The sequence below is a fragment of the Scyliorhinus torazame genome, chromosome 15, assembly GCF_047496885.1.
Source record: "Scyliorhinus torazame isolate Kashiwa2021f chromosome 15, sScyTor2.1, whole genome shotgun sequence".
Classification (NCBI taxonomy): Eukaryota; Metazoa; Chordata; class Chondrichthyes; order Carcharhiniformes; family Scyliorhinidae; genus Scyliorhinus; species Scyliorhinus torazame.
This window is the reverse complement of record NC_092721.1, coordinates 148455204-148599382: the sequence shown is the minus strand read 5'-3', so window position 1 is coordinate 148599382 and position 144179 is coordinate 148455204. Positions and strand designations below refer to the sequence as shown.

General features: G+C 45.5%; 1 protein-coding gene across 9 annotated transcripts; it reads left to right on the top strand.

The window, feature by feature from the left end:
- The first annotated feature begins 44965 nt into the window (after nt 1-44965).
- On the top strand, nt 44966-142603 carry rnf6 (ring finger protein (C3H2C3 type) 6). Of its 9 annotated transcripts, none has more exons than XM_072476901.1 (5): nt 44982-45058; nt 74009-74092; nt 108880-109093; nt 119950-120057; nt 138234-142603. In XM_072476901.1, the coding sequence occupies exons 2-5, from the start codon at nt 74051-74053 to the stop codon at nt 140066-140068; spliced, it is 2199 nt and encodes a 732-aa protein (XP_072333002.1). In that variant the 5' UTR covers nt 44982-45058; nt 74009-74050; the 3' UTR covers nt 140069-142603. The 9 variants fall into 9 exon arrangements, with proteins under 9 accessions (XP_072332999.1, XP_072333002.1, XP_072332996.1 ...); XM_072476895.1 differs by having other exon boundaries at nt 44988-45058; nt 74009-74141; XM_072476894.1 differs by having other exon boundaries at nt 45004-45128.
- The last annotated feature ends 1576 nt before the right edge of the window (nt 142604-144179 follow it).

The window sequence follows — 144179 nt, the reverse complement described above, 5'->3', positions numbered from 1 at the left end:
AGACAGGGAACAGTGGATCTCTGTTTGCTGACAATACAAAGTTAGGTAGAAATGTAAGCTGTGAGGATACAAGAGATATTGCAAAGAGATATAGACAGAGTGAGTGAGTGCGCAACAAGATGGCAGATGAAGTATAATGTGGGGAAGTGTGAAGTTATTCAAAAATAAATACAGAAAATACTGGAAAGCTTGACCTGAATCATTAGCTGGAATTCTCTGGCCGTTGGGATTCTCTTTTCTCACCGGCCATGCACCCCCCCACCTGTGGGTTTCCCGGTGGCGGGGGTAGCTTCAATGGGAAATCCCATTGACAAATGGTGGGAGTAGAATCCTGCACCAACGAATGCTGCACTACCGCAGCTGTGGGACCAGAGAATCCCACCCATCAACTTTGTTTCTCTCCACGAATGCTGCAAGATCTGTTGCGAATTGCCACTCTTTTCTGTTTTTATTTCAGATTTTCTGCATCCGCAGTATTTGGGGTTTTGTGTTGTGTGACGTTACTCATTTTGGTCGTAAGAATATAAAAACAGAATATTTTTTTAAAAGGCATTAAACTTGTACATGTTGGTGTTCAGACAGACTTGAGCATACTCATACAAGGAACACCAAATTAGCAAACAGGTACAACAAAGAATTAGGAAGGCAAATGGCATTTGAGCTTTTATTACAAGGGATCGGAGTACAGGAATATCAAAGTCTTCCTACAATTGTACAATTATACAGGACTTTGGGGATACGGTACAGTGCTGTGTGCAATTTTTGTTTCCATATTTGAGAAAGGATATGGTTGCATTGGAGGCAGTACAGCAAAGGTTCACTTGATTGGTCTCCAGGATGAGAGGTTTGTCCCATTATGAGAGGCTGAGTAATTAGGCCTATGTTCTCTGGGGCTTAGAAGAATGAGAGATGATCTTTTTTGAAACATGCAAGATTCTGAAGGGGCTTGACAGGATAGGCACCAAAATATTGTTTCCGCTAACTGGGGAATCCAAAATACAGGGCACAGTCTCAGGATAAGGGGATGATTATTTGGATTGATAAGTGAAATTTCTTCATACAATGGATTGTGAATCTTTGGAATTCTCTATCCTAGAGGCTTGTGGATGCTCCATATTTGGATATATTTAAGGCCGAGATAAATAAATGTTTGATCTTTCAGAGCATCAAAGGATATAATAATAATAATAATCTAATTAATAATAATCTTTATTGTCACAAGTAGGCTTACATTAACACTGTAATGAAGAAGAGGCTGGCATTCTGGCCTTTGCGTCCCTAGTAACCCGGCGAAGGATCTTGCTAATGTGGAAGGAGGCGAAGCCCCCCAGCCTGGAGGCCTGGATAAATGATATGGCTGGGTTCATAAAGTTGGAGAGGATTAAGTTCGCCTTGAGAGGGTCTGCGCAGGGGTTCTACAGGCGGTGGCAACCGTTCCCAGACTATCTCGCGGAGCGTTAGAGGAAGGTCGGTCAGCAGCAGCAGCAACCTTGGGGGGGGGGGGGGGGGGGGACGACTGCCTGGGAGGGTGGATGAGCAAGAGATAACGTGAAGGGTTGGGGAAACTGGCACGTACGGGTGAGGGCCAGTGTACAAAGCTGTGTAAATATATCATTTTGCCATGTATATATCTTGCTCTGCGCGATTTCTCGTTTTGTTTTTGTTACGAGGGGGGGGGGGGGTTATTGTTTGTAAGGGAGAAAAATTGTGTTAAAAAACTTTAATAAATATATATATTTTTTAAAACACTGTAATGAAGTTACTGTGAAAAGCCCCTAGTCGTCACATTCCGGCGCCTGTTTGGGCACACAGAGGGAGAATTCAGAATGCCCAATTCACCTAACATGCACATCTTTCAGGACTTGTGGGAGGAAGCCGGAGCACCCGGAGGAAACCCACAGACACAGGGAGAACATTCAGACTCCGCACAGACAGTGACCCAATCCGGGAATCGAACCTGGGATCCTGGCGCTGTGAAGCCATGGTGCTAACCACTGTGCTAGCGTGCCACCCCATATATGGGGAGTGGGCACAAAATTGGAGTTGAAGTCCAAGATCAACCACGATCACACCATCTTATCAAGGACAATGAGGGATTGGCAACAAATGCTGCACTTACCAGTAATGTCCACATTCCATGAACTATTAAAAAAAAGTAAATATTGGCCAGAACACTGGCGCAAATCTTCCTGCTCTTCTTCCGATAGTGTCATGAGATCCTTTACAGAGCTTGGGTTTAACAGCACATTCAAAAGACAATTATGACAGTGCTACACTCCGAGTATTGCATCAAAACTACTTATTATTCGAAAGATATATTTCATGGAGTTACTGTATAGTTATCACACAGGACTTACAGATAGGATCGTCAATATGTTGCACGCAAATTGGGAACCACACTATGATCTTTGGGGATCTTGGGATGATTCATCAACAACCTGTGGGGTTTGGCTATGAAAGGAGCATCTAACAGCTTACAGTTATGTTAGTAGGACTTACTCTCTGTGGAGCATGGGAGAATGGAAGCATGTCTGTAGTCACACTTCGACTATCTTGACAGGAGATCGTATTCTATTTGAAAATGTCTTGGGTTCGGTGAGTTTCTGAGAATTGGGCCCCAAATTGTCTAGTGTTCCTGAGTACCAAGCAGAGCGCATTCATACCCTTTCTGATTGGGCTTTGTCCCCTTGTTATGAGGAAGCTAGCACTCTACCAAACTGAAGTGAAGCATCAACCTGCAAATTCCAGTGACAGATTTGTTGGGATCGTAAGGTCATTCATACTCTTTGAAACTTGCTGTTTGTAAGAAAATCCATCACAAGGATAATAACTTGAATTGACATGAAAGTATTAAGCCTTTGAACAGTGAAGGAAAACAAGGTTTTTATTGTTCTACTGAAGAACATTTACAAGATTAAGCTATTATAATGCAATTACTGATCAGGTTGTGTACACCAAACGCATGAAATCTGAGGAAGTTGATTAATGCAGACTGAAGTTTCAGAAGACTGGATGGGATTGCATGATAAGTAATTGAGATCACAGGACAAGAGGTTGAAAAAAAGTGTCGCCCTTGTGAAATTCTAGTTAATGGAAAAAAATATCAAAAGATGAGATGCCACCTATAAGACAGATAGCCTCTTGAAAGGAAACTAGATATACCAAACAAAGCTTTGGTGAGAATATATATTAGTAGCCAGTTTCAAAGTGGATATTGTCTGACAAATAATTCACCAGTATCTTCCAGAGCAGTTTCATATGATAATAATATCGGTTACAAGATCATCAATGAAACAGTCACATATCTATTTCATGTTTGAATTAAATCAGGTTTTACTTTAAAGCTTGGTAAAAGATTTCATTGGAAAATTGTGTTTGCAAAGTGGTTGATAAAATTATAAAAGTATCAAAGCTCAGGAGGCCCGAGAAGGCAAATCCAAAAGAAGTTTAATTAGACAACAAAAGTAAAGGCCGCAACGTGGCTTACAGTTCCAATTAGAACTACTGTTCTCACCGGTCCTAGTCCAGGCCGGCTCTTATGAGACAAGCCCAGCTGATGGGCCTCTGCCCACTAGTGGGGAGCTCGTATTCCACGAGTTCCGCGGGGAGCTCAGTTGGGGTGTCCCCATGGGTTTCGAGAGGATTATTATAATGAGCTTTGTGTTATAGCCTTGAAGATCAAGGAATAAAAGGGACAGTAGCAAAAGGATACAAAGTTGGTTGAGTGACAGAAAACTGAGTATTAGTGAAGTCATTTTTCAGACTGGAGGCAGGCTCAGGTAGCTTAAATGTTGAATTTGTGTTGAAATTAAATGCATGCTTTAAAATGATAATGAAATATAACTGTCCCCAAACGGAGGCAGATTAGGGAATCATTGTTCGAGTATATCGACTATTTAGTTCACTCGAGTGTCTGTGACGAACTGGGAGAGTCAATGACTTTGATGCTTTAAGACATAGATTAGCTTGACTCATTCTTCCTCAACCTACAATTATCGGAATTAACAGACAGTAGTTCTCCAGAGGTTAGTACGAGGACCACTGTTTTTAATGATATATTAATTATCTTGATTTAGCACCAAGGACCTGGGTTCGATCCCGGCCCCGGGTCACTGTCCGTGTGGAGTTTGCACATTCTCCCCGTGCCTGAGTGGGTCTCACACCCCCACAACCCAAAGATGTACAGGATAGGTGGATTGACCACTCTAAATTGCCCCTTAATTGGAAAAAAAAGAATTGGGTACTCTTAAAATAAATTTTTAAAATTACCTTCAATTGGGTTTACAATGACAAAATTTGCAGATGGCACAAAACCTCAAAAGTATTTTGAACTGTGTGGATGACAATGATAGACTTCAAGAGGGTATAAGACAGGCTGATGGAATTGGTGAACCACGTAGATGATTAAATTTAATGCAAAGAAGTATGAAGTGATACCTTCTGGTCGGAAAAATGAGGAAAGCAATATAAAAGAAAGGGTACAATTCTAAAAGGGATTCAGGAATAGAGACATCTGTGGAAATATGCGGACAAATTGTTGAAGGTGACAGGGCAGGTTGAAAAAGTGGTTGGAAAGACAGATGGAATCCTGGAGTTTATAAATAGAGCCATGGAATACAAAAACAACAATGTTCTGATGAACCTGTATAAAACACTAGTTTGGCCTCAACTGGAACACTGTGCCACGACACTTTAGAAAGAATGTAAAAGATTCGGAGAGAGTTCAGAAAAGATTTACAAGGATGGTTCCAGGTCTGGTGGACTTGAGTTGCATAGATAGATTGGCAAAGCTGGGCAGGTTCTCCTTGAAGAGAATGCAGAGAGGAAATTTAATGGAGATTTTCAAAATCATAATATCTAGTCAAAGTAGATGGAGAGAAACTGTTCTTTCCCATTGGTGGAAAGGTCAAGAATCAAAGACTTCTGGTGTTTCAAAGACTTGTGGTGGTATACCTTGTCCAGAGAAACAGTAGCCTGATTCGGGTAGTTTTTTTAAAACTGGTATATTTACGCTATGTACAAGATTCATATACAAGGTGGGCTGCTGAATAGGTGCATCTCTGCTGAGTGTTGCCGGCTTGGTCTGTACAGCCAGAAATGATATGATGTAAGTTGTTATCAGCCTCGATGCCTGTTCAAGGGACATTTGCCAAAAACCACCATTAGCATTGAGTTTGGTGAAGAGGACATTGTTGGCAAGCTTTGCCAGGCTGTCATCCACAGATGTCAGTTCCCTCTAGACTATTTTGTTTAATTGAGTGAGGTCCACGCACAGTTCAAGTTGACTAAGTGGTTTGGGAACTGGTACTAGCCCCGCACAACCAGGTTGGTTGTGTGAAAAGACACTTCTGTGTAGCATGCAGTCAAGTTCCTCTTTGACTTTTGACACAAGAGGATGCAGTATCCTCTTGGAGGTGAGTAGGCACCACAACAGTATGGCATCTGGGAGCAGTGAAATATGGTATTCTGTCCTGTTGTCTGATTGAAGGATCGAATATACTTTTTTGTAGGAGGCCCAGTCGTATGCACACATTCCTGCTGAGTAAAGAGATGCTTTGATTATGAGGTTCTTCGTGATCTGTCCCTTCTTATGGTATAAAGTGGCTGTGATCTGACCTTCACCCTGCAGATTAGTTCCTCTTGGACCTTGAAGTTTAATGTTTGATGGCTGGACAGGAACTAAGTTGAGCCATGGTGTGATCAATCGAAATGGAAACTCCAGTGTCAGTATCAAACTTAAAAGCAGCTTTTAACCCTTTGACTTCTAAAGTAATTGACGAGAGGTCCTGGTGATGGTCTGTACTTCTCCCAGGACATCTGAAATGACATTTGTTTGTTTGTGGTCCATATTCTGGGTGAGTTGAAGGTTGCATTTGTTGTTGTTTTCTCTGCTTACTGGAGGCTTTGAAGGAACAGAACTGTTGTGTTATGCTTCTTCATGTAGCATAAGCTGCTTCCTTGATGTATGCTCTAACAAAGGAAGGTTCAGACTTGGAGATAGGTTTAACACATTTATTGAACAGTTAACAATTCTCCTACTTGAGTTTGACTCTCCTGCTAATCTTGCTATAGTAACTCAATCTAACTAACCAGTCTGCTCTAATCCATGCAGTGGGTGTGATGCTTCCGATCTGCCCCTGTCCTTCTCTCTAGGTTTCACCTGTGGAAAGAGAAAGAGCATGTGTGCCCTGTCCTTTTATATGGGTTGCCCCCTTGTGGTAGTGTCACCTCTGGGTGTCTTGACTGCCCTTTGGTCATGTCCGATTCTATGTATTCATTAGCTGTATGTCTGCATGTCATGATGTCTCTGGTGCTCCCTCTAGTGTTTACTTAGTCTTAGTGTATTTACATTGTACGAAGTCTTACAACACCAGGTTAAAGTCCAACAGGTTTGTTTCGATGTCACTAGCTTTCGGAGCGCTGCTCCTTCCTCAGGTGAATGAAGAGGTCTGTTCCAGAAACATCTGTCTGTGTGGAGTTTGCATGTTCTCCCCGTGTCTGTTCTGGGTTTCCTCCCATAGTCCAAAGATGTGAAGGTTAGATGGATTGGCCATGCTAAATTACCCCTTAGTGTCCATAGACGCGCAGGTTAGGTGAGGTTAGGGGATTAGGGCAGGGGAATGGGCCTAGGTAGGATGCTCTTTTGGAAGGTCGGTGCAGGGTCAATGGACTGAATGGCCTTCTTCTGCACTCTGGGGATTCTATGGAACAGGCACCTATATATATATATGTGAATAGCAAATAAACTAATATTGAGAGAACAAAAATCTTTTTTATACAACTAGTGGGATGCACTGCCTGACTGTGTGATGAAGGCAGGTTCAATTCTGATGTTCAAAAGAGAACTGGATAAATTCCTAACTTGAAGACATTTGCAAGGCTACAGGGAAAGGGCTGGGGAGTGAAATTAGCAGAGTTGCTTTTGCAATGAGCGAACCAACACGGACACAATGAGCCAAATAACCCTCTTCTGTGCTGCATTCATTTTCTCTAAAGATGCCAACAAAAAAAATGTTAAGACTCTAAATGGAGTGCACCTCCAGCTGCTTCCAGCAGTTTCCATGGTGACCTATGCTCGAAAGGGTTTTCGTGCACAGGAAGCTTCTGAACTGCTGCTGTCATAAGGTCACTCAGGTCTTCCAGCTCATTTGACACTCTATTTACAAGCTTGGACTACAAAGGACCAATTAATGTATTTGCTTGCCACTCACCAAAAAGATGCACTCAATTACAGGAGGGGGTCCAGCACCAGCACTATTTAAGGGGCCAGGTACCCAATTTGCAGATGAGGTCATTTAGAATAACATCTGCTATTGTAAAGTCTCTGGAGGTACTGTGGAGTGTTTTTGAAGATGTTGTCACAAGTTCATGGATATGTCAGGAAGTCCTTACAAGGAGGTCAGAAGATTTGGTGACCTGTCAACACAAAGGTTGCAAGAGGTATGGGAGGTAGCAGGTGCAGTGTCTCATGGTCAGCAGGCAACAGACTGATGCATGAGACGTTACACAAAGGGCAAGCTGTGCGCTATGCCCTTAACCAAGTTGGATCCGGATTACTCCAGCTTCTTGACAGAGACGGGGAGCAGTAGGCTAACTAATGCTGTCCGTACCTTGTTGTGCACCCTCATCAATACTCTTCTGTACGTTGCCCCATTGAGTTTCTCATCTGGGTGCCCTGCAACAGAACTTGTCTGCGACCTTGCCTTCCAGTAAGCTGGCCCACAAGTTATCCTTTCCCCTTGGCCTGACTGCAGCCCACTCATGCCTGGTGACTTACCATGTGCATGCCAATTCTCTAAGGCTATGCAGTGCTATTACCCGAGTTGGTGGATGCGAGAGTCAGAGCATGTTATGGTTCAACTTCCTAACTATTATGCTGTTGCTCTCTTTCCTCCTCCTGGTTGTGAAGTGCCCCAGCAGGCAGCGATTCTTGTGTGCCTGAGAACAGGATATCAGAAAAGGGAAGAAGGGATGGGGAGGAAAGCAGAAGGTTCACGACCACATCATCAGCAACTTGCTCATCATGACAGATAATCGGACAAAGGTCTGTTGGGAGTTGGGAAGGGCATAAAGCATCAATGTATTATCATCCTCAATAGTTTCAATGACACTGGATGCCATGGCCTCTGTTGCATTTGGCCCCGTATTCTCCATGTCCTCTTCCCCTGCCTCTCCTCTATCTGCCTGTTGTGGCACGGCAGCTGCAACCTCCAGAACTGTTGCAACATTTGTGTGAACAGGTCAGCAAATCATCTGTACTCCCTCTGAGGATGCAGCAACGTTTCCTGCCACATCCCAGGAACTCACCACAATGCATTCTCCATCACTGGACCCGAAGAACTGCAGCCATCTGGGATGGCCACCTACAACCAGGAACAGAGAAACTCGCAAAGCATAGCGGATAAAATGGACAAAGCAAGATTCAGGCAGGCTCAGAGCCTGAAATGTATATTTGCAAGTGTGGAGTCCAGACGGTATTGAAACTCCGACTAATTAGCATTTTGATGGACCGATTAGCATTTGATGGCCCATCTCCACCAAGACAAAGGACTGGTACTTGAGCGACCGGTACAGTCCCAGACATTTTGGTGCCACTCCCTGTTCTAGGGAAGCGTAAACAACGGGGTCAGAGACCTCTTGCGACACAACCAGCCATCCAGGCACCCGCCCATTTATTGGTTCGAAATTGAACATAGTGATCAGGGATCACCCAATTAGTGGGGTCCAAACTGAAGGACCGCCCAAAAGAGCGCAAAAACCCCCAAGCATAAGAAGAGAATCCACCATGTGTTTGTCCTCTTTTGGACCTGGCGCACCGGCAACGACCATCTCCAATCGCAGCACCACCAGAAGCAAGTCCAAGTTCAACGCCCATTACCAGACGGCGCCCATTACCAGACGGATGAGCCTAGCTGAGCAGCAGTTACTTCTCCAGACTCGATAGATTCAGAATCGAACAACGGCCACTGTTCCTCTGACCTAAGCCAGGTGCCTGATGTTAAGTACAGGTTGTCTTAGTCGACAGGCGTAGTTAACTAGTAGTGTTTATGTTGCATGATCAATTGTGTGTGCAAATAAAATACCCTTGACCTTGAACTAACTAACTGGTGTTTGGCTCTTTGATCGATAGCCAGTTGAACCTTGTGGTGGTATCATTTGATACCTGGCGACTCTGAGCATTAGAATATAGATATCAAAAGGAGGGCAAACCCACTGATTGCCATAGTTACAGCAGAGCCACAGAAAAGGCAACAGTTATTGGTGACATCTGGTGGGATTCGACCCAGAAGTGACTGTGTCACTCCAAGAGAACCCACGAGATAGTAAATGGGTGACCAAAAGACAGAGCAAGAGTAGGAAGGCAGTGCAGGTGTCCTCTGCGGTCATCTCCCTGCAAAACAGATATACCGCTTTGGATATTGTTGAGGGAGATGGCTCACCAGGGGAAGGCAGCAGCAGCCAGGTTCATGGCACCGTGGCTGGCTCTGCTGCGCAGCTGGGCAGGAAGAAGAATGGCAGGGCTATAGTGATAGGGGACTCAATTGTAAGGGGAATAGACAGGCGGTTCTGCGGATGCAATCGAGACTCCAGGATGGTATGTTGCCTCCCTGGTGCAAGGGTCAAGGATGTCTCGGAGCAGCTGCAGGACATTCTGGGGGGGGGGGGGGGGGGAGGGTGAACAGCCAGCTGTCGTGGTGCACATAGGCACCAACGATATAGGTAAAAAACGGGACAAGGTCCTACAAGCTGAATTTAGGGAGCTAGGAGTTAAACTAAAAAGTAGGACCTCAAAGGTAGTAATCTCAGGATTGCTACCAGTGCCACGAGCTAGTCAGAGTAGGAATGTCAGGATAGAAAGGATGAATACGTGGCTCGAGAGATGGTGCAAGAGGGAGGGATTCAAATTCCTGGGACATTGGAACCGGTTCTGGGGAGGTGGGACCAGTACAAACCGGACGGTCTGCACCTGGGCAGGACTGGAACCGATGTCCTAGGGGGGGGGGGGGTGTTTGCTAGAGCTGTTGGGGAGAGTTTAAACTAATGTGGCAGGGGGATGGGAACCGATGCAGGAAGTTGGAAGGTAGTAAAACAGGGACAGAAATAAAAGGCAGTAAGGGGGAAAGTGTAAGGCAGAGAAGCCATAGTCAAAAATCAAAAAGGGCGACAGTACAAGGTACAGTGACTGAGGGGAGCTCAGTAAATAGGACCAGGAATACTAAAAGAAATAAAACGGGAAGTGAAAACATTAATGGTAAGCGACGCGGCAGGTTGTTACAGGAAGATATGGGTTCGACGACAAGGAAAGTTAGGAGAAAGGTTAAGAGGAAATATAACTTAGGAGAGGTTACTGATCGAGGTGTTAAGATTCAGAACAGAGGTAAAAAAATCCAACATAAGTGTACTTTACCTGAATGCTCGTAGTATTCGGAATAAGGGAAATGAGATGATGGCGCAAATCATCGTGAATGACTATGATTTAGTGGCCATTACTGAAACATGGTTAAAGGATGGTCACGACTGGGAGTTAAATATCCAAGGGTATCAAACCTTTCGGAAGGACAGAGTGGATGGTAAGGGAGGTGGTGTAGCTCTGTTATTTAAGGATGACATCCGGGCAACAGTAAGGGATGACATCGGTGCTATGGAGGATAAGGTTGAATCCATTTGGGTGGAAATCAGGAATAGTAAGGCGAAAATAATAAGGGAGAGTATCAAATTGAAGGAAAAAACATACAAAGTAGCAAAGATCAGTGGGAGACTAGAGGACTGGGAAATCTTTAGGGGGCAACAGAAAGCTACTAAAAAAGCTATAAAGAAGAGCAAGATAGATTATGAGAGTAAACTTGCTCAGAATATAAAAACAGATAGTAAAAGTTTCTACAAATACATAAAACAAAAAAGAGTGGCTAAGGTAAATATTGGTCCTTTAGAGGATGAGAAGGGAGATTTAGTAATGGGAGATGAGGAAATGGCTGAGGAACTGAACAGGTTTTTTGGGTCGGTCTTCACAGTGGAAGACACAAATAACATGCCAGTGACTGATGGAAATGAGGCTATGACAGGTGAGGACCTTGAGAGGATTGTTATCACCAAGGAGGTAGTGATGGGCAAGCTAATGGGGCTAAAGGTAGACAAGTCTCCTAGACCTGATGGAATGCATCCCAGAGTGCTAAAAGAGATGGCTAGGGAAATTGCAAATGCACTAGTGATAATTTACCAAAATTCACTAGACTCTGGGGTGGTCCCGGCGGATTGGAAATTAGCAAACGTGACACCACTGTTTAAAAAAGGAGGTAGGCAGAAAGCGGGTAATTATAGGCCAGTGAGCTTAACTTCGGTAGTAGGGAAGATGCTGGAATCTATCATCAAGGAAGAAATAGCGAGGCACCTGGATGGAAATTGTCCCATTGGACATACGCAGCATGGGTTCATAAAGGGCAGGTCGTGCCTAACTAATTTAGTGGAATTTTTTGGAGGACATTAACAGTGCGGTAGATAACGGGGAGCCAATGGATGTGGTATATCTGGATTTCCAGAAAGCCTTTGACAAGGTGCCACACAAAAGATTGTTGCATAAGATGAAGATGCATGGCATTAAGGGGAAAGTAGTAGCATGGATAGAGGATTGGCTAATTAATAGAAAGCAAAGAGTGGGGATTAATGGGTGTTTCTCTGGTTGGCAATCAGTAGCTCGTGGTGTCCCTCAGGGATCAGTATTGGGCCCACAACTGTTCACAATTTACATAGATGATTTGGAGTTGGGGACCAAGGGCAATGTGTCCACGTTTGCAGACGACACTAAGATAAGTGGTAAAGCAAAAAGTGCAGAGGATACTGAAAGTCTGCAGAGGGATTTGGATAGGCTAAGTGAATGGGCTAGGGTCTGGCAGATGGAATACAATGTTGACAAATGTGAGGTTATCCATTTTGGTAGGAATAACAGCAAAAGGGATTATTATTTAAATGATAAAATATTAAAACATGCTGCTGTGCAGAGAGACCTGGGTGTGCTAGTGCATGAGTCGCAAAAAGTTGGTTTTCAGGTGCAACCGGTGATTAAGAAGGCAAATGGAATTTTGTCCTTCATTGCTAGAGGGATGGAGTTTAAGACTAGGGAGGTTCTGCTGCAATTGTATAAGGTGTTAGTGAGGCCACACCTGGAGTATTGTGCTCAGTTTTGGTCTCCTTACTTGAGAAAGGACGTACTGGTACTGGAGGGTGTGCAGAGGAGATTCACTAGGTTAATCCCAGAGCTGAAGGGGTTGGATTACGAGGAGAGGTTGAGTAGACTGGGACTGTACTCGTTGGAATTTAGAAGGATGAGGGGGGATCTTATAGAAACATATAAGATTATGAAGGGAATCGATAGGATAGATGCGGGCAGGTTGTTTCCACTGGCGGGTGAAAGCAGAACTAGGGGGCATAGCCTCAAAATAAGGGGAAGTAGATTTAGGACTGAGTTTAGGAGGAACTTCTTCACCCAAAGGGTTGTGAATCTATGGAATTCCTTGCCCAGTGAAGCAGTAGAGGCTCATTCATTAAATGTTTTTAAGATAAAGATAGATAGTTTTTTGAAGAATAAAGGGATTAAGGGTTATGGTGCTCAGGCCGGAAAGTGGAGCTGAGTCCACAAAAGATCAGCCATGATCTCATTGAATGGTGGAGCAGGCTCGAGGGGCCAGATGGCCTACTCCTGCTCCTAGTTCTTATGTTCTAAAAGCGTTTTGAATTAGAAATCCAAATTGGCAAAGTAAAAGAAACCACAAGCGAGACCAGTATCGATCAAACCTCCAAAATTCGGAAGTGCGTAATTTGCATGCATACTAACAAAGGGATATAAGATAACCTCGATAGTAAATCTTTCGGGAGTTGCATAAACTGGAAAATAGCTTGAGCCGTACCCGTATTTGCACCACCGCTTTATTCCCCCTTGTTCAAAATTTCTTGCAGAGACATAAATAATTGTAGGGATGGTCATGAAGGCAATGGAACGCCTTATGCATCCACAAGAGTCCAAGGTCGCAGTGACCAACAGATCAGAACAGTGTCCCGTATGGGAAGAAGAGATTAGGAGATATCTAAAGGGGAAAGGATGGCCCCTATGGTCGGAATATTGCGCAAATGAGGAAACAGGTCCTGGCAGCATAGGACAGACTTGGTGGGACAGCCTGACCGAGATCCACAAGAAAAGTTTGAGTAAGGTTCGTAAGCCAATGGCAATTGTGTCCTTCTTGGCACAATTGCGATGCACAGAGGAGGTCATGAGGACGCTCCGTAGACAGCTTGAGGAGAAGGAGAGAAGTAGAGAAGGAAACATTAGTGAAAGTGAGAGATTAAATGTGCAGCTCCGGGAGCAGCTAGCGGCGAAGGATAAGGAGATGGATGATGTCAAGAAGGCACATCAATCTTGTCTCGCCCACCTCAGCAGCTTCCAGATTCAATATGATAAGGCCTACCAGGACACGCAATGTGCGGTGCTGGTAAGAGAAGAAACAGAGAACCAGGTAGAACAATTGAGGAAACAATGCGAGGATTTGAAGGCAGCCCTCCGAGCACTCCACAGTCCCACCACAGAACAGAGGCAGAGTTTGGTGGATCATGCCAAGTGTAGACAGCATATTGCAAGATTGCAATCACTGCTATCTGTCCAGAATGGGTTCAGAGATACCTTTGGCCCACCGTTACATCAGGAAGACGGCCCCGAATGGCAGGAACTCAGTGAAACGGCCCAACGGTACGTGAATGGGACAGAGAATCAGAATAGAGCCCCCCAGGCCCCGAAAAGGAAAGCACCCGCACCACCAACTGCACAGGCAGCACCCAACCCAATGAACCCCATCACTACGCAGCGCAGGGTCACCACGGAAGACCAACCCGATTTTGTGTATACAACCCCATTAACCATCACCCAGTTAAGAGGTGCCCGTGATAAGATTGAGACTTTCCACCCCACATCAGACCCACACCACCTTTTTGAACTAGTTAAACAACAGACCCTCATGTACTGTTTAGATGAGCAGGAAGAGGTAAAGCTCATAGTGATGTGCCTTGACCCATCAGTTAGTTCAGCCCTTCCCGACCCACAAAATGTAGGAGGAGGTAGCCTCCAAGAGATGAAAACAGCCATTTTAGACGCCATTGGCTAAAATAGAGGAGATCCTGTAAAAGGACTCAACTGGTGCCGACAGGAAAAGGGAGAACATCCAACAACGTTTGCTGGACGCCTCTGGATCCACTTTACTGCTATATTTGGTGAGTTAGCCCGCGCCCGTTTATCAGCAGACGATACGGCCAAATGGACCCGTACTCTAGTATTCCATGCCACAGAGGCAGGACAGAAGGCATGTGCCAGTTACAACGCCTCAGACCCGGCACACAATGAAGTGTGGGTACTGAAACGCTTATCCAGAGCTTGGGAACAGTCCCTGCACAGAAAGACAGAGCAGGAGAGAGTAGATGCAACAATGAATCCAGTAAGGGCACACCCATACCCCGCATGGGTAAATGAAGGCCGAAGTAACGCGCAGCACCCTAAAACACAGCAATGTTATAATTGCGGACATGAGGGACATTACGCACAAGAATGTAATGCCCCCCCGAAACAGCAACGGAATCAGCACACAAACGCCCCCACTAGAAACAATGCCAGACCCATCCACAGTGTTAGCGCCCGAGCAGATAATTTGGCCACAAACGGCACCAATTGACGGTGTTCGGGCTCCCCAACTTGGGTCTGCGATACCCTTTGGGATAAGTCCGGAAGACCAGTAGTTTCAGGCACAGTCCGGGGACACCCAGTCGAGTTCCTTTGGGACACAGGAGGGTCCCGAACCACGTTAAACTCCTCCGCGATGCAGCAGAGAGATATATGGCCCACTACGGAGACCATTAATTACCCTTCGTGGCTTTACAGGCCACCTCCGGCAGGGACACATCACAGCCCCTGTGGATGTACAGATTGGCAATATTAAACCGAAACACTCGGTCGTTTTAGTAGATTTACCCCAGGCAGCAGAACACATCCTGGGCATAGATTTCATGAGTGCACACAACCTTTCGTTCGACCCGGTTATAGATGTGTATGGAAAATGGCTAGAGCAGTGCATGCCCCCGCCACGCTCACAGTAGGAGACTACGCACGCAGGATTAGCTCAATAGGAGAGTACTGGTTCGATCCACAAACCATTACCAGAGACAAAGCAGTTAGAGAAGTCTTGAAAAGACATAAAGCATCGTTTGCCCAGCACAAGCACGACTGCGGCAAAATCCCAGGAGTGGTTAACATTACAGGTCCCGATCCTAAGTCCCAGAAACAATACAGCTTTCCCCAGCAAGCCATGGGAGAGATAGCTAAAGTAATCCAAAGTTTATTGAACCAAGGAGTGATTCGACCCGTAGCATCGACGAACAATGCCCCGATTTGGCCAGCAAGGAAACCAGATGGTTCATGGCGACTGACCATCGATTATAGGGAATTTAACAAAGTGACTCCACTAGCAGCACCCACCATTGCCACGAGTCCCGAGACCATGTTAAAACAGGGACTCCAGTCAAAAGTTTTCACGGCATTGGATATTAGCAATGGCTTTTGGTCCATACCACTGGACAAAGCATGTCAGTACAAATTTGCGTTCACTTTCCAGGGACTGCAGTACACGTGGACATGCCTTCCACAACTCCCCCTCCATTTTTCACAGACAATTGGCAAACGGCTTATCTAAATTTTCCCGCCCTGAATGCCTTGTTCAGTATATGACGACTTGCTCCTACAGACTGACACAGAGGAAGAGCACATTTCGCTTCTTTTGGAATTATTAGGACTACTCACAAAGATTGGATGCAAAATCAACCCCAAGAAAGCCCAAATCCTCCAGGAAGAAGTCACATATGTAGGTACGGTCATCACGCATGGTAAGCGTGAAATTGAACATAAATGCATAGACTCGATTGTAAAATTGCCCTTGTCCCAAAACGTTACAGCACTCCGGTCATTTTTAGGACTAGTTGGTTATTGTAGAAACCACAGACTGTTTCGCCACAAAAGCAGCCCCACTTTCCTTAAGAAACAGGCCCCATGGAAATGGCTTCCACAGCACACGGATGCCATGGATGCATTGAAACACGCCCTAATCACAGCCCCTGCTTTGCAAGCCCCAGATCCACACTCCCCATACGCGATAGAGGTAGCGACCACCGACCGAACCCTTTCGGCCGTACTCCTGCAGGAAAGGCACGATCACTTAGGACCCGTAGCCTATGCCTCATGAGTTTTAGATCCAGTAGAGCAGGGATTTTCAGCCTGCGAAAGGCACCTGCTAGCAGTTTTCTGGGCGGTACAGTACTTCTCATACATTACCAGACTCAACCCCGTAACCATTCTGACCGAGCACACCCCGACACAGCTTTTATTAGATGATAGACTAAAAGACAGCACAGTAAGCCAAATTCGAGCAGCGTGATGGACCCAACTCCTCCGAGGACGTGACATTACCATAAAACAGACAGAAAAACATACGTTTCTGGCCGACAATTTACACTATGCAGGAACCCGACGAGTGCTAGATTATAGCCCCCAAGCACAGCACAGGCCCCTTTGTTCCCAAGTCGGTACCGAAAAAGACAGGCATCCAACCACAGACGACCCAGCCCAGACAAAGCTTTGAGAATTTATGTAGATGGCTCCTCCACAGTCCTTGATGGGAAAAGAATCACAGGATGTGGGATTTATGTAGAGGACGCGCAAATGTTGCCTGGACATTTAGGTTTGCAGGCAGCCGAGTTTACAGCCATCGCTGACATTGTCCAGCATCCCGATTCGTTCCTGACCCCAGCAGACATGTATTCAGACAGTTTGTACGTCTGCAACAGCCTGACTATATTCCTACCCCTGTTGCAATCTAGAGGATTTATTTCCGCCGACAGAAAACCTCTACCTCTACTCAAACACATCCTCCAGACAGCGAAAGGTCTAAAATATGGGATAGTAAAAGTTAGAAGTCACCATCATTCCTCCCCACCCGGTAACGTGAAAGCTGATGCCCTAGCGAAGGCAGGCTCACGACATAGCCAGTTTTAACAACCCCCTCCCCCCCGCCCCGAGAGTGCCCCAGTACACGCAGTTCAGGTCTCACAGACCAACATTCAAGACTTAGCCCAAGCACAGAAGGAAGACGAGACGTTAAAGGAAATTTTAAAAGGAAACTTCCCAGCTCCCTACGAAAAGTTTAAAAATTCTTTATCTATCCATGAGGGCATAGTTTTAAAACATGGCATTTATGAAGTCCCCACCCAGGACAGGAACGAGATCATTTGTAAATTCCATGACGGACATGGACACCAAGGGATAGAGTCCACCCTTGGCCACCTCAGACCAAGGGTGGATAGGGTGTTCTTTCCAAGAGCCGGTGCAGACTCGATGGGCTGAATGGCCTCCTTCAGCACTGTAAATTCTATGAAATATTCTATGAAATGAGCAGCCAAACATTTCTTAAAGTGACATTCTCCAAAAAAAAAAATCATCAACTTCAAGATGGTTTCATTTTTCACCTTTTCACCATTCTTTAAGAAATGTACACAGTAAATATACTTTTTAGTTTAAAAAAAAAAACACACTCAAACAGGTATAATAATATAGTCCATTTCTTGTTTGTTTTCTTCTTCCTCCAACTGGAACTCCTTCTCGATTAACGGTCTCTTTGAACAAGAAGGTCTCTGACCAATCCGTCCATTGCTCTATGCCTCAGCATTTCTCTTTAAAGTCAGATACTTTAGTTCAATCTGATCACAGAGTCCCTTGCAATTCTCCAACAAAGAGCATTGGTTATCACAGCTTTCAGGCACTCAAATGCCTGTCGAAAGTCTGCTGTCCATTGAAATTTTCAACGTTTCTTAATCAAGTCTATCAGTGGCGCAATCACGCAACAAAACGTTTGCACAAATGTTCGATCAAATCCACTCGTGCCAAGAAATCACATTATTTCCCTTTGTCTTGAGGGTATCGAAATCTCCTCAAGGAAAGTGACTTGGGCTTTTCCAAATTCACTTTTGGCTAGGTTTATCACCAAACCCGCCTCCTGAAGTCGATCGAATAACTCCATCAGAGGTTTCAAATGTTCTGTCCATGCCTGGCTGAAAATTACCAGATCGTCGATGTATACCTCACAATTGGGTAATCCTGAAACAACTTTGTTAGTTGAAATGTGGCTGGGGCGTTTTTCATGCCAAATGGCTTAACTTTGAATTGGTGTATACCATCTGGAGTCACAAAAGCTGAAATCTCCTTTGCCCTTTCGGACAAAGGTACCTGCCAGTAACCTTTAAGTAAATCCAGTTTGGAAATAAAAGCTGATTGTCCCACTTTCTCAATGCAATCCTCCAAACGTGGGATAGGATAAGAGTCCGTTCTTGTAACTGCATTAACCTTTCTATAGTCCACACAACCGTTGGGTACCGTCTGGTTTAGGTACCATCACTATGGGTCAGCTCCATTGGCTGCAACCCACTTCAATTATGCCATTTTTAAGCATACTCACAATCTCTTTGTTAACCTGCGCCAATTTTAAAGGGTTAAGTCTGTATGGATGTTGTTTGATTGGAACAGCATTTCCCACATCTACATCATGTATAGTCATTTTAGTACTTCCCAATTTATCTCCAGAAACTTGCCCATGTGATATCAATAACTCTTTCAGGTCAATTTGTTTTCCTCTAGAAGGTAACTCAATACTTTATCCCAATTTTTAAGAACATCCTCATTTTCCAATTTAATTTGAGGTATGTCAAATTCACAGTCATCTGGATTTGGTTCGTCACTTTGAGTTAGAATCATTAAAACCGCCTCCTTTTTCTCTCCTTCCCTTTCAAAGTACCTTTCAAGCATATTCACATGACACACTCGGTGATTCTTCCTTCTATTTGGTGTTTTTACCACATAATTCACCTCAGTTAATTTCCTTTCAATTTGATAAGGTCCACAAAATCTTGCTTTTAAAGGTTCACCTACCACTGGTAACAACACTAAAACTTAATCCCCACTGGCAAAATTACGAACTTTGGATTTCTTGTCTGCTACCCGTTTCATCACATTTTGTGCAACTTTTAAATGTCGTCTAGCCAATTCACCTGCTCTATTTAATCGTTCCCTAAAATTTGACACGTAATCGAATAATGTAATTTCCGATTTCTCACTCACCAATTTTCCCTTAATCAATTTGAGTGATCCTCTTACCTCATGACCAAAAATTAGTTCAAAAGGACTAAATTTGGTTGACTCATTAGGTGCATCCCTAATTGCAAACAGTACGAATGGAATTGCTTTATCCTAATCCTCTGGATAATCATGACAATAAGCCCTCAACATTGTCTTTAATGTCTGATGCAACCTTTCTAACGCTCCCTGCGATTCTGGATGGTACGCAGTTGATTTAAATTGCTTTATTCCTAAGCTATCCATAACTTCTTTGAATAACTTGGAGGTAAAATTTGATCCTTGATCTGATTGTATTTCTGTGTGTAGTCCATATCTAGTAAAGAATTTAAGTAACTCCTCCACAATCATTTTAGCTGTAATATTACGTACTGGAATGGCCTCTGGAAACCTAGTAGACACATCCATTATAGTCAAAAGATATTGATTCCCACTTTTTGTTTTAAGGAAGTGGTCCTACACAATCAATTAGGACCCTTGTAAAAGGTTCCTCAAATGCTGGAATGGGTAGTAAGGGTGCTGGTTTTATCACTGCTTGAGGTTTCCCTATCACTTGACTTGTGTGACACGATTGACAAAATTTAACTACATCTTTATGTCGTCCAGGCCAATAAAAATGTTTCTGGGTTTTAGTTTGAGTTTTCCTTATCCCGAAATGACCTCTCACTGGTACCTCATGTGCAACGTGCAACACCTCCTTTCTATATCCTACCGGCAATACTACTTGATGAACTTCTGCCCACTTTTCATCCGCCTGCATATGTAAAGGTCTCCATTTTCTCATCAAGACATTGCTTTTACGGTAATAACACTCTGGTATACACCGATTCCTCTTCCGTGTATGCTTCCTGATACATCCGTTTTATTTCTATATCTTTCTGTTGTAACTCCGCCAATTTTCCTGAACTAAAAATATCTGCCTCATCCTCCACCTGTTCTTGTTCTTTTTCAACCATCTGATCACAAATCATTTCTGATAATTGCACTTCAACTTCATCTTCACTCTTTGATTTCTCCTCTTGTCTTAACCTGTGACTTTGCGACCTTGTTACTACACAATCCGGAAAAATCCCAGGATATTCGTCCTTCAACACTTCAGTTGTCTGATTTTCCACTGGCTTATCAACTACAGTAGGCATCACTCCCACCCGCGATCCAGCTATATCATTACCCAAGATAAACTGTATTCCTGGACAAGATAGTTTACCTATTACTCCTACTACCACAGCACCACTCTTCACTGGACTTTCCAACCTTACCTTATTTAATGAAATACTACTCCTCTCACCCTGAATTCCACATATTACCACTTTTTCTGGCAACATTCTTCCCAAACTACATAACTCCTCATCTCTTACCATTAAAGATTGACTAGCTCCCGTATCTCTTAAAATTGTGACTTCTTTACCTGCTCCTCCTGATACACATGAGTAAACTTTACCCACACAAGTAAATTCTTTAAAGACATCTGGCACCTTCTTATCAATCACCTCTTGATCAGGCTGTACAATCTGTTGCACCTCCTTCGCTTCACTTGGGCTTTCCTATACCACTTTAACAAATCCCACTGTCCTATCCTGTTTTACCACATCAGCCTTCCCAGTGCTTTTCTTCAACCACCAACACTGTAACTTTACATGGCCTAGTTTATTACAGTGAAAACATTTTAAACTTTTCATGTCTCCTCCACCCTCCTGGATTTCTTTTTTAACCTGAGGTACACTCTCCTTATTATCTCCCATCAGATCACCTTTACCTTTACCACTTGAGTATTTCTCATGTCCCCAGTTTCTATCCCTCACAGGCTGAAACTGATGTCGGAAACCAAGCTTTGATTTATGAACTAATTCATAATCATCTGCTATTTCTGCTGCTAATCTCGCAGTTTTAACCCTCTGCTCTTCCACATAAGTTCTCACTACATCAGGAATTGAATTTTTAAACTCCTCCAAAAGTATAATTTCTCGGAGAGCTTCATACGTTTGGTCTATTTTCAAAGCCCTTATCCACCTATCAAAATTACTCTGTTTGAGCCTTTCAAACTCCATGTATGTTTGACCAAATTCTTTCCTTAAATTTCTAAACCTTTGTCTGTCGGCTTCAGGCACTAGTTCATATGCACCGAAGATGGATTTTTTCACCTCCTCATATGTCCCAGATACCTCCTCCGGTAGTGATGCAAACACTTCACTAGCCCTACCTACCAGCTTTGTTTGAATCAGTAATACCCACATGTCCTGTGGCCATTTCATTTGTTTAGCTACCTTCTCAAATGAAATGAAAAAGGCTTCTACCTCCTTCTCATCAAACCTTGGCAATGCTTGGACATATTTAAATAGATTCCCACCAAGCCTTAGACTTTGACGCTCTCTCTCACTGTCCTCATCACTATCATCCAACTGTAATTTTCCCTTTACGTCTGCCAATTTTAACTGACTATCGTGTTTCATGGCCATTTTCTGAAGTTCAAACGCTCTCTGTCGTTTTCCCTGATCTGTATCTCCCTTTCTCTTTCTTTTTGTTCTGCTAGGGCTATTCTTTCTTTTCTCCTTTCTTCTCTCTCCTTCTCTTTTTCCTCTCTCTCTTTTTCCGCTCTCTCTCTTTCATATTCAAGCTGCTTTAATTCTCTCTCAAGTTCCATTTGTTTAATTTGCAACTGAATTTTTGCCATTTCCAATGAGTCAAACTCTATCTGAGGCAACTTTAAATGCTTAACCACCGCCATAATTACCTCATCTTTTCGCATTTTGTCAGGTAGTGTTAACTGCAATGTTTTGCCAAATCTAACAGTCTGCTTTTAGTCTCTGTCCGTAAGATACTGCGTGTGACAGTCTCCACCCCTAAAAACTTCTGAGCCTCTGAAAGAGCCATTGTCCGCAACACACTCCCCACTTAAACTAAAATACCACACCTGAAAAGCAACCACAATATGCTCACCCCTCACGGTCTTTAAGTTCACTAAGCCAATCCAATAGATAGACTGTTATCCCCCTCGAGCCCCCAATTGTTATGGGTCAGGGTTTAGAGAATCCCAAAGTGTATCATGGAGTTCACCTGACCCACAACTTTTAATAGATTGTGGTATGGGGAGCACACGGCCCACTCTACAGGTGTGGTACAGCAGAAATGGAAAAGTATTTTTTTAAACCAAAACAATGTTTATTCTATGAACTCAAGTTAACCTTTTTAAAACGAACAGTGAATATCTTAGCAACCATTAATTCAAAGATAACCCCCAAAGAATACAACACTAAGTAACCTGTATGCTGTCCTTTTAACACCCAGAAGACTTAACAAACCTCTGAACAGAAGCACATCAGAGTTTACATTCAATACTGAAAACATTTATAATTCTGAATTCACCAAATGATTAAGGGATAGTCCTTCATGGCAGAGAGCTCAGCAGTACAGCTGCTTTTTCTGACTTCAGCTGCAACACACTGAAAACGAAACAAAAAAGACAGACACACCCAAGCTTTTCTCAAAGTGAAACTAAAAAGCAGAACCAAAGCTCAGCTCCACCCACTCTCTGACATCACTGCAGTAACATGAGCAGCAAAACATTTCTGAATGCGACATTCTCATGACACCGAAAACATTTTTTGTTCTGGGTGACGGGGACGGAATACTCGGTGATTACAGTCTCGGACCATGCCCCGCACTGGGTAGATTTGCGGTTTGGGGAGGAGAGAGGGCAGCGTCCGCTGTGGTGACTGGACGTGGGGTTGTTAGCAGACGAGGTGGTTTGCAGGTGGGTAAATAAGAGTATCCAGAACTATTTGGAAACAAACGACACAGGAGACGTATCGGCAGCAGCGGTCTGGGAAGCCCTGAAGGCAGTTATTAGAGGGGAACTTATATCGATCCGGTCCCATAGAGAAAAGAGGGAAAAGGCGGAGAGGGAGTGATTGGTGGAGGAGTTACTCCGGGCGGATAGGAAGTATGCGGAGGCCCCGGACGCAGGACTCCTGAGGGAGTCTTGCTCTATGCGGATGATCTCCTCCTGTATATGGAGGGGAAGGGGAGGTCATGCGGATCTTAAGGAAATTTGGCAGTTTCTCGGGGTATAAATTGAACGTGGGGAAGAGCGAGTTGTTTGTGATCCAGGCTAAAGGACAGGAGAAGAGACTGAGGGTGCTGCCGCTGAGGAGGGTAGAGAAGAGCTTTTGTTGCCTAGGTATACAGGTGGCCCGGAAATGGGATTTGTTGCATAAGCTTAATCTGACCCGGCTGGTGGAACAAATGGAAGGGGACTTTAAAAGATGGGACATGCTCCCGCTGTCTCTGGCGGGGAGGGTACAGACTGTGAAAATGACGGTCCTCCCCAGGTTTCTATTTGTATTCAAGTATCTTCCCATCTTCATCCCTCAGGCCTTTTTCAAGCGGGGTAATAAGATCATCTCGGGATTGGTGTGGGCGAACAAGGCCCCACGAGTAAAGAGAGTGCTGTTGGAACGCAGTCGGGGTGGGGGGGGGGGCTGGCGCTGCCGAACCTTTGTAACGACTACTGGGCGGCCAACATTGCCATGAACAGGAAGTGGGTATTGGGGGAGGAGTTGGCATGGGAGTGGTTGGAGGCGGCGTCATGCAAAGGCACCAGTTTGGGAGCGCTGGTAACGGCATTTCTGCCGTTCTCGCCGGCCCGCTACTCCACAAGTCCGGTGGTGGTGGTGGTACTGAAAATCTGTGGGCAGTAGAGGAGACACGAGGGTGGAGGGAGCATCGGTCTGGACCCCGGTATGTAATAACCACAGATTCCTGCCGGGTAGGATGGACTGCGGGTTCCAGAGCTGGCAGAGGGCGGGTATTAGAAGGATGGGGGATCTGTTTCTAGATGGGAGCTTTCCCAGCCTGCAGGCGCTGGAGGACAAATTTAAACTGCCGCCAGGGAACGGCTTTAGGTATCTACAAGTGCGGATCTTCCTGAGGAAACAGGTGGTGGCCTTCCCGCTGCTGCCGCCATGGGGGATACAGAATAGAGTAGTGTCTGGTACCTGGGTGGGGGAGGGAAAGTGTGGGATATCTACCAGGAGCTAAAGGAGGTGGTGGAAACCCCGGTGGAGGAGCTTAAAGGCAAGTGGGAGGAGGAGTTAGGAGGGGAGTTGGAGCCGGGTCTATGGGTGGAATTCCCAAGTAGGGTCAATTCCTCCTCATGTGCCAGGCTCAGTCTAATACAGTTTAAAGTGGTACACCGGCCACACATGACGGCGGCGAGGATGAGCAAGTTTTTCGGGGTAGAAGACAGATGTGCGAGGTGTGCGGGGAGCCCAGCAAACCATGTCCATATGTTTTGGGCATGCCCAAAGCTTGAAGGGATCTGGCAGGGGTCTGCCAGGACAATGTCCAAGGTGCTAGGTACACGGGTGGTGCCGAGTCCAGAGGTGGCGATCCTTGGGGTGTCAGAAAACCCGGGAGTTCAGGGAGTGAAAGAGGCCAACATTCTGGCCTTTGCCTCCCTGGTAGCCCAGAGACGGATTCGGTTAACGTGGAGGGACTCGAAGCCCCCGAGTGTAGAGAACTGGGTTAGTGACATAGCTGGGTTTCTCAGCCTCGAGAAAATAAAGTTTGCCTTAAGAGGATCAATGTTAGGGTTCTCCCGGAGGTGGCAGTCGTTCGTCGACTTTCTTGGAATGTGTGTGTGTGTGTGTGGCGGGGGGGGGGGGGGCGGTAAGTGTTGTGTTTGTTTGTTTTTTGTTATTTTAGGTGGTCTATGAAGGCAGAGCCGTTCGGGGAAATATTTATTTTTGCACTATGTTAATGTTTGACGTTTATTGTTCTTTTTCTGTTTTTGTTATAAAATTTTACAAATACTTCAATAAAAATATTTTTTTTAAAAATAAAATGGAAAGTCAGGATGGTTCCATGTAAACACAGCTTAAGGTTTATGGAACGCAGGGCAGCCACTCGCATCACCTCTCATTGGCAATGGCAGACAACGAAGAGAACTACTGAAAAATATAAGTACACAAATGATTATTGAAAATCTTTTGCATCAACAGAGCACCAACGGTGATTAAACTATAAAAACAACCCAATCCCACCCTCCCCCAGCAGCAACAGCACGTCCACAGATACGACCTTGACCCCGCTCCCAGGATCAAATTTCACCCGAACGCTTGATTCGGCTGCTAGCGACAGTGACACCGACAGCGACAGCACAACTGACGCCCCCGAGAGACCCGAACACTGGACACACAGACCAGGCCCCAGTCACTACAGCCCCAGAGACACCGACCATGATATGTTCAGCCCCTTCGAGACGATTTATTTACCCTCACCGGAACCTGACCCACCACCCGATGATAGTGACACCCCCCTTGTCCCGACCGACCTACGGAACATGAAACACTGGCACTGCGACAATTCCTGTCGTCTGACACGGAATGACGAAATGGACCCCACATCGGCACACGCTGCATTGGCACTAAAACTCCAGGCACGAGTTTGGCACCCGGGAGATGGTGATGACTCCGAGTCTGACTCCCATCATGGTAACCCCTTTGAGACCCTGTTTGGAATGGAACCTTGAGGTGTCCAGATGATGAGAGACAGGAATCGATTGAGATTTACAGTGTCCTATACTCTGATGGAACCTGCCCGCTTTTCTTCATTAGTTTGTTTTAAATGTTGTATGTTCTCTCTTGTATGATTTTTTGTGTCGGCCTCACGAGTAATTTCTTGATACAGTAATGACTACTCTTCTGATGCCACATGGCAGTTAAAGAAACATGTTTGTTGGAGCCCATATATTCCCAAATGCTTACCGCTCTTGGAAGGTCACTCAGGCAGTGGAGTAACGGCACTGATCCCCACCCTGCCTGAAGACCCCTATACATTTGGTCAGCCAAGCTCGGGTTCTGGAGCAACGGCACAGGTCACCGCCCTACCCGGGAATTCCACTCATTCTTGCCCTGCCGCGGATCATACGCATCCCATTCGGAGAATTGTTTTTGAAACGTTTTTGCTGTTCTTTTTCACATCTGTGGTGTAAAGAATGCACTTTGCCACAACATTTGCCCCTTTCCGGCGACCCTTCGGTTGCTATCCCCACACCTGCTATTTACATGTCAGAATCACTTGGTTGAAAAACCAGTTTGTAGAGGACGGAGAAATTGTCTGCCCACTCAGCCCATCAAACACAGGCTGCGAGAGTGCTCGCACTATGACAGAATTTTTCCCCCGGATGTCTTGTCTCCTGATGCGCAATCAATTACACTCAAGACGAAGTGATTCATAACTGAAGGCTTTAATCTGCTAGAACTCTTTCCCCAGCAGCTTCGATACAGAAAGTGAAGGCTGCTGGGACGGCACTGTTTCTTATACCCCGCCTGTCAGGGCAGAGCTACGTACAACAGCCAATGGTAGAATTCTGGATCTGACCAATGGTCATCAGCCTCTTGGGTGCCGCAATACCTGGTACCACCACATTCACCCCCTGTTAAAAAAAAAAAGAGTCCGGCGGGGTTGGTGGCCAGTGGTAACAGTCGCCTTTATTATGGTATGACCAGGTATGGAGGCACCGTGGTGTCGAGGATATTTACAAAGTGTTCACAGTGAAGCAATCAGTCGATCGGGTGGCCTGGTCGTCCTCCTGGAGCGTCTGGGCTTTGGTGGTGATTCTGGTGTGGGTCCTGGTGGTTGCGACTCCGGGAGCGTGGTTTCGTCCTCCCTGGCAGCTTCGTCACCCTTAGGCGGCGCTGTTGGGGCAAAAGGTTGACAGGGGGGGTGGCGCCTGTAGGGGGCGTCGGTGGGTGGTCGGGCCTAGGCAGGAGCGGCGGGAGCACTGACCCTCCAGTGAGGTGCTGTGGGGGAGTGGGGGCAATGGTTGGGGTGCGCCTGGGGTTCCGGCGGGCGCCAGGTCCCATGGATCGCCACCTCTGGACTCGGCACCACCTGTGTATCTTGCCGGCCGTCAGGGAACACCACGTAGGTGTACTGGGGGTTAGCGTGCAGCAGGTGGACCCTCTCGACCAACGGGTCCGACTTGTGCGCCCGCACGTGCTTCTGAAGCAGGATGGGTCCGGGAGTCGCTACCCAGGTTGGGAGCGAGGTCCCGGAGGAGGACTTCCTGGGGAAGACATGGAGACGTTCATGAGGTGTCTGATTTGTGGTAGTACAGAGCAGCGACCTGATGGCGTGGAGGGCCATCGGGAGGGCTTCCTGCCAGCGGGAGACTGGGAGGTTCCTGGACCATAGGACCAGTAGAACGGTCTTCCAGACCGTTCCGTTCTCCCTCTCTACCTGCCCGTTTCCCCGGGGTTGTAACTGGTCGTCCTGCTCGAGGCGATGCCCTTGCTGAGCAGGAATTGAGGCAGTTTGTCGCTCATAAAGGAGGACCCCCTATCACTGTGTATATACGCGGGGAAACCGAACAGTGTAAAGATACCCTGGAGGGCCTTGATGACGGTGGTTGTGGTCATATCTGGGCAGGGGATGGTGAAGGGGAACCGGGAGTATTCGTCAATCACGTTCAGGAAATACGTGTTGCGGTCGTTGGAGGGGAGGGGGCCTTTGAAATCCATGCTGAGGCGTTCAAAGGGCCGGGAAGCCTTTATCAGGTGTGCCCTCCCTGGCCGGTAGAAGTGCGGTTTGCACTCCGTGCAGATTTGGCAGTCCCTGGTGACTGACCTGACCTCCTCGATGGAGTAGGGCAGGTTGCAGGTCTGGACAAAATGGAAAAAGCGAGTGACCCCCGGGTGGCAGAGGTCCTCGTGGAGGGATCGGAGGCGGTCCACTTGTGCAGTGGCACAAGTGCCGCGGGACAGGGCATCAGGAGGCTCATTTAGCTTCCCGGGACGGTCCGTAGTTGAAGGTGGAGAGTTCTATCCTCCACCGCAAGATCTTGTCGTTTTTAATCTTGCCTCGCTGTGCATTGTCGAACATGAAGGCACCGACCTTTGGTCAGTGAGGAGAGTGAATCTCCTGCCGGCCAGGTAATGCCTCCAATGTCTCACAGTTTCTATTATGGCTTGTGCCTCTTTTTCGACCGAGGAATGGCGAATTTCGGAAGCGCGGAGGGTACGGGACAAGAAAGCCACGGGTCTGCCCGCTTGATTGAGGGTGGCCACCAGAGCTACGTCGGATGCATCGTTCTCGACCTGGAAGGGGAGGGACTCGTCGATGGCGCGCATCGTGGGCTTTGCAATGTCTGCTTTGATGCGGCTGAAGGCCTGACAGGCCTCCGTCGACAGGGGGAAGGTTGTGGACTGGATTAGGGGCCAGGCTTTGTCTGCATAGTTGGGGACCCACTGTGCGTAATAGCTGAAAAACCCGAGGCAGCGCTTCAGGGCCTTGGGGGAGTGAGGGAGGGGGAACTCCATAAGGGGACGCATGCGTTCAGGGTCGGGGCCTATAACTCCATTACGCACTACATAGCCTAGAATGGCTAGACAGTCGGTGCTAAACACGCATTTATCCTTATTGTATGACAGGTTAAGGATTTTCGCGATCTGGAGAAATTTGCGGAGGTTGGTGTGGTCTTGCTGGTCATGGCCGCAGATGGTGACGTTATCCAGATACGGGAACGTTGCGCGCAAGCCGTACCGGTCAACCATTCGGTCCATCTCTCGCTGGAAGACCAAGACCCCATTAGTGACACCAAAGGGGACTCTTAAAAATTGATCGAGCCGCCCATCTGCTTCGAAGGCAGTGTATTTGCGGTCACTATTACGGAGGGGTAGCTGGTGGTAGGCGGACTGGAGATCCACCGTGGAGAAAACCTTGTACTGTGCAATCCTGTTTACCAGGTCAGCTATACGGGGGGAGAGGGTACGCGTCCAGCTGCGTAAACCTGTTGATGGTCTGGCTGTAGTCAATGACCATCCTATGCTTCTCCCTGGTTTTTACCACCACTACTTGCGCTCTCCAGGGACTGTTGCTCGCTTTGATGACCTTCCCCCAGCAGCCTTTGGACCTCTGACCTGATGAAGGTCCGGTCCTGGGCACTGTACCGTCTGCTCCTGGTGGCGACGGGTTTGCAATCCGGGGTGAGGTTCGCAAACAGGGAAGGCGGGTCGACCTTAAGGGTCGCGAGGCCGCAGACAGTAAGGGGAGGTATAGGGCCGCCAAATTAAAAAGTCAGAATTTGCAAATGGCACTGGAAGTCCAGCCCCAGGAGGGTAGGCGCGCAGAGGTGCGGCAGGACATACAGCCGGTAATTGTCGAATTTCCTGCCTTGGACAGTGAGGTTCGCTAGGCAGAACCACTTTATCTCCACCGAGTGTGACCCGGAGGCCAGGGAGATCCTTTGGTTTACAGGGTGGGTTACAAGTGAACAGCGCCTTACCGTGTCGGGGTGAACAAAGCTTTCCGTGCTCCCAGAGTCAATGAGGCAAGACGTCTCGTGGCCCTTGATAAAGACCGTCGTTGTAGCTGTTGCGAGTGTCCGGGGTCGACTTTGGTCCAGTGTCACCGAGGCCAGATGAAGCAGTTGCGACTTCTGATCGGGCAGCGTGTAGTCAGCCGTGTTGGGGGCCTGGGGCCCCATCCAAGATGCCGTCACCCATGGTGTCCGGGGATGAACAAGATGGCAGCGGCGATGGACAAAATGGCGGCGCCCACCCGTCCAGTGTGGTGTCCGGGGGGCAAGATGGCCACGCCCGTGGGTCTAGGATAGGGGGGTGGCGGTGAGCGCTGGCCGGCCAGGGCCTGAAGGGGGGGCTGCCGCGGCGGTCCACAGTCTCTGGAGACCGCGACCATGGCGCGGGATAGGGGGGGTGACGGTGAGCGTTGGCCGGTCGGGGCCTGAAGGGGGGGGGGGGGTTGCCGCGGCGGTCCGTAGTCGCTGGAGACCGCGGGGTGGCGGTGAGCGCTGGCCGGCCGGGGCCTGAAGGGGGGTTTGCCGCGGCACTCTGGAGTCGCTGGAGACAGCGGCCACGGCGCGGGCCAGGCAGACCCCCACAAAGTGGCCCTTCGTGCCGCACCCTTTGCAGGTGGCGGTGCGGGCTGGGCAGCACGGGCGGGGATGATTCGCCTGCCCGCAGAAGAAACAGCGGGGCCCGGCGGCGTTAGCGGACCGTCTCACAGCGCAGGCCTGCGGGGTCAGCGGGGAGGTCTGTGGGGCTGCCGCTGCGGGGTGCCACGCAGCCCAGGGGGCCGCCGCGCGGTCGGGCGCATAGGACTGCGCGTTTTTGTAGGCAACGTCCATGGACCCTGCCAAGGCCCGTGCCTCTCTGAGTCCCAGAGTGTCCGTTTTTAGGAGACTTCGACGGATATCTGAGGAGGTCATACCTGCTACAAAAGCACCCCTGATTAAAAGTTGTGTGTGCTCGTTCCCCGAAACTTGCGGGCAGCCACAGTTTCGGCCCAGCACCAGTAGCGCCCGGTAGAAATCTTCCAACGATTCCGCGGGGCTTTGCCGTCTAGTCGCAAGCAGGTGACGAGCGTAGACCTGATTGACATGGCGTATATAATGTCCTTCGAGCAGTAGAATCGCGGCATCATAATTCTCCGCCTCCTCGATAAGGGGGTAGATCCCAGGGCTGACCCTTGAGCGCAGGAGATGCATTTTCTGTCCTTCAGTGGGGGTGCCTCTGGCCGTCTCGAGGTAGCCTTTAAAGCACGCCAGCCAGTGTTTAAAAATTGCAGCTGAGTTCTCCGTGTGGGGGCGGAGTTGAAGGCACTCCGGTTTGATTCGGAGGTCCATCCTTCCAGCTTAAGTCTAGCAGATTAAATTGATGCGCAATCAATTACACTCAAGACGAAGTGATTCATAACTGAAGGCTTTAATCTGCTAGAACTCTTTCCCCAGCAGCTTCGATACAGATCGTGAAGGCTGCTGGGATGGCACCGTTTCTTATACCCTGCCTGTCAGGGCGGAGCTACGTACAACAGCCAATGGTAGACTCCTGGGTCTGACCAATGGTCATCAGCCTCTTGGGTGCCGCAATACCTGGTACTACCACATCTCCCAAATGGTTGGTTTAAGAAAAAAAAGAGGGAGTCACATATGGTGACGATTCCAAATGGGAAATTGACGACAAGGAGAAACAAACAGACAGACGAGATATTAAGCAACAAGATAATAACAGATATTATGCTTGTACCCCCAGGAAGATACCTAACAACTGAGAAAAGCACGAACAAGATGAAGACGAACCTGATGATCTGCATCATGATTGTCGCTGGAACAATACAATTGCGTGCGTTACCCACCTCTACCTCCCTCACCACACAGGCCCTGAACACAACTACCCAATGCAACACCCCCAGCCCGGACACTACACCACACATAGACACAGTCACTGATACCCCCACATGGTGTGATAATCTCATTAAATGGTACTCCCTGTCATACATGGTAGAAGCCCTACTGGTCATAACTGGATTGTGCCGTGTCATCAAGACAATCAGACTTCGGAAACAGAGAAGGAGAGCCTCCCGCCCTCCAGTATACACACTTAGAGCCCCTTTCTTCGGACTCCAGCAAACCCCACACTCTTTCTGAACCCATCCCCCTTAACAAATTCCGCGGTTGTTGTTTCTTTAATAAAGTTATTTCTTTGTACATAGACATTTGATAAGTAGGAATGTGAGGCTGCTATTGGTTATATTTTCTGTATTGTAAGATAAGTTTTTTGATTGTTAAATAGCAGCATGTGTAGTCTAGTTAGAGACAGTTAAAGGTCCCCCTTTTTGTATAAGGGGACTGAAATGTAGGTTTGAATGTTAAATGCCCCTTAGGAATTTTTAGAATACGTGAGGTGTTCGGGAAATTTAGGCAAATATTTTGACCCATAGGACAGAGTAGGATAGAACCTTCCTTGATCCAGGGTACCCGGCATGTCAGAGAACAGGAGAAGATCCAGTAGTGTGATCCTTCAAGCTTCGTGTTGAGGATCAAGAGGACTGAGTGTAGCCATTTTGGATGGCCACTTACAACCAGGAACAGATAAACTCGCAAAGCACAGCGGGTAAAATGGACAAAGCAAGATTCAGGCAGGCTCAGAGCCTGAAATGTATATTTGCAAGTGAGGAGTCCAGACGGTATCGAAACTCCGACCAATTAGCATTTTGATGGACCGATTAGCATTTGATGGCTCATCTCCACCAAGACAAAGGACTGGTACTTGAGCGAGCGGTACAGTCCCAGACATTTTGGCGCCACTCCCTGTACCACAGAAGCGCAAACAACAGGGTCAGTGACCGCTTGGGACACATCCAGCCATCAAGGCACCCGCCCATTTATTGGTTTGAATCGACCATAGTGATCAAGGATCATCCAATTAGTGGGGTCCAAACTGAAGGACCGCCCAAAAGAGCGCGAAAACCCCCAAGCATAAGAAGAGGTTAGCACAATTGCTTCACAGATCCAGGGTCCCAGGTTCGAATCCGGCTTGGGTCACTGTCTGTGCGGAGTCTGCACATCCTCCCAGTGTGTGCGTGGGTTTCCTCCGGGTGCTCCGGTTTCCTCCCACAGTCCAAAGATGTGCAGGTTAGGTGGAAAGGCCATGATAAATTGCCCTTAGTGTCCAAAATTGCCCTTAGTGTTGGGTAGGGTTACTGGGTTATGGGGATAGGGTGGAGGTGTGGACCTTGGGTAGGTTGCTCTTTCCAAGAGCAGGTGCAGACTCGATGGGCCGAATGGCTTCCTTCTGCACTGTAAATTCTATGAAAAGAGAGTCCTCTTGTTTGTCCTCTTTTGGACCTGGCACCCCGGCAACGTCCATCTCCAATCGCAGCACCACCAGAAGCAAGTCCAAGTTCAACACCCACTACCAGACGCCCACTACCAGACGGATGAGCCCAGCTGAGCAGCAGTTACATCTACAGACCCGATAGATCCGGAATCAAACAACGGCCACTGTTCCTCTGACCTAAGCCAGGTGCCTGAAGTTAAGTACAGGTTGTCTTAGTCGATAGGTGTAGTTTAACGAGTAGTGTTTATGTTGCATGATTAATTGTGTGTGTAAATAAAGTACCCTTGACCTTGAACTAACTAACTGGTGTTTGGCTCTTTGATGGATAGCTGGTTGAACTTTGTGGTGGTATCATTTGATACCTGGCGACGCTGAGCATTAGAATATAGATATCAAAAGAAAGGAGGGCAAACCCACTGACTGCCATCGTTACAGCAGAGCCACAGAAAAGGCAACAGAACCATGTCCTCTGTAGACCTAAGATGCAGAAGCCTTGCTCTTACTAGTTCTGCTCTGCTTCCTTTGTGTTCCACCTTGCCCTGCAGGAGGGCAGAAGTTCAGTGGTTGTGTTGCACTGTGTTTGATTGATATGCCTGCCATAGTTGAGTTGGAGGTATGTGGAGGAAGGAGGAGGTGGTGTGTGTTATTGGAATGTATGAGAGAGGTGTGGTATTTGCATGTTACACATGAGTCCTGAATATCAGGGTGTGCTGCTGGGTAGCTGAAGGGGTTGTGGCATACTGACATTGGTGATGGGGGTAAGAGATGACATGTGAATATGTATTCACTGACCTTGACCATTTGCCTGAAATCATTTGTTTTCTTATGATACAGCTGTCAGATCTTGAGGACCATACTCTGGGATTTAACTTCCTTGGTCACTTGCTCCCAAACCGTTTTGAGGGTGGTACTTGATGACCTCCTAGCACCCCCATAGAACCATAGCATCTCTCTTTCTGTACATCTCCAAGCCCACGGCCTGCAGTGCCTCATCGGTGTACCTGGCAGACCTCGGTGCCTTGCTGTTCCATTTTCCATCTTTGGAATTGCAACAGTAGTATTCAACAGCAGTCTCCTGCGATTCAGTGCAACATTTTCTTGAGAGGTGCAAGCCAATCAGAGAAGCAAGTTGTCAGTTCCTGTGAACACTGCTCAGCACCTAGCTAAGCACTCAGTCGGCTGCAGTGCATGCCCTGCTTGCACAAATGCTACAATCAGATAAAAGAGGTAGCACCGAATTTGCATGCTGTCGCCCTCCAAAGCAATGGCGTGACCAGGTCGCAACTCACAATCCCCACGCTCAAGAAACAGCGGGCCCAATTTCTGGCTTTAAACTAATCTTGAAACTAGTTAGCATATCTGTCCACACAGATATTACTTTAAAGGTGTTTTTGTAGACTTTGGGGTCGCATCACAACTTGACTCGAGGAAGTATTGAGGTACTTTAAAGGTGCAGGTCTTATACTGCTTAGTTAGGTGTGGAGTATAACTACAATTAAGTTGCAAATCTGACTTAGAAGCGCTCTGATTCCTTGGACCTTTTGAGCATTCACAGTGTCATTATGATGCAGGAGGCCATTTAGCCCATTAGTCTGCAGCAAATGAGCATTATGATCTAGTGCCATTCTCTTGTTTCCACCCTCCCCCCGCCTTTCCCCCATATTCCTGCACATTGTGTTTCCATTCAAATAATCTAATGATTCTAATGCCCTCTTGAATGCCTCGATTGAACCTGCTTCCACCACACTTCCGCAGTGCATTCCAGACCCAAATCACTCACCATGTGAAAACAATTTTTCTCACATCGCATTTGCTTCTTTCGCAAACCACTTTAAATCCATGCCCCGTCGTTCTTGATGCTTGTACAAGCACAAATAGTTTATTCCCTCACTACTCTTGTGTTCTTATAAGTAATTTGGAGTTGATTTCCACTACTCTTAAAATAATAGCTGTGAGGGACGTTTACACAACATACAAGTACATAACTCACTCATGAGCAGAATTCTAGATATAGCCAGCAACATAATTGGGATATTGCCTGATTGGAACTGGCAACTGCTGCTATTAGCTGGGAGCTGCAGTATAAATGTGTGAGCTTTCTATTTTCTTAATAAACTAATGCAGACAATGATAGTTGGGTCTGTAAGAATCTGTGGGATAGGTAGGGAATACAGCTGTGGTGGTGGGGGGAGTTGTGGATATCTTCACCCAGGATGCTGGTCTGTCTTTTTTCTGGTAGTTGGCAGCCTATGACTCCAAATGTTTATAGCTATATTCTCCTGTTACTTAATTCATGATCTTTTGTTCTCATCATGTATTTTCTTATCCTTACACAACCTTCTCCATGTCTCATTTTGTTCTAAGTTTTGAGTAAAACCTGTCTGCTTCACAAATTATCTCACTTGCTCCCAATGTGTGTTCAAGTCCATTAAACATGTCATTTCATTTCATTTCCAACAGCTTACTTTACCTTCCATTTCCAGTTGGCAAAGGGCCCATAACATAACCATTACCAGGCATTCTCTTTGACAAATAGAAGACTTGTGTATTTCTAGAATAATCTGTTTTAATTGCAGATTTCTAACAAGTTGCCTTTTTCCTATTTAGATTCTCCAATCCTGGGCAAATTTAAACTTTGTTGATGTTTAATGCACCTTTGCTGCCATCCACTGGTAAAAACAGAAATCCCAGAGACAAATGGGAGAAATGTGTTTGTGTTGGTGCCACTTCCACAGGCTATGCCAATTCCACAGGGGCAGGTAGCAATGATCAAACATGGATGTAGCGTGGGTCACACAGATAGTGATCTCTGGTTCTGCCTTCCTGGGGAAATCAACATCAGTCTGCAAGAATGAATTTCTTCCCCAAATGATGCAAAAGCATATGCTTGGCATACAAAAGCCTTTCTCCAGGGACAGAGACTGGATGTTACCTCCGAGGCCTGTGTAGTTTTCTCCAAGGATATGCACACATGCAGGTACATCCCCCTCTATGTCGCCCAAACCCACTGCTCTTTTATTTATTGGAGACCTGACGTGCGCCAAGTGTGCGTCAGGACTCCGCGAAGGTTTTGGCACATGGACTGAAGTGGGAATTTCCCGAGGAGTTTCAAAGTCTGACACAATCCCCTGAAGCAGGGACCCTGAGCTAGAGACAGAGGGGCAGATCTGGAGGACTACAAAATCTTCAGGAGACCCGAGAATGTGATATAAACATAGGTTTATTTGTAAAGCAAAAGTAAAGGCTGCAAATCCCAGCCGGGACAACGGATCATGCCGGTCCCAATCCGGGCCAACTCTTCAGCATTAGTTTAATGAGCCCCAGCTACTGGGCTTCTGCCCCTCAGTGGGGGATTTGTATGCCACGGGCTCCACAGAAAGATCAATAGGGTCATCCCCGTTCTAACACTGCGGGCCCTCATGGTTCCTGCACCGTTGCAAATCTTCTTCTTGGACCTCAGGAGAGATGTCTCATCGGGCTGCAGTGGCTCTTGGCCAATGGGTCTGACCATGACGTTGCTCAGGTGGTGACTGGGTCCCATAGGCCCTGCTCCTGGGGTCGTCACTCGCCGGACTGGGGCAATGCTATGTATATCCATGGAGCCCTGGACTCCCTTTTCCGCATTTTCACGTGAGGGGATAATTCGATGGCCCTTTTTAAGTCCAAAAGGTTCTGCCAACTACTTATGTTGGGTCTCATATTGTTAATGCCACACACTAGGGAGTCTCGCAACATCTCTGGGAGGGTGGCCAGCAGTCGCAATGCTCAACCAGCTTGAGCAGGGGTGTCAGGATTGTCATGATTGACTCCCGGGTTCGCCCGGCCATATTCAATTGGCACCTCTGCACGATCCCCGACGGTTTGGGATCATAATAGTCTGCAACAAGTGCTACTGATGTATCAAAAGTCTTTGAATGTGGGGCCGCTGGGTAGGTAAGGCTTTTGATAACACTGAAAGTTGGGGCTTCCACGGGCGCTCAGGAGTAGTGTCTTCTATCGGTCGACTCCTAGAAGAAATATGCCCGAACCTGGTCAGACTACTAGGCGCAATCTTTCACGCCTACGTCGAAAGCCTCGGGTCTCCTAAAAAGCAGCATTTTAAAATTTGCTCTGACCTTGCTCTCATGCTGAGGAATTCATGTGCAATCCGGCATCTAGAATCGCAGCTGTAGTTTTTGCTTGTCACCGTATAATATCTTCAGGAGTCCTAAGAATGTGATTATAAACATAGGTTTATTTGTAAAGACCGCAATACGGCATACAGGACCCAGCCAGGACTACCAATCATCCCAATCCAGGCCAGTTTTTAAGCATTATTTTCACGAGCCTCAGCTGCTAGGCATCTGCCCCTCAGCAGGGGAGCTCGTATTCCAATCAACTGGGTCATCCCCGTGGTTCTCGTGGGGTTATTACAAGGACTTAGCTTGACAGTAACCCAGGAAATCTAAGACAGTTTAAAATCTGGTTTGATTCCTGAGTAACTCCACAACCGACCACCCCCTGACCTGACTACCCACCTAACCCACGAACCCATCCAACCACTTACCCATTCACTAACCACATTCAAATACTGGACCTTTAAACTTACTTAGGTACAGCAGCTAATGTCGTAAAAAGTTGTCTCCTCACTTTTCCCAACTGTACTGGAGTTCCACAGGAGATGGTGCGCTGCGCAAAGATCCTGGAATACATTTGCAGTGGCAAATCCTTCACAGGCAATGGCAATGAGTGGAGCATTGCAGCTGACCAGAAGATTCAGGCCACTGATTTGGTGCTATCTTGATGTCTTACTTCATATCAGCATTTCATCCATGACTTGAATATTAACAATTTCTCTGACTAGTGCCACAGTATACATTATCCTTGACCAGGCATGCACAAAACTTTGCTTCATTCATTCACGCTGCACAGAACTTGTCATTGTAGGGCTTTATGGGACATTTGTGTCTTCGACAGCCCATACACGAGTAGAAATAGTGAGCTATGAGGACGAATCCTATCATATAACGTGGCAAGTGGGCTGAATTGGCCAAAGAGTTGACTGAATTACTACAGCCAGTTCTTAGTGAATTTTACACATACAAAAAAGGATTCCTTCACCTATGTGAAGATTATACTGTTAATAAGCTTGGAAAATAATAAAGATTGAAGAATTGGATAAAAGGGAATTGATAAGGGTTCAGCTGCTCAGAGATTGTTGATATGCAAATTAGCTTAGCAGCAAGGTAAACTGCTATTTATTTGCATAAAGTGGAAAACTACAAAGCATAGAATTGTAGGTGCTAAAACTGCAGAAGGTAAGAGTTCAAAGTGGAGACATAAGAACGCATGTGACACTAATGTGCTAAAAACATGACTTCTAAAACGAGATGCCTAGATGGGATAAGATCAAAAGGGATAAACGATATATCAGTGGCAAAGTTAATTCTGTAGTGGAGAGAATCACAGCTGGTGAACAACTATGACCAGAACCGCGCCCAGCTGGAAAAGAAGCTCTCCTGAAAGCAGTTAATTGGGTTTTGTATTGTGGCCTTTCTTGTGTTTTATAGTTTAATAAACATTCTTTTCTGTGAATGATTACAAGACTGGACCTTTCCTCACTGGTTTCCATATTAGATCATTCGCCATCACGCAATCTCGCAAATGGACCAAAGAACAGAACATGTGTGTGTGATTGGCCGGCCCACTGTAACACCTGTCACAATAAACACTCAACCTAGTTTTGGTCAGGTGCACCACCTTAAGTTGGATTTGACCAAACTGTGCACAAGAAGATGTGGAGATCACCATGCGCAGGACCTCACTCCACACCTCATCATCCACTATAGGCCCCAGCTCCGTCTGGGGTAGACACGACCACCGGGATCGAGGAGTACCTAGCCGGAGAAAACGGAAGCGAAGCCATCACTAACGCCCACAGACGAGGTCCCCTACACAACCTCACCAGTGAAGAACTACCCTACGGATCCTCGGAAATCAATCTATTAACTATCCAAAAGAAAGATTTAGGGAGGACGATAGGGAGACATTGATACAAAAGCCTTGGAAGAATATTCATTTTATAGACTGGACTCTGCCGCCATGGACAGAGGAAGGTTGTCCCACTTTTGCAGATCGGACTTAATCTTGTCCACCAAACTACTCAATACAGTAAATACTACGCCCTTAATTACTATCTCTGTTCCCAATTCAACAAGGAAAAACATACAGCTCTCAATCCACCTAACATTCAAAATGCACAGATTAATACTTGCTTTCCAGAACAGATTTGGCTCCTGTTAAAAATCCTGCAGACTCTGGCTGGATGTCTTCAGAAAGCTGTTTGAAGTGATTTGTTTCAGATTTCTTCTATTCCTCAGACAAGCCTGCTCTGCTTGAAATACTATTACTTTTTAAAAACTACACTACTGCTGAGAGCAAAAGGCTTTACTTGCGGTCTAAAAGGGTAGCTAGATTAGTACTCTACTCAAAATGCTTTCTCAAAATGTCTGAATACCTGAGTTCCACCCCAGCAATTACAACATTTCCCCAAGCTGAAAACAAATTAACTGCCCAGGCTGAAACACATTACTCTGGTCAATTTCATCTCTGGCTCCTAAAAGCTTTCCGGTCCTAAATGCTGCTGTCAACACTCTAGCCCCAGGCTTTTAACGCTTAAATTGCCAAATGTTTATCATCGAACAATCGTCACAGATTGGACATGTCTACTTTGTACATTTAGGATCGCCCCTTTCAGTGCTTCACACTGGTTTTCCATTGATTTATCCTCTAACAGTGCTGTCCAGTCCATCTCAGCCAAGTCCCTTCTCATTCCTGCAGTGGGACACCCACTGTGCTGTTAGGGAGGGAGTTCCAGGATGACGTCCCAGCGACCGTGAAGGAACGGCGATATATTTCCAAGTCTGGATGGTGAGTGACTTGGAGGGGAACCTAAAAGTGGCGGGATTTCCAGGTATCTGCTGCTCTTGTTCTTCTAGGTGATAGTGGTCATGGGTTTGTAAGATGGTGTCTTAGGAACCTTGGTGAGTTGTTGCAGTGCATCTTGTAGATGATACACATGGTTGCCAGTTTTAATGTGGCTAGTCCAGTTCAGTTTCTGATCAATGCTAACCCCCCGGATGTTTATAGTGGGGGATTCAGCAATGGTAATGTCATTGAATGTCAAGGGCCGGTGGTTAGATCCTCTCTTGTAGGAGATGGTCATTGCCTGGCACTTGTGTGGCACGAATTGTAGCCATCTGGGATGGCCACTTACAACCAGGAACAGAGAAGGTCGCAAAGCATAGCGGGAAAAATGGACAATGCGAGATTCAGGCAGGCTCAGAGCCTGAAATGTATATTTGCAAGTGAGGAATCCAGATGGTATCGAAACCCCGACCGATTAGCATTTGATGGACCGATTAGCATTTGATGGCCCATCTCCGCCAGACAAAGGACTGGTACTTGAGCGACCGGTACAGTCCCAGACATTTCGGCACCACTCCCTGTACTAGGGAAGCGTAAACAACAGGGCCAGTGACCGCTTGGGACACGTCCAGCCATCAAGGCACCCGCCCATTTATTGGTTTGAATTGACCATAGTGACCAGGGATCACCCGATTAGTGGGGTCCAAACTGAAGGACCGCCCAAAAGAGCGCAAAACCCCCCAAGCATAAGAAGAGAGTCCACCATGTGTTTGTCCTCTTTTGGACCTGGCGCCCCGGCAACGTCCACCTCCAATTGCAGCACCACCAGAAGCAAGTCCAAGTTCAACGCCCACTACCAGATAGATGAGCCTAGCTGAGCAGCAGTTACTTCTACAGACCCAATAGATCCGGAATCGAACAACGGCCACCTTTCCTCTGACCTAAGCCGGGTGCCTGAAGTAAAGTACAGGTTTCTTAGTCGATAGGTGTAGTTTAATGAGTAGTGTTTATGTTGCATGATTAATTGTGTGTGTAAATAAAGTACCCGTGACCTTGAACTAACTAACTGGTGTTTGGCTCTTTGATCGATAGCCGGTTGAACTTTGTGGTGGTATCATTTGATACCTGGCGACTCTGAGCATTAGAATATTGATATCCAAAGGAAGGAGGGCAACCTCACTGACTGCCATATTTACAGTAGGTAAAGAAAGGCAACAGAATGTAACTTGCCACTTGTCAGCCCAAGCCTGGATATTGTCCAGGTCTTGCTGCATTTGGACATGGACTGCTTCAATATTTGAGGAGTCATGAATGGTGCTGAACATTGTGCAGTCATCTGCAAACATCCCCACTTCTGACCTTATGATGGAAGGGAGGTCATTGATGAAGCAGCTAAAGATGGTTTGGCCTAGGACACTACCCTGAGGAACTCCTGCAGTGATGTCCTAGAGTTGAGACGATTGACCTCCAACCACCACAACCATCTTCCTATGTGCCAGGTATGACTCCAACCAGCAGAGAGTTTTCCCTTTGATTCCCATTGACTCCAGTTTAGTTGGGGCTCCTTGATGCCATGCTCGGTCAAATACTGCCTTAATGTCAAGGGCAGTCACTCTCACCTCACCTCTGACATTCAGCTGTCTTGTCCATGTTTGAACCAAGGCTGTAACGATTAGAAAAAGGTAAAAGGTATGGTCTTTTGGGCCACGATTCCATTCGGAGCCCTTTCCATTCAGTTATAACTTTGGGCAGCAGTGTAGCACAGTTGCTTCACAGCTTCAGGATCCCAGGTTCTCGGCTTGAGTCACTGTCTGTGCGGAGTCTGCACGTTCTCCCCGTGTCTGCGTGGGTTTCCTCCGGGTGCTCCGTTTTCCTCCCACAGTCCAAAGATGTCCAGGTTAGGTGGATTGGCCATGATAAATTACCCTTAGTGATCCAAAAAGGTCAGTTGGGGTAACTGGGTTATGGGGATAGGGTGGAGATGTGGTTTACGTAGGGTGCACTTTCCAAGAGCAGTTGCAGATTCGGTGGGCTGAATGTCCTCCTTCTGCACTGTAAAAGCTCTGAAATTCTACGATAACTTCAACTGGGATTGTAACAGGAAATTAAGGGAAATAGTTTAGATAGAGAGGAGCTTTTTTTCCACTGGTTGGTGAGTCTGGTACTCTGAACATGGTTAATATAGAGCCAGACCTTTCAGGCGTGAAATTGGAACTTCTGCAATTGATGCTAGATCAATTGTTAAATTTAAAGCTGAATCATAGTACCTTTGGTTAACAAGAATCTAAGAGAGAAGGGAGCAAAAGCAAGGAGTTGGGTTGCAGATCAGCTATGATCTTATTGGATGGCTCGAGGGTTCAAATGGCCACGCCTTGTTTCTATGGATCAGCTATCGCCTCTGATCTTTATCTCCCTCCAGAATATCTGTTCACTTGTGAAGAAAGACTTTGACATCCAAAGAAATTAGGTCTTTCCCCTTCATGAAACCTCCCCAACTAGTTATACCTTCGAGCAACTTGCCTCACCCAGACCAGAATGCCATGGTGTAGCCCTTAACATCAAATAAGACCATGGTCTGTCCCACCACTCTTCTCGCATTTTTTACTTATTTTGAGAATCACACGTTATTCAATCGCTCTTGCCTCCACTTTGAAACCCTCAGTCTCTGCTACTCACCCAAAGACTACACCAAATCTCTCACAGACATGTCTTCCCAGCTTCTTTGGCCGATGTAGAGAGACTTCTCTTTGTTGTGATTTTCTTATTATTTCAACCTCCATCTCAACTCATCATCCATCACTGGAGTTCATTTTTCTTCTCTCCTCTGATTTCACAAAGTAAATGTAAAATTTTCATTGTCTGTGTGGGTTTCCACTTGGTGCTCCGGGTTCCTCCCTCAGACCAAAGATGCGCAGGTTAGGTACATTGGCCATGCTAAATTTCCTCTTAACGTCCAAAGGTTAGATGGAGTTACAGGGGACTGGGTCTAGATAGGGTGCTCTTTCAGAGGATCAGCGCAGACTTGATGCACCAAATGGCCTTCTTCTGCATTCTATGAAAGCAAACTTTAAATTTTTTTTTATAAAAGTTATTAAAAAGTGTCAAGCAGGGAAGTTAATGAATAAAAGGGGGCAGCACAGTAGCCTTGTGGATAGCACAATTGCTTCACAGCTCCAGGGTCCCAGGTTCGATTCTGGCTTGGGTCACTGTCTGTGCGGAGTCTGCGCATCCTCCCCGTGTGTGCGTGGGTTTCCTCCGGGTGCTCCGGTTTCCTCCCACAGTCCAAAGATGTGCGGGTTAGGTGGATTGGCCATGATAAATTGCCCTTAGTGTCCAAAATTGCCCTTAGTGTTGGGTGGGGTTACTGGGTTATGGGGATAGGGTGGCGGTGTTGACCTTGGGTAGGGTGCTGTTTCCAAGAGCCGGTGCAGACTCGATGGGCCGAATGGCCTCCTTCTGCTCTGTAAATTCTATGATAATCTATGAAAACCTCTTTGGCTTTTCAGTTAAGCAGAGCTAGACACAGATCAAGCCCCAAGTTATGGTCAACCGGGAAGGGTTGAGCCAAGATGTTGAATTAACTAACACTGACTTTACATTTGCCCCTGGCACATACTCCAAGGTGGCCTCGGCAGAACTCATGGGAAAGTGGGGGTCGGAAAGGGGTTGCCTTTCAGTCTGGCTTTTCCTCCAATCCCAGTCTGCTGTGTTGATAAGTTTTTGGAGCAGGACGAGAGGGTGTATGTATGTCCAGCTCACTCCTAGTCTCTGCGTTCTCGCTCTGATGCACGCTCAAAAGGACTTGCTCACACACACAGGCTCATTCACTCCCCACCAGGGCCCGTGAAGTTTGGACACTTTGCACCCTTGCATTCAGGCCTTCCTGACCTCCACCTGCTCCATGGGCCATGTCACTTCTCCTACTGTGCAGGATTTCCCAACTTTCTCTCGATTGTCGAACACGTTGCTCCCAGCTTGCCACCCATTTCACCGCTCATCTTCCCTTGTTTGGGAAGGCTCACAGCCCATCAGTGCTATAAGGAAGCGGCTTGATTTCATGTTCTCAGCCAATTATGCTTGTATGCAGATGTTGTTTATGTTGTTTTTTTAAAAAAAATATTCTGTGATCAATCAAATGAGCCAACAACAAAGAGAGACACCACCAAAGGGGTAATATTCAGGTGAGGCTAGGAGCTGTTCAGTGATAAGATTGTCTAAAATAAACTGGAATTTAAAAAACATTTGAAAGAGAGCAATCACTGTAGTGGTGTCAAATTGTGCTTCCTCATTTCACTCCGTCTGGGCCTCCAGCTGCCACCTGGTCAGCAGGTGGCTGGACAGGTGCTGTTGCTGCAATGACTCTGCTGAAACTTGGGGTCTCCCCAACCCATTGTGCCAACTTGACGCCTGTACTTCTATCGGGGCTGGTGCTGTGTGGGAGGGTAAGAGAGAATGTGTGCCGTAAAAAGGAAGGAAAAACCACTCACCTTTGCACTGCTTCTCCAATCAAAGACTGCATATCTCCTGAATTTGCTGTGATGGAGCAGCTCCTTAAAAGATTTTGACTTTCATTCAACTTACCTGCAGTTTCAATAAGTTGCAGAAAAAGGCTTCGGGGGCTAAGTTCGGGCTCACGGGCTGCCCAAGTCTGGGGGAGAAGTTGAGAATTTTTTTTTTTGGGGAGGGGGGGCAGTGTCAGGATAAGGGACCAATACTCAGGACTGAGGAGGGAAATTACTTCACTCAAAGGGTTGTAAATTTTTGACATTCTCTATCCCAGGTTATGGATGTGCCATGTTAAATACACTTAAACTGGGATGGACAGATTTTTAATATCCTAGGGAATCAAATGATATGGGGAGCAGGTGATAAAGTGGAGCTAAAAGTCTCAAGTCCGCCATGATGGTAAGAACAGGCTCCACCGACCATATGATCCTCTCTTGCTCCTATTTCCAGTGTTCTTGTACCTACTTTTAAAGTCGGGATGTGCACTCTTTTCTTGAAATTTATCGGAGGGGTGTGAGGGCCCCAAGGCCTGGCACCATCACGCGCGCACACGAGACGGGACACGGTTCGAGACGAGCGCGCACACGAGATGGGACACGGTTCGAGACGAGCGCGCACACGAGACGGGACACGGTTCGAGACGAGCGCGCACGGGGCACAATACCCGGCCGGCTCGCGCCCGAGCCAGGGTCACGTGCTGCTGGGGCGCCGTTCTCCGTGCGCATGCGCTATTTCCCAGTTTACGACCGAAGCAGCAGCTGTGAAGCTAAATCTGTGTCAGCGGCGAAGAGTCGACTGTGAGGTATCGCCTTTCTCTAACACATTCGGTGCTGTGTGACTGCCTGGGCGTTTTATTAACGTGAAGTACAAAGGTCGAGATTTATTCCAAAAAAATCGACGGTTCATTTATTCAATCTTCCATTTAGCCGTCCTATTTCAGCGTTTTTTTTTTGCCGTGGTCCGTTACGGATCAGTCTAACGTGATGGCCTCGTCCCGCCCCTGGTTAAACGATGGTTGGTTGGGTTGTGTCGCAGAAAATGGCGTCAGAGATTATTTGAATTCCGTATGGTCCGTTCGGATGTCAATCGTTTTCTTGGTCGCTTGCGATCACGTTAGGTTGCATTTTGGCTTGTAACAGGGGGTCCAAAACTGCGTTTAAAAACCTTTTCTTTACCATTTTAATATTTTTTTGTTGTGGTTTTGTTTTTGTTTTATCTTAAATTCTGCTCCATTTAGTTGCCCGGAGGACCAAGATTTCCTTTAGTCCTAATGTCAGTGAACTCTGCAAACATCAGTTGTGCTACTGGTTTAAGTGTCAATGCATGAGGAGTGAAAAAATAAAACTATCTCTTCAATTTTTTGGTCATCTGATCTTTGTTAGTGTATTTGTGTCTGGGCTAACCAGGTTCATTATCCTGATGCAGAACTATCTGGGATAACCCAACACTGGCTGCATGAAGATTTTTACCCCAACACCTAGTGATTATATATTCCAAATAATCTTTTGGAATCCATCACCCAGTGATTATATATTCTAGATCATTTCCTGCAATGTTATGACATTTTATGTGAAGAACGTTCAGTAACTTGGCATCCTAGTCAACATAAAAAATGATCAAACTGAAATGAATGAAATGTAAAAGTTATAGTTGGTGAGCAATTAATATTAGTAATTAGGTGAATTATTTCAAGGCTACAAGCTAATTTTTGGCTGATATTACTGCTTTAAGATCTTCTAATTTATTTATAATGGATTAGTAATGTCCAATCTCAATTTGAATGTTACCAAATTAATCCCTAATATTTTCTTATGCATCATTTGAGACAGTGCAGTACAATTTGCTGTGCAATTTAAAGGATAGTAGTTGAATTTGCTGTAAGTTAGAAATCCATGTTCATCTGACTATAAAATCCAGTATATAAATTGTACCTTAATGGTTACTTTTCAGATAAATTCTTTCTTCATTTAGTGTACTATTTTTAAGAAGCATTTACTGTATCTTGTGACCCAGCAGCCATGACCCAGCAGCCATTTTGTTGGAAGACAATGCACAGGTCTTGCAAATCTTTCTTGTTTGACTAGTCTCTGAATTTATTAGCATACTTGATGTTCGTATCAAAGGAATGCTCTGCGGAGCACTCCTAAAGAGATATACGTGATTTCCTTTACACAATTTTTATGACATTCCCAGATTAAGATGTTCAAATTTTGAAGTGACTTTGCAAATTACAGTGCTCTCTGTATCCTGAACTGCCATTTTTCTTTTGCTGCTCTGAATCCTGATATCCTCTGGCATTGAGTACGATCAAGTTGGTGTGTCAGTGCTTATGCATTGTGGTCCAACTCCTTAATTTGGTTGAGTTTTTTCATAGTGTTTGTTGATGTTTTATATAGTGCAAGGTTTTTAAATCTTCTGAAGAACGATTGTATCCAAAATAATTGAATTAAAACTTCATATACCCATGCCGATGCTTTCATTAAACATAAGTATAGCTGCATTATTTGATTATATATCCTTTTGTTTGTCATTTTCACCCCTAGTAAACATGGGTCATTTGGAGATGTTGCTTTCTCATGTCTACCATCCATTAAAGAATACCCTAATCTGTCATGTTATGATAATGCACCTTAGGCACAGCATAGGGAAAATCAGGGAGACCATGATGACTTGGACACCTTTGCTGTTCTTGATAACGAGAAGAAAACAGCAGCACATTCTATATTTATGAATAGCTGCTGAGAAATGAAAAATCTTAATCTGCATCACAAGAGATTATTAGGATGATGATTGATCTGTGGAATAAAAGGGCAATACTGCAGATGCTGCAAGTATTTAAGCAGTTCTGGCAAAACCTGTGGAGTTCAGCGTACTGAGTGAAGACTAAACGTAATATTTAAATGAATTATGGTCAGTGGTTGGGAGATAATTGGGCGATGGAAAGCTCACATTTGGTTTCCGTGCTTTCTGACTATTTTCTATTCCATAAGTTCTTATATGCGCATTTCTAATGTAGATTCATGTAACTTGGGTAAGCTGTAATTGCATCCTCCTACCATGGTTGTGTAGTCCCACATTTGTGGAGAGGGGATGAGAGTGTAATTACAGCGTGGCAAATTTATATGATAGTTTCCATCATAAATGTAGAATTAAGAATTTATGATGGGAAATATTGACAAGTGTGTAGATATAAGGTTCTAATGCAGATGTGGTAATCTACTAATGTTCCTGGATGTAATCCTTTCATGCATAATGTCATAATTTATTTAATTACAAAAATAAATTCTGGAGGGGAAGATTGGTTTAATTTTGCATAATATTTCAAGTGAACAATTTATCAGGGTGGCAGTCTTATGGAAACTCGGGTCTTTAAAATGCTTCAGGCCATTGACCATGAGCGTAAATGTTAATGACCAATTCAACATATATATTGGCTAATGTTGATGAGCTACCTAAACTCCATCATGAAATGTAAAGATTCTCTCGAAGAATCGCCTTTCATTTTTCCTAGGTGGAATATCACTTCCTTGAATGGTAAGTGCTTTTCAGGATCAGAATTTTTACCATTAACCTATGGACAATTCAGGACCATTACATAAGATTTCATGATAACTATATAGTTGAAGCACTTCTGGATCTAGACAATAAATTATGTTGTTTACTAGCAGTGGAATTTGGGATGTATTTTATTAATCGTATCAGGGAACACGTGGTATTCATGGGGTTGAGGCCTTGCATTTGGCGATCATTGTACATTTCTTAGAAGTTGCATAATGCTGATCATTAGAGGATCTTCATGACTAGGTGCATGTTTCTGAATGGCATCACAAAATACTTCCTGACCACTTTTTATGATTCATGATATCAATATGTCAGTCCTGCAGCTTCAAAGATGATGCACTACTCTCTTGATTACTTTCCAGCAGCTTTTTGATGTTAGCATGGAGTTCAGAGTGACGCAGTGATTATCGTGTAATTGTGAATGAGCATGTCTTTTGCTTGTACTGGCCAATTACATCCATCATCAGAAGGACAAATCCTGGTCTCAACAGTGGATAATTTCCAGGTGGGAATGACTGATAAGACTTATTCTAAGGATATTTCAGACCAAGAAACCAGGCAACAGGTCTATGCAACTGCCAATGGGACATTCATGACAGCAAATAATGTGGTCAGTTCTTTCTTTCCTTTGTATCTGTAGTCATCAACAAACAGCCTGGAGCCTGGTATCTCTTTATCCTACTCTAACTAAAATTAAAGGCAAGCCCATTGAAAGAGTATGCTGACCAGTGAATTGTGTACATCTGCAAGGGCACAACAATTACATAATGAACCTAAATCAATTTTTTGTTGTTACAATCTCTTTTTAAAAAAAAAAAAAAAAGATTTTAATTTCCAGTGACAAACTCGGAACGATCACACAAGATTCCAAGTTTTAAGACTTTTACTGTAACAAACAAATTACAATCAACAGCGACCAAACATTACAATATACTAAACTACAGAAAAGATATCGGGCGGGATTCTCCGATCGTTGACTCCAAAATCGTGTTTGGTGATAGGTCATAGAATCCACGTTTATGCTAGAATCGGGGGCGGTGCCATGTTTGCGATGCCCCGCCCCCTCAAAAACAGCGTACTCACATGGCCCCGATGGGCCGAGTCCCCAGCGGCATGGGACATCGGCATGGGCAGCACGGTAGCATTGTGGATAGCACAATTGCTTCACAGCTCCAGGGTCCCAGGTTCGATTCCGGCTTGGGTCACTGTCTGTGCGGAGTCTGCACATCCTCCCCGTGTGTGCGTGGGTTTCCTCCGGGTGCTCCGGTTTCCTCCCACAGTCCAAAGATGTGCAGGTTAGGTGGATTGGCCATGATAAATTGCCCTTCGTGTCCAAAATTGCCCTTAGTGTTGGGTGGGGTTACTGGGTTACGGGGATAGGGTTGAGGTGTTGACCTTGGGTAGGGTGCTCTTTCCAAGAGCCGGTGCAGACTCGATGGGCCGAATGGCCTCCTTCTGCACTGTAAGTTCTATGAAATCGCGTGGCGACTGCGGACTGTCGAGCACCACCACTGTTGTTCCGCTGGCAGGCAATTTTTGGTAGGTCGGGTCCACACGTGGCCAGCGCCATATTGCACAGGCTGCTGCCGTGCGCATCTGCGGCCATGGGCCCGACTGTATCCGCAGGTAAAGCCTGGGCTTTACGCTACGCAGCTACTAGCCCCCCCATCAGACGGAAGATCGGTGCGGGTGCGGCGCCGACGTTCTGGTCATAAGACCAGAAAGATCGTGCGGATATAGCCGCAGAATTGGAGAATCCAGCCCATCTTTTTTTTTAACCCCACCACCCCTTAATATCCCTATGCACCCAAATGGTCTTATTTACAGGAACAGATCCAATGTTACTTCCAGCTTCCAACAGGCTTGCTTCACCCCATTTCACCATGTTGTAATTTCTAATGTCTGTTGAAAGTCATTTTCCTTTTCCTGAATCTTCTGAGAATCCGCAACAGACGTCCAGCAGAAAGGCCACACTAGGGCAAATCTTTCAGTGTCCAGATATTTCCACAGATATTGTCTTTTCAACTGGAGAACATGTTCCCACTCCCATCCTGCCTGTTGATTAATGGAGAACAACCTTTTTCCTGCTGTTCGCATCATCTGTTTCACACTCTCGCTGCAGAACCTGCTGCCTCTATGTTTTAGGTCTCTGAATCTGACAACCTGGGAGTCTGTAAGTTTGCCCAAAGCCCAGGCCAGGTACTTTTGTTTTATTCAGGTGTGAAACCTGAAAGTTGGACTTGAATAGGACTTGTCCTGCCCACCATTTCCCATGAGAACCATGTAATAGAGGTTTATCGTCAGGCAGAATTAGTAGAAGATCACATGTCCCTCTCTATTACTTGAATTAAAATAGACCATTTAAAACATAACCATCTTTTGCAACGAGTGTGAGGTTTCAGTTAATTGTGATCAAAAATAAATTTCTGGGTTAGTGCACGTGACTGGATTGTTAAATCTATTACTCCCAACAAACTATCCCCTGGGTTTGGGGTGCACATTTTGTGGTGCTAGCATCTGAATGCAACAAACCTCCTCTGCACCAAGATATATAAAATTATGAAGGGAATAGATAGGATAGATGCGGGCAGGTTGTTTCCACTGGTCGGGGAAAAGCAGAACTAGGGGGCATAGCCTCAAAATAAGGGGAGGTAGATTTAGGACGGAGTGTAGGAGGAACTTTTTCACCCAAAGGGTTGTGAATCTCTGGAATTCCTTGCCCAGTGAAGCAGTTGAGGCACCTTCTTTAAACGTTTTTAAGAAAAAGATCTAAAGAATAAAGGGATTCGGGGATATGGTGTACGGGCCGGAGAGTGGAGCTGAGTCCACAAAGATCAGCCATGATCTCATTAAATGGCGGAGCAGGCTCGAGGGGCCAGATGGCCTACTCCTGTTCCTAATTCTTATGTTCTTTTAAAAATTGAGTAAGTTATGCAGATGGAAAAGGTTACTGAATTTGTTTGATGGAAAAGAATGGGCTTCACACAATTGTCTAGTTCCCTCGGTATTCATGAGTAGTTTCTGCTAACTGTTTTTAGGCAAGTGGGAAAGAATCATAGAATCCCTATAGTGCAGAAGGAGGCCATTCGGCCCATCAAGTCTGCACCGACTACCCGAAAGAGCACCCTACCCCAATCCACTTCCCTCCACCCCGCCCTATCCCCATAAACTAACTTCTAATGGGCTAAATCGCTGGCTTTTAAAGCAGACCCAGGTGGGCCAGCAGCACGGTTCAATTCCCGTACCAGCCTCCCCGAACAGGCGCCGGAATGTGGCGACTAGGGGCTTTTCACAGTAACTTCATTTGAAGCCTACTTGTGACAATAAGCGATTTTCATTTTTTTTTCAATGTCACGGAAGGCTGGAATCGAGCTCCGGTGCCTGCCGCTGTGAGGCAGCAGTGCTAGACACCGTGCTGCTCATCGACAAGTGACAATGATACTTGCACATCGAGATTTCATCTCTAGCAGCGAGCCGGATGCAGAGAGAGAAAGAACCATGAATAAACCGTGTCGGGTATCACCTCTCGCCTTGTAACTGCCGTTCTAAAGTTGCTGCATAGCATCATGTTGAGGCATGCATGACCTGCCTGATCCATACTGATGATTTCTGTTCACAACTGAAATCCTTGCAAGGATTTGGTTGATTTTGAAATTATTAAGAAATCTTGTATCATTTACCGTTCAAGGTAATTCTTCAAGTTCTCATGGCATGTCGATTGGATGGTTAGAAGGCTTCTGGCTTTGTCCAAAAGGCAAAGACGTGATTTTGATCTCATAATTAACGTTTAGAACAAGGAACAATACAGCACAGGAACAGGCCCTTCGGCCCTCTAAGCCTGTACCGGTCATGATACCAACCTTGCCAAAACCCTCAACACGTACTTGTGCTATATCTCTATACCCATCCTGTCCATGTATTTGCCAATATGCCTTTTGAATGCTGTTGATGTATCTGCTTCCACAACCTCCCCTGGAAACGTGTTCCAGGCACTCGCCACCCTCTGTGTAAAAAACCTGTCTTGCACATCTCCTCTAAACTTTGCCCCACGGACCTTAAACCTATGCCATCTGGTGACTGACCCCTCCACCCTAGGAAAGAGTGCCTGCCCATCTACTCTATGCCTCTCATAATCTTGTTGACCTCTATCAGGTCACCCCTCAAACTCCGTCATTCTAATTAAAACAGTCCATGTCTATTCAGCCTCCCGCACATAGCTAACACCCTCCAGACCAGGCAACATCCTGGGAAACCTCCTCTGCACCCTCTCCAAACCCTCCACATCCTTCTGTTTAGGACAGGTTATGACTTGATATGAGATGATCTTAAGGTTCAGGGAAAACTCACTCTTGTTGCCCATGTTTTTGAAAGATTTCAGCCAAGTGCCTTATGTGATTTAAGATTCTGCTTTGAACCATACAAAGCCATAATGTTGCACTTAGGAGCACGTGCCACCGTATCTACCAGTTAGCCCTGGGTCACAGTCCATGTGGATTTTGCACATTCTCCCCATGTCTGTGTGGGTCACCACCACCCTAAAGATGTGCAGGGTAGGTGAATTGGCCGCACTTAATTGTCTCTCAATTGAGAGAGAAAAGAATTGGGTACTCTAAATTTAAATTTAAAAAAAAAAAAAGATGGTAAGTGGAGTACACCAATTTCCATAAAAATCTTTTAACCCATTAGCTGCTGTGAAAAGAAAAAGCATGTAAACACAGTCAAAACCCAATCACCGAACTAAAAAGCTTGAAATGCATAGTGCACGAGGATCTTCTGAAGGTCAGCGAAAAACCCAGAAGTGTGTATGTTCTTTCCCATTCACTTGGCATATTCATTCACTTAGGATTCCTTGACTACCTGCTGGGAATGTCACCCAGTGACCTTTTCATTCCAGAGAAGAAATTTGTGAGGAACTGAAAGCACAAACAAATCTACATGATAAATTTATGCACTGGGGCAGATGATGCTCAGCATCACTCAACAAAGTGATGCTTCAGGCAAGAAAAGGGCGAAGACCAAGGTTCTGCAGAACGGGATTACATGCCTGATCTAATCATGGTGAGAGTTGATACTAGTTGTTGCCAGAACTATGAGCCTGGGGGAGACGATTTGCTGTTGCCTAACACAAGCTCTATCTTGTACAAACTGACAATGTGATAACCCAATTTTAGAAGCCCAAATCAATGTGGTTAAGATCGATTGAATCATTGCGCCTGGATGACATGAAGTTGACCATTCTGATTCCGCAGCAGCTACTACTGCTAGCATTGAAATGCTACCTGTCAGGACAGCAATCCAGCACTGCCCATTTCATAACCCTAGACAAAAGCTTACTGAACAGAGGCGTAGGCATTCCAAGTTTGTCACTTTACTTTTTTGGACAGATTCTCTCATCAGCTTCAAGCTATTGCTGTGTTTGAAATTGTTTTGTTGCTGTGTCAGTCATGGCTGAGTGGTAGCACTCCTACTCCTGAGTCAGATGGTTGTGGACTCGAGTCCCATTCCAGACACTTGAGTAGAAAATCTAAGTTGACAGGAATATGAATGTAGGGTTGAGATGGATGACCCCATTGAATTGTGGAATAGGCTTAAGGTACAGTGTGTCATACTCCTCCTATTTCTCATATTTTTATGACAATCCAGTCACACTGCCTTTGGATGAGAAATTAAACTGAGGCTCTGTCTGCCCCTTCAGGTGGATGTTAAAGATTCCCCTGCATTATTTCATAGGAGAATTGCTCACCCCATCACCCCATGGCAATATCCTGGCCATTATTTAACCTTTAACCAGAGAATCTATTTAATGACTTTAGTTATGATTGCATTGCTCTTTGCTGGACTTGCTTTATTGAAATTCCTTCATGGGATGTGGGTGTCATTGGTTCAGTGAGCATTTATTTCCCATCCCTGCTTGCACTTGAGAAGGTGGTAGTCAGCTGGCGCCTTGAAGCACTGCAGCCCATGTGGTGTAGGTATGACCACAGTGCTGTTAGGAAGGGAGTTACAGAATTTTGACCCAGTGACAGTGAAGGAATGGCAATATATTTCCAAGTCTGAATGGTGAGTGGCTTAGAGCGGAGCTTGCATTTGGTAGCATTCTCGCGCATCTGCTGCCCTTGTCCATCTAGATGGTAACGGTCGTGGATTTTGAAGGTGCTGCCTGGGGAGTTTTGGAGAATTGCTGTAGTATAGATGGGGAAAAACTACTGGGACTGTTGGTTGAGAGAGTGAAGATTTGTGGATGGGTTCCCATTCAAGTGGGCTGCTTTGTCATGAGTGATATCAAGCCTCTTGTGTTGTTCGAGCTGAGTGGAGAGTTGTTAAGAAATAGTGATGAACTGAAAACCAAGGAAATTGGGAATGTGTTCTGGTGTTGATATGTTTTAAGAAAATAACTATTTAAAAATGAAACTAGTAGAGGCAGGTCGGCTGAGTTGATGGAACTAGTGTTTTCATGTATTATAAGCCTAGCAACGCTAAACAGATTTTTTTACCGAGGGCAAGTTGGTAACATTGGAGGATCGAATGTCAAAGGTATAAGTAAAGATGTTAGAAGTTCAAAGGAAGTGATGCGATGTGAACTTCACAATTGCATTCTAAAAATGAAGGCAATTAGAATTACTTCTGAGAAGGTTAGTTCAGATAAGGGAAAATCAAAAGGGAAACCATTATTTTGGGCTAATTCACCCGATGCAAGCCAGCTGTTTGGCAAATTCACCCGATGCAAGCCAGCTGTTTTTGAAAATTCAACCCATAGTTTGAAGCTGTGTCAACTCAGAAAAAGCTATGCTTGGAGAAAACGCTGTTTGAGAAACCAGTTCTATCCTAAGTCGGAAGCAACCCCGAAAGGTGTAAGTGTCGGTATGATACCATTGCTTATTTTTGCCTCGTTTTAAAACCTATGGGGTGTTATCTGGGGTGGTTCAGCTCTAAAGTTAGAAAAGAATAGAGGCATTTGGAATTGGATAAAGATGCAGTGTATAGCCATAAGGTATTAAAGTATATTTCTAGTTGATGATCTTTTGCGTTTTATTGTTTATAAACATTTATTTTATTTAAAATCGTAACAAAAACTTCCTTCACTGGTCTTCACATCTTTCCTCGCGTTACACCATGGTGGCACAGTGGTTGGCACTGATGCTTCACCTTGCCTGGGTTCAGTTCCAGCCTTGGATGACTGCGGAGTTTGCACGTTCTCCCTGTGGCTGCATGGGTTTCCTCCAGATGCTCCGGTTTCCTCTCCAGACCAAACATGTGCGGGTTGGATGGATTGACCATGCTTAAATTGCCCTTTGGTGTCCAGGGATGTGTACGTTAGATTAAGGGGTTATTGAGATGGGATGGAGAATTGGGCTTGGAGGGGGTGCTCTTTCTGAGGATCGGTGCAGACGTAATGGGCCGAATGGCCTCCTGCATTGTAGGGATTCTTATGATTATACCAAATTGCGCAAATGTTATTTGCCACCTGTCAGCTCAAGCCTGGCTATTTTCGCGGTCTTGCTGCATTTGTACATGGACTTGTTCAGTATCTGAGGAGTCGCGAATGGTGCTGAACATTGTGCAATCATCAGCAAGCAACCTTATTTCTGATCTTCAGATCGAAGGAAGATCTTAAAAAAAAATAACTTTAGGGTATCCAATTCATTTTTTCCAATTAAGGGGCAATTTAGCTTGGCCAATCCACCTGGTCTGCACATCTTTGGGTTGTGGGGATGAAACCCACGCAAACATGGGGAGAATGTGCAAACCACACGGACAGTGACCCAGAGCCGGGCTCGAACCTGGGACCTCGGAGCCGTGAGGCTGCAGTGTTAGCCCACTGTGCCACCGTGCTGCCTTTGGAAGGAAGATCTTTGATGAAGCAGTGACAACAGAAGGAACGGTGAGATAGTTCCAAGTCTGAATGGTATGGGTTTTTAATCTTTATCTCTATAATCTTTATTGTCACAAGTAGGCTGACATTAACACTGCAATGAAGTTACTGTGAAAATCCCCGCGTTGCCACATTCCGCCGCCTGTTCGGGTGCACAACAGCACGTCTTTTGGGGCTTGTGTGAGGAAACCGGAGCACCCGTAGGAAACCCACGCAGACACAGGGCGAACGTGCAGGCTCCGCACAGACAGTGACCCAAGCCGAGAATCGAACCTGGGACCCTGGCACTGTGAAGCAACAGTGCTACTGTGCTACCATGCCGCCCTAGAGGGGAACTTGCAGTTGATGGTGCTCTCATGCATCTGCTGCCCTCTTCAAACTTCTTGCGGTAGACATTGGTGGATTTAGAAGGTGTTGTCCAATGAGCTTTGGGGAGTTTCTGCAATGCATCTTGCAGATGATGTACACTGATGCCACTGTTAGTGAGTGGAGGGAAGGAATGTTGAAGGTGGTGGACAGGGTGCTACTCGTGGGCTGCTTTATCCTGGATGGTGTCAAGTTTCTCCAGTGTTGGACCTGCACTCATCCAAACAAGTAGGGAGTATTCCATCACTCTCCTGACTTGTGCCTTGTAGATGTTGGACAGGTTTTATGTAGTCAGGTGGTCTGAATCCCTTGCCTCAGACCTGCTCTTTAACAACAATATATGGCTAGTCCAAATCAGTTTCTGGTCAGTGGTAACCCCAGTATGCAGGTGCTGATAATTCCATTGAATGTCATGGAAAGATGGTTGGATTCACTCTTGAAGGTGCTCATTGCCTCACACTTGTGTGGCACATGTTATTTGCCACTTGTCAGCCCAACACTGAATATGGTCCATGCCTTTCCTTACGTGAGCACGGACTGCTTCAGTATCCGAGGAACCACAAATTATGCTGAATTTTGTGTAACTATCAGCAAACACACCCACTTCTGACTTTATGATTGAGGGAAGGTCATTGATGAAGCCGCTTAACATGGTTGGGCCTATGCCACTACCCTGAGAACTCTCTGCAGCTATGTCCTGGAACTGAGATGATCGGCTTCCAACAACCAGAACCATTTCCTTTGTCCTAGGTATGACTCCTATCAGCAGAGGATTCCCCCCCCCCCCCCCCCCCCCCGATTTCCATTGACTCAAGTTTTGCTCGGGATCCTTGATGCCACACCTGGTCAAATGTGACCATGATATCAAGGACAGTCACTCTCGCCTCACCTCTGGTATTCAGTTTTTTAAATCCATGTTTGAACCAAGGCTGTAATGAGGTTGGGAGCTGATTGACCCTGACAGAACCCGAACTGAGCATCAGTGAGCAGGTTATAGCTAAACAAGTGTGCCTTCTGTGAAAACTGACTGCCATATACTTCCTACATTACAACAGTACTTCATTGGCTTTAAAGGTTTTGAAATGTGTAAAGGCTGTGAAAGGTGCTATGTTAATGCAAGTTTTGTTTTCTGTTCCATAGGCCACTTGCTTTGATGAATGAGGAATAGCCAATGGGGTTGCTCATCACAAGTTGGGAACTCGGTCTGATTTAGTGTAGGTTGATGTACTTTTAGCCTGTGCAGTCTTGAATTTCTGTTATGGAAGGCTGCACTTTTGGGAGCTCTGTTATTGATTTATATAATTTGAGAGATTGGCACTGGTTATTATCAGTCACATTTTAATTTGGATCCTATCAAACCTGTAGGACCTTCCACGGTTTCCTGCCAAAGAATTTCTTCCACTTCCATTTTGAGTAGGAAATTGTGACCTTTTCATTGGTCTACCTCCTCTTCAATTCAAAACTGAAATAGTGTTCTTACTGATGTTTGTAGACCACTCGCTTTTATATTGGCCATATCAGCTCACTTAGCATCATAGAATACCTACAGTGCAGAAGGACACCAATCGGCCCATTGAGTCTGCTCGACCCTCTGAAAGAGCACCCTACCCAGGCCCACTCCTCTGCCCCATCTCTGTAACCCCACCTAACCTTTGGACACTAAGGGGCAATTCAACATGGCCACTCGACCTAACCTGCACATTTTTGGACTATGGAGCACCAGTAAGAAACCCAGGCAGACACGGGGAAAATATTCAGACTCCACACACAGTCTCACAAGGTCAGAATTGAACCCGGGTCCCTGGCGCTGTGAGGCAGCAGTGCAAACCAATTTGCTACTGTGCCGCCCAAACTTGTCAAACAGCTATTTTGATTAATGTGGTTTTAAAGTCCAAGGATGACCAAACACCAGAAATGGTTGTAGTTGTTGGAAGCCAATCATTTCAGTTCCAGGACATAGCTGCAGGGAGTTCTCAGGGTAGTGTCATGGGCCCAACCATGTTAAGCGGCTTCATCCATGACCTTCGCTCAATCATAAAGTCAGAAGTGGGTGTGTTTGCTGATAGTTACACAAAATTCAGCAGCATTCGTGGAAAGAGTTGGAATATTAATAATTGAATGTGTTCTCTATTTTTTTGCACCTCCCAGATAGAGGCTTGGTAAAATATATTAAACTGTGTGGTCTCACAGCCCTGCGCCAAGACTTGAACACAACTTCGAGTAATGCTTCAGTGCAATGCTGAGGAGTACTGCCAACTGTAGACCCTACCTATTTGTCCAGGTATACTTAAAAGATCCTGATAGCACTATTCAAAGAAGAACAGTGGCGTTTTCCCAATGGTTTTCCTGCAGCTGACAAAAATGAATACCTGTTATCTAATTGGAACTTTGTTATGGACACATTGGCTGATCCTTTGCTTTTGTGGCAGTGACTGGAGAAGTTATTCATTGAACGTTCTATGACATATTCCTGAAATACTATATAAATGCAAATGCAAGTCTTTTCCTGATTAGATTTAAAATTGCAAATGCCTCTGATCCAATTATAACTAGCGTTATGTGTAATGTGTCGATATGTGGGTGGCAACAGGAATTACTGCAACTGCTGGCATAATACATTTTAGATACTGTCACTTGCATTTAGTTCACACCATGTTTCATTCCAAGAATAAGATGACATTTAATCCAATCAAATAGCTGACAGATGCATTTTTGTGCATACCTACATAATAGCTTTACTGCAAGTGACAAAACTGGCTCTAATGGCAATCGTATAAAAAGTGGAAGATCCAGGAAACTACATTTAAGCAAAATTGGCATTCATACTGTCAGGATGGAATTTAATAATTAATTATTCATTAAAACACAAGGAATTTATGTATTAGAAAAATATCACCATGGTCTGCAGCACTGGTTAGTTGTTTTTTCATGTGTTCTTGGGATGTGGCATCGACTGCATGACTATCATTTGTTATACATTTTAGTTGCTGTGAAATGAAGAGTCTAAAGTTCTTGTTCGTTTTCACCAAACACCATTTATTTAACTTCCACAGCCTCTGACAAAACACACCACCTGACAGAGGCCACCTGAAGCCCCTTTCCATATCCGTGTCAATTAATGGATATTTAACATAAATGAGACAACTAATTGCAATGTCTCTTAACCCATTACTTAACAATCTCCCCTGGAGAAAAAAAATAATTAGGTGAAAACAAAATTTCAAGAAACTCAAACACACACATGATGCCGCCCCCCCCCCCTTTCTTTCTCTTTTTTTGTTTGGAGAAAGAAAAGAAAAAACAGTCACAGAAACAAGCGCCCTTCATTAACAATATCCAAAAGTTTCTGTGAACTCGCCCCTCTTTTCGTAAAACAGTCTGACAGTTGATAGCTCCTGTAGACCCATTTAATTTTTGTTATTTCCCCTCTGTCCAACATCTGCTTCAAACTTGTGATGTCTATCCGTAACCTCTTTTCATTGACACTTTTTGTAGAGTGCGCATTTTCCCACCGGGATTTATTGTCAATGTGACAGTCAATAGGTATATTACCCAAACTTCTTGTCAATATCATACTAATATAAAAGGCCATATCCACTGCCTCTACAAGGCTTAACGTCTCAGCAGCCAAAGTGCTTTTTACCACTCTCCTTATTTTCTTTGTTTCCCACACAAGTGGGCAACATTTACCATTGTTCCCCAAAAGGAAAATTATAAAACCTCCTGCGCTTGAAACCCCATCACATAAATTTGCGTAGGACGCATCAAGTGCTTAAGGTCACCTAAAACCGGGAACTTCAAAACACACTCCTGCGTTTTAGTTTGGCCAATGCTTTATTTGCTCTTACTATGTCTTCCACTTTGGGATCATTAATTTATGTACTCAACTCTAAGACATCAAAACTCACGTCTGGTCTAGTCTGTCTACCTAACCAGTTCAGTTGCCCAATTAAACTTCGTAGTTGCTCTTTTTCTATCTTTGAAACCATTGCGTCTTTTTGTGAAACTCAGCCACGACTAATTGCTATTGGGGTGATGCTTTCCAAATAAGATTGCTGACGTAAAGTTGCCCCTAATTTAGTCTGTCCAATTTCCAGTCCAATATATTTACATGCACCGGAAGCCTGACTTCCAACCCTGAATTCTTTCTTCAAACCAGAGATTACAATAGCTTCAAAATCACTAGTCCCACCCCACAAAAAATCATCGACATGCATCATAAAAATGCCAGGAAGATTTCCTTTATCGTGCCAGTAAAATATTGCAGGAATTGCTTTCAACTGGCAACAGCCTAACTTTAACAAAACTGGCAGCAGGTTACGTGACAGGTTATTATGTAGAGATATGGGTTCAAAGACAAGGAAAATTAGGAGAAAGGGTAAGAGGAAAAATAAATTTTGAAAAGTTACTGATCAAGGTGTTAGGATTCATAACAAAGACATAAAAAAATACCTGAATGCTCGTAGTATACAAAATAAGGTAAATGAGTTGATGGCGCAAATCATCGTGAATGACTGATTTAGTGGCCATTACTGAAACATGGTTAAAAGATGGTCACGACTGGGAGTTAAATATCCAAGGGTATCAGACTATACGAAAGGATAGAATGGACGGTAAGGGCGGTGGTGTAGCTTTGTTGTTTAAGGATGGCATCCGGGCAATAGTAAGGGATAATATTGGTGCTATGGAGGACAAGGTTGAATCAATTTGGGTGGAAATCAGGAATAGTAAGGCAAAAAGGTCACTAATAGGAGTAGTTTATAGGCCACCAAATAGTAACAGAATGGTAGGGCAGGAAATAAGCAAAAAAATAACGGATGCATGTAGAAATGGTACAGCGGTTATCATGGGAGATTTTAATCTGCATATCGATTGGTTTAACCAGGTTGGTAAAGGCAGCCTTGAGGAGTTTATAGAATGTGCCAAGGATAATTTCCTGGAACAGTATGTAATGGAACCTACAAGGGAACAAGCGGTCCTAGATCTGGTCCTGTGTAATGAGGCAGGATTGATTAATGATCTCATAGTTCGGGATCCTCTTGGAAGGAGTGACCACAATACGGTGGAATTTAAAATACAGTTGGAGGATGACAAGGTAAAATCAAACACTAGTGTTTTGTGCTTAAACAAAGGCGATTACAATGGGATGAGAGAAGAACTAGCTAAGGTAGACTGGGAGCAAAGACTTCATGGTGAAGCAGTTGAGGAACAGTGGAGAACCTTCCGAGCGATCTTTCACAGTGTTCAGAAAAGGTTCATACCGACAAAAAAGAAAGACGGTAGAAAGGGGAAAAATCGACCGTGGATATCTAAGGAGGTGAGGGAGAGTATCAAATTGAAGGAAAAAACATACAAAGTGGCAAAAATTAGTGGGAGACTAGAGGACTGGGAAGTCTTTAGGGGATAACAGAAAGCTACTAAAAAAGCCATAAAGAAGAGTAAGGTAGACTATGAAAGTAAACTGGCTCAGAACATAAAAGCAGATCGTAAAAGCTTCTACAAATATATAAGACAAAAAAGAGTGGCTAAGGTAAACATTGGTCCTTTGGAAGATGAGAAGGGAGATTTAATAATAGGAGACGGGGAAATGGCTGAGGAGCTGAACAGGTTTTTTGGGTCAGTCTTCACAGTGGAGGACACAAATAACATGCCAGTGACTGATGGAAATAAGGATATGATAGGTGAGGACCTTGAGATGATTGTAATCACTAAGGAGGCAGTATTGGGCAAGCTAATGGGGCTAAAGGTAGACCAGTCTCCTGGCCCTGATGATGCATCCCAGAGTGTTAAAAGAGATGGCTAGGGAAATTGTAAACGCACTAGTGATAATTTATCAAAATTCACTAGACTCTGGGGTGGTCCCAGAGGATTGGAAAGTAGCAAACGTGACACCACTGCTTAAAAAAGGAGGTCGGCAGAAAGCAGGTAATTATAGGCCGGTAAGCTTAACTTCGGTTGTAGGGAAAATGCTGGAATCTATCATTAAGGAGGAAATAGCGGGGCACCTGGAGGGAAATTGTCCCATTGGGCAGACGCAGCATGGATTCACAAAGGGTGGGTCGTGCCTGACTAATTTGGTAGAATTTTTTGAGGACGTTACCAGTGCAGTAGATAACGGGGAGCCAATGGATGTGGTATATCTGGATTTCCAGAAAGCTTTTGACAAGGTGCCACACAAAAGGTTACTGCATAAACTAAAGATGCATGGCATTGAGGGTAAAGTGGTAGCATGGGTAGAGGATCGGTTAACTAACAAAGCAGAGAGTGGGGATAAATGGGTGTTTCTCTGGTTGGCAACCTGGAACGAGTGGGGTCCCTCAAGGACCAGTGTTGGGCCCGCAGTTGTTCACAATTTACATAGATGATTTGGAGTTGGGGACCAAGTGCAATGTGTCAAAGTTTGCAGACGACACTAAGATGAGTGGTAAAGCAAAAAGTGCAGAGGATACCGGAAGTCTGCAGAAGGATTTGGATAGGTTAGGTGAATGGGCTAGGGTCTGGCAGATGGAATTCAATGTTGCCAAGTGTGAGGCTATCCATTTTGGGAGGAATAACAGCAGAATGGATTATTATTTAAATGGTAAGGTGTTAAAACATGCTGCTGTGCAGAGGGACCTGGGTGTCCTGGTGCACGAGTCGCAAAAAGTTGGTGTGCAGGTGCAACAGGTGATTGAGAAGGCTAATCGAGTTTTGTCTTTCATTGCTAGAGGGATGGAGTTCAAGACTAGGGAGGTTATGCTGCAATTGTATAGGGTGTTGGTGAGGCCGCATCTGGAGTATTGTGTTCAGTTTTGGTCTCCTTACCTGAGAAAGGACATATTGGCACTGGAGGGAGTGCAGAGGAGATTCACTCGGTTGATCCCAGAGTTGAGAAGATTAGATTATGACGAGAGGTTGAGTAGACTGGGACTGTACTCATTGGAGTTTAGAAGGATGCGGGGGGATCTTATTGAAACATATAAAATTATGAAGGGAATAGATAGGATAGATGCGGGCAGGTTGTTTCCACTGGTCGGGGAAAGCAGAACTAGGGGGCATAGCCTCAAAATAAGGGGAGGTAGATTTAGGACCGAGTGTAGGAGGAACCTCTTCACCCAAAGGGTTGTGAATCTCTGGAATTCCTTGCCCAGTGAAGCAGTTGAGGCTCCTTTAAACGTTTTTAAGAAAAAGATCTAAAGAATAAAGGGATTCGGGGATATGGTGTACGGGCCGGAGAGTGGAGCTGAGTCTACAAAGATCAGCCATGGTCTCATTAAATGGCGGAGCAGGTTCGAGGGGCCAGATGGCCTACTCCTGTTCCTAGTTCTCATGTTCTTATGTTCTTATGACCTGACCGAAAAATACCAGACTCTAGATGCATCATTTAATCCATATACACATTTGTTCAACTTTCCAGAGTACCCCTTCTGTGTTAGCTGCTTCTTTAGGAGTACGGAGAAAAATGTCTCTCTGGAGCTGATGCCCCTGCAAAAAGGCAGCTTTTATAGGTATAGATTTGCATTCCCATGCCTTTGTGGCTAATAGAGCCAAGAAAATCTTTAAAATAACCTTTCCTGCTGGAGGTGAATCTACCCTTAAATCCTGATCTAAGTTTTCTTCAAATCCCCTTGCCACGAGCCTGGCCTTTGCCTTATAAGTTCCACCCGGAAGAACCTTTTCCGTGCAAATCCATCTGTCGGATAGAGCTCTTTGTCCCCTATCCGGTACTCCCGTGTATACCCCAAATTCACTCCAACTATGCAATCTTGCTGTTTAGCTTCTTTAATAACTTTTTCATCTAATTTATTTGAAGCCACCAAAATCTCACGTGCATGTGCGCTTCTACTCCTATTAGTATTCGTAGTCTTACTCATGTTCCGAGATCTTGACAAACTACGTCCCCTTTCCCGCCTGGTATCTCATTCTGTACTGCTACTGCTTGATCTTTCCCTTCTGCTGTGGGATGTCCTTTAAATAGTTATCGACCTATTCCTGCGGACCTGTTCACTATCCGATGTACTATCTCAACTGGCACTGCGTTTCTGTGTCCTCCATTTTTGAACTTCGTTTTCCCAATCCATTGTCTTGACTCCTTCCCCTGAATGCTGTACATTCAACCAATGTTTATACTTTCCAGTGACCTTCCCTGCTCTACTAATAACAGTTGCACCCTTCCATTGACTAGACCCTTCAGGCAAGTATGTCACTTTTGTACCAACTTTTGGCAGTTGCCCTTTCGGAAAAATGGCCTGTTTTAATTCACCAGAAGTGTTGTGTTCCTCCACAGAAACCCTGTCTATGTCAGTTAATTGGTCCTCATAGTTCTGTAACACATGCGTACCAGATGACTCTGGTTCCTTGTCATGTCTGTCTGCTCTGTCTAAATTTGAAAATTTGTAATCTGTACTCATTATCCTTGATGAATGTACCCTAACAGTTTGATTACCATGTTGCAAAATAATTGTTTTGCCATCTATGCCTATGATCTTCCCTGGGTTTTTCCATTCATTAGAATTGTCTCTCTTATAGTATACCATGCCTCCTTGCTGAAAAACGGCATCTGATGGCCGTACGTTATGTCTTAAATCTCTGCGAAGACTCCTGCTTCCAAAAAAGCTTTTCTACTGCTATGTAATGCATTTAAATGTTCAGCAAAACCAGAGCTAATTGTAGTCCCCTCCCAAGCTGGAGGCTGGTCATCCAAAATGGATGGAATTTTAGGATTTCTGCCAAACACTAATTGATAAAGACTATAGCCCCCAACCATCTGCAATGAATTCTTTACATGTACTGCCTATGCTAAAGCTGAATTTAGCCTGCAATTTGGTCGATCTGCCATAATTTTCCGAAGCATGTCATCGATGACAGCATGATTTCTTTCACAGACACCATTACTAAATGGGCTTTCTGCAGTCGTATTCATGACTCTGATATTCATGTTTTCACACAGATCCCTAAACTCATCATGAACAAATTCTCCCCCATTGTCCATAAGGAATTTTGCCGGTGGACCCATTCCTGTCCCTATCCATTTACCATGATTTGATCCAGAATTACTCTCTTTTCTTTACTTCGTACAATCGTTGATTGACTAAATCTGGTTGCTAAATCTGCAAAATAAATATATTATTTACTTTATCCCAGATCTTAAGGTCCATGGCCACAATGTTGTTAAAAGTCCTGGCCAAAGGTAGGGTTACTATCGGTCGTGCTGGTGTCCTTCTGTACTTCCTACAAACTTCACAGCGGTCACTAACCTGTTCTATCAGTTTAGTATAGTCGTCATCCCTTACCCCTGCATCCTTTAATCCATTTTTCAGCCTCCGAGGAGACGGATGTGCAAATTGCATATGCAGTATTAATACCACAAGATTTTTATCAGCTAAAGTCCCATTTTCAACTGCCATTAACACATCCTTAACCACTCTACTTGAAAAATTATTTTTTAGTAATGGAATGCAATAGTGTCCCGACTGTGTAAATTGTAAGTCCACCGTCTTTCCAAAAACTGTTGCCTTATCCTGTTCCACATCCAGTTTCATGTGGGCTTTCTTCATCGATGGTCTGCTCCGAAGCAAAGGTATCTCACTTGATACAACATCCGTGCTAATGAAATGATTCACTCCGGCAATATTGCAAGGGATCACCACCCTTTTCAGCGACTTCAGAGTATTATCATCCCCAAACCTGAAACTTGTGCAACTTTCAAATTCCTTAACCTTGTTACGATTTTCAGCATTCAAAGAGTCCAAGTAACATTTTAACCAGTCAATCCACACACAGTAGATGTGCGGCCACTGTCCAATACAGCACAGTTGAAGGATTCTGCAACCAACACCCTCATTACCGGCGTAAAACTGCTTGTCAATAGGACAATGCCTTCTTTCTGGTCACTATCTTTTTCCTCTTCTGACTCTTCCGTGTCATGTGTCGCTTCAAACACTCCATCATAACGGGTTGGACAGTTGAAAGCATAATGGTATTGAGAGTCACATCGAAAACATCAATTTATCATGCCCCGTGCATTTCTGGGGTTCATCTTCCTATTGTAGGTTCTAACTGGGTTTCTGTCTTCATAATTTCCTTGTCTCGGTCTCCTTCTATAGTCTTGAGCCCTGTTCGTAGCCATACGATTTCGCCATCCTGTTGGTAGTGTATCTTCCATATTCTGCCTTATTGCAGGCTGACCTATTTGGGTCATCAGAGCCATCGGAATCGAATGTTTCTCCAGAAACTTTTGTAAAGCTTTTGTCATCTGTTCGAATAAGGTATCCTTATCAGTAAACTGAACTCCTGTCAAAACCAGGAGCTTATCCATGTTGCTCACTCTAGCACAGTCAAGTAATTTAAAGGCCAACACCGACTGTGGAAATTCCAGGTTGTGTTTCTGCAGCCTTTTATATCGTCTGCTAAATTCCATTATGTAGTCTTCCATGGAGATATCCTCCATTTTCTGAACTTATCAAAATCCAACCAGGCTTCATACGCACTTAACAAGTAATCTTTCTTATAAATCTTATCCATATGATGTAATAAAGTCTCCAGACCTTCTTCTGAGTCTAACTCTTCCAATTCCAGCTCAGAAAGCACTTTGTTTCGGATTTTACTACCATTTGGTAGAGAAAGAGCCAATGCCACACCTTGTTTTCTCTTTCCCAAAGCAGTGACTTTAGTCCACATAACTACTGCACTTCTCCATTGGCCGTACGATTCCCTTTCAGAAAATAAGGGAGGAAAGTCATATCCAGCCATCTTTATCCTGGGTTCAGCTATGTATCTTTTTTTTTTCCTTCTCTCTCACTCCTTGGTTTGATCAGGAAAAGTTGTATCTTTCAAACCTTCACATTTGCACAGCAACCGTCCTCTGCTACCATTGTTATACGTTTTAGTTGCTGTGAAATGAAGAGTCTAAAGTTCTTGTTCCTTTTCACCAAACACCATTTATTTCACTTCCACAGCCTCTGACAAAACTCTTAACAACACACCATCTGACAGAGGCCACCGGAGTACCTTTACATATCAATTAATGGATACTTAACATAAATGAGATAACTAATTGCAATGTCTCTTAACCCATTACTTAACATTATTTATTGCTCATCACAAATTGTCTTTGAGATGGACATAAACCGCTGCCTTGAATCACTGCAGTTTGTGTGGTGCAAGTACACCCACGATTAGGTAGGCCATTGGAGCCACACTCGTCCATGCAAGTGGTGCGTATTCCATCACATTCCTGACTTTGCCTTGTGGATGGTGGAAAGGTTTTGGGGAGTCAGCAGGTGTGTCACTCAGTGCAGAATACCCAGTCTTTGACCTTCCAGCTACAGTATTTATATGGTCCAGTTAATTAACTGGTTAGTCATGACCTGCAGAATGTTGATTGTAAGTTTGGCGATGGTAATGTGGTTCAATTTCAAGTTTAGAGTCTCCTTGTTGACGATAGTCATCGCCTTGCACCTGTGTGGCATATATGTTCCTTACCATTTATCACCCCAAGCTTGATATGACCCCTCACTGTGTGTGGGCACAGACTTCTTCATTATCAGAGTTGTGAATGGAACTGAACACTGATCATCAGCAAACAACTCCACTCCTGAGCTCATGATGGGGTGAAGGCAATTGAACCAACTGAAAATGCTTGGCCCTGGGTTACTGCTCTGACGAACGCCTGCAGCTTTGACCAGGGGTAAAGATGATTGGATTCTAGCAACCATAACCATTTTCCTTAATGCTAGGTATGAGTCCAGCCACTGGAGAGGTTTTCCATTACCTTCAATTTCACTTGGGCTTCTTGATGTCATGTTAAGTAAAATGCTGCCTTGATGACAAGGGCACTCTTAGCGTAAATTAAGGGGTTTTGTTTTCCACACTTGGACTGCAATCAATCCTAGTGTTTCGGATCATCAATCAGATTTTTATAAAGAATAATTGCCTCAATAATTCAGCAAACAGTGCCATCACAAAATGCCACCTATTAAAAACTCTTGAGAGACTTCCGGGTGCGGCGATGACCAGCTGAGTCGCACGTTTCGGCAGCTCCCGGTGAAACGGACTTTTGGGCTCTTGATAGGAGCCCCAACGGCAATTTTGACGGCTAAAAACACTGTGCGGTAAACCAGAAAGGAATCCTCCCTGGATACAGATGAAAAAAGGAGGAGAAAGTGGCCGGATTGCAGTGGATCCTTTAGAACAGCGGCAAGGAAGGCAAGCAAAAACCAAGATGGCGTCGGAAGGTGGCAGTTTAACATGGGGCCCTGAACAACAAGAGTTCTTGAAATGCTGTGTGGAAGAGCTCAAAAAGGAAATGAAGAAAGAGCTGTTGGCCCCGATACTACAGGCGATCGAAGGGCTAAAGGAGGAACAAAAGACCCAGGAGCGGGAGCTTCGGGTCGTGAAGGCAAAGGCAGCCGAGAATGAGGACGACATACAGGGCCTGGTGGTGAAGACGGAGACGCATGAGGCACATCAGAAACGATGTGTGGAAAGGTTGGAGGCACTGGAGAACAACGCAAGGAGGAACAACCTGAGGATTCTTGGTCTTCCTGAAGGTGTGGAGGGAGCGGACGTCGGGGCATATGTGAGCACGATGCTGCACTCATTAATGGGAGCGGAGGCCCCGGCGGGTCCGTTGGAGGTGGAGGGAGCATACCGAGTGATGGCGCGAGGACCGAGAGCAGGAGAAATTCCCAGAGCCATAGTGGTGAGATTCCTCCGTTTTAAGGAGAGAGAAATGGTCCTTAGATGGGCAAAGAAAACTCGGAGCAGTAAATGGGAGAACGCGGTGATCCGCGTTTATCAAGACTGGAGTGCAGAGGTGGCGAGAAGGAGGGCGAGCTTTAATCGGGCCAAGGCGGTGCTTCATAAAAAGAAGATAAAATTTGGAATGCTGCAACCGGCAAGACTGTGGGTCACATATCGAGGGAGGCACCACTACTTTGAGACGGCGGATGAAGCGTGGACTTTTATTGTGGAAGAAAAACTGGAATGAGCGGGTTATTAAAAAGAACGTTTGAACAAAGTGGTGGGGCGAATGTGGGGGGCAAAGAGGGGGGTTAAAAAGGGGAGAAAGAGGAGTTTTATGTACTAATCCTGCGATGTGGTAACTTTTCTCTCTCCCACAGGTGGTGATGGGGGGAGGAGGGGAGGTGGAGGAGATGGGGCGTTGGCCATTGGGGGCGGGGCCAAGGGAGAAGCGCGGGCTTGGTTCCCGCGCTATGATAATCATGGCGGGAATAGAGAAGCAGGAAGGAGGGGGCGTCGCACGGTGCGAGCCGAGGTCACGGGGGGAAGCCGAGGTCGGCCAGAGTTTGCTGACTTCTGGGAGCAACATGGGGGGAGTAATTACGCTAGCGGGGGATCTAGCGGGGGAGGTGGGAGGGGGGTATTACTGGGTTGCTGCTGCTGGGGAGAGGGGGGAGCTGGTATGGGAGAGGATGGGCGGGGGGGGCACCGCCTGGGGGAGATACAGCTGCGTGGGAACCGGGTGAGGAGCTGGAAAAAGGTGATGGCTAATCGACAAGGGGGGGGTAGGAAGCCCCCTAACCCGGCTGATCACGTGGAACGTGAGAGGGCTGAACGGGCCGATAAAGAGGGCACGGGTACTCGCACACCTTAAGAAACTTAAGGCAGATGTGGTTATGTTACAGGAAACGCACCTGAAACTGATAGACCAGGTTAGGCTACGCAAAGGATGGGTGGGGCAGGTGTTCCATTCGGGGCTAGATGCGAAAAACAGGGGGGTGGCTATATTAGTGGGGAAGCGGGTAATGTTCGAGGCACAGACTATAGTGGCGGATAACGGGGGCAGATACGTGATGGTGAGTGGCAAACTACAGGGGGAGATGGTGGTTTTGGTAAACGTATATGCCCCGAACTGGGATGATGCCAATTTTATGAGGCGGATGCTAGGACGCATTCCGGACCTAGAGATGGGAAAGCTGATAATGGGGGGAGATTTTAATACGGTGTTGGAACCAGGGCTGGATAGGTCGAAGTCCAGGACTGGAAGGAGGCCGGCAGCAGCCAAGGTACTTAAAGATTTTATGGAGCAGATGGGAGGTGTAGACCCGTGGAGATTTAGCAGACCTAGGAGTAAGGAGTTCTCGTTTTTCTCCTATGTCCATAAAGTCTACTCGCGAATAGACTTTTTTGTGCTGGGGAGGGCATTGATCCCGAAGGTGAGGGGAACGGAGTATACGGCTATAGCCATTTCGGATCACGCTCCACACTGGGTAGACTTGGAGATAGGGGAGGAAACAGGAGGGCGCCCACCCTGGAGAATGGACATGGGACTAATGGCAGATGAGGGGGTGTGTCTAAGGGTGAGGGGGTGCATTGAAAGTACTTGGAACTCAATGATAATGGGGAGGTCCAGGTGGGAGTGGTCATGGAGGCGTTGAAGGCGGTGGTTAGAGGGGAGCTGATATCAATAAGGGCACATAAAGGGAAGCAGGAGAGTAAGGAACGGGAGCGGTTGCTGCAAGAACTTTTGAGGGTGGACAGACAATATGCGGAAGCACCGGAGGAGGGACTGTACAGGGAAAGGCAAAGGGTACATGTAGAATTTGACTTGCTGACTACGGGCACTGCAGAGGCACAATGGAGGAAGGCACAGGGTGTACAGTACGAATATGGGGAGAAGGCGAGCAGGTTGCTGGCACACCAATTGAGGAAAAGGGGAGCAGCGAGGGAAATAGGGGGAGTGAGGGATGAGGAAGGAGAGATGGAGCGGGGAGCGGAGAGAGTGAATGGAGTGTTCAAGACATTTTATAAAAAATTATATGAAGCTCAACCCCTGGATGGGAGGGAGAGAATGATGGGCTTCTTGGATCGGCTGGAATTTCCCAAGGTGGAAGAGCAGGAAAGGGTGGGACTGGGAGCACAGATCGAGGTAGAAGAAGTGGTGAAAGGAATTAGGAGCATGCAGGCGGGAAAGGCCCCGAGACCGGATGGATTCCCAGTCGAATTCTATAGAAAATATGTGGACTTGCTCGCCCCGGTACTGACGAGGACCTTTAATGAGGCAAAGGAAAGGGGACAACTGCCCCCGACTATGTCTGAAGCAACGATATCGCTTCTCTTAAAGAAGGAAAAGGACCCGCTACAATGCGGGTCCTATAGACCTATTTCCCTCCTAAATGTAGATGCCAAGATCCTGGCCAAGGTAATGGCAATGAGAATAGAGGAATGTGTCCCGGGGGTGGTCTACGAGGACCCAACTGGGTTTGTGAAGGGGAGACAGCTGAACACGAATATACGGAGGTTGTTAGGGGTAATGATGATGGCCCCACCAGAGGGGGAAACGGAGATAGTAGTGGCGATGGATGCCGAGAAAGCATTTGATAGTGGAGTGGGATTATTTGTGGGAGGTGTTGAGGAGATTTGGTTTTGGAGAGGGGTATGTTAGATGGGTGCAGCTGTTGTATAGGGCCCCAATGGCGAGCGTGGTCACGAATGGACGGGGATCTGCATATTTTCGGCTCCATAGAGGGACAAGGCAGGGATGCCCTCTGTCCCCATTATTGTTTGCACTGGCGATTGAGCCCCTGGCGATAGCGTTGAGGGGTTCCAAGAAGTGGAGGGGAGTACTTAGAGGAGGAGAAGAACACCGGGTATCTTTGTATGCGGACGATTTGCTACTATACGTGGCAGACCCGGCGGAGGGGATGCCAGAAATAATGCGGATACTTGGGGTGTTTGGGGATTTTTCAGGGTATAAATTGAACATGGGGAAAAGTGAGTTGTTTGTGGTGCATCCAGGGGAGCAGAGTAGAGAAATAGAGGACCTACCGTTGAGGAAGGTAACAAGGGACTTTCGTTACCGGGGGATCCAGATAGCCAAGAATTGGGGCACATTGCATAGGTTAAATTTAACGCGGTTGGTGGAACAAATGGAGGAGGATTTCAAGAGATGGGATATAGTATCCCTGTCACTGGCAGGGAGGGTGCAGGCGGTTAAGATGGTGGTCCTCCCGAGATTCCTCTTTGTGTTTCAGTGCCTCCTGGTGGTGATCACGAAGGCTTTTTTTAAAAGGATTGAAAAGAGCATCATGGGTTTTATGTGGGCCGGGAAGACCCCGAGAGTGAGGAAGGGATTCTTACAGCGTAGCAGGGATGGGGGGGGGCTGGCACTACCGAGCCTAAGTGAGTATTATTGGGCCGCTAATATTTCAATGGTGAGTAAGTGGATGGGAGAGGAGGAGGGAGCGGCGTGGAAGAGATTAGAGAGGGCGTCCTGTAGGGGGACTAGCCTACAGGCTATGGTGACAGCCCCATTGCCGTTCTCACCGAGGAACTACACCACAAGCCGGGTGGTGGTGGCTACACTGAAGATTTGGGGACAGTGGAGACGGCATAGGGGAAAGACTGGAGCCTTGGGGGGGGTCCCCGATAAGAAACAACCATAGGTTTGCCCCGGGGGGAATGGATGGGGGATATGGAATGTGGCAAAGAGCAGGAATAACGCAACTGAAAGATCTGTTTGTGGATGGCAAGTTCGCGAGTCTGGGAGCGCTGACCGAGAAATATGGGTTGCCCCAAGGGAATGCATTCAGGTATATGCAACTGAGGGCTTTTGCGAGGCAACAGGTGAGGGAATTCCCGCAGCTCCCGACACAAGAGGTGCAGGACAGAGTGATCTCAAAGACATGGGTGGGGGATGGTAAGGTGTCAGATATATATAGGGAAATGAGGGACGAAGGGGAGACTATGGTAGATGAACTAAAAGGGAAATGGGAAGAAGAGCTGGGGGAGGAGATCGAGGAGGGGCTGTGGGCAGATGCCCTAAGCAGGGTAAACTCGTCGTCCTCGTGTGCCAGGCTAAGCCTGATTCAGTTTAAGGTATTACACAGGGCGCATATGACTGGAGCACGGCTCAGTAAATTTTTTGGGGTGGAGGATTGGTGTGCGAGGTGCTCGAGAAGCCCAGCGAATCATACCCATATGTTTTGGTCATGCCCGGCACTCCAGGGGTTTTGGATGGGGGTGACAAAGGTGCTTTCAAAAGTAGTCGGGGTCCGGGTCGAACCAAGCTGGGGGTTGGCTATATTTGGGGTTGCACAAGAGCCGGGAGTGCAGGAGGCGAGAGAGGCCGATGTTTTGGCCTTTGCGTCCCTAGTAGCCCGGAGCAGGATATTGCTAATGTGGAAAGAAGCCAAGCCCCCGGGGGTGGAGACCTGGATAAATGACATGGCGGGGTTTATAAAGCTAGAGCGGATTAAGTTTGTCCTAAGGGGGTCGGCTCAAGGGTTCACCAGGCGGTGGCAACCGTTCGTCGAATACCTCGCAGAAAGATAGACGGAATGGAAAAAAGAAGGCAGCAGCAGCAGCCCAGGATCGGGGGAGGGGCAGGGGGGGAGGAACCAGAAGGACTCTCAGGGTTGTTAATATATACTGTATAATATGTATAGGTCGTTGCGACAGATAATTATATATTGGACTGTTAAATTATATTTTTGGAGAGTGTTACTTGTGACAAGGCAGTTGCCAATTAGGGCTAGTTTTCATTTTTGTTATTTATTATTTATTCATTTTTTTGTTTATAAAATAGGTCATTGTTATTTGTGTTGTTATAATATTGTGTAAAGAATGCACAATGTACTGTGTTGGTTGACCAAAAATTTTCAATAAAATATGTATTAAAATAAAAACTCTTGAGAGCACCTAAAAGTTTCATAATTCATCGCTACAGACCAAAGCGTAATCACAACACATCTCCTTGTCTGCAACTGCTGAGAAATCTGCTAAGTCACAGAATAATTTCAAAAAAATAAATGCGTAATATTATAAAGTTCACAGTCCATTATGATATGTATGCATCGACGTCTTACAAATCCTTCAACAATTCCCTGTATCTTTCACTTTTTGCTGCTGGTAACCACAGTAAGTCATTTTGCTTCAGCTGCAATAGTTTCTTTGTCATATTCAGAATTTTAAAAACCCAAGGTAAAAATATTATTTTGATTTTTACAGATTCACCTTGGTCCAAGTAAGAGTAACAACTTGTCTCAAAGTATGGAGGACACTTCTAACACCGATGTTGAAGTCTCCCTACAGGTGATCATCTATAACATCAAAAGGTTCAAATAGGCAGTCTGCCTGCTTGGTAAGAGAAAAATATGGCTTCAATGGACAGAGTCAACACAAAGCTTTCTCTTCAATGAAAGCTGCAAGGTTGTCCATTTTATATTGAGACGATGAAGGGCCAAGGCCATCAAGGCTTACAGAAGGCAAGATAAATCAGAAAAAACTGAGACAATGCCAGACTTAGATTTTCAATGCTTGAAATTGGAAATTCTGGTATTTAGACATGCTGACACCAAGAAAGGATGAGTTAAATTATGCGTGTCTTGTTTTCAATATTCAGACGGGAAGAACATGTAGGGTGGGATATTTGGATTTAGAAAGATTAAATGCAGTTGGAATTGGAAGAAAGAAGCTGAAGATGAGATACTGCTTATTGGAGGACAAGTGCTTTTTTGCATCCTTCCCAGGAGCATAAGGGAAATAAGTACTAGTATTTTTTGAGTGCCTTCTTGTGTCCTTGTGAGATCCAAAAGTACGTTACAGCCAATTAAATTGTTTTACTATATGGTTAATGTTCTTATTTGTGTATACCTGACAGTTTGCACACAGCCAGGTTGTCACAAACAATAAGTGAATTGAGATAGTTTCTTGATGCAATTATGCTGAAATTACATCAAATTTTATGCTAGGTTCGATGCTTATTTTGCTGAAGGGAACTTAGCCTGAACTTTTTTTTTGCAGGACTTTTAGGCATGTAAAAGCTGATGTAAAACTGGCACAAATTTGCATATTATCAGAAGCTTTAAAAAAAATACTGTATTCCCATCAGAGAATAAAGACTGAAAAATGTTTTTATTGTTGTTTGGTTGAATTTTTTGTAAAAATGAGGCAACTTGCATGTGTGTGGTGTGAAATCCCAGTCAAAATTAATGACTAAACATAATTTGAGTATGACATTTTTTAAGGAGAAAGCTGTCTTTTACAAACATGACATATCTGTACAGCTCGAAAAACACTTACACATGATACTTTTTAGCTTATTTTACTGACCCAAGCAGTTAAAGTAGACATGTATATGGTGTTTCTAACTTTTTAAATTACTAATCAGAAATGCGATCAGTGACCTCTCTCTTCCAAATTAGCCACCTTTAGCTAATGTATTGGACAGCACTGACACAGAGCACTTGGACGTTTCACTATTTACTTGTCTGACAAAAGAAATACCTAAACATAGTGGAAGTGTGAATCTCCGGTCAGTCAGGGTGCTGACTCCATTTTCTTGGTACTCTGTTGTCTCGTTATGAGCTCTGACGTTTTAGCACTGAGCTTATTGGAGAGGAACGTGTTCTGATTTAGCCACTCACTTCTGTTTGTGTGTGCTCCATTGCTATGTGCTGTAACAAAATGAATTTATATGGCTTCCTTGGTGTACATTTGGGAAGAATCCAACGTTAGTGTCAAAATATTATTAATATTGCTGAAGTCTGAATCATATACATAATTATAGAACAGCCTGTAGAACACAAAAGTCCTGTGTTGCAGAACTGCTTAGAATGACGCTCAACAGAAACAACTGCATCTTTTTTCAGACCTACTTTGCAAAGGCACATTCCAGAGCAGGTGGACGGCAGTCCGTTGTCTGCTGCAACCACCACCTCTTCCACTATTATGCAGAACAGATATATGTCCAGTGAAAATGTTATTCCAGCTGTTTAGTCATGAATTGTTTTGGATGTTCTGAGCAGACGGCATTTTTAAGGAGATTGCAAATCTCAGTTAGAAAAATGCAAAAACAAAAATCACAAAGAAAACCTCCATCTAACTCTAGATATGTATTACACAAATATTAGGTTCAATACCGTCTAAAAATGGGACACAAATTTATGTTGGTGCATTTTTTGCGTAAATATTCTGTATAGGGGCAAGGCTATGTATTGAGCAGCAGAGGATTTTGACATATCAAAGAATCATAGAGTTTTACAGCAGAGCAAGAGGCCCTTTGGCCCATTGCATCTACACTGACCTAACTATTGACCCCTCCACTAAGGGGAAAAGTAATAATAATTGCTTATTATCACAAGTAGGCTTCAATGAAGTTACTGTGAAAAGTCCTAGTTGCCACATTCCGGCGCCTTTTCGGGGAGGCCGGTACGGGAATTGAACCCGCGCTGCTGGCATTATTCTGCATTGCAAGCCAGCTATTTGGCCCACTGTGCTAAACCAGCCCCTTCTTATCCACCCTATCTATGTCCCTCATAATCTTACACACCTCTGCCTTTTCTGCTCCAGGGAAAACAACCCCAACCTATCCAGTCTCTTAATAGCCAAGGCGATCCAGCCCAGGCAACATTCTGGTGAATCTTCACTGCACCCTCTCCAGTGCAATCACTCCCTTTCTGTACTGTGGTGACCAAAACTGTACACCGTACTCCAGCTGGGGCCGAACCAGTGGTTTATACAGCTCCAGCATAACCTCCCTGCTCTTATATTCGATGCTTTGGTTAATAAAGGTAAGAATCCAATACGCCTTCTTAACTACCTTATCTACCTGAGCTGTTGTCTTCAGAGATCTGTGAACCTGCACACCAAAGTCCTTTGATCCTCTGTACTTCCCAGGATCTGACCATTCATTGTATATTCCCTTTCCATGTTAGTCCTCCCAAAATGCATTATCTCACTTTTCATGGTTAAATTCCATTTGCAACTCTTCGGCATAACTAGCCCACTTAAACTGAAGGCCTTGTTCCTCACTATTTATTATACCACAAATTTTTGTGTCATCTGCGAACTTAGTTATCATACCTCCTACATTCACATCCAGATCATCATTAATGTGTACTACAAACAACAAGGGACCCAGAACCGATCCCTGTGGAACACCATTGGACGCAGGCGTCCAGCAACAAAAACATCCTTCAACCATCACCCTCTGCCTCCCACCACTGAGCCAGTTTTGGATCCAGTTTGCCAAAATTCCCTGGATCCCATGGGTTCTTAGCTTCTTCATCAGCCTCCGATGTGAGGCCTTGTCAAAAGCCTTAGGAAGTCATGTAGACTACGTCAACCGCACTACCCTCATCTACCTAGTCACCACAAAACATTCAATCAAATTTTGACAAAAAAAAAATGCTGACTATCCTTGATTAATCCTTGCCTCTCCAAGCGACATTAATTGAGTCCCTCAGAGTTTTTTCCAGTACTTTCCCTACCACTGAAGTTAGATTCACTAGCCTGTAATTTCCTGGTTCATTCTTACTTTCCTTCTTGAATAATGACATCACATTAGCTGTCCTTCAGTCCTCTTGCACCTCTGTTGTGGCCCGAGAAGATTTGAAAATTTTTGACAGAGCCGCTGCAATCTCCTCCCTTGCCTCCTATAGCAACCTGGGATACACTCATCTGACCCTGGGAGTTTATCCACTTTTAGGCCTGTTAATACCTTCTGTTGCTCGTTTTAGCCTTAGTTTAATTGCTCTAATTCTGTCACCTTTGCTCTTGAGTCGCCAGGTATCTTTCTGATACCACCACGTGGTTCAAGTCCGAGTAATGATTTTTTTTTTTTTTAAATATGTTTTTAGTAAGCATTTTTCAACAATATTTTCCACCTTACAAACAAGCCCCCCCCCCCCCCCCATAACAAAGAAAAGAAAAAGACCTCGCGTGGCAAGACATGAACATGGCAAGTCAATAAGATACAGAACTTTGTACATTGTAAACCTCCCGTACATGTCAGTTTCCGGATCATTCATGTGTTTTCTTGCTCAAATGCCCCCCAGAGGACCCACCCTTCTCTCTTCCCCCCCCCCCCCCCCCCACCACGAACATTGTCCCCTCCCCCCCCTGGGTTGCTGTTGCTGCTGTCCGACCTTCATCTACCGCTCCGCGAGATGGTCTAGGAACGGTTGCCACCGCCTATAGAACCCCTCTCAAGGCAAACGTTATCCTTTCCAACTTGATAAACCCTGCCATATCATTTATCCAGGCCTCCACGCTGGGGGGCTTCGCCTCCTTCCACATTAGCAAGATCCTTCGCCGGGCTACTAGGGACGCAAAGGCCAGAATGCCGGCCTCTTTAGCCTCCTGCACTCCCGACTCGTCCACTACTCCAAATAGTGCGAGCCCCAAGCTTGGCTTGACCCGGATTTTCACCACTTTAGATACTGTTCCCGCAACTCCCCTCCAGAACCCCTCCAGTGCCGGGCATGACCAAAACATATGGACATGGTTCGCCGGACTTCCTGAGCACCTCCCACATCTGTCCTCCACCCCAAAGAACCTACTCAACCTCGCCCCCATCATATGCGCTCTATGAACCACCTTAAATTGTATCAGGCTAAGCCTGGCACACGAGGAAGAGGAATTAACCTTACTTAGGGCATCAGCCCATAGCCCCTCAATCTCCTCCCCCAACTCCTCCTCCCATTTACCCTTCAGCTCCTCTACCAAAGCCTCCCCCTCTTTCATCTCCTGGTATATCGCCGACACCTTGCCCTCTCCGACCCATACGCCCAAAATCGCCCTATCGAATCCCCTGTGCCGGGATTAGCGGAAATTCCCTCACCTGCCGCCTCACAAACGCCCTCACTTGCATGTACCTGAAAGCGTTTCCCGGGGGTAGCCCAAACTTCTCCTCCAGCGCCCCTAAGCTCGCAAACGTCCCATCAATGAACAGGTCCCCCATTCTTCTAATCCCTGCCTGATGCCAGCTCTGAAACCCCCCCATCTATACTTCCTGGGACAAACCGATGGTTACCCCTGATCGGGGACCACACCGAGGCTCCCGCCGCACCCCTGTGCCGTCTCCACTGCCCCCAGATCTTTAGCGTTGCCGCCACCACCGGGCTCGTGGTGTACCTTGTCGGCGGCAGCGGTGCCGTCACCAGCGCCCCCAGGCTCGTTCCCTTGCAGGACGCCATCTCCAGCCTCTTCCACGCCGCACCCTCTCCCTTCATCACCCACTTACGGATCATTGCCACGTTGGCTGCCCAATAGTAACCACCCAAATTCGGCAACGCCAACCCTCCTCTATCTCTGCTACGCTCCAAGAAGACCGGCGGGGTCTTGCTCGCTCACACAAATCCCATAATGCTCCTGCTTACCCTCTTAAAGAAGGCCTTAGTAATCACAATTGGGAGGCATTGGAATACAAAAAGAAATCTCGGGAGGACCACCATTTTAACCGACTGTACCCTACCCGCCAGCGAGAGTGGCAACATGTCCCACATTTTAAAATCCTCCTCCATCTGTTCCACCAACCGTGTCAAATTAAGTTTGTGCAGTGCCCCCCAGCTCCTAGCTACCTGAATCCCCAAGTATCGAAAGCTCCTTTCCGCCCTCCTCAACGGTAGGTCGTCTATCCCTCTTCCCTGGTCCCCCGGATGGATCACAAAGAGCTCACTCTTTCCCACATTGAGCTTGTAGCCTGAAAAGTCTCCAAACTCCCGTAGGATCTGCATTACCTCAACCACCCCCTCCACTGGATCCGTCACATACAGCAACAGGTCGTCTGCGTACAGCGACACTCGATGTTCCTCTCCCCCTCGAACCACCTCCTTCCATTTCCCCGACTCCCTTAACGCCATGGCCAAAGGTTAAATTGCTAATGCAAACAGCAGAGGGGACAGGGGGCACCCCTGCCTCGTCCCTCGATATAGCCGGAAATACTCCGACCTCCGCGGGTTCGTGACCACACTCGCCACCGGGGCTTTATACAGGAGCTTAACCCAACTAATAAACCCTACCCCAAACCCAAACCTCCTCAACACTTCCCAGAGATACTCCCACTTTACCCGATCAAAGGCCTTCTCCGCGTCCATGGCTGTCACTATCTCCGCTTCTCCCTCCACTGATGGCATCATTATCACATTTGGGAGCCTTTGCACATTAGTATTTAACTGCCTACCCTTTACGAATCCTGTCTGGTCCTCGTGAATCACCCCCGGGACACAGTCCTCCATCCTCGTAGCCAACATTTTTGCCAGCAACTTAGCATCTACATTAAGGAGCGAGATCGGTCTATACGACCCACATTGCAGTGGGTCCTTATCCCGCTTTAAGATCAAAGAGATCGTCGCCTCCGACATTGTCCCCCCCTCCCTTGCTTCATTGAAGGTCCTTCAAGTCCGAGTAATGATTAATAATCCAACACGCCAGTTAGTAAGAGTGAAATCAACGCTCATTTATTATATACAGCAATCAATACTTCTACATTAATTCTACTTCTAAGCTACTTCCTACAACTAACAGGCCAATACCTAACTTTGGAAATAGCCCACCAGGTCAGGGAAACGAATGGCCTTTCGAATGGGTTCTGAGCCTGCGAGATTCAAAAGCTGGTACAAGTCGATAGTCAGGATTGCCTATCTGGTAGCGATCGTTGGAGTCAAACTTGCGTTCTCTTGCAGAAGGGTGCGGAGCGGAGAGGAAGGGTCGATTTGAACTTGGCCCCTATTATTATAGTCCCCAGGGGCTTCCCGCCTCTCGGGCGGACCTTGTTCCTGGTTCCAAGTGATTGGACTTGGTCCCAATCACTTGGTTCGATATTCTCCAATACTGGAGCGATTCCTTGATCGAGGGGTGGTCGTTTACCTTTCTTTGTGTCAGCTCCTGCTGGCGCCGAAAGGTCTGGGTCGGCTTTGTGTGTCTATTTTGTATCAATTGTTCCCGGGGATTGCTGATTAATATGCAGATGGCTGGGGTGTTGTTATGTTGATGGCTGCAGGTACCGGTTTGGTCTGGCTTCTCCAGAGGCGAATACACTGTTTTACCTGCAGCTGTCTGTTTGAGTCCTGTTGGCTGATTTTCCCATCAGCTTCTTCCGTTCGCCATTTTAAATCGGGGTTTGGCCATTCTAATCGGGAGTCAGCCATTTTACATGGCTACACTTCTCTCTCAACGTTAAGTCATTCAAGTAAATTACAATGTCCCTCCTTGATTTCTATACTGACATCATGCTTCTCCGCAGTGAACATTGATGCAAAGTACCCATTTAAAACCTCAACTATATCTTCCGGTTCCACATAAATTGCCACGTTGGTCCCTTGTGGGCCCTATTGTTACCCTGGTCAACCTGCCCGACCTAAAAGGATTTTCCTTTATTTTACCTGCCAGTGCTTTCAAATGCCCCCTTCTTCACTCTCCTAATTTCTTTCTTAAGTCACCCTCTGCACTTTCTATATTCCTCGAGGGCTTTCACTGTTTAGAGCCCTGGGTATCTGCCATAGTTCATGTGGAATGAAAATTCAGTAAAACTAGTGTAGAACTTTATGCAGTACTTTTCTTATTCAATGCCAGAATGCAGCTTGTGCCACATAACCTTTGAGGCCAACCTATTATCTATTGTGGTGGTATTGATTGCGTGGTTCGAACATCATCATTTTCTTTTATCTTTTGACTGAGCATGTAAACATCTCATCTAAAAGATGGCATTTCTAACAGTGCAGCTCTCCTTCAGAACTGCATTAATGTGTTAAAGTTTGTTGTGGAATTTGAATCTCAATTTTCTGCCTGAGGGAGAAATGCTACCAATGGAGTGAGGCTGAACGTCTGTGTCAAGAAAATCCATACTCCCTGCTAGTATCTTTTAGTAATGAGGAAGTTGTGGGAATCTATCTGAAATCCAAGGAGAGGAGTAGTGATGAAAAGAGACGAACAATGGAGTTAAAAATCTAAGCAACAACTATAAATAAAGTACTACAATGTAATGAAATGTCCTAAGTATTCACAGAAGCATTACAACCAAAGTATGACACCAACCCACAAAAGGAGATATTTGGTCAAATGACCAAATACTTCCTCAAAAGAGGTAGGTTTTAAGAAATGTCGAAGGTGGAAGGGAGGAGGAGAGGTGTGGGGAGGGTATTCTGGAGATTGGGGCCCAAGCAACTGAAGGTACGACCTCCAATAGTGGAGCAATTATAATTGCTGCTGAGACAAACATGAGGAAAGTTTGTCTTGAAAGGACATTGAGGGTGTCAAGATGCATGAATAAGTAATTATTAGTGCAAAATGACTGGAGAGTCATAAGTACTTTGACATGTGCTGAAAAGAATGTTTGTGAAAGCAGAGTGGAATCATTGAAAAAGTGGATGCAGGTGAATGAGGGATATTAAGGAACAGAAAGGAAGTGAGAACAGGGCCCTGGGGAGCTAGGTTTATTGACACACGAGTCAAAGGAGGATCCGAAAAGGGAATAATTTTGAGGTAAGTAGATAGCCATGGAGCACATCGTTGGTTGGAAGGCATATAATGGTAACTTGTTGTGAAGTGACCGTTGGCAGATCCCCATGATTTACCAAAATTTTAAAGGCAGCATTCCAGTTGTGTAACAAGGTAGCAACATCTTTGAAACCTCTAGCATCTAGAAGAGCAGATGCGTGGTCACACCACCACCTGTACATTTCCTCTTATTTGCCATCCTGACTTAGAACTATACTGTCACCCCTTCACTGTTGCTGGGTCACCGAATCCTGGACTTTCTCCTGACGGCGCCTGGATGAACCTACACCACATGGACTGCTGTAGTTTATTTAATGCAGCTCCCCACCACCTCCTAAGGTTAGACAATAGATGCTGGTGTTGTCAGTGATGCTCATATCCCAAGAATACCTTTTTAAACCAGACTGGTGGAACAAAAGGGGTACAGCCTCACAACAGGTGTGCATGCTTTTACAATCCACTTCATAGTCGCACCAAGCTGTAGTAGAGCAGTTGCCTGCTTGATTGAGAAACTCTGCAGGGTAAGCTGACTCTGCTTTATATTGTTACGCCATTTGATTGAACACATGTCCAGAACAAGTTGGCTCTTATGAATCATGGGTTAGGAGGAAACCAGTTCACCTCTACTCTGCAGCCTTAGAATGTGAGCACTCTGATCTCAAAGCTTGGAATTAATCTTCAGATTGACATGACATCAATCTGCCAGTTTATGCATGAAGAGGTTATCTAAGTAATAAGTCTTCACTTAGTTAAATCACGCAAACAAAAATACAATTTTGAAAATATTTAGTTGCAGCTTATTGCATTTCTTTAGATCTTGTTTTGGTTTGTATTTTTAACCCATTTTTATTGTGTTTTCTTGTTTAATAACTAGTCATACTGTTTTGTACAAAAAAAATGTTTAATCATATGCTTATCAACTGCTTTAACTGCAAATTTTATCACTTGTGTGTTTACTGAAAGAGGGGATACCCTTGAGGGGGGCAAAGAGACATTCCATTTGGCTTGAGTTGAGAAGCAAAAAGGCTATGATCATGCTTGTGTGTGTGTTCTACAGGCCTACAAATAATGCGAGCGAAATAGAGGGGCATATCTTCTGGGAAATCGTGGAATGGTGCAAGAGCTATAAAATCGTGATATTAGGGAGCTTAACTCAAATATCAATTTGGGATCCAGTTGGAGTAGAGTGGAGGAATTTCTGAAACCTGTTCAGGAAAACCTCGACTAGTATGTTCTCCGTCCAACTAGAAAGGAGGTACAGGTACTCAGGAATAAGATGGGTTAAGTGTCTGAGGGTATACGGAGGGTAAGAGTGATCATTGCATCATAATATTTAGACTAGTCATGCAGAAGTGTAAGGAGCAATCTAAAGTAGTGTCTAAATTGGAAGAGAGCTAAATTGGATGGAGGGATCTAGTCAGGATTAAAATAAAACCAAAGATGGAAAGGAAAGCTGGATTGGAACAATAGGCGCTCTCAAAAGGAGATGCTTCAGCTACAGTCTAGATACATTCCAAGAGGGGCAAATTATAGGGGAACCAAAAACGGGGCTGATGACGAGGGAGATGGTGAATGTGATGAAACAAAAGAGGATGTATATTGAATTCTTAAAGCAAAAAAAGGAGAAATCCAGCCCAACAAATTAGTCCGTTTTACAGTACTGAAAGAGGCCCATTGGGTCCATGTTCGCGCCGACCATCAAGCACCTCACTATTCTAATCGCTGTTTACAGCACTTGATCCATAACCTTGTCTGCTATGGTATTTCAAGTGCTGATCGAAGTACCTTTTAAAGTTATGAGGGTTCCCGCCTCTACCACCCTTTAATAATAATCTTTATTAGTGTCACAAGTAGGCTTACATTAACACTGCAATGAAGTTGCTGTGAAAATCCCCTAGTTGCCACACTCTGGCGCATGTTCGGGTACACTGAGGGAGAATTCAGAACGTCCAATTCACCTAATAAGCACGTCTTTCGGGACTTGTGGGAGGAAACCGGAGCACTCAGAGGAAACCCATGCAGACGCTGGGAGAATGTGCAGACGGTGACCCAACCCGGGTCCCTGGTGCTGTGAAGCAACAGTGCTAATCACTATGCTACTGCCGCCGTGAGGCAGTGAGTTCCAGATTCCAACCACTCTGGGTGAAAATGTTTTTCCTCCTCTCCTCTCAACCTCCTTCCCAATACCATAAATCTAAGCCCCCCATACTAAGACCCATCCATTCCCTGTCCACACTATCGATGTCCCTCATACTTTAATATACCTCAATCAGGTACCCCCTTGGCCTTCTCTGCTCCAGGGAAAACAATCCCAGCCAGTCAAGTCTCTCTTGATAGCTGAGACGATCCAGCCCAGGCAACATCCTGGTGAATCTCCTCTGCACCCTCCAGTGCAATCACTTGCTTTCTATAGTGTGGTGAGCAGAACTACACACAGTATTCCAGCTGGGGCCTAACCAGCAATTTGTACAACTCCAGCATAATCTCCCTGCTCTTTTATTCAATGCCTCGGTTAATAAAGGCAAGAATCCCACAGGCCTTCTTAACCACCTTATTTACCTGTCCTGCTGTCTTCAGAGATCTGTGAACCTGCACAACAAGGTCCCTTTGATCCTCTGTATTTCTGAGGGTTTAACTCTTCATTGTATATACTCTTGCACTGTTAGATATCCCAAAGTGCATTACCTCACACTTTTCATGGTTAAATTCCATTTGCCACATCTGCCCATATAACCAGCCCGCCTATATCGGTGGGAAGCACGGTAGCACAGTGGTTACCACTGTGGCTTCACAGCACCAGGGTCCCAGGTTTGATTCCCTGCTGGGTCACTGTCTGTGCGGAGTCTGCACGTTCTCCCCGTGTCTGCGTGGGTTTCTGCCCGGTGCTCCGGTTTCCTCCCACAGTCCAAAGACGTGCAGGTTAGGTGATTGGCCGTGATAAATTGCCCTTAGTGACCAAAAAAGGTTTTGAGGAGTTATTGCGTTACGGGGGTAGGTTGGAAGTGAGGGCTTAAGTGGGTCGGTGCAGACTCGATGGGCCGAATGGCCTCCTTCTGCACTATGTTCTATATCGTCCTGTAATCTACGACCTTGCTCCTCACTATTTACCATACCACCAATTTTTGTGTCATTGCGAATTTACTTATCATACCTCCTACATTTATACCCTAACCATTAATGTATACGCGAAACAACAAGGGACCCACCACCGATCCATACAGAACACCCAGGACACAGGTTTCCAGTCACAAAAACAACCTTTAAGCTTCACCCTCAGCCTCTTACCACTAAGCCAGTTTTGGATCCAGTTTGCCAAATTTCCCTGGATCTCATGGGCTCTTACCTTCATCAGTCTCCCAGCACCGGGGTTGTGCCTATGTCACATGAATTGCAGCACTTCAAGAAGACAGCTTACCACCACCTTCAAGGGCAAGTAGGGATAGGCAATAAATACTGGCTGAGCCAATGATGTCCACATCGCATTCAGCCCCAGAGCATTCACTGGGAAGATGTCACTTTTCCCGACATTCAATTGATACCTGGAACAGGCCCCAAACTTCCCAAATAAGTCCATAATTCTCCCCCTACTTTCCAATGCATTCACCCCACATAGAACAATAAATCATAGGTGTATAAAGACACCCTATGCTCTCTACCCCCTTCACAATCCTCTGTCACTTATCTGAGGCTCAGAGCGCAATCGCTAAGGACTCAATCGCCAATGCAAGCGACAATGGGCAACCCTGCCTTGTCCCCTTATACAGCCCAAAATACCTCATATGTCTCTTTCGTTCTCACACTCGCCACAGGGTACGCGTACAATAGCTGTACCCAGGCAACAAACTTTGGCCCAAACCCAAACCTCCCAAGGACCTCAAACAATTACCGCCATTCCACTCAGGCACTTGCTCCCCCACCCCAAAGGCATCATAAACACATTCAATAGCCTTGTAATATTACTAGAGAGCTGCCGCCCCTTCACAAATCCTGTCAGATCTTCTGAGACCACATCCAACGCACACCCCTCCAATCTCCTCAACAATACCTTTGCCAATAGTTTCACGTCTGTGTTCAAAAGCGAGATGGGCCTACAAGACCTATGCTCCATCGGGTCCTTATCCTTTTTTGGAACCAGTATGTCCGGCAGCTACACCCTCTCCACCGCCTCATTAAACATACTCAAAAGGTGGGGGAGCCAACTTCGCTGAGAACTGTTTCCAGTTCCACCGGAAAGCAGCCCGGCCCCTGTCAAAACCACCTTGCCCACCACACAAAAATCAATACGAAAGTATACCTGGTACACATGGGAGAAGAATGAATAGTCCTTCTCCCCCGGGTGCCTAAACATCCATGGATCCACCAGCCCCATCTGGTCCAGAAACACCCCAACTCCCTCTCCAACCCCGGCCTGGCCGTTGATTTAGGTCTCGATCTATCCAGCCTAGGCTCCAGTACACAATTAAAGTCCCTGCCCATGACCAACTGGTGAGAATCCAAATCCGGGATAGATCCTAACAACTTCTTCATGAAGTCCACATCGCCCCAATTGGGCACATACCCACATTCACCACTAATACCCTGCTCACTATCACAAATCTAAGTCCCGGGTCCCACACCTTCCTGGCCACCGCAACCACCATCATTTTTTTCATTTTAATTTCTTGCTAAACAAAATCACATGCCCCCTCGACTTTGAATCAAACCCCAAATGGAACATTTGACTTCCTGCCACATCAGATCCTTCACCTGTAAATGTGTCTTCGGCAGGAAAATCACTTGTTTTAATTGGACCATTTAGCCCTCGCACATTTCATGTTCCAACCCTCACTGGGGGCTTCTGCCCCCCTTCCCCACGACATCACCTTCCAAACCAATGACCACTACCATCTAGAAGGAGATTCACGCGGCCAAGGGCGAAGGAGTTCTCCTTTTTCTCCCACGCCCATAAAGTCTACTCGCAGATTGACTTCTTTGTGCTGAGCAGTGCGTTAATCCCGAGGGTGGAGGGGTTGAGTATTCGGCCATTGTGGTCTCGGACCATGCCCCGCATTGGGTGGACCTGCGACTGGGGGCGGAGCGGGGGCAGCGCCCTCTCTGGAGACTGGATGTGGGGCTGCTGGCGGTGTGTGGGTGGATAAGGAGGAGCATTCAGGACTATGTGACAACAAATGACATGGGAGGTAACAGCGTCAGCGGTTTGGAAGGCTATGAAGGCGGTCACCAGGGGGGAGTTAATCTCTATTAGGTCCCACAGAGAGGAGAGAGAGAGAGAGGGAGAGGCTGGTGGGAGAGATACTTGGGGTGGACAGGAAGTACGCGGAGGCCCCCGAGGGGGGCTGCTGAAGGAGCGCCAGAGATTACAGGCGGAGTTCGATTTGCTGACCACGGGGAAGGCGGAGGCACAGTTGAGGAAAGTGAAAGGGGCAGTCTACGAGTATGGGGAGAAGGCAAGTAGGATGCTGGTGCACCAACTTCGCAGGAGGGAGGCGGCCAGGGAGATCGGGGGAGTGCGGGATAAGGAAGGTAACACGGTGTTGAGCCCAGAAAGGATCAATGAAGTTTTATGGGAAGCTATATGAGTCCGAACCCCCGAGGGAAGGGGAAGGGATGAAGCAATTTATGGATCGACTGAGATTTCCAAGGGTGGATGAGGAGCGGGTGGAGGAACTGGAGGCCCCGATTGAGTTGGAGGAGGTAGTTAAGGGACTGGCAAGTATGCAGTCGGGCAAGGCCCCGGGTCCGGATGGCTTCCCTGTAGAATTTTATAAGAGGTTCCCGGAGCTACTGAGCCCACTCCTGCTCAGAACCTTTAACGAGGCAAAGGAGAGAGGAACCCTCCCCCCCGACGATGTCGCAGGCACTGATCTTGCTCATTTTGAAGAAGGAGAAGGATCCGCTCCAGTGTGGGTCCTACAGGCCGACATCGCTCCTGAATGTAGATGCCAAATTGCTGGCAAAGATTCTGGCCACCAGAATGGAGGATTGTGTCCTGGGAGTGATCGAGGAGGACCACACGGGTTTCGTTAACGGCAGGCAACTGAACACACATGTGAGGAGGCTCCTGAATATTATTATGATGCCCTCGGAGGGGGGGCGCAAAAGTAGTGGCTGCAATGGATGCGGAGAAGGCCTTTGACAGGGTGGAGTGGGAGTACCGGTGGGAAGTGTTAGGTAGGTTTGGATTCGGGGAGGGATTCATAGGGTGGGTCAAGCTACTGTATCAGGCCCCCGTAGCGAGTGTGTCCACGAACCGGCTGAGGTTGGAGTGTTTCAGGTTGCACCGAAGGACAAGGCAGGGGTGCCCCCTGTCCCCGTTGCTATTTGCCCTGGCAATTGAGCCGTTGGCCATAGCGCTTAGGACTTCAAGGACCTGGAGGGGGCTGGTTCGGGAGAGCGGGGGGGGGAGGAGCACCGGGTCTCCCTCTACCCGGTTGACCTGTTGTTGTATATCTCGGACCCACTAGTGGGGATGGGGGACATCATGCGGATACTGGGGGACTTTGGGAGCTTCTCTGGGTACAAGTTGAACGTGGGGAAAAGTGAGCTGTTTGTAATCCACGCCAGGGACCAGGAGGCGAGACTGGGGGAGCTCCCGCTCAAGATAGTGGAGAGCAGCTTTCGATATTTAGGTATACAGGTGGCTAGGAACTGGGATGCCCTACACAGGCTCAACTTATCTCGGCTGGTAGAGCAGATGGAGCGATACTTTAAAAGGTGGGACATGCTCCCGCATTCCCTGGCAGGAAGAGTGCAGACTGTGAAGATGACGGTTCGTCCCAGATTCCTGTTCGTTTTTCAGTACCTTCCCGTTTTTTTCCCCAAATCCTCTTTCAAGCAGGTGAACAGGATTATCGCGGGATTTGTGTGGGCAAATAACCCCCCCCCCCCCCCCCCCCCCCGAAGGATGCAGGACAGGGTTGTGTCTGGCATCTGGGTAGGAGAGGGGAAGGTGTCGGACATATATCAGGAGCTGCAGGAGGCGGCGGAAGCCTCAGTGGAGGAGCTGAAGGGCAAGTGGTGCACCAGGTTCACACGACGACGTCACGAATGAGCAAGTTTTTTGGGGTAGAGGACAGGTGTGCGAGATGTGCAGGGAGTCCAACGGACCATGTCCATATGTTTTGGGCATGCCCGGCGCTTAAAGAATTCTGGCAGGGCTTTGCGAGGGCTATGTCCAGGAGTTTGGACACGCGGGTGAAGTCGAGTCCAACAAGAGCGATATTTGGGGTGTCGGAGGATCCGGGAGTGCAGCAAGTGAAAGAGGCCGGGGTACTGGCCTTTGCCTCCATGGTAGCCGGGAGGCGGATCTTGTTAATGTGGAGGGACTCGAAACCCCCAAGCGTGGACACCTGGGTTAGCGACATGGTTGGGTTTCTCAGCCTGGAGCGAATAACGTTTGCCCTGAGAGGGTCCTTGATGGGGTTCTCCTGGCGATGGCAACCTTTCCTTGTCTTTCTAGGGGAGCAGTGAAGTGTCAGCAGCAACAGGGGTTGGGGGAGGGGGGCTCAGGTGGGGGGACTTGTTCATCTCATGTGTTTTTTCGTTTCGTATAATGATAGCAGCCACCTTGTTATGTTAAATATTTTTCATTTACTGTTCTTTTTTTTAATGTAAAAATCTTGGTTGAAAAATGCTTTAATAAAAATATTTTGTTTAAAAAGGTGAGATGTGGTACTGCACAAGGATCTGCACTTGACCACTACTGTTCACCATATATATTAATCATTTGGACTTTGTAATCAAAACTGTTTATAAATTTGTGGATGACTCCAAATTGGGGGTTCGGCCTTACAGAGGAGGACTGTAACAATTACAGGAAGACATCAATACCTTTGCAGTATGGGCAAAGTTGAACACAGACTAATGTGAAGTAGTACATTTTGGTCAGGAGGTCGCTTATTGAAAGGCGCAAGTCGAGACAAATCAAGGAACAAAGGACTCTGAGCGTAGCGACACCAGTCGCTTAAAAATTGCACCACAGGTTCTCAAGGCCAATTGGAGGAAAAGAAGCAAATCGAGCAATTGACTTTATTTTTAGACGGATAAACTTGCAAAGGAGGAAATTTATGTTGAATTAGTATCAAACTTTGTTTAGAACACTGAAAAGTACTGTATGCAATTCTGGTCACCCTATTTTACAAGGATATGGAGACACGAGAGAGGATGTGCAAGGATGATATCACAAATGTGTGTATACATATCGGGGAAGGATTGAAGGGCTGGGTCCGTTGGAAAAAAGAAGGCTCGGGGTGACCGAATAGAAGTCCTTAATATCATAAAATGATTTTGAAAAAGTGGATGCAGAGAGTGTGGGGAAGAGCAAAACTAATTCAACAGGGAATTGGAAGAAACTACTTTGCAAGGGTGGTAAGAATATGGAACTTGCCGTCACAAGAAGTGGCTGGAGGGAATAGTGCAGATGCATTAGTTGAAGCAAATAATAGATACATTTGAGGCAGAAGGGAATTGGAAGCTCGAGTGGTACATGTACATCAGCATGAACTAGTTGGGACCATTTGGCTTATTTTCTTTGCTGTATTTTCCTCTGTAACCTCTACCTTGACGCACAAGCTAATTACTTCAATATGTCCTTCCAGCAGTAAAGATTTCTGCAAATAAGCCCCGAGATCTCAATGTCCCTGTATATTCTTTAGAAGAATGCTATTACGTCTATATTGCCCCTCCTTATCCCTTCTGCTAAAATACATCATCTCCACTTTGCATTAAATTCCACCTGCCACCTCTCTGCCCATTCTGTAAGCCCATTGATGTCAGTTGCAGTCGATTGGTATAATCCTGCCTGCCACATCCCCATGGTTTGTATAATTGCCAATTGTATATATTAGCTAGAAATTTGGTTTCATTTTTCCTTTCTGAAATTGCAATATTAGCAGCATGCACTGACATTAACCGTTACACCTGATTTACAGTCCACAGGTTTGGCATTGATGTTAAGCGGACACAAATTTATGCCAACATTTGTGCGCATTGGTACACCGTTCTTTTTTTTAAATATATTTTTTATTCTCCTTTTTCACATTTTCTCAAAACTTTACACCCACCAACAATAATCAGTAACAAATATGTCAATCCCCATATCAATAACAACGATCCCATCCTCCCACCAAACCCCAAACATTAGCCCGCATGTTCACACAAACAAATGACAAAAAGGAATTGGGGATCACCCATAGTCACCATTAACACACACTGCCCCCCCTCCCCCCAATGTTATCCAGTTCTTGAAAGTACATAATGAATAATGCCCATGAATTGTAGAACCCCTCGTCCTTTCCCCTCAGATCAAACTTAACCTACTCAAGAGTCAAGAATTCCAACAGGTTGCCACGCCAGGGCACAGGGTAGAGCGGTTGCTCTCCAACCTATCAGGATCCGCCTTCGGGCGACCAACGAGGCGAAGGCAACAACATCTGCCTCCGCACCCGTTTCCAACCCTGGCTGGTCTGACACCCCGAATATGGCCTCCCGGAGGCCTGGGTCCAGTTTCACGTGCACCACTTTAGAAATTACCCTAAAAACCTCCTTCCAGTAATCCTCTAGCTTTGGACAGGACCAAAACATATGAATGTGATTAGCGCCCCATAAATATTTCAATAAAATATTTTATTGAAAATTTTTGGTCAACCAACACAGTACATTGTGCATCCTTTACACAATATTATAACAACACAAATAACAATGACCTATTTTATAAACAGAAAATGAATAAATAATAAATAACAAAAATGAAAACTAACCCTAATTGGCAACTGCCTTATCACAAGTAACACTCCAAAAATATAATTTAACAGTCCAATATATAATTATCTGTAGCAACGACCTATACATATTATACAGTATATATTAACAACCCTGAGAGTCCTTCTGGTTCCTCCTCTTTCCCCCCCCCCCCCCTCCCCCATCCTGGGCTGCTGCTGCTGCCTTCTTTTTTCCATTCCATCTATTTTTCTGCGAGGTATTCGACGAACGGTTGCCACCGCCTGGTGAACACTTGAGCCGACCCCCTTAGAACGAACTTAATCCGCTCTAACTTTATAAACCCTGCCATGTCATTTATCCAGGTCTCCACCCCCGGGGACTTGGCTTCTTTCCACATTAGCAATATCCTGCGCCGGGCTACTAGGGACGCAAACGCCAAAACATCGGCCTCTCTCGCCTCCTGCACTCCCGGCTCTTGTGCAACCCCAAATATAGCCAACCCTCAGCTTGGTTCGACCCGGACCCCCACTACTTTTGAAAGCACCTTTGACACCCCCATCCAAAACCCCTGTAGTGCCGGGCATGAGCAAAACATATGGGTATGATTCGCTGGGCTTCTCGAGCACCTCGCACACCTATCCTCCACCCCAAAAAATTTACTGAGCCGTGCTCCAGTCATATGCGCCCTGTGTAATACCTTAAACTGAATCAGGCTTAGCCTGGCACACGAGGACGACGAGTTTACCCTGCTTAGGGCATCTGCCCACAGCCCCTCCTCGATCTCCTCCCCCAGCTCCTCTTCCCATTTCCCTTTTAGTTCATCTACCATAGTCTCCCCTTCGTCCCTCATTTCCCTATATATATCTGACACCTTACCATCCCCCACCCATGTCTTTGAGATCACTCTGTCCTGCACCACTTGTGTCGGGAGCTGCGGGAATTCCCTCACCTGTTGCCTCGCAAAAGCCCTCAGTTGCATATACCTGAATGCATTCCCTTGGGGCAACCCATATTTCTCGGTCAGCGCTCCCAGACTCGCGAACTTGCCATCCACAAACAGATCTTTCAGTTGCGTTATTCCTGCTCTTTGCCACATTCCATGTCCCCCATCCATTCCCCCCGGGGCAAACCTATGGTTGTTTCTTATCGGGGACCCCCCCCCCCCAAGGCTCCAGTCTTTCCCCTATGCCGTCTCCACTGTCCCCAAATCTTCAGTGTAGCCACCACCACCGGGCTTGTGGTGTAGTTCCTCGGTGAGAACGGCAATGGGGCTGTCACCATAGCCTGTAGGCTAGTCCCCCTACAGGACTCCCTCTCTAATCTCTTCCACGCCGCTCCCTCCTCCTCTCCCATCCACTTACTCACCATTGAAATATTAGCGGCCCAATAATACTCACTTAGGCTCGGTAGTGCCAGCCCCCCCCTATCCCTGCTACGCTGTAAGAATCCCTTCCTCACTCTCGGGGTCTTCCCGGCCCACACAAAACCCATGATGCTCTTTTCAATCCTTTTAAAAAAAGCCTTCGTGATCACCACCGGGAGGCACTGAAACACAAAGGGGAATCTCGGGAGGACCACCATCTTAACCGCCTGCACCCTCCCTGCCAGTGACAGGGATGCACTTCTCCTTTATAATCAGTAGATAAACATATTGATTGTGGACAATTTTCAGAAAACAATCTATGCTGATAACCGTGTTTGCTACACACGCTTGTGCGTGTTCTCACACACAAACTGAGCTCCAAGTTGGTGTTAATTCCTTCTCGGCATATGAAAAAATGGGACTTTGACTTCCGGTGACGGCCATGGAGTGAGCGGTCGCACATTTGGTAGTTCCCGCTCAAGGTGGTATTTTTCGGTCCTTTCCCCGCCTGATGGGTGAAGCTTTGGATGGAAAGAGGTGTAGGAGTACCCGGAAAAGGTGCAACTCCTCTGCTGTGGCTGGTGGATGGATCGACAAACTAAAAGTGGGTTGAAAAGAAAGGCGCTGTTGGATCAGGAGAGTCTTTGTGGTGCACCACAGGTTAAGATGACAGAGGGCAAAGGGCCAGTTCTGCCCACCCAGTGGTCAATGGAGCAGTTGGTGGAATTTCTGAATGCTAAGTACAGCCAGCAGAGGATGGAGGACCAGGCCAAAGTGGTGGAGCCGGTTAAAGCAGTTATCGAGAGAGTGGAGCAGAGGCTGGCCGGGCGATCCAGAAAGTGGAGGAGGCGGTGGGGGAGCACGAGTTGGCCTTGTTGGTGGCCGAGATGGGGTGATGCAGGACGCCCAGACAAGGCTGAATGAGAAGGTGGAAAATCTGGAGAACTGCACCAGAAGGCAAAATTTGAGGATCATGGGGATGCCCGAAGGCATCGAAGGTACGGAGACCAGCACGTATGTGACCAAAACGTTGGAGCAGTTGATGCGGGAGGGGACTTTTGACCTGAGTAGTTGAAGGGGGAGGGGGCCTTTGACTGGCCCCGTGAGGTCAACCGAGCGCACAGGAGGCTGATGCGGATGATTGTACAGTTGCACCGCTTTCTGGATAAAGAAATGATTCTTCGGTGGGCGAGGTAGATGAGGAAGTGCACCTGGGAAGGAATGAGCTGTGGACGTATCAGAACTGGCAAAGAGGAGGGCTGGTTTCAATCGGGACAAGGCTGTCCTCTTCAAGAAGTGGGTGAAGTTCAGCTGCTGAACCTCGCTGGCCTCTGGGTGACTTTTCAGAAGTGTGAGTATTATTTTGGCACGCCAGAGGAGACTATAGAGATTATGAGAGACCGTGGACTGGCAGGAGGTGGACATTGAACTTTGGATGAGTTGGTGAGGTGGTTTCTTTGTTCTCCGGAAACTTCCCCTTGAAATGTTCTTTTGGTTTTGGTGGCAGGTCCCTTCGTGGGGGGAATATCAAGGGTGAGTGCACCGTTTCTGTGTTTTCTATTGGGGGGGGGGGGTAGGGGGTTTGGAGGCCTTGGGCGGGGCCCACCATGCTAGCTGGGCGGACTAGTTAACGTAGTGCAGGGGGGGGTTTTCAGGAGGTAGGTGTAGGGGAGTGAGATGGTGTTTTTTTGATGGGGGAGGGGTTGCTGACAAGGGTGTGGTTGCTGTGGCGCAGCCGGAAAGGGAATAATGGCAGTGGACATCTGAGGGAGGGCCGCGTGACACAGGAGGGGGGCTGGCCCATAAAGGGATATGGTTGATCGGCAGGGGGGCCTTTTACAAGAGATGCACTTAAAGATAGGGCATCAAATATGGTTGAGGTAGGGCAGGTGTTCCACTCCATACTGGATATGAGGGGGGGGGGCGTTGCTGGTGAATAAGCGGGTGGCATTCGAGGTGGGGAGCATTATGGCAGATCTGAGGGAGGGGATGTTCGTGATTATGTGGAGATCTGGAGGGGTTGTCAGTAGTTCTGGTAAAGGTTTATGCCCCAAATTGGGATGATGTAGTATTCATGAGATGGGTGCTGGCGAAGATGCCTGACCTGGACTTGATATTGAGTTCTTTCTGCCCTCAGTCTAGTCTCAGTCAAACCCCGAGCGGATTGTAGGTATTGATTTATTTTATTTCAAATAGCTTGCAAGCTCCACTCACTCTGATAAAAAGGCAGGAGATGACATGTCGCTTGAAACTTCCAGAGCGAGTGAGACAAGGGGAGCACAGCATCGGGTTTCACACACATGGATTCAGCACCATGTTTCACATACCCACGACCAAATAAGGCAAGATGGCAAAAGCAAAGCTCCCGTAGGCTTTCCCCACATTCCTTAACCTGGCCTGAGGCCCCTTTTCCCAATATCCCCTGCAACAAAGAAATGGTCCTAGTGGCTGCCCATCCCCTCTTCATGCTTTGCGAAATCCCAGTTACAGGCAACTTCAGACTGCTACCCATTTTCTCCAGCCTAAGCTAGAGATGTTTAAAAGCCCTCTAACCTAACTCCTTATTCTACTGTAGTAAGATTTACTCCTAACTTGGCCTAACTACCCATCATGCCTTTCTGTTCATTTCCTCATTCCCTCCTTTTATCATTCTATGATAACTACTATTCAGCCTCTTAACCAACATTCCCTTTCGCTATCTGCCGTCAACGGGACACCGGTGGCGTTGTGGCAGATGCACTGGCCTGACGTCTGGGTTACGCTACACCTCCGTTCAGTGCAGGTGGAGAACTGACATGTTATATTTTCTTTCACCTCTGCCACAAGGGTCTCTATTGGTAGAGAAATGTTTGGGTAGGTACTCCCCCTGATGGTCATAAAGTGTGCTAACAATTCGCCAGACCCACAATAGTCCTGTTGCTGTCTCAGTCCAAATTTGGAGTTGGGTTCGGCATACAACTCCCAGTGTCCATTATAAACATCCCCGGGTTAATAACCTGTATTGATGTCGAGTCTGGAAGACCGTCCCGCAATTCATCACATTCCATACATAAACACCTCATCACATTTTTACAGCCACTGGCTCACCGTCTGGGATCCTTCTGGTTTGATGGTCGTCAGTAATGGGATGTCATCTTGGTGAGTGGTGATGGGCAGAGTCTATCGGTATCATCCGAGCCATAGTCATCTTACAACACATATTAAGGCATCCAATGATTATACAATATACAATTATAATAACAAGTATTATCATGCATCAGGTAAAACCCCATGACCGAGCTATGAGAGCTAACTCTGAGCTGAATCCTGTTTTAGGATTTATATCCCCCTTCTAGTTGTACTGACTAGCAGATATCCCTGATCCTTGTCATTTGTGTGTACATGTCGTGATTTGTAAACTGTGCATGGAAATCAATTGTAAATTCATCCATCTCGCAGACCAGTGTCGATAGACTCTTTGTATTGTTCATTCCTCAAGTCCAATCACCGTGAACCATAGCTGTCGCTACTCAGGAAGGTGACACAATAGCTATATCCGTGTGTTCCACTACCTCCAAGGCATCTGATTACCTTGGGGTAGCAGCACCGTAGAAGCTTCCTCATGTCCCTTAGAAACAGCACACAACTCAGTCCATCGGCGACCAAAAAGGTCTTTTATCCCTCACTGTTTTTTTTTTTTTAGGAAGTGCTTTCCGTTTCTCATTGGAATGGTAAATTATGATATCATGTACTATCCACTGACTATCTTGCTTTATGAATTGCAGAAGCTTCAATCAATCCTGTTTTTATTCCTGACTTCCTCACACTAACGTCTAAAATTGTACTGAACCATGTAGTCTGCCAGCCCTGGCTTACATGAGACAATAACTCAGTTTTCTTCAAATCCCTTTTGTCCGTTATCATTTTCCTTACAGCATGGAGTGTATACTTGCCATTATTTGTTGTTTTTTTTTACTTTGCAATAACACCACTTGCACATTTAGTACAGTCAACTTTTGGGGTTACAACCCAATTGAATCCATACATAACAGTCCCTAACAACTTACAGGACATTTTGTCCGTGATAACTATTACACTCTCCAATGCCATATTGTTTGCTGCACTGGTTACAAATTTCCCGCCGTGGCATCAAGCTGCCAAGATTCTTAAACTATTGGCATTTAAAATGCGGGGGTTCCTCGTCAGTTGCGGCTGTCTGCCGAGACCCTGAATAACTCCACCGTGTAATACATACCCCATGGAGACCGCAGATCATCCATCAGCTAATGTCCAGTTAGAGATGTCTGACCGGAGGTTTCACTATTCAGTAATAATTTTATATTTTTATTTGTTTCTAACCCGTAAGGTTTTTCTTCCGGGCTCTGTCATTTAATTACCTCAAATATGTAGCCAATTGTATCATTAGTTTTCCCCCCCATACTGTCGAAAACATTCTTCTCTGGAGTGTAGTTCTCGTTCTTCGTCTGTGTTATTTTTGCTTCATCTGAAAACCAAATGAACAGGTCAAAGGCGGAGAGGGCCCTATTTCTTAATTTGTATCTATCCTTGTTTGGATGTTCCAGAAGTGCCCTCTCCAGGACTTCCGTATTTCCATTGCCACCATTCCCTTTTTATTCTTCTGATCATTGACGTACTAAGGCCTGTTAGGCTGCCTCCTCCTATCATTGCACCCCTGAGTGAGACTCGAAGAATCTCAAACTCCTCCTCTTTTGCTAACTCAGTGATCCAAGCGGGTCAAAACGTTCCCTGATACATGTCGGATATTGCTACTGCATTTACTTTTTAATTTCTTTAATTTTGATTGCGACCGGATTTTTATGAAAGTAATTTCCAACCATGACATTTTCACTTTATCATCTGTCCTATCGATGCTGCTGACAGGTTGCAATTCACTGGCATCCCGCTCCACTGATTACATAATACTAGTAAGTGCAGTTATTCCTTGCCCCTCACAACCAAACATTCTTTTTCCCTTGTCTGAGCAGTTTGGGGATATGATCTATTCTGTGGCACGGCATCATTGCAGTGATACAGTCTCTAAACACTGTTAGGCTAATTTTACGTCCCCGGGTCATCCCAACATCTCTTAAACTACGTACTCCCTCATTAATTGGTACCACAAGTTTGTCACTTCTCCGCAATCCTGCACATCCTTTCACAATCATTTCATCGTCAGCTAGGTTTTCTCTGCAGTAATTACAATTTATCATTATCACACCATCCCATGGTCAAAATCTATCATGTGGTCACAAACTTCAACATCAGTGTTGCCTGATGTTTCACAAAACAATCATGACAAACTGAATTATCCAAATTTCCCTGGGAGCCGAAGCATTTCCCCATTTCTGTCGTTCTAAATACAATATCAACTCACCTGAATGCTCTATATCTGCCATTCTCCTAGGTTTCATATGATTACGCCTTGTCCAAACTACTGGGCTACAAAATGTGCCACATCCTTGACACGGTTTCATTTTGTTCACAATGAATCACTTTAAACTGGGGTCCATTAATAACAGCCCGTGACCTATCATCCCATATTCACAACTCCTTACTGATTAAATTTCTTCGTTTGCTGCCGATAGGTTGCCTATGGATTATAATAATCCCTCTGTTATTATTGAATTGGGTCAGATGTTTTAGTTCTGATATAATTTCCTTTGCTCCAGATGCCACTGATTCTCTAATTCAACGTCCCCGTGCTGCTATCAGCTTTGATTTAAAAAGTACAAATTACTTTTGCTGCTCCTAGGCAAAAGAGGGCCTGCATACTCTAATGACCATTCTTCCATCGGTGTTCAGTGTTTTATGTTTTTTTTTTTATGCTACACCCTGTTTCTCCACCATTTTCTTTGCTGAATATTTTTTTAAAAATGGATGCCCATCTGGCTTGTTCTTCGTACTCCTTAACTTTACTACCATCCGTATATACCACCCAAGCATTTACTAACTCTGTTCTGCTAACTGAGTTATCAAGTTTCTGTCCCTTTTTAATGTTATGAATAAACATTAAGGCAGGGTGTAAAAGAATGGTTTCCCATATTTCCCATTGAGCTACTTTCGCACCTTGCTGGCAACCCTGTCTCTTGGTCAACTCTGTCAATTCTAAAAATTCAGTTGTGACATAAATTTTCTTCCCGGCCGATAAATTTTCAATCTCTGCTATCCTTTTTGTTACGGCTGCCAGACATTTTGTGATGTCCGAAAACTTTTGTTCAGCCCTTGTCCAATTTCCTGTCAATGTTTGATAGGTGTCTTGAGTACTATGCACCATACCATATCCATTTGCGGAGAGATCAAATTTAATGTTCAAATCGCCCTCTTCATGTCTCTCCTCTAATGGCCCGGATGTTGCTACAGATATTTTTAGCTGGTCCAAATGCCTCTGTGCTTCACTGGTCCACCTAAAATCCCCCTTCCAAAGTTTCATAAATGGGTCTAGCATAAAGACTAAAGTCTTCCACTACTGGTCTCAAATACCCCAAAATTCCCATGATTTGCTGAACCCCTTTTCGTGAAACGGGCGCTGCGATTCTAGCAACTTTCTCTCTCATCCCAACACTGGCTTCGCTACCTGTCCTTGACACTGAATGCTCTATAGATCGTCGACTTCGCTCCTGCCAATCTGGCATTTCTTTAACCCTATCTTAAATCCTGCTTCATTAAGTGTTTTAATAATTTTGGTCACTCTTTCAACATGTGTCACCCTGATCATCATCTCCAATTAACACATCATCAATATATACTAAAGCCAAATCATCTTTAATCAGCTCCCTTACTATTGCCTGAAAGTGGTTCGGGGAATTAACATATCCTTGTGGCAATTCACAGTATACGTAATGTTTAGTGCCAAAGGTAAATGCTGTCTTTTCCCTGCTGTCTGGGTCTAACGGAACACTCCAGAATCCGTTGGCTAAATCTATACTAGTTAAGTAAGTTTTGCCTGCCACCTTCTCCAATGTAGTTTGTGGATTTATTAAATACCGTTTATCCTTTTTTTTTTGTGTGACCTTGTTTAATGCTTTGTAATTCGTTACCATTCGAAATGTACCATCAGGCTTGCTAACTGCCTGAAGTGGGCTATTCGTTGATGCATATGTGACTTCTTGAATTATTCCCTGCTGTTCTAACTCTTTGATCATTATCTCCAGCTCGCATTTGGCACCTCGGGTCAAGGGATATTGCTTTTACGGCCTGTGTCGGTCTCCCTGGATTGTGTGCTGATTAATCCTGTGTCATTCTTTCTATTGCTAGGTTTGCTTTCCTTATTTCCTCTACGTTATCAATTGATTTTAATATCTTAATGTTTTTATTTCTGCATATATTATTATTAATCTTTCCCTGCCATCAGATTCTCATTTCCTGATACTGCAAGTAATACTCCTAATCTAAACTCCGGTCCCATATCTTTATTCCCGAAAGCTCCATCTGCAATGTAGTTCACATTCTGAACTTCACTTCTTCTGCTTGTGACTTTCTTGCAAGTCAGTGGGCACTAGGACCTGGTGGAGCTGTGCCGTATCACTTCCACCGAATACCTCCTAATACTGGTCTCATTGGTCCCCGTGTTTCTAGCCCCTTACTGCCACAATGCCCCTCTCCACTGTCCCAATATAACGCGAGGGCATGTTTTAATAAATTTTTTGTTGAAAGCGGTATCCTGCTACAGTCCGCATTCTACCTGCTCTTGGGACTGCCTACCCCCCTGTGGTCAGTGCTTGCAGCGTCCCCTCAAGTTCTGAGTGCTTATACACCAAGGCCCTACAGTGGTCGATTAGTCCCCAGTTCTTGCCTAACCCCTCTTACGGTCTGGGGTTGGGCATCTCTAAAATGGCCGTCTTCCTTTCTACTGGGATCTTCCTTTCCCCCTGTGTAATCTTAAAGTTAAAAATCCATAGTCTTTGCTATATGGAAATCCCTGAATCTTAAATTTGATGTGTAGTGAGTTTAGAGAGAAAATACTGAAATCTCTACAAATTTGGAACACACCGAACAACATTTTTAAATATAGGTACATCATGGCTGCCTCTAACAAAGGAGCACATGGACTCAGTCCACACCGAATGCCTAGTCTTCGCATTTCAATTTAGATTCCTTTGTTCTGTCCTTTTTCTAATAGCAGCCAAGACTATGCCAAGTTCAAACTAATCATTTACAAATCCCAATTTATACATTTTGATTTTGCTTTTTGTTTACTTCCTGAGAATTGTGTTCTAGTTAACCCCGACAATGTTAATCATTATTACTGATTTTCAAAAGACCTTTCAAATACTTACCCCGTTTTAAATCTCACTTTAACTGCCGTGTATACCTCCTGATTGATGTGCAACTTCGTTTTGCAAGACACAACATTTTAAAAACTAGGAATACCAGAGGAAGTTCACAAATTCTTATTAAACACACACATTCATTCCTCCACCGAGATCTCCACTCAAACAAAAGGAATTCAAAGCATTATACTTTCATTCATCTCAACCAGCTGGACAATAAAAGTTTGAATTTGCACAGAAACACAATGTGTTTTTTCCCTTTTCCCTTCTTCAAAACTGTAAAGTAAATTTGAACAATCCTGAAGCCTTTTCTTTTTGTTTCCGATACGGTTCCCCCTAGTGGCCATTCATCTCCCAACTTTTTTTCACTCAAAAGACATATCTCCCAAGAACAAAATCCAACTTAGCCAATTCTAATTGTACGGAATTGAATTGTCTCCTGAACATTCCATCAGCGGTCTTAACTGAAATGTCTCTGACATTCCCTCAACCCGTTAAAGATCTTAACCGAATTAAAGTGTAATTTAATACAACCAATTTTAATTTTCAACCTACATGCATAGAACTGAATTATCACTGCAATATTCCCTCAGTTGCTAACTGAATTATCGCCCGATATTCCCTCAATTCTCATTTAACCCTCAGCCGTACCTACATCGACTGAAATTAAGTTTTCTAATCCGCCAGACTGACCTTTGATTTCGTCGAACGATTCTTACCCGACCGTAGGCGAGTGACCAAACCCGCTTCAGACTACGAGGTAAGGGAAAACCGACGTGGTCCTTTATAATCTACTCACACCATGGGCCCATTTCCACTCTCTCCGTCCAAGGCTGGTTTAAATCTGATTTCGTGAATAGTCGGGAATTCGCTCTTGAAATCCCACTCCCGACACCAAATGATGATATCGAGTTCTTTCTGCTACCCATCATGCCTTTCTGTTCATTTCCTCAGACTCACACCGGTTGATCATGGAGGGGGATTTTAATACAGTTATAGAACAAAGCTTGGACCGTTGAGACCAAGGTCGAGGAAGGTGACGGCAGTGGCGAAGGAGCTGAAGGGGTTTATGGAGCATATGGGGGCCCACGTGGAAGTTTGGGAGGGTGAAGGAATTTTCATATTTTTCCCCATGTGCACTGGGTGTACTCCCGGATAACGTTTTGGGAGTGGACAGGGCGTGTACACACAGTGCTAGGTGGATTTGCGAGTGGACCCGGGGGAGAGGGGGTCAGCGCCCGCAGTGGAGGCTGGATGTGGGATTGCTGGCGGATGAGGAGGTCTGCAAGCGGGTGAGAGCTGCCATCCGGGGGTATGTGGAGGTCAATCACACTGGGGAGGTCAAGGCCGCCAAGCTGTGGGAGGCACTCAAGCGGTGGATCGGGGGTAGTTTATTTCAATTTGGGCGCATAGGGACAATGCGAAACGGGCAGAGATGGCAAGGCTGAATGAAGATAATCTGAGGCTGGACAGGAAGTTTTCGGAGGCCCCAGAGCCGGGGCTGCTGAAGAAAGGCAGAGGCTCCAGATGGAGCTCGGATTAGTGTCCATGGGGAAGGCGGTGGGGCAGCTGCGGAGGGCCAGAGGGGCAGTAAATGAGTATGGTGTGAAGGCAAGTTGGATGCTGGCCCACCAGCTGAGGAAGCAGGAGGCGGCGAGAGAGATTGGCAAGAGTAAAGGACGAGTTGGGAAGGGTGGTGTTGGCCTTGGTGGGGGTGAATGGGGTGTTCGAGGTGTCATGTGAGAGTACCTTTAAGACATGGATGTTGAAGCAATGTACCTTTAAGAAAACAGTGATGTCAGAGTGGGTGGAGCTGGGCTTTAGATCAGCCATTTTGCAGTTTAGTTTTGCAGTTTGAAAAGAGCATGGGAGTGTCTGTGTTTGCAGTGAGCTGGATCTCTGCCATGAAAGACTATCTCTGGATCATTTGGGTGATTTAAACTCAATAGTAAAGCCTTTAACCTGATGTGATTCTGTTTAAAGATGTTAAGTCTCTTGGAAGTTTGAAGGAACATTTTGAGGAATTATTTACTGTTGCAATATTTTCAGAGTTATCTTTGAAGTAAGGGGTGTTAAGAGATCCAATGTTTATTTAAGATGTTAAATTGAGTTCATGGAATCGTCACCAAATTGCTCAATCCCTTCCCTCATAAGATCTTCCCTCCATACCAGGCAACATTCTGGTAAATCTCCTCTGCACCCTTTCCAATGCTTCCACATCCTTCCTATAATGCAGTGACCAGAATTGCACGCAATACTCCAAATGCGGCCGCACCAGAGTTTTGTACAGCTGCAACATGACCTCATGGCTCCGAAAATCAATCCCCCTACCAATAAAAGCTAACACACCGTACGCCTTCTTAACAACCCTCTCAACCTGGGTGGCAACTTTCAGGGATCTATGTACATGGACACCGAGATCTCTCTGCTCATCCACACTACCAAGAATCTTACCATTAGCCCAGTACTCTGTCTTCCTGTTATTCCTTCCAAAATGAATCACCTCACACTTTACTGCATTAAACTCCATTTGCCACCTCTCAGCCCAGCGCTGCAGCTTATCTATGTCCCTCTGTAACTTGTAACATCCTTCCGCACTGTCCACAACTCCACCGACCTTAGTGTAATCTGCAAATTTACTCACCCATCCTTCTATGCCCTCCTCCAGGTCATCTATAAAAATGACAAACAGCAGTGGCCCCAAAACAGATCCTTGTGGTACACCACTAGTAACTGGACTCCAGGCTGAACATTTCCCATCAACCACCACCCTTTGTCGTCTTCCAGCTAGCCAATGTCTGATCCAAACTGCTAAATCACCCTGAATCCCATGCCTCTGTATTTTCTGCAATAGCCTGCCGTGGGGAACCTTATCAAACGCTTTACTGAAATCCATATACACCACATCAACTGCTTTACCCTCATCCACCTGCTTGGTCACCTTCTCAAAGAACTCAATAAGGTTTGTGAGGCACGACGTACCCTTCACAAAACCGTGTTGACTATCTCTAATCAAATTATTCCTTTCCAGATGATCATACATCCTATCTCTTATAAACCTTACCAAGACTTTGCCCACAACAGAAGTAAGGCTCACTGGTCTATAGTTACCGGGGTTGTCTCTACTTCCCTTCTTGAACAAGGAGACAACATTTGCTCTCCTCCAGTCTTCTGGCTCTATTCCTGTAGGCAAAGATGACTTAAAGATCAAAGCCAAAGGCTCAGCAATCTCCTCCCTAGCTTCCCAGAGAATCCTAGGATAAATCCCATCCGGCCCAGGGGACTTATCTATTTTCACACTTTCCAGATTTGCTAACACCTCCTCCTTATGAACCTCAAGCCCTTCTAGTCTAGTAGCCTGTATCTCAGTATTCTCCTCGACATCATTGTCCTTTTCCTGTGTGAATACTGACGAAAAATATTCATTTAGCACCTCTCCTATCTCCTTGGACTCCACACACAACTTCCCACTACTGTCCTTGACTGGCCCTACTCTTACCCTAGTCATTCGTTTATTCCTGACATATTTGTAGAAAGCTTTAGGGTTATCCTTGATCTTACCTGCCAAAGACTTCTCATGTCCCCTCCTGGCTCTTCTTAGCTCTCTCTTTAGGTCCTTCCTAGCTAACTTGTAACTCTCGAGCGCCCTGACTGAACCTTCATATCTCATCTTTACATAAGCCTCCTTCTTCCTCTTGACAAGTATTTTGACTGCTTTAGTAAACCACGGTTCCCTCGCTCGACCACTTCCTCCCTGCCTGACCGGTACATACTTATCAAGGACACGCAGTAGCTGTTCCTTGAACAAGCTCCACATTTCCATTGTGCCCATCCCCTGCAGTTTTCCTCTCCATCCGATGCATCCTAAGTCTTGCCTCATCGCATCATAATTGCCTTTCCCCCAGATATAACTCTTGCCCTGCGGTACATACCTATTCCTTTCCATCACTAAAGTAAACATAATCGAATTGTGATCACTATCACCAAAGTACTCACCTACCTCCAAATCTAACACCTGTCCTGGTTCATTACCCAGTACCAAATCCAATATGGTTTAGCCTCACGTTGGCCTATCTACATACTGTGTCAGGAAACCCTCCTGCACATTGGACAAAAACGGACCCATCTAAAGTACTCAAACTATTGCGTTTCCAGTCAATATTTGGAAAGTTAAAATCCCCCATAACAACTACCCTGTTACTTTCGCTCCTATCCAGAATCATATTTGCAATCCTTTACCTAGTCATCATACTTTGCCAGCTCGACCTGAGGAGCAAGTGCTTCCACTTTACACTCCATTGCACTTTATTATTTTGGGTTGGATTTTACCAGCGCTACTGGGGATAGGCTAGGAGGTGAGGGATGATGGCAGTATGCCCATCATCTTCCCACCACGTGCAAACAGCACAGAAGGTGGCAGAAGGCCCTCCGGCTCAAAGTCAATTGAATCTCATACCCAGCATTGGGGATGTGTGGGGAGGCTTCTGCCATGCCGGGATACTGCTACGAAACCTTTGCTGGCCTCCCAAGCTCTAATGGGGAGGAGGAGGGGCACTCTTTGTTTAGCTCCTGTTGGTGCATCCGGCTACAATGACCTACCCGCCTTATCAAATCTCATCTTCATCCCCATTGCTGGGGCCTGCTTGTCTGGTCCTGGCACACCCAGAGCCTACTTTTCTGAGGGCATATGTCCATCACTGCATACTTCTCTAGTTGCAGCCCCAAAAGTGGCCACTGCTCCTGGGGTATGACAGAGCTGCTGGCCTTGAATTGGTTGCCACCGACTAGATGCAGGCCCCAGGCCCCACTGACTACCAAAGCAGCATTGCCACCAAAGCCTTTGCTTTTGGACCCAGTGGAAGATTATGTGCACTGACAGAACTTGCTCACCATCCATTAAGCTGATGGAAATCCAAATACATTCTTCTACTACATGCCATGTGTGAAGTACATTGGGACCTATTCCACTTTCCCCTTCATGGTTAGCAGTCATCTGCAATAAAGCTCTCCTACATCTTTATCGCTTGGACATCATAGCAAAATCTGTGGGTAAACTTTGAGTTCGCAAGATGTTTTGTAACACTCGGATCTGTTCTATCCATCAATAGTAGAGGCCCTTTGAGACACCCCATGTGGTCAAATATTTCCTTTCAAGCTGACGTGAAGAGCTGACAGCAGATACTCACTCACCACATCAGTTCCACCCCTACAGGTAGTCAACCAGGACTCGGCCGTCAACAAAATAATTAGATATTTCTACTGATTTCAAATGGGACAGGAATTGTATACCTCAAACTTTTATCCATGGGTCATTCATGACCAAGATAAATGTTCGTGTGGACAAATAGAACTATGCCGTGAATTGTTGATTCATACCCATGAACAAAACTATCTTGTGGTCCATGCTGTTGACATCCTGGTGGTGGTTGTGCATTAAGATGGATGGAATTATGTACTGAGTCTGTAGCAACAAACAAAAATGCTGATGGTCTACCCATTGTTTGAAGCGTGCAGCTGATTGAACCAAGGAATACAGCAGAAACACCCTACAGAATTAATCTCCAAAAAGCAAAACTGGCAGCTGTCAAAAATTAACTTGAAGCCAGGAAAGAGTAGTAACAGGAACTTGTGGAAGCATAAGAATTCTCAAAAGGAATTCAGAATAGCATGGGACACTAAATGGTGGAAAACAGGTGTTGTGGGTTTGGCGAGGAACTGTGGATGAAGCAGGAACAGCTGTAGAATATCTCAAGGGAAAGTATCAGTTTCTGAAATTGTTTACTCCAGCATAAAAAGAAGTAAACTCAAGCGAGAGAAGAAAGTGATGGAAAGTTGTTCTGGGTCTCCTGTACTACAGGTATGTGGTCATGAGAAGGTGGCCTGGAACTGTGAAGCTGAATTAATATTATTATCATGGAAACTTACGATGAGGATCTGCAGCTATTGAGCTAATGAAGCTCCATCTTGTGGTAGAAGTATATATCTGTGTTACTGTGGTGAAACCCAAATAAGGAACTTGTGATGTAAGGAGCAATTAAATATCTTGCAACATGGAAATTAGTAATTTGACCCAATTGTACTGGTTGGATCGTTTGGCCTGTTTCTATAATTTGTAAAATAAAGCGAAGATGAGTAGGAGGTGATGAGGGATGTTTCTGAAGGAAACATCAAAATCAGTTCTGAGAAATGTCTGTCCATTCAGTTTTGGGGCAGGGCCAGAGGTGCAGTGTACGAGTATGGGAAGAAGGTGAGTAGGAAGCTGGCTCACCAACTTAGGAAGCAGGCGATGGAGATCGGAAGAGTGGTACTGGACCCGGTGAGGGTGAATGGGGTTTTTTAGAAGTTTTCTAAGAGGCTCTACGAATCGGAACCCCCTGACCGGGAGAGGGGGGGAGGGAATGTGGCGATTCCTAGACGGGTTAGAATTCTCCAAGGTGGAGGAGGACCTGTGGGGAAGGGGAGGGGGAAGAGGGAGGGGCGGGGGGAGGGGGGAGTTTTCCTTTATTTTGTCTTAATTAGCTGAAGCATTAATGTGGGAAGGCATTTGCAAATTTGGCTGCCAAGAGGTGCTGCAGGATTATTTGCCTTCCAACCTTTCACTATGCACTGTGGCTCAGCAAGACTTTGGCCAGCAAGATTTGAGATTTAAATCCCCTGCCCTGGATTGTATTCAAAGTCATCAAACAATCTATCCTTTTTCCCAAATCCAATCAATATCAAGACTTTGAAAAGAATGTGAAATTTTGAAATAAAAACCATTCTGGTGAAATACAAAGAAATAAATGAGGACCAATTGGTTCTTGTATTTTATAAGTCTACCAACTATTCCCAAGGTCGGCAGTGAGCCCAAAATAACAATTTCAGGAAGTGTGCAGGATACCAGGTTGCTACATTATTCAGGAGCCAGTTTTTAAAACATTTATTTGCAGCTAGGTGAATAAATTGAAAGGTAAGTAGGCAAGTTACATTGCAACCATCAATAAAAGTAAATCAGGTATATTAAAATGGCAGTAAACTAGAAACAATGCAGCATAATAAATTACTGAAAACATTTTTTTCCCCCTGTGGATATGAAGATTTCCTCTGCAATGTGTACAAAATATAAAATGAGGGGACTGAATGTACTTTTGATCCATTTTTGTACATTGCTTATTTGATAACTAAAAAGTATGTTTTTGGAGTTTCCTGCTTGGGTAATGATGACCTTTCAGTAAGATGTAAACTTTGCCTTATTGGTTACTTTGCAGCTAGTTGGAATTCCCAGCACCATGGACCCTCCTAATCCTGCCAATCACCGAGGAAATCAACAGTCTCCCACAGAAAATATGAACCGTAGCGAAGATGAGCGCAACCGACAGTTGGAGAGGCTGAGCCGGGAGGAAGCATACTATCAGTTTATCAATGACCTGAGTGAGGAGGACTACCGACTTATGAGAGACAGCAACCTTTTGGGCACTCCAGGTAAACTAATAGCATGTCCCAGAGAACCAGACTTTTTTTTTTTAAAGTAAGAAAGAAAACACCATTTTGTTAGATTTTTGAACCAAACTAAAACATCATGCTTCAAATAAATTTAGCTCTGTTCTAAATTATGCTTTCCAACTTTGCGAATAACCCCCAAAGAAATGGCGACAAATATATCCAGAATATGTTGAATTCTGTCTGGTACAAGCAAGAATACGTGCCGATGTGGATCCAACTGTAGTCAGATTATAGAGTCGTCTTCTCAACCTAATTTTCCCACATCTTAAACACTGTGATGTGGAGATGTCGGTGTTGGACTGGGATGGGCACAGTAAGAAGCCTTACAACACCAGGTTAAAGTCCACCACCTAATGAAGGATGCGCTCTGAAAGCTAGTGATTCGAAACAAACCTGTTGGACTTTAATCTGGTGTTGTAAAACTTATTACTAAAAACTGTATGACCTTTCCAGTCTTTTGCTTTTCCTATGACCTTCAACTAATTCAAATACAAGCTAGTGATACCTACTTTGCTTCTTGCTTTACCTGGTCTTTTCTTTCACTCTCTCCCAATTTGGTGATTTCTGACATTATGAACTTTGACACTTCACTTTGGTTGCTCACTTGAAACATATGTAATTTGCTTTGAATTTCACAAACATTTTGAGATTTAAATGCATTATCTTTCCTGTAGATGCAGTGCCTCAATTTGTAAAGCAGTTCAACACTATGCATTGTGTACGGCACCATAATTGTAGAAACTAGGAGATTTGCCACAATTTTGTGCTTGAAATGAAGATTTTTGTTAATTGAATTATAGCATTGATTTTCATGTTATCAGACACTGAGGTAAGTGATGATTAAACACTGCACAGTATAATAGCTACAAGCCTACACATACTGACTTTTGAATACTTTCCAATCTAGATTGATGTAGGTAGAAAGGTTGCAAGCTTGGCTACTATGTTGCCAAAACAAAACTCACATATCAACCCACACACCTCGTCAGCCAAATCTCCGACCTCCCATGTAGATTATAGGAGAGACTCTGAAATATGTTCAGTGCTTCCCGTACCTTGGTAGCCACTTCTTTCAAAAGGCCACTCTTGACGAAGAGATTTAACACCAGATTGACTGTACCAGCTCCACCTTCTACAAACTACAATGACGAGTGTTTGACAATAAAAGTCAAAGTGTACAGAGCAGATGTCGTCAATACACCCCTGTTCTGCAGTGAGACCGGAAGGCAATGCTTCTGCCACATCCTCTGGATTTAAATGGGAGGACAGTTAAACAAAGGCTAGTGTCCTCTTTGAACCCAAGCATTCAGAAAAAACTGCAAAATCAACTGCGATAGACCATCTCCCCTACTAGGTCCTGCTTTTGCAACATCAAATGGCCAGCCTTCTGGAGTGGGCAAAGTAAACACTTCAAAGACCCTCTGCAAGTCCACTTGGAAGTATACCAGCATTGAAATTAATTACTGGGAGGAGCTAGCTACCAATTGTTCAAAATAGCAACAGCCTATCCATCAATTTGGAACATGTTTTGAGTCCAAAGGATAGAGTGGCAGCAGAAGAAAGAAAAGAAGACACATCCTGCAATCTGGGGCCCACAGCTTTGAGATGTCCTGCCCCATATGCCCAAAGGTATGCACATCAAGAATTAACCTCAATCACCTGAAGACCCATGCCAGAAATCCAGGACCCTGAGATGACATCAACCTCGAATCAAGGGACAGCTGATGATGACAAAATATAGTCAATGATGGAGCACCCAAAGCGCTCTTGGGTAGAGAATTCCCTAGATTCACAGCCCTTTGATTGAAGAAATGTATCCTCATTTGAGTAACAAATGATTGGCCCCTTCTTGAGGCTGTGTTCCCGTGCTCTAGATTCTCCAGCCAGTGGAAATCACATCTGTCTCTACTTTGTCAAGCCCCTTCAGAATTTTGTACGTTTCAATGAGATCACACCTCCTGAGTCTACGACCTAGTTACTAATTGGACAAACTTCCATCCCAGGGACCAATTTCGTGAAGCTTTGCTATACTGCCTTCCTTGTGACCCAAACTGCACATACTATAGGTGTACTTTCACTAAAACCTGTACAATTTCAGGAAGACTTCATCCTTTTATTCCAATCCCCTTGCATTAAAGACCAACGTGTTATTTGCTTTTATAATTACTTCCTTGTAAAGGCACACCCAGTCTCTGAAGATCAACATGTACAAGTTTCACACCTTGTAAAAATATTCTGTTTTTATACTCTTTTTATAACCAAAATATCAACAGCTTCACTTATCCACATTGTACTCCATCTGCCATCTTGTTGCCCACTCACTTACCTGTCTATTTCCCTTTGCAGCCTCTGTCTTCCTCACAACTTACATTCTCACCAGCTTTGTATCAGCAAACTTAGATACATTACTCTCCGTCTCTTGATCCAAGCCATTAATATGGATTGTAAATAGCTGAGGCCCCAGCACTGGTCCTTGTGGCACACCACTATTCACAGCCTGTCAAATTGAGAATGCGCCATTTATGCCTATTCTTTGCTTCTTGTACATTAACTGATCTGCTGCCAGTGCTAATATATTGTGCCCTACTTATGTCTATTAATATTTTTGTGTTGTACCTTATTGAAAGCCTTTTGAAAATCTAGGTATACTACATGTATTGGTTCCCTTTATCTACCCTACTAGTTACATTCTCCGAAAAGTTTTAAATTTGTCATTGTTTCCCGAATCTGCACCCATACTGACTCTACTTACAATCTAAACTCAGAAGATAATTTTCTCACTTATGTCCTTATCATCATCTTTTACTCTGAGCTGCCACTTCTTTGGCTTTCTGACTGTCTTTTAAAAATATTGTGTACCCAAGAATAATTTACTCTGGGTGGTGGTTGTGGGGGGAAAAGAAATCTACATTTTTTGTAAACGAATGCTTAGCAGATGCCCAATTATTTATGGTCTGCTTTTGTATGGTAGCAGTGTCACTCAACTCTTGATCAGGGCTATGTGCCAGAAGCAATTGACATGGAGGCTTCAAAATCTTTTGTGTTCCTTGTCCAGAGTTGTCTAAAGAAAAAGAATTGCTAACTTCAGGCACAACATATTTTTTCATCTTCCAATTTTGTGTATCTCGCACTGTGCATCCATTGCAGGCTGTAGAGTATAGACATTATATCTTGGGAAATTCGAAGGGCCTAACTAAGCTATGCTGTGCCTCTCCCTTTCACATCCATTCATCCTCCCTCTTTTCTCCACACAGCCTTCCAAAATATGCAGAACTACATTGCATTTGGCTGAAATCATCTGCCAATCTCAGACTATGGAACTGTTTGGCAATGTGACAGTGGATGTAGATATGGCCGTATGTCAAAAACTTATAATTGCCTCACCAGATAAAGTTTTATCAAGGTGAACTGCACTACAGTCATTTAGTCATCCAGCACCTCTTGGAGACATTAGGAGAAGGTGCTTTCTATCGTTCCATTCTTCCCTATAAGTAATGTAAAATGCTGCAGTTACGCCACTAAGTCACCTGAAACCTTACACAAATCTCGATAGTTCTACTTTCACATTGATAATGTGATGGCCTCACTAATGGGTGAATTTTCAGCTGAGAACATCTTCACTGCATCACCTCGGGGACCGGGATCAGCAGCACACCTCTGCTGTTCTCCCTCTTTCTCTCCCGACTCCTTCAGCCATGCAGCAGGAACTCAACCATACGGAGGCAGACTCCCATGATGGACAACACTCTCAGTTGCCAAAACCTCCTTGTACACCTCTATTGCCTCCATAAACACCCTGCAACTCTTTGAAAATGGGCCTTGACGACCTGTACCTCAGAGCTGAGATCTCCATGCAGAGCAGCATCTCTTTAGGTAGCCATCATTCGTCGAAGCACATCGCACCGTGAGAGCGCGAGCCCACTCAAAAGCAACAACATCACTAAAGGCACGGCACCACCCCAACTCCTTCCAGCTGCCATTAAAAAGCGAGGATTTAAACGGTCTAATTCAGCTCTATCATGCAGAAACACCAACCAGCAATTCTTGAGACATAAATAAATAAACCAAGAAAAGACAGAAAGGAAACGTGCACAAGGTTGGAAAGACTGATTAAAAGATTAGCAGAGGCGGGACTTTCTGCGTAGACAGGTACCAACCTTCCCACTCCTGCCGCTAAGGGGGATTCAGGATAGGGTGGTTTCTAGAGGATGGATTGGAGAGGGGAGCGTTTCAGACATGTATAAGGAGCTTGTGGGAACAGAGGAGACGCAGACCGAGGAGCTGAAGCGAAAATGGGAGAAGGAGCTGGGGGGGAGAGAGAGAGGAGGGCCTTTGGGCGGGCGCGTTGAGCAGAATCAATGCGACCGCAACATGTGCCAGGCTCAGCCTGATTCAATTCAAGGTTGTGCACCGGGCTCACATGACAGTGGCCCGGATGAGCAGATTCTTTCGGGTGGAGTATAGGTGAGCAAAATGTGCGGGAGGACCAGCAAACCATGTCCACATGTTCTGGGCATGTCCAAAGCTGAAGGGATTTTGGCAGAGGTTTGCTGACGTCATGTCCAAAGTATTAAATACAAGGGTGTTATTGAGTCCAGAGGTGGCGATTTTCGGGGTGTCGCAGGATCCGGGAATCCAGGAGGAGAAAGAGGCAGATGTTCTGGCCTTTGCTTCCCTGGTAGCCCGGAGGCGGATATTACGAGCATGGAGGGGACTCAAAGCCCTCCAAGTCGGAGATCTGGCTATCGGACTTTGCTGGCTTTCTCTGGAGAAAATTAAGTTCGCCATGAGAGGGTTATTGATAGGGTTTGCCCGGAGGTGGCAACCATTCATCGACTTCTAGAAAGGGGGGGGGGGGTAGGTGAGCGTAGATTAGGGGGTTAAGTAATGGTGGGACCTGTGGGAGAGGGAGGTGGTATTTGCACTATGTTTATATTTTTATGTACATTGTTTATATTGCTGCTGTTACAATGCCAAAAAAAAACCTCAATAAAATGTTTATAATAAAAAAAAAGATGAGCAGAGCCGAAGCCTGCGGAAGCACTGCCGCTCCCATGCTCTCACCATGTGATCCCCCCCCCCCCAGTGCAGTCTTTTAAAAAAAAATAGGGATGCATTACAAAGTCTCTTGCTTACTTTAGTCTTTTTATTCACAGAGGTGACATACAACTGTCAACACTCCCACATTTATTTTTTGTGATAGAATCCCTGTGAGTTTGTTCTTCTGTTCATAACTGTATTTTCACTTAATTCTTGATAATATGAAGCTTTTTTTTTTTGAGACGTGTATGCTATTTAATAATTGGCTTTGTTAAGTAATGGGTTGAGAGACATTGCAAAAAGTTGTCTCATTTATGTTAAGTATTCATTAATTGACACTGATATGTAAAGGGGCTTCAGGTGGCCTCTGATAGGTGATGTATAGTTAGAGTTTTGTGCAAAGGCTGTTGGAATGAAATAAATGTATGTTTGTTAAAAAGGAACAGAACTTTAGACTCTTCATATCACAGCAACTAAAACATTTAACAATTGGCAGCAGAGGATGATTGCTGTGTAAATGTGAAGGGTTGAAAGATACAACTTTTCCAGATCAAACCAAGGAGTGAGAAAAGACAAAAAAAAAGGGATATATGGCTGAACCGAGGATAAAGATGGCTGGATATGACTATCCTCTCTTATTTTCTGAAAGGGAATCGTACGACCAATGGAGAACTGCAGTAGTTATGTGGACTAAGGTAACTGCTTTGGGAAAGAGAAAAGACGGTTTGACATTGGCTCTTTCTCTACCATATGGCAGTAAAATCCAAAACAAAGTGCTTTCTGAGCTGGAATTGGAAGAGTTAGACTCAGAAGAAGGTCTGGAGACTTTATTACATTATATGGATAAGATTTATAAGAAAGATGACTTGTTAAGTGCGTATGAAGCATGGTCGGATTTTGATAAGTTCCGGAAAATGGAGGATATCTCCATGGATGACTATATAATGGAATTTGGCAAACTATATAAAAGGCTGCAGAAACACAACCTGGAATTTCTACAGTCTGTGTTGGCCTTTAAATTACTTGACTGTGCTAGAGTGAGCAACATGGATAAACTCCTGGTTTTGACAGGAGTTCAGTTTACTGATAAGGATACCTTATTCGAACAGATGACAAAAGCTTTACAAAAGTTTCTGGGGAAACATTCGATTCCAATGGCTCTGATGACCCAAATAGGTCAGCCTGCAATAAGGCAGAATATGGAAGATACACTACCAACAGGATGGCGAAATCGTATGGCTACGAACAGGGCTCAAGACTATAGAAGGAGACCGAGACAAGGAAATTATGAAGACAGAAACCCAGTTAGAACCTACAATAGGAAGATGAACCCCAGAAATGCACGGGGCATGATAAATTGATGTTTTCGATGTGACTCTCAATACCATTATGCTTTCAACTGTCCAACTCGTTATGATAGAGTGTTTGAAGCGACACATGACACAGAAGAGTCAGAAGAGGAAAAAGATAGCGACCAGAAAGAAGGCATTGTCCTATTGACGAGCAGTTTTACGCCAGTAATGAGGGTGTTGATTGCAGAATCCTTCAACTGTGCTGTATTGGACAGTGACTGCACATCTACTGTGTGTGGAATTGACTGGTTAAAATGTTACCTGGTCTCTTTGAATGCTGAAAATCGTAATAAGGTGAAGGAATTTGAAAGTTCCGCAAGTTTCAGGTTTGGGGATGATAATACTCTGAAGTCGCTGAAAAGTGTGGTGATCCCTTGCAATATTGCCGGAGTGAATCATTTCATTAGCGCGGATGTTGTATCAAGTGCGATACCTTTGCTTCTGAGCAGACCGTCGATGAAGAAAGCACACATGAAACTGGATATGGAACAGGATAAGGCAACAGTTTTTGGAAAGACGGTGGACTTACAATTTACACAGTCGGGACACTATTGTATTCCATTACTGACAAATAATATTTCAAGTAGAGTGGTTAAGGATGTGTTAATGGCAGTTGAAAATGGGACTTTAGCTGATAAAAAAGCCTGTGGTATTAAAACTGCACAGGCAATTTGCACATCCGTCTCCTCGGAGGCTGAAAAATGTATTAAAGGATATTGTAAGGGATGACGACTACACTAAACTGATAGAACAGGTTAGTGACCGCTCTGAAGTTTGTAGGAAGTACAGAAGGACACCAGCACGACCAATAGTAACCCTACCTTTGGCCAGGGATTTTAACGACATTGTGGCCATGGACCTTAAGATCTGGGATAAAGTAAATAATATATTTATTTTGCATTTTGTAGATTTAGCAACCAGATTTAGTCAATCAACGATTGTACGAAGTAAAGAAAAGAGAGTAATTCTGGATCAAATCGTGGAAAAATGGATAGGGACAGGAATGGGTCCACCGGCAAAATTCCTTGCGGACAATGGGGGAGAATTTGCCAATGATGAGTTTAGGGATATGTGTGAAAACATGAATATCAGAGTTATGAATACGGCTGCAGAAAGCCCATTTAGTAATGGTGTCTGTGAAATAAATCATGCTGTCATCGATGACATGCTTCAGAAGATTTTGGCAGATCGACCAGATTGCAGGCTAAATTCAGCTTTAGCATGGGCGGCACATGCAAAGAATTCACTGCAGATGGTTGGGGGCTATAGTCTTTATCAATTAGTGTTTGGTAGAAATCCTAAAATTCCATCCATTTTGGATGACCAGCTTGGGAGGGGACTACAATTAGCTCTGGTTTTGCTGAACATTTAAATGCATTACATAGCAGTAGAAAAGCTTTTTTGGAAGCAGAAGTCTCTGAAAGAATTCGCAGAGCTTTAAGACATAACGTACGGCCATCAGATGCCGTTTTTCAGCAAGGAGGCATGGTAGACTATAAGAGAGACTATTCTAATGAATGGAAAAACCCAGGGAAGATCATAGGCATAGATGGCAAAACAATTATTTTGCAACATGGTAATCAAACTGTTCGGGTACATTCATCAAGGATAATGGGTACAGATTACAAATTTTCAAATTTAGACAGAGCAGACAGACATGACAAGGAACCAGAGTCATCTGGTACGCATGTGTTACAGAACTATGAGGACCAATTAACTCATATAGACAGGGTTTCTGTGGAGGAACACAACACTTCTGATGAATTAGAACAGGTCATTTTTCCGAAAGGGCAACTGCCAAAAGTTGGTACAAAAGTGACATACTTGCCTGAAGGGTCTAGTCAATGGAAGGATGCAACTGTTATTAGTAGAGCAGGGAAGGCCACTGGAAAGTATAAACATTGGTTGACTGTACAGCATTTAGGGGAAGGAGTCAAGACAATGGATTGGGAAAACCAAGTTCAAAAATGGAAGGCACAGAAACGCAGTGCCAGTTCAGATAGTACATCGGATACTGAACAAGTTCGCAGGAAAAGGTCGAGAACTATTGAAAGGACATCCCACAGCAGAAGGGAAAGATCAAGCAGTAGCAGTACAGAACGAGATACCAGGCAGGAGAGAGGACGTAGTTTATCAAGATCTCGGAACATGAGTAAGACTACGAATACTAATAGGAGTAGAAGCTCACATGCACGTGAGATTTTGGTGGCTTCAAATAAATTAGCTGAAAAAGTTACCAAAGAAGCTAAACAGCAAGAATTGCATAGTTGGCGTGAATTTGGGGTATACACGGAAGTACCGGATAGGGGACAAAGAGCTCTATCCCACAGATGGATTTGCACGGAAAAGGTTCTTCCGGATGGAACTTATAAGGCAAAGGCCAGGCTTGTGGCAAGGGGATTTGAAGAAAACTTAGAAGATCAGGATTTAAGGGTAGATTCACCTACAGCAGGAAAGGTTATTTTAAAGATCTTCTTGGCTCTATTAGCCACAAAGGCATGGGAATGCAAATCTATAGATATAAAAGCTGCCTTTTTGCAGGGGCATCAGCTCCAGAGAGACATTTTTATCCGTCCTCCGAAAGAAGCAGCTAACACAGAAGGGGTACTCTGGAAGTTGAACAAATGTGAATATGGATTAAATGATGCATCTAGAGTCTGGTATTTTTCGGTAAGGTCAGTTTTGTTAAAGTTAGGCTGTTGCTAGTTGAAAGCAGATCCTGCAATGTTTTACTGGCACTATAAAGGAAATCTTTATGGCATTTTTATGATGCATGTCGATGATTTTGTGTGGGGTGGGACTAGTGATTTTGAAGCTATTGTAATCTCTGGTTTGAGGAAAGAATTCAGGGTTGGAAGTCAGGCTTCCGGTGCATTTAAATATATTGGTCTGGAAATTGGACAGACTAAGTTAGGGGCAACTTTACGTCAGCAATCTTATTTGGAAAGCATCAGCCCAATAACAATGAGTCGTGGCCGAGTTTCACAAAAAGACGCAATGGTTTCAGATAGAAAAAGAGCAACTGCGATGTTTAATTGGGCAACTGAACTGGTTAGGTAGGCAGACTAGACTGGATGTGAGTTTTGATGTCTTGGAGTTGAGTACAAAAATGAATGATCCCAAAGTGGAAGACATAATAAGAGCAAATAAAGCGTTGGTCAAACTAAAAATGCAGGAGTGTGTTTTGAAGTTCCCGGTTTTAGGTGACCTTAGGCACTTGAAACTCATAGTTTATAGTGATGCATCCTACGCAAATTTATGTGATGGGGTTTCAAGCACAGCAGGTTTTATAATTTTCCTTTTGGGGAGCAATGGTAAATGTTGCCCGCTTGTGTGGGAAACAAAGAAAATAAGGAGAGTGGTAAAAAGCACTTTGGCTGCTGAGACGTTAAGCCTTGTAGAGGCGGTGGATATGGCCTTTTATATAAGTATGATATTGACAGAAGTTTGGGTAATATACCTATTGACTGTCACATTGACAATAAATCCCGGTGGGAAAATGTGCACTCTACAAAAAGTGTCAATGAAAAGAGGTTACGGATAGACATCGCAAGTTTGAAGCAGATGTTGGACAGAGGGGAAATAACAAAAAATTAAATGGGTCGACAGGAGCTATCAACTGTCGTACTGTTTTGCGAAAAGAGGGGCGAGTTCACAGAAACTTTTGGATATTGTTTCTGTGACTTTTTTTTTCTTTCTCGTTCAAAAAAAGGGAGGGGGGAATCATGTGTGTTTTTGAGTTTCATGAAATTTTGTTTTCACCTAATTATTTATTTTCTCCAAGGAAGGGGAGACTGTTAAGTAATGGGTGAAGAGACATTGCAATTAGTTGTCTCATTTATGTTAAGTATCCATTAATTGACACTTGTATGTAAAGGGGCTTCAGGTGGCCTCTGTCACGTGATGTATAGTTGTTTTGTGCAAAGGCTGTTGGAATGAAATATATGTGTGTTTGTGAAAAAAGAGCAGAACTTTAGACTCTTCATATCACAACAACTAAAACATCTAACAAGCTGCTGCAGAATAATTCCTGCATGTTAGTATAGATGGGATCAAATGCTTCACTTAGATGCTAAACTCTGATTGTGACTTTGTAGTGATTGTGTCAAAACTTGATGCCAGCAAAGTAAGTTGATATATATTAAATTTTCTCTATTTCTGCCAGAAGAATAAACCATTCACTGTATACAACTGTCTGAAATACCTTGATGCTCGCAGGTCAGAAAATCTGTCCATATAAGTAAGTTGAAATAGCTTGGATATGAATGTAATCTTAACCTATTGCCCCTCATTGCAAACGTTCAAAAGCAACATTTGAAATTGCTTCTTAAACAAATCAAAATGTAACTTTCAATTTATTTTTTCTCCTCCTATGATTTTACCAAGAACACGGATCAAAGTGCCACTGGATATGCTCAATACATTGTTTTGTTATTGGTTCAGGTGAAATTACAGCAGAAGAACTACAACAGCGTTTGGATGGTGCTAAGGAACAATTAACAACAGAAAACGGTCTGGGCAACAATGAACGTGAACGCATTCGGACCCAAGGCAGGTTTTGAGTCTGCAGTTTGAATTATAATTGTGATCTTGATTATTCCCAGTACAGTGATACATTAGGATTAGCCAGATAACTATTGCGGACATCATTGCCACAAATATGGAAAATTTGCACATGAGCATTTAAATCCATTGTATACTCATTTTTCCCAAGTTTTCTGGTGATTCTAAAGTTTGGTGGACTGGTTGTGATTGAATCATTGACGTTGTGCTTCTCTCTTAAAAAGGCAGTTTAAAGGATTTGAAGAAACTGCATATGACTTTCCATTTGCAGTTGTATCCTCCAGTATTTATCAACATCATTGTTACCCTGTGGAAGGATCCTGCAAAGAATAGATACATTAAGTGGACAGTTTAGTGCTGGTTATTTTGGTATTCAGGCTGAAATACAAGTGTTTATTTATAGTTTGGACAAATCCTCTGTGAACAATAATGCAAATCAATGCATTGGTTGGAATGCATAAAACATAAGAAATCGTTGCTGCTGCCTGCAAAGCTTTTTCCAGCCCAATGATGTTACCCATTGTCAGCCAGGACTTAAGATCCTGATTGTGAGAAACACCGCTCACTTAATAATAATTTACACTTAGCCAAATTCTGAAGAAGTATTTTATTCAATCGATCTTGCAAGAACGGGTGCAGCCCATCAACATTGGCAGACACAAAGAATTCATACAGCATTACTTTGTTATATACAATCTGTGAGAAACCCATCCCACAAACTGCTGAAAGGGCAGTTTCCTTATCAGTGATTCCTTATTTGGACTTGTTATGTTCATTTTGTCTTCCCCCTTGCTTAGTGGTTTCTGTTAGCTCCTGGTATATCCTTGGACCGTCAATTAAAAGATAAGAATGAGGCCCCCTGCTTGCACCTGCGTCCTGTTATTGTACATCCCGTTCCTCCCCGAAGGTCAGTCCTGTACATAGTTACAACAACTTGCTCACTGTAGCTCACACACAGCTTCACTTGACATCTTAATTTCCCATCAAGCCCTATTGTTGACATCTTAATTGTGAACCAGAGTTATACATGTAAAAACAACATAAAATGCTCATTTCTCATATGATTGAAGCAGAAATAACTCCGCACAGCCTCTCCAAGGTAAGTCCATTAAGCGCAGGAGAGACAAAGCAGAGGACGTGCCCCTTTTTGAAGCACTAACTGCCGTACTTGGATAGGTTTGAATGGATGAGGTGGATAGTTGCGTTAATCAGGTCAGTGGAGGGGGGGTGCTAAGTTGAGTTACACAGCTGTTAGATCAGGTTTTAAACTCAACGTTTACTGGGTTAGTACGCACTGCTGCTTCACAGCGCGAGGGACCCGAGTTCGATTCTCGGCTTGGGTCACTGTCTGTGCGGAGTCTGCACATTCTCCCCATGTTTGCATGGGTTTCCTCCAGCTGCTCTGGTTTCCTCCCACAAGTCCCGAAAGGCATGCTTGTTAGGTGAATTGGACATTCTGAATTCTCCCTCTGTGTACCCGAAGAGGCGCCCGAATGTGTCGACGAGGGGATTTTCACAGTAACCTCATTGCAGTGTTAATGTAAGCCTACTTGTGACACTAATAAAGATTATTATTATTATGCCAGTAATAAGAAACTTTCGATGTGGGTCCTTGGGAGCAGGGAATCAGCCCATTGTAAGTTTGAACTTCCCAGGCAACAGGATGCCCTTATGCGCACCTCCCTGTGAATCCAGAGACTGGAACATTTGGACCAAGGTTTCAGTCTCAACTGAGCATTGTGTCCAATTCTAAGTGCTGTAGCTTCGGAATGAGAGGGTAAAAAAGATTTTGAGAATGGTTCCAGGGATGAGGGACTTTCAGTTAGATGGCTAGATTGGATTTGTTTGCCTTACAGAAGATTGAGAGGAAATATAGGCATTTTGAAATTGAGGGGTCCGGATGCAGTAGATAGGTTAAAATTGTTTCCATTGACAGAAGGTTCAAGAATCAAAGGACACCAATTTAAAGTGATTGGCCATACAACAATAGGCGACATGAGAAAAAAACCTTTGTGTGTCATGAATAGTTAGAATAGAGAGACTTCATAAAATCCCTACAGTGCAGAAGGAGGCCATTTGACCCATCAAATCTATACTGCCCCTCCAAAAGAGCACCCTACCTAGGCTCACTCTCCCGCCCTGCCCCTATAAGCCACACATTGATCTGTGCATTAACCTGCACATCTTTGGACACTAAGGGAGGAAACCAGAGCACCAGGAAGGAAACCCACTCCGACATCGGGAGAATGTGTAAGCTCTGCACAGTCACCCAAGGCCGGAATCGAACCCGAGTCCCTGGCGCTGTGAAGCAGCGGTACTAACCACCGTGCCGCCCAATCTGTAATGCGTTGCCTGAGAGTTTTGTGGCGCAGATTCAATCATGGCTTTCTAAACAGAATTGCATAATATTTGAAGAGAGTAGATTTTTAGGGCTGCAGGGAAAAGGCAGGGGATTTCGATTAACGTGACTTGCTGTTGAAGAGATCTAGAATGGGTACTGTCCTCAATTGCCCCTGTGTTTTAAAAAAAAAAAAAAAAAAAATTTTATTAAAGGTTTTCATAAAATGTCAATAACAAAATGAGAAAGAAAAAAGAACCCAACAGGGTTGAGTACAAAACACAATCTAAAAAAGCAACCCCCCAAACCACCCCCCCCCCCCCCATACCTCAATAATAAATGAACATTAACACCCCGACTTAACACACCAGGTGTATACACCCCCTCAGACCCTTCCAGTGTAAATAACAGAAACAAAAATAAAGTAAAACCCCCCCCGAGCTGCTGCTGCCATTGACCAATGTCTATCGTTCTGCCAGAAAGTCTAAGAACGGTTACCACCGCCTAAAGAACCCTTGTACCGACCCTCTCAAGGTGAATTTCACCCTCTCCAATTTAATGAACCCTGCCATATCGCTGATCCAGGATTCCACGCTTGGGGGCCTCGCATCTTTCCACTGAAGGAGAATCCTTCGCCGGGCTACCAGGGACGCAAAGGCCAGAATACCGGCCTCTTTCGCCTCCTGCACTCCCGGCTCCTCTGCCACCCCAAATATGGCGAGCCCCCAGCCCGGTTTGACCCTGGATCCTACCACCCTCGACACCGTCCTCGCTACGCCCTTCCAAAATTCCTCCAGCGCTGGGCATGCCCAGAACATATGGGTGTGATTTGCTGGGCTCCCTGAGCACCTAACACACCTGTCCTCACCCCCAAAGAACCGGCTCATCCTTGACCCGGTCATGTGTGCCCTGTGCAGCACCTTAAACTGTATGAGGCTGAGCCTCGCGCACGAAGAGGAAGAATTCACCCTCCCTTGGGCATCTGCCCACGTCCCCGCTTCGATCTCCTCTCCCAACTCCTCCTCCCACTTACCTTTCAACTCCACCACCGAGGCCGCCTCCTCCTGCATCACCTGGTAAGTTTCTGAGATCGTCCCCACTCCCACCCACCCCCTCGAGAGCACCCTGTCCTGTACTGTGTGTGGCAGTATCCGCAGGAATTCCACCACCTGCCATCTGGCAAACGCCCTTACCTGTAAGTACCTGAAGGTGTTCCCCGGGGGGGAGCCCGTACTTCTCCTCCAGCTCACCCAGGCTCGCGAACTTCCCGTCCACAAACAGGTCCCCCAACTTTCGTATCCCTGCCCTGCGCCATACCGAAAACCGTCCATCTGTTCTCCCTGGGACGAACCGATGGTTACCCCGTATTGGGGTCCACACCGAGGCCCCAACTTCCCCCCTGTGCCGCCTCCACTGCCCCCAGATTTTGAGGGCAGCCGCCACCACCGGGCTCGTGGTATACCTCCTTGGAGGGAACGGCAGCGGCGCCGTTGCCAGTGCCCCCAGACTCGTACCAACACAAGACGCCGTCTTCATGCAGCCCCCTCCATCACCCACTTGCGCACCATTGTCGCATTGGCGGCCCAGAAGTACCCACAGAGGTTGGGCAGCGCCAGCCTCCCCCTATCTCTACTCCGCTCCAGGAACACCCTTCTCACCCTCTGAGTCCCTCGCGCCCACACAAACCCCATTATACTCCTGTTAACCCGCCTGAAAAAAGCCTTCGGGATAAACACGGGGAGGCACTGGAACAGGAACAAAAACCTTGGGAGCACCGTCATTTTGATTGACTGCACCCTACCCGCCAAGGACAGCGGCAACGCATCCCACCTCTTGAACACCTCCTCCATTTGCTCCACCAGCCTTGTAAAGTTAAGCCAATGCAGGGCCCCCCAGCTCCTGGCCACCTGGACCCCCAAATATCTGAAGCTCCTCTCCGTCCTTTTTAGTGGGAGCTCGCCAATCCCCCTCTCCTGGTCCCCTAGCTGAACTACGAACAGCTCGCTCTTCCCCATATTGAGCTTGTACCCCGAAAAGTCCCCGAATTCCCTAAGGATCCTCATTACCTCTGGCATTCCTCCCACCGGATCTGCCACATACAGCAGCAGGTCGTCCGCATAAAGCGACACCCTATGCTCCTCCCCACCCCACACCAACCCCCTCCAGTTCCTCGACTCCCTCAGTGCCATAGCCAGGGGTTCAATCGCCAGTGCGAAGAGCAGAGGGGACAGGGGACACCCCTGACTCGTCCCTCGGTGCAACCGAAAGTACTCGGACCTCCTCCTGTTTGTGGCCACACTCGCCATCGGGACCTCGTACAACAGCCTAACCCACCTGACAAACCCCTCCCCAAACCCGAACCTCTTCAGCATCTCCCACAAGTACCCCCACTCTACCCTATCGAAGGCTTTCTCAGCGTCCATCGCCACCACTATCTCCGCCTCCTCCTCCCTCGCCGGCATCATGATAACGTTCAAAAGCCTCCGCACATTCGCGTTCAACTGTCTCCCCTTCACAAACCCCGTCTGGTCTTCATGGATGATCTGCGGCACACAATTCTCAATCCTCGTGGCTAAGACCTTCGCCAGCACCTTGGCATCTACATTTAGCAAGGAAATCGGTCTGTAAGACCCACATTACAGGGGATCCTTGTCCCGCTTCAGGATCAAGGAGGTCAGTGCCCGGGACATCACGGGGGTAAAGCCCCCCCCTCCCTTGCCTCATTAAAGGTCCTAACTAACAGCGGGCCCAACAGGTCCATATATTTTTTATAGAACTCGACCGGGAAACCATCCAGCCCCGGTGCCTTCCCCGCCTTCATGCTTCCTATCCCTTTGATCAGCTCCTCCAGCCCAATCGGGGCCCCCAGTCCCTCTTCCACCTTTGGAAACCTCAATTGGTCCAGGAAACGGCCCATCCCTCCCTCCTCCTGTGGGGGCTCGGATCGGTACAATTCCTCATAGAAGTCCCTGAAGACCCCATCGATGCCAGCCCCACCCAGCACCACGCTCCCTCCCCTGTCCTTAACTCCCCCGATCTCCCTAGCTGGGTCCCGCTTCCGAAGCTGATGCGCCAGCATCCGGGTTGCCTTTTCCCCATACTCGTAGACTGCCCCCTGGGCCTTCCTCCACTGCACCTCCGCCTTCCTGGTGGTCACCAGGTCGAATTCGGCCTGGAGGCTGCGCCTCTTCCTCAACAATCCTTCCGCATACCTCCTGTCTACCCTCACCATCTCCCCCACCATCCTCTCCCTCTCCTCCCGCTCCCTGTGGGCCCTAATGGAGATCAGCTCTCCCCTCACCACCGCCTTCAGTGCCTCCCATACCATCCCCACTCGGACCTCCCCGTTATCGTTGGCCTCCAGGTACCTCTCTATACTTCCTTGGACCCGCTCGCTCACCTCCTCGTCCGCCAACAGCCCCTCCTCCAAGCGCCACAGCGGGCGCTGGTCCCTCTCCACGTCCACCCAATGCGGGGCGTGGTCCGAAATGGCTATTGCTGAATACTCGGTATCCTCTACTCTCGCTATCAGCGCCCTACTCAAAATGAAAAAGTCGATTCGAGAATAAGCCTTATGGACATGTGAGAAGAATGAAAATTCCCTAGCCCCTGGCCTTGCAAATCTCCAATGGTCCACCCCTCCCATTTGGTCCATCAATCCCCTCAACACTCTAGCCGCCGCCGGCTTCCTACCCATCCTAGACCTGGTGCGATCCAGTGCAGGATCCAACACCGTGTTAAAGTCTCCCCCCATTATCAGGCCCCCCACTTCCATGTCTGGGATCTGACCCAACATGCGCCGCATAAAACTTGCATCGTCCCAGTTCGGGGCATACACATTTACCAGCACCACCCTCTCTCCCTGCAACTTACCGTTATGTACCTACCGCCATTATCTGCCACAATGCTCGACGCCTCGAATGACACCTTCTTACCAAGATCGCCACCCCTCGATTTTTGGCATCAAGCCCCAAGTGAAACACCTGACCTACCCACCCTTTCCTCAGTCTTACCTGGTCTGCCACCTTCAGGTGTGTCTCCTGGAGCATAACCACACCCGCCTTGAGCCCCTTCAGGTGCGCGAACACACGGGCCCGCTTAACCGGCCTATTCAGTCCCCTTACATTCCAGGTTATCAGCCGGATCAGGGGGCTACCCGCCCCCTCCTCGGCCAGCCACGCGCCCGCACCCCACACCCGGCCAGTTCCCCACAGCGGCATACCCCCGTCTCGACCCTCCCCCCCCCCCCCCCCCCCACTCGCTCCAGCTCCTCCTTGACCTTAGCAGCAGCAACTCTATTCTCTCTTCCTCCCCGCCCCCCGGCACGGACCCATCCTAGCTGGTTTATTCCCCCCATTGCACTTCTGCAAGTCAGCTGACTCCTGCTGGCCCTGGCCACTTCTGCCTCCCCTTAGACTCCTCCCATTATGTGGCACACCCTCCTCTCCCACTCCCCATCCACAAGCTCTTCCCTCACCCCCCTCCGTTCTAAGCGCGGGAAACAATCCTCGCTTCCCTGCCCCAGCCCCCCCCCCACCCAGTCTTCGGCACGGGGAAAAAAGCCCGCACTCTCCACCTACCAGGCCACCAACCAAAACAGTGCCCAACCCGCCCCATCCACCCTCCCCAACCTGAAAGAGAAAAACACAGAGAAAAAGAAACCCAAAACAATGCAAAGCCCCCCCCCCCCCCAAATCAAAAATAGGCATAACATCCACTGCAGTCCCCAATCGCCCATCCCGACCCTCAGTCTGTGTCCAGCTTCTCGGCCTGAACAAAGGCCCACGCCTCCTCCGGAGTCTCAAAATAATGGTGCCGGTCCTTGTAGGTAACCCACAGTCGCGCTGGCTGCAACATGCCAAACTTCACCCTCTTCCTGTGCAGTACCGCCTTCTCTCGATTGTACCCGGCCCTCCTCTTCGCCACCTCCGCACTCCAGTCCTGATATATCCGAACCGCCGCGTTCTCCCACCTGCTGCTCCTCTCCTTCTTGGCCCACCTGAGCACACACTCCCGATCGACGAACCGATGGAACCGCACCAGCACCGCCCGCGGAGGCTCGTTAGCCTTGGGCCACCTCGCCAACACTCAATGGGCCCCTTCCAGCTCCAGGCGCCCCTGGAAGGACCTTGCTCCCATCAGCGAGTTCAACAGGGTGACCACATAGGCCCCCACGTCCGGCCCCTCCGGGAGGCCCAGAATCCGCAGATTCTTCCGCCTCGACCGATTCACCATCTCCTCGAACCGATCCTGCCATTTCTTGTGGAGCGCCTCGTGCGCCTCCACCTTTACCGCCAGGCCTAAGATCTCGTCTTCATTGTCAGAGATCTTTTGTCGAGCCTCTCGGATCGCCACCCCCTGGGCCGTCGGTGTCTCCAGCAGCTTATCAATAGAAGCCTTCATCGGCTCTAGCAGGTCCGTTTTAATCTCTCTGAGGCAGCTCTGGATACCTCCTGTTGCTCCTCCGCCCACTGCCTCCACGCTGCCTGGTCTCCGCCCGCCACCATTTTGTCCTTCTTCCCTCCCTTCTTCTAGTCCACCACCACCTTTTTTGTCGCCCAGCTCCTAGTTAAAGCCATATACTGACGGGGAGCTATTATTAACTCCTTCCCACACCGGGAAACGTCGAAAAAGTCCCCTTGGGGGCCCTGAAAAGAGCCCAAAAGTTCGTTTTTGCGGGAGCCGCCGAATGTGCGACTTAGCTCCGCATAGCCGCAACCGGAAGTCTCGAGGGGGAATCCTTTTGGCAGTGTTCGCTTCACCAATCTGCCCCAAACTGTCTGTGGAAACTCCTGCAAAAGGTCTGAGAGTCCGTTCCAGACGGGAGTTGCCGAATGCGCGACCTACTCCTCCATGGCCGCCACCGGAAGCCTCGTCCCCGCTTCTTCAGTGGGCTTGGTGCGATCTTTTCACAGTTCTTCCCTCGGCTGCTAGAATTCACCTTTGAACAAAGAAGAAAGAAATGTACAGCACAGGAACAGGCCCTTCGGCCCTCCAAGCCCATGCCGACCATGCTGCCCGACTAAACTACAATCTTCTACACTTCCTGGGTCCGTATCCCTCTATTCCCATCCTATTCATGTATTTGTCAAGATGCCCCCTAAATGCCACTATCGTCCCTGCTTCCACCACCACCTCCGGAGCGAGTTCCAGGCACCCACTGCCCTCTGCGTAAAAAACTTGCCTCGTACATCTACTCTAAACCTTGCCCCTCTCACCTTAAACCTATGCCCCCTAGTAATTGACCCCTCTACCCTGGGGAAAAGCCTCTGACTATCCACTCTGTCTATGCCCCTCATAATTTTGTATACCTCTATCAGGTCTCCCCTCAACCTCCTTCGTTCCAGTGAGAACAAACCGAGTTTATTCAACCACTCCTCATAGCTAATGCCCTGATGGGATTACCAGGCAACATTCTGGTAAATCTCTTCTGCACCCTCTCTAAAGCCTCCACATCCTTCTGGTAGTGTGGCGACCAGAATTGAACACTCTACTCCAAGTGTGGCCTAACTAAGGTTCTATACAGCTGCAACATGACTTGCCAATTCTTATACTCAATGCCACGGCCAATGAAGGCAAGCATGCCGTATGCCTTCTTGACTACCTTCTCCACCTGTGTTGCCCCTTTCAATGACCTGTGGACCTGTACTCCTAGATCTCTTCGACTTTCAATACTCTTGAGGGTTCTACCATTCACTGTATATTCCCTACCTGCATTAGACCTTCCAAAATGCATTACCTCACATTTGTCCGGATTAAACTCCATCTGCCATCTCTCCGCCCAAGTCTCCAAACAATCTAAATCCTGCTGTATCCTCCGACAGTCCTCATCGATGTCCGCAATTCCACCAACCTTTGTGTCGTCTGCAAACTTACTAATCAGACCAGTTACATTTTCCTCCAAATCATTTATATATACTACAAAGAGCAAAGGTCCCAGCACTGATCCCTGTGGAACACCACTGGTCATAGCCCTCCAATTAGAAAAGCATCCTTCCATTGCTACTCTCTGCCTTCTATGGCCTAGCCAGTTCTGTATCCACCTTGCCAGCTCACCCCTGATCCCGTGTGACTTCACCTTTTGTACTAGTCTACCATGAGGGACCTTGTCAAAGGCCTTACTGAAGTCCATATAGACAACATCCACTGCCCTACCTGCATCAATCATCTTAGTGACCTCCTCGAAAAACTCTATCAAGTTAGTGAGACACGACCTTCCCTTCACAAAACTGTGCTGCCTCTCACTAATACGTCCATTTGCTTCCAAATGGGAGTAGATCCTGTCTCGAAGAATTCTCTCCAGTAATTTCCCTACCACTGAAGTAAGGCTCACCGGCCTGTAGTTCCCGGGATTATCCTTGCTACCCTTCTTAAACAGAGGAACAACATTGGCTATTCTCCAGTCCTCCGGGACATCCCCTGAAGACAGCGAGGATCCAAAGATTTCTGTCAAGGCCTCAGCAATTTCCTCTCCAGCCTCCTTCAGTATTCTGGGGTAGATCCCATCAGGCCCTGGGGACTTAGCTACCTTAATATTTTTTAAGACGCCCAACACCTCGTCTTTTTGGATCTCAATGTGACCCAGGCTATCTACACCCCCTTCTCCAGACTCAACATTTACCAATTTCTTCTCTTTGGTGAATACTGATGCAAAGTATTCATTTAGTACCTCGCCCATTTCCTCTGGCTCCACACATAGATTCCCTTGCCTATCCTTCAGTGGGCCAACCCTTTCCCTGGCTAACCTCTTGCTTTTTATGTACGTGTAAAAAGCCTTGGGATTTTCCTTAACCCTATTTGCCAATGACTTTTCGTGACCCCTTCTAGCCTTCCTGACTCCTTGCTTAAGTTCCTTCCTACTTTCCTTATATTCCACGCAGGCTTCGTCTGTTCCCAGCATTTTAGCCCTGACAAATGCCTCCTTTTTCTTTTTGACGAGGCCTACAATATCTCTCGTTATCCAAGGTTCCCGAAAATTGCCGTATTTATCCTTCTTCCTCACAGGAACATGCCGGTCCTGAATTCCTTTCAACTGCCACTTGAAAGCCTCCCACATGTCAGATATTGATTTGCCCTCAAACATCCGCCCCCAATCTATGTTCTTCAGTTCCCGCCTAATATTGTTATAATTAGCCTTCCCCCAATTTAGCACATTCATCCTAGGACCACTCCTATCCTTGTCCATCGGTACTTTAAAACTTACTGAATTGTGGTCACTGTTACCGAAATGCTCCCCTACTGAAACATCTACCACCTGGCCGGGCTCATTCCCCAATACCAGGTCCAGTACCGCCCCTTCCCTAGTTGGACTGTCTACATATTGTTTTAAGAAGCCCTCCTGGATGCTCCTTACAAACTCCGCCCCGTCTAAGCCCCTGGCACTAAGTGAGTCCCAGTCAATATTGGGGAAGTTGAAGTCTCCCATCACCACAACCCTGTTGTTTTTACTCTTTTCCAAAATCTGTCTACCTATCTGCTCCTCTATCTCCCGCTGGCTGTTGGGAGGCCTGTAGTAAACCCCCAACATTGTGACTGCACCCTTCTTATTCCTGATCTCTACCCATATAGCCTCACTGCCCTCTGAGGTGGCCTCCCGCAGTACAGCTGTGATATTCTCCCGAACCAGTAGCGCAACTCCGCCTCCCCTTTTACATCCCCCTCTATCCCGCCTGAAACATCTAAATCCTGAAACGTTTAGCTGCCAATCCTGCCCTTCCCTCAACCAGGTCTCTGTAATGGCAACAACATCATAGTTCCAAGTATTAATCCAAGCTCTAAATTCATCTGCCTTACCCGTAATACTTCTTGCATTCAAACATATGCACTTCAGGCCACCAGACCCGCTGTGTTCAGCAACTTCTCCCTGCCTGCTCTGCCTCGGAGCCACACTGTCCCTATTCCCTAGTTCTCCCTCAATGCTCTCACCTTCTGACCTATTGCTCCCGTGCCCACCCCCCTGCCATACTAGTTTAAACCCTCCCGTGTGACACTAGCAAACCTCGCGGCCAGGATATTTATGCCTCTCCGGTTTAGATGCAACCCGTCCTTCTTATATAGGTCACACCTGCCCCGGAAGAGCTCCCAGCGGTCCAGATAACGGAAACCCTCCCTCCTACACCAGCTGTTTAGCCACGTGTTTAGCTGCTCTATCTTCCTATTTCTAGCCTCACTGGCATGTGGCACAGGGAGTAATCCCGAGATTACAACCCTCGAGGTCCTGTCTTTTAACTTTCTGCCTAGCTCCCTGAACTCCTGCTGCAGGACCTCATGCCCCTTCCTGCCTATGTCGTTAGTACCAATATGTACAACGACCTCTGCCTGTTTGCCCTCTCCCTTCAGGATGCCCTCTACCCGTTCGGAGACATCCTGGACCCTGGCACCAGGGAGGCAACATACCATCCTGGAGTCTCTTTCACGTCCACAGAAGCGCCTATCTGTGCCCCTGACTATAGAGTCCCCTATAACTATTACTCTTCTGCGCTTTGACCCTCCCTTCTGAACATCAGAGCCAGCCGTGGTGCCACTGCTCTGGCTGCTGCTGTTTTCCCCTGATAGGCTATCCCCCCCGACAGTATCCAAAGGGGTATACCTGTTCGAGAGGTGGACAACCACAGGGGATTCCTGCACTGACTGCCTGCCCTTTCTGGTGGTCACCCATTTCTCTGCCTGCACCTTGGGTGTGACCACATTTACATAACTGCGATCTATGACGCTTTCCGCCACCTGCATGCTCCTAAGTGCATCCAATTGCTGCTCCAACCGAACCATGCGGTCTGTGAGGAGCTCCAGTTGGGTGCACTTTCTGCAGATGAAGCCATCCGGGACGCTGGAAGCCTCCCGGACCTGCCACATCTCACAGTCAGAGCACTGCACCCCTCTAACTGACATTGCGTCAATTAATTAAAATTTAAATTTAAATTTTTTTTAAAAAATATATTTTTTAAAATGTCAAAGTTACTGTTAACTATCTGTTTCCTAGCACTAGATTTCTAATAGAAATGCGAAAGCTAAATATAGTACTCTCCGATCTCTGGCTTAGATACCCCTCTAAATTATAATTAAGTAATTATGTTTAATTAGTTACCAATGCTTAATATTTTTAATTTAGTGTAGATTCCCAAACAGCCACTCAGGCCACAGCTTTTCTGTGATGTCACTTCAGTTTCCCCCCGACACACAATTTGAAAAAGGTATAAAAGTAAAAATGAGTAAAAATCACTTACTTACCTTCTTACCTTCTGAGTGTCTTAGATGTTCTCAGGTTCTCTCCCTGACAGAGACTGCTCCTCCTCCGAATGGCTCCCGAAACTGGGCCGCGATCTTTTAAAATCTCCGCTCCGACTCGCAGCTCCCGCGCTTTTTAAATCTCCGGTGCTGTTTTCACTGTCCCGGCTCACTCACCTCTCGCGCTGTTTTCAATGTCCCGGCTCACTCAGCTCCCGCGCTGTTTTCAAAGTACCGGCTCACTCAGCTCTCGCGCTGTTTTCAGAGTCCTGGCTCCCTCAGCTCCCGCGCTGTTTTCAAAGTGAAGGCCCTCAGGTCAGCTTGCAGCTTTAAGCTTGCCCTTCCCCTGCCTGCATGCTGGAAGAGGCCCTGTTTATCCTGCAGTTGCAGCCAAATCTTTTACTGTTTCTGCCGGGTCTGGTAACCAAGAGACATACCATTCCTGGGGGACACTGTCGGGGGAATGTTGCAGTCTTCTTCCCACACCGGGAAATGTCAAACAAATGCCGTGGGGGCCCAGTAAAGAGCCCAAAAGTCCGTTCCAAACGGGAGCTACCGAATATGCGACCTAGCTCTGCATAGCCGCACCCAGAAGTCTCAATTGCCCCTGTGTTAACCATTCTATAATTCTATGTACTTTAACAACTTGAAACTTTGTGTATCTAGTTTGTTTGTGTCAGAAAATGAATGATTGCAATTCTGAACCTTGTACAAATGCACATTGCTGCAGCAGTGCCAAACCAGCTGAGTGTTTCCAGCATTTTTTGTTTTTATTTCAAAAAAGCACTTTCTCTATTGTGCAACCTTCACAGGTTACAAGAATACCGCAATGATAAGCTTGGAGGCTAGATGAGTGCAAATATATTTTAATGTCACAGGTGTTGAACTTGATCCATCTGCAGGTCTGATCTGCTGCACCAATTCATTTTTCCCAAACTGAATTTTTTGCTCCTCACATTATAAAAGATATGCTTCCCATAGAGGGAGTGCAGATGTACCAGACTGATTCCTGGAGAGAATAGTGCGACCAGGCCTGTATTCACTGCAGTTCAGAAGAATTAGAGGGTTCTCATTGAAATATATAAAATTATGACAGACTGGATGCAGGGATGATGTTTCTCCTGTCTGGGGGAAGTCCAGAACATGGGGTCACAGTCTCTGGATATTAGGTCAGCCATTTAGGACAGAGATGAAGAGTAATCTCTTCACTCAGAGGATGGTGAACCTGTGGAATTCTCTACTACAGAAGGGTGTGGAGGTCAAGTCACTGAATATAATTAAGAAGGAAATGGATTTTTACATTCTAATGGCATCAATGGGTATTGGGGCAGAGCAGGAGTACAGCGTTGAGATAGAGGATCACCCATTATCACATTGAATGACCAAGCAAACTCAATGGGCCGATTAGCCTATCCCTCCTCTCTTCTCTGTTTCTATGCCGTCTCACCACCAAAATACAGGAATTATTCAGCCTTTCAACAAGGCCAAGTTAAAATGAATGGAGTTTCAAACATTGTTATTTAATTTGCTATGTCTGGACTCAGTTACTTTTTCATGTTTCCCGAGAGTCTAAGATGTTGGCTCTTCAGATGTTGCAGCAGCACTATTATTTGACAAAACTCTGCTCCTTTGGCTGTTGAGAAAGCAAGTAAAGCTACACAAAGAAACAAACTGCACATTAGTATAGAAAAAAATCAAAGAGGAACTTGGAATTTCATATTTAACAAAGAGTTTGCCCCAGCAGAGCTGGGGTCATATGCTGTACTAATGATTACTGACCTGTGCATTGAATTGGCTGTGTCGAAACAAGCCTAAGTGCATTCACAATTGAGGAAGGTGGTGGTGTAGTGGTAATGTCACTAGACTAATAACCCAGGGACCCAGACTAATGCTCTGGAATCATGGGTTCTAATTCCATCATGGCAGCTGATGGAATTAAAATTCAATTAATAAATCTGGAATTAAACGCTAGTCTCCGCAACGGTGCCATGAAACTAGTTATCAATTGTCGTAAAAACTCATCTGGTTCACTCATGTCCATTATGGGATATTACGATCCTGTTTTTGTATTTTTGCTTGAGATTTCCTTACCCCTAAATGACCACCTACTGAAACCTCATGCACTACCTGCAAAACCTCCTTTCTGTAACCCACTGGTAATACCACTTGATTAACTTCTGTCTGAATATGCAACGGTCTCCATTTTTTCATTAGTACATTATTTATAATGTAATAACACTTTGGTAAACACTAAGATTCTATTTCTGTATATGCTTTCTGATACAACTGCTTTATCTCTGAATCTTTCTACTGTAATTCTACCAACATTCTTGAACTAAAGATATCCACTTCATCCTTCACATGCTTTTGTTCTTTATCAACCATCTGATCAAATATTGTTTCTGATAACTGAACTTCAGCCATCGTATCGGTACTCCTCAAGTTCTCTTCCTCCTGTCTCAACCTGTGGCTTTCCAATCTCATCACCACACAATCCTGAAACACCCCAGGATATGCTTTTTGCAACTGTCCGACTTTCCACCGGCTTTTAAACAGTAGGCATCACTCCCACCTGTGATCCAGCTATATCATTACCCAGGATAAATTGTACCCCGGAAAAAGGTCATTTTTCTATCACTCCGACTTTAATCTTACTTTACATAGTGGCATACTACAGCTCTCACTACTAATTCCACATGTTACCACCTTTTCTGGAAATACTCTTTCTGAACTACATATCCCCTTATCTCTCACAACTAAAGATTGACTTGCTGTTGTATTCCATAAAATCTTAATCTTCTTACCTACTCCACTTTGTACACACATGTAAACCTTCCCCATACAAATAAAATCTTCTGACACCTGCTTATCCACCAATTTCTGATGAGGCTGTACACTCCGTTGCACCTCTTCCACTGGAACCATGTTTTTTTTTTACCATGTTAATGGACCCCACTGGCTTATCTTGTTTTAACGAGTCTGACTTCTCAGTACTTAAACCACCAACGTTGAGTCTTCGTGTCTCCCATTTTATGACAATGAAAACATTTAAGTTTTCTTATCTCTCTTCCACTATCATAGGTTTCCTTTATAACCCAAGGCTAACACGCCTTACTGTCTCCAACTAGACACCCTTTGCCTCATTTCCCCAGTTTCTATCCTTCACAAATTGAAATTGTCGAAAACCAAACTTTGCTTTATGACCCAATTCAAACTCATTGGCCATTTCTGTGGCTGGTCTTGCAGTTTTAACTCTTTGCTCTTCCACATAAGTTCTCACTACTGCGGGAAGTGAATCTTTAAATTCCTCCAAAATAATTATTTCCCTAAGAACGTCATATGTTTGGTCCATTTTTAATGCTGTTGTGCACCTATCAAAATTATTTTGTTTAATTCATGTCTGGCCTGATTCTTTCCTTAAATTTCTGTCTGGAGGCTCCTGGCACTAGTTCACATAAACCACAATGTGTTTTTTCTCACCTCCTCACAATCCCTAGATACCTCCTCTGATAGTGATGCAAACACTTCACTAACTTTACCTGCCAACTTTGTTTGAACCAACACTACCCACATGGTCTTTGGCCAATCCAATTACTTCGCCACTTTTCAAATGAAATTTCAATAAAAGCTTCCAAATCTTTCTTGTCAAATTGTGGCAGTGCTTGAATATATTTAAACATATCCCTGCTAGACATTGGTGCAGTAGGGGTTAAAAGCCTGGGTTTCTCCTTCCTCTAGACTTTCCTCAGGTTCTGCCTTTAACTCCAATGTTTTCCATCAATCTCTTTGCAGTTTCAGAAGTTGGAATTCTCTTTATCCTTTGCTCCTCTCTCTTTTTCTTATCCCTTTCTTCCTTTGCCAATTTTTCCATTTCTACCTCAAGCTTCCTCCTTTCCAATTCCTTTTGAAAACCCCTCTCTCTTTCCTTTTCTTCTGCCATAGCCACTCTCCTTTTCTTTTTCCTACACTCCTAATTGTTTCATTTGTAATTAAATTCTAGCTAATTCTATTGATTCAGGCTGTATCTAATTGTTTCATTTGTAATTAAATTCTAGCTAATTCTATTGATTCAGGCTGTATCTGTTTAAATGCTGAACTGTTGGTTGTATTATCTCTATCTTCCTCACCCCTTCAGATATAGTTGACTGCAGCTTGTCTGCCAAACCCAAAAGTTTTGTTTTTGTCACCCTTTGTAAACTAGCTGAAGTGGCCTCTTTCACACAAAGGAAAATGTTTGCAACTGTACTTCATGTACCACTTGAAAGAAAACCCCGGTTCCCCCATGTACCACTTGAAAGAAAGCCCTGGTTCCCCCCACACTCACTCTTTAAATTCATTAATCCCAAACTAAACAAGGAGTTATATTTTTAAATCCCGGTAAAGAGTCCCCAATTTTATAATGATAGCGGATCAGACACCAATAGAACATAGTGTAGAAGGAGGCCATTTAGCCCATCGAGTCTGCACCGACCCACTTAAGCCCTCACTTCCACCCTATCCTCACAACCCAATAACCCCATCTAACCTTTTTGGACACTCATGGCCAATCCACCTAACCTGCACCTCTTTGGACTGTGGGAGGAAACCCACGCAGACACTTGGAGAACGTGCAGACTCTGCACAGAAAGTGACCCAGCAGGGAATCGAACCTGGAACTCTGGTGCTGTGAAGCCACATGTGCTACTGTGCTGTCCGAGGCTAGGATACTGAATGGAAACCCCAACATTTTTTAAATATGCAAGACTGTGAGGAAAGGATATAATCTAAACAATGCTAATCAATACAGTGACACAATAATCCTTAATTGCTATCTTTATTTCCACTCAACAAAATCATCTTGGGTCCCGGTCCACTTGTAAATACAGATAGCACACAGGAATACTTGCTGTATAGAGATGTCTTGGATACTCCACTTTGATAAAGAGAGATTTTTTTAGATGGCTTAAAGAAAAAGACCCAACACCCTGTCAGAAAATATGCAAAATCTCTGGCTGTATTTTTTCAGAAACCTTCTCCGCTCACCTTCCAGCCAAAAAACTGAAACCTTAACATCTGACTGCTTCAATCCTGGCTCCTCCCATTAACTGCATCTTACTAAACTGAACACACTGACTCTAATTCACACTCCGCAGGGACCTCTTAATATAAATAAAAGTCTATTCACCCGATCTTTTATGATGCTTTAATTGCACCCCTGGCTCTAAAAAGCCTAGCTGTCTTCCAAACCAGGATTTTTAAAAACATGGCTGCAGCTAACCCAGGCTTTTAACCCCACTGCACCAAATACATATAATGTAATATATTTGAAATTTCTACATTCATCACAGGCAAGATATCTGCCATCCTTACCCGTTATGGCTTCAATGTGACTCCAGATCCACAATAGTGCGATTATCTTTTAACTGCGCCATGAAATGGCCTGGCAAGCCATTCAGCTCAAGGGTATTTTGGGATGGGAAACAAATGTTGGACTTGCCAGTGACGCTCACCTTCTGTGAAAGAATGAGAAAGCATTTAATTATTAGGAAGTCATTATAATCTTGCCAGAGGGTAAGCAAATATTCCTGAAAGATTGAATGATGTATTTTTGTTTCCCCTTTAGGCTCTGAAACACCAGGAGAAAGTTCAAATAGTGATTCCCTTCTTGAGTGGCTTAACACATTTCGGCGGACAGGAAATGCCACCCGCAGTGGACAAAGTGGAAACCAGACATGGAGAGCAGTTAGTAGGACAAATCCCAACAGTGGCGAGTTTCGCTTCAGCCTAGAAATCAACATTAATCATGAGCATGAATCTGGAACTGGTCAGTCTTTGGACACATCTGCACTAGAAAATAACAGGAACCAAAACACAGAAAATGCCCAATCACAAAGTTTGTTGAATCCCGTTGCTAGTCGCACAAGAAGTCGAACTCGAGCCCAACTCCAACTGGCTGATGAACAGACAAACTCTGAAAGTAATTTTGGAGGCACATTGAGGATTGAGGAAGTTGAAACCATGGAAGTTACTCCACCTTTAGCTCGAAGGAGTATCAGAAGTGAAACTATTGCAAGAACCACAGGTAGGCAGAGGCCCAGGCGGCAAGGTGTAAATCGACAAGCAGGTTTAAGTGTAGCTGTTGAACGACAAATTGGTAGACGAAGAGCAGGGCAACATAATGTTAGAACAATACATGAAGAGGGGCAGCAAGATTGGAGTGAACCTGTAGAGTTGCAAAGGGACAACATTCAAACCAGAGTGAGAAACCGTAATGTGCACAGGCAAATGGAACAACGCAGATCTTCTCAAAATTTTCACAACCAACGAAGTCGATCGCCTTTGCGAAGAGAAAGTGTTACTGTAAATTCTTTGGCCGGGCCTCTATCCCACCAGGAAGATAATTTACATCCAAGACAGAGCACTAGAAGGCAACAGACAATGGACCAATCTACCATGACTACTGAGGAACTGCAAACTGTTCGTAGCAATCCAACTGCACAGTCAACAACTGGTGGAATGCATAGACAAGAAGCTTTGGATGAAGGAGATTTAAATCATTCCAGTAGATCCTCTGCAGCTGTTCGAAGGCATCCAACTATTATGTTAGATCTTCAGGTTAGGAGGATACGTCCTGGAGAAAACAGAGATCGTGACAGTATTGCTAATAGAACTCGATCCCGTGTCCGAATGGCAGAAAATACAGTGACTTTTGAAAGTGACAGTGGTGGTTTCCGCCGTACTATCTCACGATCTGAGCTTGCAGGTATTAGGACTTATGTTAGTACTATTCGTATACCTCTGCGTAGGATATCTGAAACTGGACTTGGTGAACCATCATCCATAGCCTTGAGGTCAATACTTCGTCAGATTATGACAGGATTTGGTGAACTGAGCTCTCTAATGGAGAATGATTCTGATTCTGAACTTAACCAAAGAGTTCAGCAGAACCCACCTGATAACGCTGATTCAATTAGCTCACAGATCAGTCCAAACAGCAATTTCTTGAATCCAAATAATGAATCAACTGATACATTCACAGGGGACCGCGACCGATCAGGAATGAATGAAAGCACACACAACGAAAGTTTTGATAATGCTGCTGAAAGCAGAGAGACCAGACAAGTTCGAGACACAAATAGTTTAGTAGAAAATGGTACCCTACCAATTTTACGGCTTGCTCACTTCTTTTTGCTGAATGACGATGATGAAGAGGAACGCCAGAGGGGTTTGACCAAAGAACAAATTGACAATCTTTTGACTCGGAATTATGGAAACATCAGTGCAGAGAATGAAGTTAGTAAAACTTGCAGCGTATGTATTAATGAGTATGCAGTTGGGAACAAGCTTAGAAGACTTCCATGTGCACATGAATTTCATATTCATTGTATTGACCGTTGGCTTTCTGAAAACTCTACCTGTCCTATTTGTCGACAGCCTATTTTGGGTTCCAGTAATTGATTGGGGAGGATGCTGTACACAGTATCTTGTCCATTTTGGAAACTTTAAAGCACTAAAAACCTGAGTGATAGGAATTTGTAAAACAAATGTTATAGATTCTATTATAGAACCATGCAATACATTCGTATTGCTTCTTGCTGAAGCTTTATTTTTTTAGACATTTTTTTTGTTGAGCTGAGCACTTTGTCATTGGACTGATTAGAACTGAAAAGTGAACCAAGCTGAAATATATTATTGTACATTATGAATCATATCTAATACATTTGTAGATGCAATTATGGTTTGTAGTGTGCTCTTTTTGTTACAAGATAACAGTGCAAATTAACATAAGGCAATTGTCATTGTCTGACTAATAGTACAAATCACCTGATGAGCAGAACTAAATTGCCCTTAATCATTGTTTATGATATATAAAATAAAACTTTACAGATTGATAAAATGAGCTTGGTATTCTGAAAATAAAAAACATGCCAAACATTTGCATGAGAATATAGACTGATGTTTCTGCCAAATTACAATGAAACTTGCTGACATTTATTGCAAACTCTAAATTTGGAACCAATATTCCAAATAAAGAATTAAAAAAAAAATTTAGAGTACCCAATTCATTTTTTTCCAATTAAGGGGCAATTTAGCATGGCCAATCCACCTACCCTGCACATCTTTGGGTTATGGGGGTGAAACCCACACAAACACAGTGAGAATGTACAAACTCCACATGGACAGTGATCCAGAGCTGGGATCAAACCTGGGACCTCGGCGCCATGAGGCAGCAAAGCTAACCACTGCGCCACCATGCTGCCCTAATAAAGAATAATTTGATGTACTTGTTGCTAATCCATGCCTATAAATGTAATGAAATTTTGTTCCATTCTTCGCTTGTCTTCTCCCCCCTCCCCCGCCCATTCCAGAAAAACTTATGCAGTACTGCCATAAGTTAAGCAAACTTAGGAATCGACCTATGTCAGATTTCTTAATGTTTCCTGAACTCAGTGATCACACATGAACACTGTTTTCTAAATTACTTGACAAATTTATCATTCTAGCACCTATAATGGAAGGCCACCTTGTGGATTAGGTGAGGCAGTGTGCTTTTAAAACCTTCTCTTCGGGATTTCAAAAGCACCTGGAAAGAAAAGCTTTCCTTGCTGTTGGACTTTTTTTTCCCTGAAGTTGAAAACATAATATAAGAATATTAATACAAGGATAGCTTGTATCATAAAATGAAGCAGTTGGAAAAGGAGATGTGGGTTTCAGGATCACATGGTAGTTTGAAACGGTGGTCCATCTTTTGGAGAGTTATTTGTCCAATGACCTCTGGAGACATATTGTCACTTGTCTAAATTTTGTGATGCATTGTACAATAGCAACTTAATAATTCTTCATTTGTCTCTGCCAGATTGCTAAGTCTAACAGTAGCATGGGGTATTAAAGTCCAAGAACATTTACACAGACTCCTTCAGCATTGGCTTCTTGGTTTGACCACTAAGGGGTGCACTAAATTACTCTGGCCGATTTTTGCTGACATCTGCATTCATAGAACAGTAATGGCATCTGTTGACTTGTCCTTAAATGCTGATTATGTGCATGGTGCTACTTCCACTGGGACCTATTGTTGGGTAGTACCTTTTTGTTTCAGGTGGCAGACCCCTTGGCAAGCAAATTGGGGTCCTACAACATACAGTGCCATTTTAAGTTAAAATTAGTTGGATCCATGTGCCATGCACACTCCAACCAGTTTCAGTAGCAGTAGCGATAGAGACCCTGAAAAGATAAGTTTCAAATTATTTTCAGGGACCAAGAGAAGCAGGACTACCTTGAAATGGCTCCAATCTCTCCAGAAGGAGGAGGCTGAACGCATTGGCTGTTCAAAAGTTAAAATCTATTACACTTTCTGGTCACACCAGTTTCCCGTCCCAACAATAAATTCAAAATCAGATCAGACTCCAGTTTAAAAGCTGTGAAGATAGTCCCACCCTAATTTCGATGGAAAATCTTAAACTTTAACACTTAAGAACTGGGCCTTTCTGAAGAGTTGTGAAAGTATTTGGTCTGGTCATAAGCATATTATTCTACCTCAGTTGACCCGCCAGTGTTGCTGCAGGTTTAATTTTACATTTGTCTGAATAATGAGTTTTTTCTTTTTCGTATCAGCAGTGTATTTTGTCTAAACATGGATGTCAACTTTTTTGAGAAGCGCTGGAAATAAAAAAAATTAATACAGTAAAATGTCCCCTCCGGATGAGATTCACGTAGCTATAACATGTGTCGTCTCTGAAGCCGAGGGCAGTTTTGTTATAACACAAAAAACTGAAACACTCTGCGTGTTTGGCAGCATCTGTGGGGAGAGTTAATGTTTCAAGTTCGTATGACTCCTCGACAGAGTTCAGAGTTTTGTTATTTCGCCCATGTGTATGAAATTTGCATAACATTTGCCATCTATGATGGCATGGTAGTTTAACAGCAATTGCCTTACAAAGTAAATTTAATTGTTTCGAAATGTTTCTACATAATTAAAAATAACTTTTTAATATACTGAAGATTAGTTTGTCTTCATTTTCCACTCTATCTGATCAAATACAGCCAATTTCTCCTTTGGAAGCAAGACCTTTTAATGTACCCACTATTCTTCATTCAAAGTTATAGAAAAAAGGCAATATTACACAAATTCCATGCAGGACTTCTCTTTAAAGCAAATGCAAGAAACAAGGTTTGAGTCTGCAAACATTGACTAACCGATTTAATGCTTTTAAAAAAAAAAAAAAGTAGTTTTATTCAGATTTTAACATTTCACAAAACAAACACGTTACACCCTCAAATACAATAAACCCCGCACCAAAACCGCGCTCTTCCCCCCCCCCCCCCCCCCCCCCCCCCACCACCACCACAAACAGTTGACGGTAACTAACTCCGAAATACAAAATAAACAAACCCCATCTATTGTAGAACCCCTCATTTCCCCCCCCCCCCCATAGGGCAAATTTCACCGTCTCAAGGTGTAAGAACTCCATTAGATTCCCCAGCCATGCTAGGGCACAGGGTGGAGAAGCTGACCTCCACACTACCAAACCCGCCTGTGAGCGATGAACGAGGCGAAGGCTAAAACATCTGCCCCCGCTCCCACCTGCAGCTCCGGGACGTCCGATGGCCCCCAGGGGACCCGGCTCCAAATCCATATGCAGGATCGTTGATGTGGTGCTGAAAAACGACCTTCGAAATTTCTCCAACTTCAGGCAGGACCAGAACACGTGCACATGATTAGCCAGGCCCCTCCCATACTTTGCAAGTATCCTCTACCCCTTCAAACAGCCAGTTTCCCTGTGCACCACCGTCAACTGCATCAACCCCAGCCTCGCACATGAGTTCAAGGCATTCACCTTCCGCAGCACCTCACACAACAGTCCCTCCTCCAACACCATCCCAAACCCCTCCTCCTATGACTTGGCCTTAAACCCCCTCCATAGACACCTTATCCTCCTTCAAAATCCTCCCATAAATCGGCGAGATGATCCCACCCTCCAACCCCGGTACCGTCAGCACCTCTTCCAACAATAAGGAGGCAGGCGCTATCAGAAAGGTCGCACAAACCTTCCTAACAATGTCCTGCACCTGCATATACCAAAAACCTCCTCACGCAGAAATCCAGACTTCCTCTCAACTCCTCCAAGCTTGCGAACTGCTCCTCCTGCATCTTCTTCACCCCTCTCTTCCCATCCCCGAAACCTCGCATCCATTCTCCCCGGCTCAAATCTATGTAGCACAGTGGTTAGCACTGTTGCCTCTCAGTGCCAGGGTCCCAAGTTAGATTCCCATTTGGGTCACTGTCTGTGCGTAGTCTGCATGGGTTTCCTCCGGGTGCTCCGGTTTCCTCCCACAAGTCCTGAAAGATGTGCTTGTTCGGTGAATTGGCCAATCTGAATTCTCCTTCTGTGTACCCGAACAGGCGCCGGAATGTGGCGACTAGGGGATTTTCACAGTAACTTCATTGCAGTGTTAAGCCTGCTTGTGACAATAATAAAGGTTGAATATTATGATTCCCGCAGATCAGCAATAGCCTCGACCCCACTCCCAACTAAAGTGCTGCCAAAATTACCTCCAAATCTTCAACGTG

Bases quoted from the DNA above. Each gene is read 5' to 3' on its own strand.
- rnf6 (XM_072476893.1), top strand. From the start codon at position 48,239: ATGAGCATGTCTTTTGCTTGTACTGGCCAATTACATCCATCATCAGAA. The intron at 48,323-74,008 runs GTGGGAATGACT...TGATTTTTACAG, and splicing joins CAACAGTGGATAATTTCCAG to ATTCACCTTGGTCCAAGTAA. The intron at 120,058-138,233 runs GCAGGTTTTGAG...TTTCCCCTTTAG, and splicing joins TGAACGCATTCGGACCCAAG to GCTCTGAAACACCAGGAGAA.